Source organism: Polypterus senegalus, chromosome 12 (assembly GCF_016835505.1).
Source record: "Polypterus senegalus isolate Bchr_013 chromosome 12, ASM1683550v1, whole genome shotgun sequence".
Taxonomy (NCBI): domain Eukaryota; kingdom Metazoa; phylum Chordata; class Cladistia; order Polypteriformes; family Polypteridae; genus Polypterus; species Polypterus senegalus.
The window spans coordinates 161226771-161370949 of record NC_053165.1 but is presented as its reverse complement, the minus strand read 5'-3'; the positions used below and the strand labels follow the sequence as shown (position 1 = coordinate 161370949).

General features: G+C 43.8%; 5 protein-coding genes across 7 annotated transcripts; 1 reads left to right on the top strand and 4 right to left on the bottom strand.

Annotated features, from left to right (window-relative positions):
- Positions 1 to 7769: 7769 nt before the first annotated feature.
- On the bottom strand, positions 7770 to 8723 carry LOC120540547 (free fatty acid receptor 2). Its single transcript, XM_039771385.1, has one exon. The coding sequence runs from the start codon at positions 8721 to 8723 to the stop codon at positions 7770 to 7772; it is 954 nt and encodes a 317-aa protein (XP_039627319.1).
- An 18820-nt stretch (positions 8724 to 27543) lies between these two features.
- Positions 27544 to 73704, top strand: LOC120540086 (serine/threonine-protein phosphatase 2A 65 kDa regulatory subunit A alpha isoform). Its single transcript, XM_039770568.1, has 15 exons — positions 27544 to 27670; positions 50224 to 50314; positions 53065 to 53165; positions 55335 to 55567; positions 55890 to 56037; positions 59018 to 59173; positions 63021 to 63135; positions 65044 to 65114; positions 66075 to 66209; positions 66854 to 67027; positions 68038 to 68098; positions 68381 to 68535; positions 69594 to 69736; positions 70259 to 70350; positions 73207 to 73704. The coding sequence occupies exons 1-15, from the start codon at positions 27593 to 27595 to the stop codon at positions 73221 to 73223; spliced, it is 1770 nt and encodes a 589-aa protein (XP_039626502.1). The 5' UTR covers positions 27544 to 27592; the 3' UTR covers positions 73224 to 73704.
- A 7373-nt stretch (positions 73705 to 81077) lies between these two features.
- LOC120540087 (chemokine-like receptor 1) lies at positions 81078 to 98950 on the bottom strand. 2 transcript variants are annotated; one of them, XM_039770571.1, is made up of 3 exons: positions 98534 to 98950; positions 90358 to 90404; positions 81078 to 84554 (listed from the first exon to the last, which is right to left on the bottom strand). In XM_039770571.1, the coding sequence occupies exons 2-3, from the start codon at positions 90358 to 90360 to the stop codon at positions 83484 to 83486; spliced, it is 1074 nt and encodes a 357-aa protein (XP_039626505.1). In that variant the 5' UTR covers positions 90361 to 90404; positions 98534 to 98950; the 3' UTR covers positions 81078 to 83483. The 2 variants fall into 2 exon arrangements, with proteins under 2 accessions (XP_039626505.1, XP_039626503.1); XM_039770569.1 differs by lacking the exon at positions 90358 to 90404.
- A 14726-nt stretch (positions 98951 to 113676) lies between these two features.
- Positions 113677 to 143715, bottom strand: LOC120540084 (C3a anaphylatoxin chemotactic receptor-like). Of its 2 annotated transcripts, none has more exons than XM_039770566.1 (2): positions 143094 to 143655; positions 113677 to 115835 (listed from the first exon to the last, which is right to left on the bottom strand). In XM_039770566.1, exon 2 carries the CDS (start codon positions 115829 to 115831, stop codon positions 114755 to 114757), a length of 1077 nt encoding a protein of 358 aa, XP_039626500.1. In that variant the 5' UTR covers positions 115832 to 115835; positions 143094 to 143655; the 3' UTR covers positions 113677 to 114754. The 2 variants fall into 2 exon arrangements, with proteins under 2 accessions (XP_039626500.1, XP_039626499.1); XM_039770565.1 differs by lacking the exon at positions 113677 to 115835 and adding an exon at positions 131569 to 133589 and having other exon boundaries at positions 143094 to 143715.
- Positions 121090 to 122145, bottom strand: LOC120540174 (chemokine-like receptor 1). The gene has a single exon (XM_039770722.1). The coding sequence runs from the start codon at positions 122104 to 122106 to the stop codon at positions 121090 to 121092; it is 1017 nt and encodes a 338-aa protein (XP_039626656.1). The 5' UTR covers positions 122107 to 122145.
- Positions 143716 to 144179: the final 464 nt, after the last annotated feature.

Genomic DNA, 144179 nt, shown 5'->3' with positions numbered 1-144179 from the left:
GAATGGAGAGCCAGTGAATAAAGGAGAGAATGAGATGTATGTGTAAAGGTCCCCACCTGGTGGTGAACACATGCCACTGCATTGAGGTTAGTGCCACACAGTCCCAGTTACTTTGGTTTAAACCGTTCACATCCATTGGTTTCTGCAGGGCCACACACAAGCCTAGGCTTCCAAGGTCCAATTTGAAAGAGGCACTGGCACGCTAACAGGAGCTGTTAGCTGAGACGATCATAAATTCACAAAGACGCAGCTTATAAAATTTGAAGTCTGTAGAGGGCCTGGTGAAGCAAACGTTTCATGTCCAAAAATTTAAAGGAGGCAAGCTGTGCTTGATTTTTAAATCAGCACTGACATTTAGCAGCCAATTCAGGCCATTAGGACGAGTGCAGCTTGCCATCAGGAGTCCCGTAGTCGTCCACCCATTCGTTTGTTATTTTGAATCTTCTTATTCTAACGGAGGCTGGCAGGTGGGCAGAGTCTATCCAGACAGCATTAGATACAAGGTGGGTGCCAATCCCTGACAGAGATACAGTGAATGGCAGGGCAAACTGGGCCAATTTAGAGGGGTCAGATAACATAATCTGCACAAATTTGAGTTTTGGAAGAAGCGATGCATGAATCGACTGAGGACGGGCTGCCAGTTCATCAGTGAGCACACTGGCACACTCCGGAACTGTCAGTCAGTTTAATCTGCACATTTTAGGGGATGCCAGTGTGGGAGAGGGGAGAGTGAGGGGGTTTGGGAGAGGGGTAACCCCAGGCCAATTTAGAGTTGGCAGTTAAGGTAAACTGAACAGATTTGGGGTGTGTGAGAAGCAATTTATAAACCAACTGAAGATGAAATGCCAGTTCATCAGTGGGCACACTGACACACATCAGAATTGTCAGCTAATCTAACCTGCACATTTTTGGGGATATGAAGTTAGGAGAGATGCTATCCCAGCAGCATCAGGTTCAAGGCATAAGCTATCTTTGGACGGGGTACCACTTCTTCAGAGGGCACCCAGAAGTATACCCGGCCAATTAAGGTAACCTGCACAGATTTGGGCTGCGGGAGAAGTGAAGTATGAACCAACTGAGGGTGTGAGGCTCGGAGAGCGGCTGATCCAGCTGCTTTGTCCCCCTGCTTCGTGTGCAGACATTTTTCGGAGTCCTTCTTGAATGCACTTCCTCTTAGTGTCCACAAGGTGTCCTCAGACATTCAGTGGTGAATTGACTGAAAGAACTGAATGGGATCAGCTTTATGGGGTCCTGATGGTCGTGTTTGCAGAGAAGAGGGAAGTTCTTACTTGTACTTGGAGGGCTGGACTTCTCTGTCTGGTTCTGCCACAGCTGGACATGTCCATTTGTACATCTGGGTGTCTTTAACTATTAGAGTGGCCATGTCCTTTTTGCCAGTTTAGAACTGTCTGACCAGCTGGCCCGTATGTGGTGATCGACTCTCCACTTGCCTTCTCAGCATCTCCACCTAACTTCTGACAATAAAGCTCTTTGATTTATATTCGGCAGTTTTTACAACATACTTGAACATTTAATTCGCCATTTCATTGCTTTTCTTACCATCTGGGCGATGAGAATGTCTCGTTCAGTAGGTCAGCATTGCTGATCTTGGATTTATATGTAATCTTCCTTTTGCTGTACTTGTTACTCCGTTTTCCAAGCGTTCACCCGGGTTTGTGGATTCTCCGGGACTTTTCTCTGCATCCGCAGTATTTGCTGTCCATCCAGGGTCGGTGTCTCTTTTAAATGTTGACTGTTATATAACACTAGCTGTGTAAGCCCGTGCTGTAAAATGCCTGGGGTCCTAGAAACTATTGAAATCGTCAGAAAAAAAATTCAATTCGAAGGAACTCCTCCCTAGGAGGATTCCCAGTGTGCTCACATTGCTTGTGCATTAGCGGCGGGAGGAAAAATAAAAGTTATACCGTTTTGCCGATGTTAGCAACTTTGTCTTTCTTCTGAGGTTTCGTTTTGCTGACATGCTGGCCTCGCTTGTGTTATTAGCGGTTAAGCGAGTTTTCTGTTTCCTCGGAGGCGGTACCCTGACGCCACCTCTCACTTCTGGGCCAGACAGACAGACAGACACACTTCCACACGTAGACATTTAGATATAAGAAGATAGGAGGCAACAAGTTAATGTGTGAGCTGCACTGATGTCCCTCAGAGCCCAAGGTCAGACCCCCAGTGATCTTCACTCCGTTTCATCTCCTCTCTTCTCAACATCAGAAACCACTTGTCCTGCTGAGGGTCATGGTGGCAGCAGGCCATGCAGGTCCACCCAGGTTTCCCTGTCACCAGCTACACATCCCAGACCTTCCTGGGTCACTCCCAGGTGTTCCCAAGCAAGACAAGAAAGATTTAATCCCGCCAGCACATCCAGGATCTGCACTAGGGTCTCCATCCATTGGGATGACATGCCCAAACCACCTCGACTGCCCCCTTTCGATCTGGTGTAGTGGTGACTCTGCTCGGCACTCCTGACCCTAAGATGGAGTGTCGGCCCGGCGGCCCCCCAGAGAGACCTCATTTCTGTTGCTTATACTTGTGAACTTGTTCTTTTGGTCCTCACCCATGTGGTGGTGAAGCAGGAGCCGAGTCGAGAAGACAAAGTTGCCAGTTTACTAGTCGATCTACAGCCCTGTCTTCACCTGTGGTCAGTCTTATCATCTCGACGATTAATCGTCACGTAGCCCCAATGGCTTCTGTCGTCCACAATGAATTACATTGTTTGGAAAGTCAGTTCTATCAGAAGCATTTGTTTTCCCCACAACTATCAGGATTTGACTCTCAATTTAAAATTTCTAAACACTTCCTGGGGCTCAAAAACGGTACATACATACAAGTATATAAATTTTTTATTTTATTACACTTTATTAATCCCGAAGGAAATTGCTAGCTTTTTCGCATACCCCTTCAGAGTGCAGGGTCAGCCATTGTACAGCACCCCTGGAGTAAGGGCAGGTTAAGGGTCTTGCTCAAGGGCCCAGCAGAGTAGCATCTCTTTTGACACTGCCTGGGACTCGAACCGGCGACCTTCGGGATGCCAGCACAGATCCTTAGCCTCAGAGCCACCACTCTGCCTTAATATACGGTATATATAGATATACATCGCTTTGGGGGTTTTGGAGACCCAGGGATCCAAAGGTCACATTTCTTTTTGTGTTTCAATGCATATTTACTCATGAGGAGTTTTTTTTTTTTTGTGTGTTACCCCACAGCACCATCTTGTTTTTTCTATGGGCACCGCCATTTTGGGAGTTTAGTGTTGACAGTTGCTGTGAGGTTATTACGGGAGACACCAGAGGTCACGGACAGCGTGACATCATAGGTCAAGAAGTGCAATTCTGCATTCACGTGCTATCATATTTAAGGTGAATCCCACCTCAGAGTCAGAAATTCAACATGAAGTCTGAAAAAAGTTGGGGAATTTGGACAAAAACAAAACTATGAGAATTGTCCAAGTTGTGACGTAACATTGACCTTTCACCTCGGCCAATTGCATAAAATAAACCAAATAGCGTGGTCAGCCAGAAATGCCATTTGTTAGTTTGAATTGCATTCGGAGAGTAGCGACTCCATTTAATACGTTTATCAGTGCCGTTTATCTTGAATTGTTTTTTGGTTTGTTTTTTGCAGACCAAGTAACTTACTGTATCATCAGAGACTTTTTGTTGTTCCAAATAGTCCTTCGCAAAACCCAAGTGAACACTTTCAAGTGGGAAGGTGAAACTCCATAACTCCAAATAATCGGAGGACGCTTGAATGCAGCGTAACGGTCAGCCCCTCGGACTTCCTGGTTTGTCCAAGTTTGTGGATTCAGGCCAAAACTCCTCACCTTATTAGCATTTGTTTTAAAGACTCTCTGGTTTGCAAATTCTATTTTGCTTCTTGGATTCTTCGATTTTTGTCTTACGTCTCGTCTCTGGTTACATTTGGGTTTACTGACTCGGAATGAGACTGCAAAATTGTTAATGAATTGGATCAGGAGATCAGAATGTTGTCCGGAGTTTGTGCCACGGTCGTTAACAAAGAACGCAAACCGATCGATTGTCAAATTCAAAACACAAATCAGAATCAAAAGTCAAAAGCAACACAACAAATACAAACACCGGAGGACTTTTAACAAGAATTAGATTCGCGTACCAAACTGCTTTTATTACCTGCTTGGGAATGTGCGGTTTATGTGGCTGCTCTGGCGACGCCATGTGTTGTGTATTTGGGTTTGGTTCTGGAAAAGAACGTAATGACAAAGACTGACGTGATCACACCATAAGTGGCGGCGCCCATAACAAAACAAATGTGGCATTGCGACAAAGCAGTAATTATTGTCTGCTCTTTCAATTCGCTATAATAAGAAACACTAACGCTATAATTGGATTCTTTCATGTTGTAAATTTCAATTTGGACTCGTACATCCAGGAAGATATAAAGACCACCAATCATGCCATACAATCTCTCTACATGTCATGACCACAATTAGCATTTCTTCTCCTGAGTCTTGTTTAACTCCTGGCTACGTCGTTGGCTTGTTTTTTTTTTCCTCTTACAACTCGACTGCCATCCCATACAGTTCAATACAACAGCTTTGGTCGCCAGCGTGTCCAACAGATTTCCTCTCCAAATCTTACACTTACAGCCATTCAGAAAATCATTTTTATGAAAGTAATCTTTAGTGTGGCAGAGCGGCTTCATGGGTCTAGAGTCCTGGGTTCAGATCCTGTGCCCAGAAACTGCCCGTGTGGACGGTGCATACAGATGCAGTCATTCATTTGTAGCAGGGCTACTATCAGTAAGAACTGCATCTCCCAGGAGTCCATGCAGGGGCTGTTGGGGTCAAAGGTGGTCAAATGAAGTTAAAAGGAGGGCAGGTGTGTTGCATTTATCTGTCGGACTGCCTGCTGTTAATTCAGCCATATTTAGTCGTTGTGTCCTGGATTGTATTCGTCTGTTGGGGTCCGGATCGTCTGTCTGCCTGTGTACTGAGGACGGTGTTTGGATTCATTGGCTTTCCCGTAAGAACAGGGGGGCGCTCCTGAACCATCCGCCCGTCGTCACCCTTTCAACTACCGGTAGGACTGTGTCTTCCCTTCCCTTTCGGCATACAGATCACTGGACTTAATCTCCTCACCTCTCATTTCATCCGGTTTGTTATTTCCATGGACTTTGCAGTGTGGGGTTTATGTTAAATGTAATATCGCCGAAGGGGTCAGGGGTGGTATTATTGTTTTCATTTAGTTAATTTAATTTCATTGTATTCTTAATTGTTTAATGTTCCCAGTGTGCTTTATTAGGTCTCTGTTGTGAGTGTGTGGGGGTCGATCCAAGGCTGGGGGTGTCCCTCCTCCACTAAAATAAATAAATAAATCACCGTCACATTGATGGTGTGAATCTTGGCGGTCCCTGACCCCTACACATTCATCCATTCTCTGTACCTGCTTACTCCACCGCAGGTTTGTGAAGAAGCAGATGATGGGCTATCTGGTGTTAAGCAAGAACCAGCCTTGGACAGAATGCCAGCAAGGCACCAGGAGCAAACCTTCAGATGTAAGGCGGGACCCAACCTGGAGGAGATGGCAGTCTACCGTCAGGTACATAGCGGGCGCACTCTAGTAGCAAGTCGGTCATGCCAGGGCGATTTAGAGCCTCTAGCTGAGCCAAATGTTTATATATGGGGGAGAATGGAAATGCTAAAAAGTTACCCACACAGGGACACGGAGAGAACATGCAGGCTGCACATGAATTATGACTGGTTCTTGAATCGAGTCCCAGTCACCTGGAAGTGTTGTGCCACCCAGAAACCATGCTGCATATATAGCGCCTTCAGGGAGTATTCAGACCCTCCACTTTATCACATTTTGTTTTGTAGCAGCCAAAGTCCTTTCATTCACCCCCCCCAAACAACAAATCAAAAACAGAACATTAGACAAATTTTGAAAGTGTATTAAAAATTAAAAAGCTGAAATGTCACATTGACACAAGGGCTCAGACCCTATACTGTGGTCCCTGAGATTTGGCACCCCATTTTCTTGCTCATCACTGAGATATTCCTACACCTTGTTTTGGAGACCACCTGTGTCCATTCCGTTACTTGGACTCATTAGGAAAGGCCTGCAGTTGTCTGTAGAAAGTCCCACAGGTGAGCGCAGGCCAAGCCGTGAGACTGGAGGGATTTCCTGGAGGTACACATCAGGGAAGGCGGCTGCACCACGCTGAAGGGTTCCCAAGAGCACAGTGGGCAGAGTGGTGACCCTGAGGCTACAGATCAGTGCTGGCATCCAGAAGGTTGTCGGTTCAAGTCCAGTTACTGCCAAAAGGGATCCTACTGCTTGAGCGAGGCCCTTAACCTTCAGTTGCTCCAGGGGTGCTCTACAATCTCTGACCCCAAGGGGTATGCAAAAAATACCAAATCCCTAATGCAGGAAACTGTATAAGGTGAATAAATAACAAAAGAAATTAAGATTCTTAAATGGAAGATGCTTGGAACATCTATAGCTCTTCCTGGAGCTGGCCACCCAACCAAATTGATCAATTAAGGGAGAAGAGTCACAGTAAGAGAGGTGACCAAGAACCCAATGGTCATCCTGATTGAGCTCCAGAGAACCTGTGTGGAGTTTGGAGAAACTTCCAGAAGAACAAGCATCACTGCAACATTCCACTTACCTGGGCTTTACGACCGAGTGGCCAGACCAAAGCCTCTCCTCACTAACGGACACATGAAAACCCAATCAGAGTTTTGAAAGGCGGTTAAAGAACAACATTCTCTGGTCTGCTGAAATCAAGATTAGCATCATAACTGGAGGAGACCAGGCGCAACTCATCACCAGCACAATAACCATTTCAGCGGTGAAGCACGGTGGTGGCAGCATCAGGTACTGGGGGGGTTAGACACGGTTAAGGAAAAAGCTGAATGGAGCCAAGTACAGAGAGATACTCTGGACCTCAGACTGGGCCGAATGGTGACAAGCAAAGACAGCACTGGAGTAGCTTAGGGACAACTCTGTGAAAGGTCTTGAGTGGCCCAGCTGGATCCTAGACTTGAAACCAATCTGGAGAGACCTGACCACCGACTGTCTCCATCCAGCATGGCAGAGCTTGAGAAGAATGGCAGAAATCCAGGTGTGCAAAGCTCGTCACGTCAAACCCAAGAAGACTCCACACTGGCTTTAATGAAATACCGATTAAAGGGTCAATGTGATATTTCAGTGTTTTATTTTTAATACATTTGCAAAAATGAAGACTTCATTGGCCTACCAGGATAAGTAGCCACCAGTGGGAACAGCGGGCAGTTTGTCTTGAGATATCCAACAATGTCCTTGTTGACGGTTTGACATTTTAAAACACAGATAGCTGCTGATGAATGGAGAAGGACATTGAGAAAGTTCTAGCAAGGCTCCACAGGTCCATAGAAAGAAAGAAATCTGTGCCGCCCCGTCTGCCAGTCATCAGCTTTCTTATTCCCATTTTAATTTTTCCAAACTTTGGGGTCAAAGCCATCTCCCAGGATGGGGATGAGGGTCTCTATCTGTCAGAAGGAGCCATATAACATCACAAATTGTGGCAGTTCAGTCCCCCAGATATGAAGCAGGGTGTTGGTCAGTTGAGTCCACTAGGAGCTTGATGGACGTCACCTGTCGAAAGTGACTTTTCCTTCACTTGGATGGACAAAGGTGCCAATCAGATTCCCTTGATATTCCAGTCACCAAAAAATATACAATACTTGTAGATCTGGAATCAGCAGGGGGGTCTTCCAGATTTGCTTGACTGTCTGGTCACTCTGTGGCTCTGTGGCAGGACAAGGCCATCGTTTTATCCAGGCCTATGCTCTTCTCCCGAACCGTGAGCCAGCAATGGCAGATGCTCTGTTCCATGGAGGAGGACAGAAAGAAGAAAATGATGGGCTCCAGAAAGGCATTGCACGTGCTGGTCAGTAGCGCTTCCCGCCTCCACCAAACGCTCTGCTTCTTGATGAAGCCCACCACGTGAGAGATATTGTAGGGGGCGAAGCAGGCCACAAAAACCAGGAGGGTGGTCACTGCCACTAGGATCACCCGTTTTTTCCTCCTGGCACACATCTGGGTGTGGAGTACAAGCGTAATGCAGCTTAGGTAGCAGAAGGTGGTCACCAGCAGAGGGGCAAGGAAGAGGACAATGGACATCTCCAGGCGTAATGGGACAAGGAAGTCCAGCTGGGCTTGGGTGAAGTTTTCGAAGCAGGTGGAGGTGTTGTTGGAGGAAGAAAAAACGAAATACCTGCTGCCGTTGCCTTCTGTGATGGACACTAGAGCCACATGGATCAGCACCAGAGCCCAGAGGACCAGGCACACCATGCACGAGTTCTTGGCCTTCTTATAGATTTTGTACTGGATGGGGAAAGCGATGGACAGGTAGCGGCCGACGCTGATGGCGGTCAGGAACAAAGCGCTGGCGTAGAGGGTGCTGAAGTGGCAGAAGTTATACAAGGGGCACAAGACGGCAGGCAGGGTCCACCGTGAGTTAAGGGTCTCCATTATCTTGATGGGCAACCAGGTGATAAACACCAGGTTGGCAAGGCACAGGTTAGTCATGTAGACCACATTAGGGGTGAGGCTTTTATGTCTGGCCTGCCTGAAGAAGGCCCCCAGGGCCAGCAGGTTGAAAGGCAAGCCCAGGATGAAGGTGATGGCGTAGGTGGTCAGCGACAGATGGTCCAGGCAGTCCTTGTCACAGGAATCACGGTGAGCCATCTCCAGGCGCTGCTTCACGAGGCGTCACCCACTGCGTTTGTGCAAAGACGAGACGGCACTGGAAAAGGCAAAGAGAGGGTTGAGAGGTTTGTTTGTTTAGTGCTTTGAAGGAAAACGCGCGCCCAACGGCGGCTGCTTTTATGACCACGCTTACCGCCGTTTCTCATTCTGACCGCAATAAACACTCGGCTAGGCACTTGGCGTGGCGCGGCTCGACTTTACAACGCCGCCCGGGCAACGAGTCAGGTGTTCACTGCTCCATAAAGCAGAGTCCCGTAAAGTGGGAAAGGCGCTATACAAGATGAGGTCTGTCGTCAGAGTAGCGTGGAGTAGTTTGAAATCGGCTCAAGAGGGGCTGTGAAAGCCCACCAGCCCGATCTCAGTTGTGACAAGAAACTGTAAGGGGGGCGAGCACGAGAATAAAAGTAACAAAAGTGAAGGGGCTTAGTGGTTAAGGTGGTGACCTGTAAAGACGCCGTTTGTCTGGTCACTCCTCACCACTGAGACAGACATTCCCATGCTAGGAATAACGGAGCTCTAAAATAACTTGGGAGCTCTCGAAGAGAAGGAGCTATATAAAAGCACAAGGTCGTGCAAGCCAGACATTTTTGTGTCTGGTCCTTGGTAAGTCGCCTCACCTGCTGGTTCTGATGTGATCTTTGTATGGGGAACAGCGTCCTCTAGCAGGTGGAGATGGCGGTTCTACACTGTGGTCTGCAGGGGGCGCAACGCCAAACAGCTGCATGAAACGATCAGGAAAGCCATCTGTGTCACAGGACTGACGTGGGCTCGATGGAGACGTTGGAGTAAAAGAGGACAATGACAAAATAAAATGACATTCTGCCCATCCCCTTCATGATGTGCCCTGGAGCACCTTTTGAGACTAGACTGGCTGCTTCCACCGCAGTGTACTAGGAGGCGCTGCTGAGACTTTATAGTGCCCCTGTCTTTGTATCCTTGCCAGTTACAACTCACCCTGCTGTAGGGGCAATGCAATAAAATGTGTACTGGGCCTCGAACCCGTGCTTTGGTGTGCAGACCTGGTGTGTTCCTGCCTTGTGCTGCCTGCTACTGGAATGGGCAGCAGCTCCCTGCACATCTGAACGTGAGTAGGTGCTCTTGATCTGTCGATATGTCGTGTAGCGCCTTAATGTTGGCTTTGTACATTTAATTTATCTATTATATAGCATCTTTCACATTTCTTAGCCTAGTTGCTGTATTGTACCTTTCACACCCACCTGTCTATTATATACAGTAACATTCTTTGTCCTTCTGTTTTATTCAGCTATCTTTGTATTACATGGCACCTTGCACATCTACCTGTCTGCTTATTTCCTTGTTATAGAGGACCTTTCATGTAATATATTTCTGTCTATTTTTGCAGTTGTATATCTCATGTAGCACTTTTCACATCAGTCCACTTACTTCTTTCGTACAGCATTGTTCCTATCTTTCTCTTATACCTGCAGTCATAGCTCTTATATAGCGCCTTTTACACCTTTTATCACATTAGTAACTTAAAACAGGATCACAGCAGAGCTTTTTGTCTTGAGTCTCCATTCAAGGCTCCCTTCACAATTACCGCAGGACGTGGCCACTGGGTTTGCTTTATTTCTTTATTGGGTGTACGTCTATTATATAATGCCTTTCATATCTATATATCATACAGTACCTTTCACATTTATATACCTATTTATTATATAGTTCCATTCACCTCTGTCCATCACGTAGTGCTTTTCACATCTATCTATTATATAGTGCCTTTCCTACCTATTTATTTATTATGTAGTATATTTTATATCTACTTGTTTATTTTATAGTGCCTTTCACATCTATCTCTATGATAGTTAATTTCATACCTCTCTCTATTTGTTATATAGTGCCTTTCATATCTATCTATCTATCTATCTATCTATCTATCTATCTATCTATCTATCTATTATATAGTGCCTTTCACATTGATCTATCTAGCTATTTATTATATTACTTATTATAGAGTACCTTTCATATCTATGTGTTTATTTTACAGTGCTTTTCACATCTATCTGTATATTTTATAGTGCCTTTCATATTTATCTACTTATTTATTTATAATATAATACCTTTCACATCTATTTATGACATCTTTATATCTTTAGATCTATTTGAGAAAACACAACCTAAACTCTCAGAAAATCTGTGAGGTGACCGTCAGCAGGCAGTGGGGGGAGAAAAAAGCCAAAGCCAGCGGGTCTCCTTTCTTTTTTTTTTTGGATTGTTAATCCAAGTAGATTCTGAATTTGCAGGTGGCATGGTGGTGCAGTGATTAGCACTGCTGTCTCTCCCCACCAGCAGCATTTCTGTGTGGGGTCTGTGTGTTCTCCCGGTGGCTTTATGGGCTTCTTCTCCAGTATTCCAGCCCCCCAGATGTATGCCCGCATGTGTCTGGTTGCCTAGCATGTCCAGCATTTGTTTGCCACAGTAACTCAGGTGTGCTGTTTGTTTGCTTTCTTTATGCCTGATTTTTTTTTTGTACTAACATCCACTATATGAGCCCAAGTGAAGCGTGTGTGATGGCAGCACTGCTGCTGGCCTGCTTGGCATGAAGTTGCCAGTTCAGTACCTGGCACTGACCCACCGTGTGCCCCTGAGTGAGTCATTTAAACTACTGAAGAAAGAGCCTGGTGGTGCAGCAGTTAGCGCTAAGAGATTCCCACCCTGTAGCTCACACCTCCTGTGCGTGCGTCTCCTGCCCTCTCGTCTGTTGTGTGTTGACGATTGGCGTTAATGTGACTGGATGTCGGGGTGCCTTACATTTGCTTGGCGTCCTGCCTTTCCCCTAATCTTACTGAGGCTGGCTCCTTCCTTCTTGGACTAAGTGGCTCTGATAAATAAATTCATGAATACTTTCCATTCACAGTGTCTTTCCTGTAGTGGCCCACCCCAGACTACAATATAACGGAATAAAAACTCATTTACTTTAGTCTCCACATTCCCTTCTATTTAAAGAAGGTTTGTTCGGATGGCCTGTGGATTTCTGTGCTCAAGTGAAACCAAACGACGGCAGCATTGAGTGCAACATTTTGAAAGCCGTCCCATAATATGCTTGTGAAGATGGCGTTTTAAAGTTCATCATCAGTTTGGTATTAAATTACATTTTTGGAATGTGCTTTACTCACGAAGCTGAAATTAACGTGGACCCCTCGCCTCACTACGCCTGAATAACTCGGCGCCCATTAGCTGGGTACTCACTTGGCACGGCACTCCTCAGGGGGCATCAGGGTCCGCTGTCTTCATCTCCTTGGCCACTCAAAGCCCAGCAGCATTTTCTTCTTCTTCCTCATCAACATGCAGTTTGAGAGTTCGAGTAAATGAGCGGCTCCACTCGCCGATGTGGCAAAGGGAGAAGAAAGCCGTCCGGGACGGCTGGTCACAGAGCAGAGTGGGCACGGATGAGCCCGGGGCACTAAAATGGAAAATAGAGATTGTGGGGGCCATCAAGTGAAATGGCTTAGAAAAATCGCAGATTGCAGGAAGCAGTGACCAGTAAAATATGCTGCATTAACCTAATTCAACGACAACCAATAAAGCAATAAAGCAAATGAAGTGGCGGCTCTTGGCCATAATTGTGAAGCGGGCTTTTAACTGTGACTCAAGGTGGTGGGGGGTGAGCGCTGCTGGCACCCTGGTGAAGTGACGTAACCCATGTAAAAGGGTCTATATGACTGAAGGGATGGATAGATAGATAGACAGATAGATGTGAAAGGCACTATATAATAGATAGATAGTGTAGATGGCAGGATTAGATAGATAGATAGATAGATAAAGGCATTAAATAATAGATAGATGTGAAAGGCACTATATAATCGATAGGATAGGTGTGATATAATTGATAGATGCTTTATTTGTCCCCAAGAAGAAACTCAGATTTTACAGTGTCTTTCATTATAGCTATCTCTCTCTGATGTAGTGGCTGTCAAATTACCTATCATATAGCGCCTTTCATATCTATCTATTATTTAATGCCTTTATCTGTCTGTCTATCTATCTTTCTAACTATCATATAGTGCCTTTCACATCTATTAATCTATTATATAGTGCCTTTCATATCTGTCTATCTTGCACAATGTTTGCTTTTCTCTCTGTCAGAAACTGCCGTTCATATCTGTCGCTTATAATTGTTGTCATATCGCGCCTTACATTTCTATCTGATTGTCATAAGGTGCTTTTCATATCTGTTTGATTTATTTAGTGCCTTTCTTGTCAGTCTATCTATTCCATAGAGAGAGAAACACTATTTGATAGAGATAGATATGAAAGGCACTATAAAATACCTAAACCTATATTTGACTTTTCCTGTTCATTATACAGTGCCGGTTTATATCGGTTTTCTTCAGCCATCTTCTTATTCATCAGTTGTCTATCTGGTTATATTATGCAGCCACTTGAATATTTCTTTGTATGAAAGGCATTATATAATAGTTTGAATGACATTATATTATAGATACATACTGTACATAGATATGAAAACTGCTGTCTAATGTTAATAGATAGGTGAAGAGATGTGAAAGGTCCAATACAACAAATCAAGAGAGACAGAAAAGCACAATATAATCGGCACTGTAGATATCCAAGGCACTACATGACGCATCAGTTGTTAGAAAGAGATGTGAAAGGCACTATATAACAGATTGCTTAATTATTGTATTAGAGAGTAAAAGGTTGCTGCATGAATGATAAATACATATGACAGGCCCTATGTTAATGCTCTGACATATATGGAAAACACTCTATAATAAAACAATGGATAGATATGAAAGGCACTATATAAAAATCAGTAAAGAGACAAATAAATATAAAAAACATACAGGGTGAGTCAAAATTATGTTAACATTTGAATGGTAGAAACGATTTATTCACAACTAGCAAAATACCCGCACTTCGCAGCGGAGAAGAAGTTTGTTGAAAGAAGTTATGAAAAAGAAAAGGAAACATTTTAAAAATAACGTAACACTTGCTTTCTATTCGTTTGCATAAGCACAGTCCTTCACTTGTATCTCACAAATATCGTATTCGTCTTAGGCATGACAAACGCCAGCGGCAGCGTGTCTATGAACTTAATTTAAAGTTAAGCTTTAAGCACAGTCCTTCACCAGCAATTTTAACTCCATTACAAAGTGATCCAAAGTCTCGTTTATACCCAGCGTCTTCTCATTAAACTTGTATCTCGCGAATATCGTATTCGTCGTGGGCATGACAAACGCCAGCGGCAGCCTGTCTATGAACTTAATTTAAACTTTGTTTCTGCAGTAGCTGTACTCATGAATATGCTTGTATGCGTCGCTCGCTTCATATTCTTTTGCTGCCTTCTCAATTGTGTAATGCGTTTTTTGTTCAGCGCTCTTTGGAGCTCTTGCTTGTTCTCTACGTACTGCGTACACAGTCAGTTCACGTGAGCCGCTCTGTTGTGCGATCTTGCGATGTCCACGGCTTTACCTGACCATCTCATCTTCGTTTGCATAAGCACAGTCCTTCACCCGCGAATATTTAGCAGCAGCGTGTCTATTGGATTGCCACTGACGGACAGCCTTATATGGGCAGGCACTCAATTACGTGGGAGGCATGACGATGAGGGATGCAACTCCACCTCACACATCGACCGAGCTGCAGGCTATGGCCGTATATATCGACATAAGTAGGTTCCAGTTATGACCGTTATGCGTAGAATTTCGAAATGAAACCTGCTTAAGTTTTGTAAGTAAGCTGTAAGGAATGAGCCTGCCAAATGTCAGCTTTCTACCTACACGGGAAGTTGGAGAATTAGTGACGAGTGAGTCAGTCAGTCAGTCAGTCAGTCAGTCAGTGAGTGAGGGCTTTACCTTTTATTAGTATAGAAACATACTTCATATGTGCCAGATGATTTACAGGAATGCCTCAACCTGGTCACCATCAAGTATGTGGCACATAAATTCTCCATATATATATATATATATATATATATACAGTAGTTCCATTAGTGTTAATATAATTTTGACTCACCTTGTATATTAGATCAGTAAGCTGCTATGTTAGAGAAAGACAGATAATTAGATATGAAAGGTGCTATATAATGCATTGATGAACAGACGTACTGTGTGACAAGTGCAATATGAGAGACGGTTACACACTGTAGACATAAATAGATAGGGTTGCTAGATAAGACTGTCATCCACTTTAATAAAAGGAAAAGTGTCTGTCTGTCTGTGTGTGTGTCTTCATCATTCCAACAGATGGCACATCATTACTACAGATGTTTGTGATGCACCGTCTGTTGGAATGGTGCATTGCATTTGATTAGCATATCCATTTCAGGATACTTTCCAGTAGATGGTGCACTGCTGAGGTCTACGTGGATTACTTTGTTTTTAGCCCGCCTTGAACGGGTAGCACAGCTGGTTATATAATACATCAGCAGATACCACAGATATGAATGGCACCACATGACAGAGAGATAAATATGAAAGAAGCTATATAATGCACTGGTAGGCAGATGTGGAAAGCACTAGTCGACAGAGAGACATGCAAGGCACTATATATCAGATTTAATTTTGAAATAGCACTGTATGACAGGTAGATAATGTGCCATATTAGAGATGGATATGAAAGGCACTGTATGGTGAAATAACAGATACAAGTGGTCCTATATAATGCAACTCAACTGAAATTCATTTTGCTGATTCTTTACTAATCTTTTTCCAGTTAATTTTATAAAACAAACACTTCAGCTGTGGGTCCCATTCTCTAAATGACCTGCACGTGGTAAACACAACAAAGCCAAATAACAAACCTTTCTAGCTGTGGTGCCCGGCTGCCCGCTTCACGCTGAAGTCACTTATTGTAGTTGACGTCTCCCCAATTCTGTTGTCCCAACTTCCTCAGAAGGAAATCCAAGCTGGTGACGTTTCCCCTGACCCTGCGATGTCACCGTCAGTTTGAGTTTGGGTCACTTGTGACTTTCCTGTGTTTTGTCCTTTGACTGCTGGACGCTTTCCACCATGCGGCCCACTGAGTCGGGAAAACCGCAGGAGAGAAGCAGAAGCGAAAGCCTTGAATTGTCTTCTTGATTGCGGTGTTTATGAATCCTGGAGTGTTTGTAATGGGCTTTTCAGGCGGTGAGTCACGGTGACCAAACAGTCGTGTTTATCAGGTCCTCGCCTGCTGGGTGGTGTGATGGCACAAATCCTTGTTTTATAATCTCCTGAATTACACACGTCCAAGATGGTGCTAATTACAAGCTGATGAGACAAAACCTTCTGACCACCTGCCTGCTGTGTGTCTGAAGGTGTCCGGTGCTGTGAGGCACCAGGTGGTTAGAGAAAATCCTCTGAATTCTGTAAGTTGGTGGATAAGACTTGTTGTTCCAACGCATCCCACAGCCTGGACTGAGAGATCTGGGGACTCTGGAGGTCAGGGCAACACCTTCAGACCCTTCTTCATGTTCCTTGGACTTATCCTGCTGGAAAGATGCCACTTTCATTAGGGAATACCAGTGCCATGAAGGGGGATTCCCACTTTACAACTTTGTTTAGGTAGGTGGTGTGTCTCAAATTAACGTCCATCTCAATGCCCGGCTTCCCCGCAGAAGGCTGCTCAAAGCATCCCAGTCCCTTCTACCCACAGTCCATCCTGGTGGTCTCTTCCCCAGGTAAAGGACACACGCATCCCCAGCAGTACACTTGATACAACAGAAAACAGGATTCATCAGACCAGATGACCTAAACTTCCTTAGAAGGCTGGCGTCCTTCAACATCTGCAATAAGATCAGACGGTTGTGGCGAGCGCCCTCTTCTACGCGGTGGTGTGCTGGGGAGGCAGCATAAAGAAGGACGTCTCACGCCTGGACAAACTGGTGAAGAAGGCAGGCTCTATTGTAGGCACTGAGCTGGACAGTTTGACATCAGTGGCAGAGCGACGGGCGCTGAGCAGACTCCTGTCAATCATGGAGAATCCACTGAACAGGATCATCTCCAGACTGAGGAGCAGCTTCAGCGACAGACTGCTGCCACCATCCTGCTCCACTGACAGACTGAGGAGACCCCACACTATGTGACTCGGGGGGGGTAAACGTTAACATTACACAAAGTTATTGTCTGTTATACCTGCATTGTTATCACTCTGATATTTAATATTGTTCTTATCAGTATGCTGCTGCTGGAGTATGGAAGTTTCCCATTGGGATTAATAAAGTATCTATCTATCTGTTATATAGTGCCTTTCACTCTATCTATCTATCTATCTGTTATATAGTGCCTTTCACTCTATCTATCTATCTATCTATCTATCTATCTATCTATCTATCTATCTATCTATCTATCTATCTATCTATCTATCTGTTATATAGTGCCTTTCACTCTATCTATCTATCTATCTGTTATATAGTGCCTTTCACTCTATCTATCTATCTATCTACAGAAGCTCTTCAAATAAATAAACAAATAAATAAATCTAGATATATATACACCCAAGGGAATGACTAAAAAGAAAGAAAACGTCTGACTTGTTGGTCCCAGTCCCCGTAAGGCGCTATACAGGTGAACGACGGAGCCCCCATCTTGTTTCTTCGCACTCGTTTTTCTGAACGATTCGATGGGTGAAAGTCCTCTGTGTTGGTGGGCCTGGAGAGACTGCCTGAGGCTGAAATGGCCGAGTTGTCCTATCACTCCAGGGTTTGCCTCCAGACAGGTGACTCCCCTTCACGATTTATGAGATCAACCCTAATTACATTTAACATTATTATAACATGAACGTTCCTCACAAACGCTTTGGCAGTGAGGACAGAGATTAGGGGACTTTCCAATGACGTCACTGTAGTTTGTCGATGCTGTGCTTTAAAGGGGGTCTCCAAAGATTTGTCATTGCTTATGTAAACGGTTGCTCTTGGGGGGCCTCCTCCCATTTCGGGACCCCAGACGTACTGCTTGTCTTGTCTGCCCTGTCACTACATCTCTGTTTACACTCACTGGGCAATTTAAAGGATACTCGTGTTATTTGGATGATGTGTCATTAATATTTCATTAAGTTCTGCACACATTCAGAACTGTGCTGTACAGTACTTTGGCAATTAAGTGGCCTGCCATGGATCGCCACACAGTCTCTCTTGCTTTCTTTTTTGATCTATGGATAAAATGGCTTTTATTGTTGAGCTTCTGAAAAGGCCGCCACCTGTTATATGTTCTTAAGTTTTACAACAGTTAAACTTTAAACGTTTACTAGCTATCCCGTAATACACTGTACATCCCTGTAGGTTCCCACACCGGTGCTCTTTCTGTAATGATCGGGATGAGCTTACGTCACCTTTGCAAACCACGTGATATTGACATATCGCGTTCAGATTTCAGTTACCACGTGACTGCTGACGTCCAAAGCTACGGCGGTCACAGACAGAAGCAGCGGCAACGCTCTGACTGCTTTGACGTTTAGCGCCCTACCGCACTACGCAAGCTCTAAAGAGTAAACCGGGGGTGAGGCTTACAAGTTGTATTTTATAGAGAGAAAAGGCTGAATTAAATGGACACGAACGATGAAGAGTGTGGATACATGTTCATTTCATACCCGACTTTCGAGTGGAGCTTTTAACGTTCCATTGATACTGTAGACACAATCGCTAAGACCCCCTTATATCTGCCCTGTTGCAGAAGCACATTCCCCAAACTCCCTCCCATGGCGCTAGTGTTCCCGAAACACGGATGGGGATATTAATTTTAACACATTTAAAGATTATATTGTGCAACGACTAACGTACATTTATTGAATCATTTAAATGACAATATGATTACATAACATGAAAATGTGTGCGCCTGTCCGATTGAAGCAATGCAGTTAACAAGGGCCCTGAGCGCTATGATTATGCGTACCACTAGATGGCAGTATTTTCGAAGCTCTGAAACATTGGATCTTTGGGAAAGAAACCTCACAAGCTTCACAGATCTTGATCTCGGCTCGACTTTTCCACACAAAGGTTCTTCAGCAGTATATACGGTATGTGTATAATATGACCGGTCTAGCCTCACATTCTCTTCTGGATCTGCATGGCGCCGGGCTCTTGTCCTGCTTTCCTGCACATGTCTTCATGTTTTGTCACGACGTTGTGTGTTAAAGCACTGGATCCACTTACAAACACAAAAACACTCAAGGCTTATTATATGAAAGAAAATATGTATTTAGGAAAGTAAATTATGAAAGACGTACTAATCTGCAATAGAAATGAGTGAATTTCTTTTTCGTTACTGGAATGTAATATTGCTGCAATTTCTTTGTCTTGTTTATGTTTTAATTTTAAACCTTAATTTTTATTTAATTTTTATTTGCACTTCATGTTGTTACACTGTGGACCCTGAACTTCGCAATTTCGTCTCTCTGTATACTTGTATATGGTTGAGATGACAATAAAGTTTGCTTTGACTTTGATGTAGAAAACACTATCCCTCGTCATGCATGGGTATCTGAGGGTGACCTTATGGGCACAAACTCAAGTATGTGATACCACCCCGGGGTGGGAGGTGGCGCTGTCACTAATGATATTGTCTTTTCCCTCCTCGGCTCCAAGAAGATGCCCAATGAGGACAACTGACCCCACCTCACTGCCCAGAGGAGGAGGACCCCTCTGAATATAAAGTCGGACGTTCCCAGAAGGAGGGTCTAGTCAGTTTTGGACCCGAGCCCACCATACTCTTCACTGGTACTTCAGCTGGGAAAGCCATAAGACTACTTGCTTGTGGCAGTTTTTGATTGTGCCACTGGTGTCGGTTTCCTTCCAGAGTGCTTTAATATTTGGATTGCCTTGCATTAAACAGGGCGGCCTGGCTGGCACCCCAAATAATCATTTGCACGCGCTCAGCGTTCACGCTGTAAGGAACAACTGTCTGTTAACAATGTCTGAAAAATCCTTCAAATTGTTTGCTGTTGCACGGAGTTCACAGTTCTTTGGTGCGGCCTACAGTGGTCAGCAGTGAATCGAAGACACCGGCTTATTACGTCTTTCAAGCCAATCTCAAGTGCGAATACTGCAACCTGCCATTAAAAGGGAGAAACTTGATGAATCGCATCAGAAGGAGACACCCGAATAAGTTGGAGATGACATCGAAGGAGGGAACGCAGGGTATCTCAGCTGCCAGTGTGTGGATCACGACAAGCCATGTCCACTGCTGTGCATGTTGTACCCGTGTGTGCCATTGGACTGGAGGTAAGATGGAGATGTGCGTACTTCATATTGCTAAACAATTTATTACAATGTGTTTAAGACCTCTGTAAATAATGGTGACGGCGTCCTCTCTTGACAGCGAACAGGGAACGCGCTGACCTGCAGATTTCAAGGAGCTTCATCAGTGAATCACTTGACATGCGCAGCTCGGAGCTTCAGTTTGTTTCTCAGAAGACCGTGAAGGCGCCAGAGGACAGCCGTGAAGTAAGTGTTCCTGTCACCTCAGGCTGTATGCTCACGTGGTTTGCACGAGTCCTGCTGCTTCTTTACATTCTGTCTGTGGATTGAGTTTGTCGAGTCGGTCCACTCTGCAAAAGTGGACCCTCTAGTCAAAACTAGTGACCCCATATATAAAATGGGAATAGCTAAGGAGGAGGAGGAGGATGTGGCCCTGAGAGGCAAATGATTCCGACAGATCTGAAATGAAGGCCTTGTCCCCAAAGCTTGTTCAGATGTTACAAATAACACACCCGTAAAAGTGTCGGGCGCCATCCGGTAGGGGTGACTGAAGTGTGTTGGAGGGCGCAGGTTCATCAGATGATCCGTATCCAATTCACTTTTTGATTATTTTTACCATTTTTGTTTGCCCCTTTCCATCCTGGCATAAGAATAACTGAGGTAAACTGCTGCTGGTAGGCACCGGAAACGAGCACACAGCGGCCTGAACGCCATCATGTGCCACTTTGTCTCGTAGGCACCGTCTTGGCCTGCCGCTCACCCACTGAGCTCTCAAACTGAATGACTCAGACGGCCCATCTACGCTGCTTTCGGTAGATCAATATGGACGTTGGTTAGCCTGAAACCTACCAACTTGCTGATAAGAAACCTGAAAGATGAACGCGGCGGTGAGTCATTCGCCTTCCTGGCGCCCACTCTCCAGCAACCCTCCCCGTATGCTCTGTTGCTTGACGGCAGCATCCACATTTATTCTGACATTGCTAATTTTATTTCTTGTTGATTCAATTATTTTATTTGCCTATTTTAACTCCTAAACCACAAGTCCTTCCTGCATTTCTACAATACCAGCTCTGACAATTGAAGCAACTGACTTAGGGGGTACCACAGGAAGACAGTGCTCAAGATGGAGCTGCCAACCTTCTAATGATCATTTGAACCCAATGGCCAGTGAGAAGCCGTACTCCTGGTCATCTGCGTTTAACTAACAAGCCGATGCTTTTCCCCAACACGACCTACCAAAATAAAGGAAGCCCTCAGATAAATGAGGAATATGAATTTTGTCAAAAGCAGACGCTCGTTCAGATCATTCATGTCCCATGATGCTTCAGGACAGAATCTCCTGTTGTCGTCATGTTGTTCCCCCAGATGGTGACTTCGTGGAGATGCCTGATTTTTGGGACCTTTATTTTGAAGGAGCTTCAGTGATGAAGACTTACAAACTTCACTGTAAAAAAAAAAAATAATAATAAGGCAACAAATTACAAGCCATATTTTTGAGTAGATTTAATATACTGCACTATTGAGTATACTTACTTTATTAATTTACTCAAATTTACCTAAAATAAATGAGTCTGATTAAATATAACTAGTGGCAAAAATGGTTTTATTTTACTCTGATTTGATTTTGAATTACAGTACTAAAAAAAAATGAGTGATGATGCAACGCTGGGCAGTAATGACTGTATAACAAACACTTGCTAAAATTCCATATCTCCTTATTTATTTGAACATACACAGACAGTCACAACAACGGAGTTATATTTTAAAGGAAAATTAAATCAAATGTCTGAGGATACGTTTTACTGAATTACTGACATTCAAATGTCAATGCAAATTTTCTTTTCTTTTTTTAAACTTCCACAAAAAGTAAATCTCAATCAAATCAAATCAAATCAAATGATGTCCCAGGAATGAGTGGGAAACGGGAAATAAACGCAGAGAGTGAAAGAGTGAAGTCCTGAGGCAGGTGCCGCTCTTCAAACACGCCAACATATCCCGTTACATGAATGGCCGCCTTTTCCACCTGCACTTTTCAGTATGCGATAGCGAAAATCCTGAAATAAAATAAGACGTCGGAAATCAAACATCGCTAAATAAATCACAGCGTTAAAAATTAACCAGAAAATACGAACACGAATTAAATAAGAGGTCAAATAATACCGTGACGGTCAGGCAAACGTCTTTTTACGTTGTAGTTTAGGACAAACGCCATAGCGTTCTCAAACTTATCTCATTGTGTAAAATACAAGTTTTAAATGATAAAAGAAAAAATAAGAACATACGTAACTATCTGAGAAATGTGCTTGTTTTTTAAAGCAAACCAACGAGGTAAGTTGTTAGAAAGACGCTGCATTGCCCGCCATGCTTCACACATGAAGGGAAAGGTTTCGTGAAAACAAGAAATGCTTACGTCTGTAACTATATGAGATGAAACACTAGTTATTATTCATTACGGAATTAATCTGCTTTATACTTACACATTCGTACTAAAATAGCTCTTATTGTGGATAAACGTCACAGCTGATTGTGTTGTTGTAAAGACCAAGAAATCGCTGTAAGAGGAAGTGACGTGTCACTAAATTTAACTTAACTTAAATGTGTTCAATTCACAGTATAGTTTTTTACTTAGAATAAGTTTACATTTGAAGAAAAATAATAATCTTTTATTGAATTAGAATTAAATAGTCAAGAATAAGGGTAAAACCCATTTTTATTAATTAAAGTAATGATTACTTTGCGTATAGTTAGCTGTTTTTTGTTCTTATTTTTCACACACACAAGATTCATTTTTTAGCGTGTTGTTGATGTTTCATGAAGCATATGATGGCATGGACTGTAGACGGCCGCGATGACCGTGTGATGATTCGAGATACAAGCAGCAAGTCAGCATCGTTTGATGGCAAATGCCAATCTAAGGTGGGAGCAGCAAAGACTTATTAAAAACGGCACACCAAGGACCACTGAGATGCCCAAACCTCATCTTACAGCTAATAAGGCACATTTGAGGGCAAAGTGGAGCAAAGAGCTCATATATGAAGTCAACTGAGCGTCACTTCATGCGATGCTGTGATCTACATCAGGGGTCCTAACTCCGGTCCTGGAGGACCACCGTGGCTGCAGGTTTTCATTCTAAGCCTTTTTTTAATGAGTGTCCTGTTTTTGCTGCTAATGAACTCCTTGTGAATTCATTTTATTTGACTTGTTTTTTTAAGATTTGATCCCCTGAATCTCTTCATTTCTTTCCTTAATTGGCACCCAAACAGAAATGAAATGTGAAGCGAGTGAGCCAACAGGAGACCACCTAAGTCGGGGCCTCAAACTCCAACCAGTTGCTTAACGAGGCCCCAAGTCTTGTTGTTAATTAAATCCGTTCTTTAATTCCATGGCTTGTCGCTGATCTCATTGTGCAATAGCAGACATTTAGGAAATTGTTGATGTTCTCTTTCTAGGAGTTTTGTGAAAATGTTTGGGGACCTGAGCAGATAGACAGACATTCCTGAGACCTTCACCTTTCTTTATTTTCAGATATTGTATGGTGGTCACCAATTGTTTTGGCTCATGTTGTATCTCATTATTGTTTGGCTGCTAATTCAGAAAAAAGAGACATTTAAGGGGTCTGAGTCTTCAAGCGCAAGTCAAGTAAAATGAATTCAAATGAAGTTAATTAGCAGCAACAACAGGTCACTAATTAAGAAAAGGGTGAGAATGAAAACCTGCAGCCACGGTGGTCCTCCAGGACTGGAGTTGGTGACCCCTGATCTACATGATCCACAGGCCTACGGCCCCTTGCAGAAAGCTGGCGCTGTGGTCAGGACAGGCGCGGTGCCAGTACTGGGCGTTACTCATTGGATCTTCTCTGTCCTGTAGCTTGGCTTTTATGAATTATTTTTTCTTATGAATGAATGAAAATGATCCTCTATTGTTTTCTTGCATTCTAATGGATGACTTGACATGTGGATCATGTGACACAAGAAATGGGAGATTTTTTTTTTTTTTAGTGAACTTTTATATTGTTTGCTGCGGTCCAGTGTTGGTCAGCATTCTGTCCGAAAACATGACGTTAAAATGTTTTCTCCGCCATCACGACAAACTTCGTTGGGCAGGTAGCGTATTGTAACAAAGGCGCTATATAGGCACCGACCCGACACAGACTGACACCGGAGGCGTGTATAAAAACCAATAAACTTTTATGTTCTTCACCCGTGGGACACAAAATCCCCGTGTCCCACAGGCACAACACAGTCTCATAAGCACCCTTCTCTTCACTACCACTCCTTCTCCTCGTGGCAAGCGTTGTCATCTTCTTCTTCCTCATCGTCGTCGTCGTCCTCCCAAGCCAAGCTCTTGGAGTGGTGGCTGCTGGCTCCTTTTATAGCTCACCCAGAAGTGCTTCAGGTGCTTGACCATCTGCCTCCGATTGCACCTCCGGGTGTGGCTGAACTACGGCCCAGGAACCCTTGCAGCAGCACCCACTGGTGGTCACACCGGATCACAACATGGCTGTGGAGAAATCCATCTCCCATGGAGCCCTGCGGGTATCTGAGGCACCACAGTCACCCAGGGGGGCTGCCACCAAGTGGTTTGTGAAGCCCATGCCTGCTCCCCCAGAACATATAGAGGAGGGCCGTATTAAAAACAAAATCATCTTTGGGTGGAGTATCCCTTTAATTGGCCAGGATGAAAATGTTTTGATCAGCCCTCGTGTACATGTTTTTTATTTTTAATACTAGGGGGCTGCTTGCTTTGCTCGCCATACCCCCCCCCAAGGTGCTACACATTGTTGTGAAGAAGGGGGCCGAACGCACATACACACATACAGTATATGTAGGGATATATAAAATCCTAAGCCTAAAAGTGCAGCAATTTTATGTGACTTCTTATGCCACATTTTTTGTCACACTTTAAACCTTCATATATATGTTTGGTGTCATTCTGTTCAGAATTTATCAAACTTGTGATGTTGTTAGATTTTCAGATTCTTTTTTTATTATTCTTATTATTATGTTTATTACCACGTGTCATTTTAACTTCACCTGTTTGTTGTCTCGTACAAATCTTGTAATCAATATTTAACCCACTTCCTATTGTGCAAATGACTTGAAATTTGGCACACTTAATCACTTCTGATGACATTACATGAATCAATAATCCATCCATCCATCCATCCTCTTCCGCTTATCCGAGATCGGGTCGCAGGGACAGCAGCTTAAGCAGAGAGGCCCAGACTTCCCTCTCCTCGGCCACTTCTTCCAGCTCTTCCGGGAGAATCCCAAGGCGTTCCCAGGCCAGCCGGGAGACATAGTCCCTCCAGCGTGTCCTGGGTCTTCCCCGGGGCCTCCTCCCGGTTGGACGTGCCCGGAACACCTCACCAGGGAGGAGTCCAGGAGGCATCCAAAGAGAACAGTCACCTTATCGTGGTGGAGGGGTTTGCGTGTCCCAATGATCCTAGGAGCTATGTTGTCCGGGGCTTTATGCTCCTGGTAGGGCCACCCAAGGCAAACTGGTCCTAGGTGAGGGATGAGACAAAGAGCGGTTCAACAAACCTCTGATGAAGAATAAAAACCTTGGACGACGTTTCCCCTTGCCCGGACGCGGGTCACCGGGGCCCCCCTCTGGAGCCAGGCCTGGAGGTTGGGCTTGATGGCGAGCGCCTGGTGGCCGGGGCTGCACCCATGCTCCCCATGAGCTCACCACCTATGGGAGGGGCCAAGGAGGTCGGGTGCAGTGTGAGTTGGGTGGTGGCCGAAGGCGGGGACCTTGGCGGTCTTATCCTCGGCTACAGAAACTGGCTCTTGGGACGTGGAATGAATCAATAATCAGTTTCACTAACTGATCAATTAATCCATGTTAAATAAGAAATGACATTTTCATGTGAAGAACAGTTAAAGATTTCACCAATAGATGGTGTTAGTAATGGGTAGAACTAAAACAAACCCAAGACTAAGAGATGAAAAATTTTATATATATATATACAAAATATTTTTAAAAACCACGCTTATATTAAGTTAAAAAGTGTACTAAAAAGTAAAAAATAAGTCTCTCATACATCACTCGTAGCCACCTTTTATTTTACCAGTGATGTATGAGAGACTTATTTTTTACTTTTTAGTACACTTTTTAACTTAATATAAGCGTGGTTTTTAAAAAGTGTTTTTTTTATATACGGTATATATTTTTCAATTATAAACTAAAAAATATCAAGAATTCACATCCCGCGAGATGAGACTTTGTGCCAAAACATTTAACCACACCTGACCCGGTCCAGAAATAAAAGACAAAGAGTAGGACAGCAGCTGTACAGGCTTTTAAATGTTCAAAGTGCCACATGAGATGGCGATCACGCAGCACAGCAGCAAGAGAGCAGCTGATCGAGCAAAGAGGAGGTTAAAAAAATAACAAAACTGTATTTGTTTGCTTGCCATTGTATCACGGTTTAAGAGGGGGCTTCGGAGGAGCGGCCGTGTCACCTTGGGGTGCGTTCAGCCCCCCTCTTCACAACACGAGCGGCAGAGACGCGAAGTGGCTGGCGTGTAGTGCAGGCAAGTGGGGTTGGAGAGCAAAGCGAGAAGTGGGTAAGCCCCCTAGTATAATATAAATATGTACAGTACATCCATTTTTTACATATATAATTATTAGCCATCAATCAGTCATACAAATGAATGAGCGGTTTCCATTTTTTTTTAATGAAGTAGCACACCACCTTGGTCAGGGGTTCTTAACCTGAGGTCTGTGGACCCGTGAGGGTCAGATGAAAATTAACATTTATATTCAATATACAGTCTGTTGTTATTGATGTACAGTAGATGTAGTAGTAGTAATGGTAATAAAGAATGTAGTAGTAGTAGATCTGTTTTAATTTGCACAAGAGGATTGTATTTCATAATTATAATGAAGTTTTTTTAGATTATTTAATACTTTGTGTATGCCATATATGTATGAGACAATCATATCTCGATAAATAAAGTACATTATATTCATTGTAGTTGTGTTTATGCGAATATTTCTGGGGAGGAGGGGGGTCCATAGCTGTCATCAGATTCTTAAAGGGGTTTGTGACTCAAAAGAAGGTTAAGGATCACTGATCTTAGGTGGACGTCCATTGCTACATTTTAGGAAGCACAATGACAAGGCATTTATAATTGTAATCTGAATGATCTGTTTTGCTTCTTTGTGTGAACGAGTGTGTCTCACGTTATATTTTTAACTGTTAAGAAATTACAATGCACCTGTCAATCAAACGACCTTTGCGTTTCTCTGGCTGCCGATCAATCAAACTTGAAATTCACTGCCGAAGAATAAGAAGGTCCTCCTAAGAAGAAAGCGAAGTACGAAGGTCAGTAAAACTATCGGTATTAAAGATATTGTCAGCTACGTCGCAGTGATTCACAAAATGACCAATTTGAAATGCTAGTGGAGCCGGCAGGTGAATCCAAAAAAAGAAATAAAATGCTAAAGCACTCGCGTCGGTGTTTGTGACGTTTCGGGGTCTGATCCTGTCCTATTTTTATGTTGTCCCCCAAGCCTCGCCACTGCTCGGCGTTTCGTAGGCGTCTTTCGGTGACATTGCGCAACTCGCGCTCTCCCTGACTGGCTGGCGTCGCCTTGGTGACGAGCTATGCGCGAGCTTGGGATGCCCCTGCTGCCAGGCGCGGAAACCCCGTGCCTCCTCTAAAGCACGGAGCTACAGCTGAAGATGGCGGCGGCAGACGGAGACGATTCTCTATATCCCATCGCAGTGCTCATTGACGAGCTGCGTAACGAAGACGTGCAGGTTTGTTAATGGTTTCCGTCCCTCGCTGAAATACGCATTATGCGCCGCACTGGCATTCTTTCCTTTGAGTGAACGAACACGTTTAAGAGGAGCACAGCTAGTATCGTATGAATGAGAAAAAAGGGGAGTTGGCTTTAATGAGTAATCCTGTGGTACGTTTCCAGCCTGTACGTACAATAACACCGTTTCCGCGAGATGGAGAGCAGCTCCTGCAGTGATCATGGACATTGTTTCATGTAGTGATTTCTGTGTAGTAAATGAAACGCGTTGGAGGATTGCTGCCGATGTGTATGAATGAAGCGGCGCACACGCCGACAGCTCCGAGTGAGGCAGCGGGCTGTGTTTACCAGAGACGGCCTTCTCCTTACCCGCAGTCCCCGCTCACGGTGACCAGCCCGACAAAAGGGAGTCCGAGTTACAGTGCTGACCAATCGGCTTGGGTGACGGACTCTTGATCAAGGGGGGGATTCTTTCGTGTTTTGCTCGTTTTCTTTACCGTTGACCCGTTTATCGCACTATTGCCTTGTTGGATATTGAAGCTTGGTTCCCCGGCCTTTAATTTTTGTTTTAAGGCACCGCTTGGATCACTTAAGACCGTGCGGAAGTGTTATTAACGCCCGCTAATGGCCGATTCCTGGCAGGCCCCCTTGCTGTATTATTTTGCGTATCCGTTGCACTGTTTTGTAAACCCGTGTTGTGAGGCCCTGGAATTTGAAAGTGCATACATAACCTGTTGAGAGATTGTAAAAATCATAAGTTGTACTGTCGACGGATCAATAGAGGGAGTAACGCAATGTGCACAGTACTGCAAATGTTAACCGCTCAGGGTGGACGTGTGCTCTGTTTTGATCGATATCTCGAAAAAGGAACTTGCAATGCAGGAATAACCGATTACCTTCTCGGCAAAAGAAATGTGTTTTAGTCCGAGTGTTTTCATTTTGTAGGTAATATGTAAATTTATCTTTCACTTTTTTCCCTGTAAAATATTTTATATATTTAACCTTTTTTGGTTTGCTTTATTGACTTCCCTAAACTTTTTTTTTATTTATATATACTTTGTTTTTAAAATAATCGTATTTGCTGTAAATGGGTTTATTGGTGGTCGTTTGCATAGACTTTGTTGTGAAAGTTGATTATACTTTGGAGTAATGAAAAAGTCTGTCAGTCCGGCCATCCATCTTCCACACTTGGCTTTGTCCCGAGCAGGGGAGCTGGAGCCTAACCCAGCAAGCATTGGCTACAAGGCAGGAACAACGCCTGGCTAAGGAGTCAGTCCATCACAGGTTCTATACACACTAGGGCCGGTTTAACAACACCAATCCTCCTAACTTGCATGTCATTGGGCTCTGGGAGGAAACCCACAATATAATGAGAAAGTATCCTGCTTAATGTAATTAAGGGGCACATCTGCGCTGGAGCCTATCCTGACAGCACTGTGCCCAAGTCAAGACAGAGTCCTGGACACGGCAACAGCCCACTGCATGGCTCACACTCACAAGTCCAGTTTGGAGCTGCAGATGAACCGAGTCAGCGTATCCTTGGAGGAATGGGAAGAACGTGCAGGCTGCACATGTGGAATTTAAACCCAGAATGCCGAATCGGGCAGGCAACAAACGGCCCTTTATCAATGTGCTGCAGTGCCTCCTGGGAAATCAGCGGGCAGAAGAAGACTGGGGCTTGTGTCCCAGGTACACCTGTGTGGGGTTTGCATTTTCTCCCCAGTGCATGTGAGCTTCCTCCCACAGTCCAAAAACATGCAGCTTAGATGAATTGGCAATTTATTTTTTATCTCCTGCCCCGTTGGTCGAATCTTTAGGAAGTGTGATATTCCTTTAACTGTTATGCTGATGACACCCGCTCTGTCTGTCTGCTAAGGCCGATTCCACTCTTCCACCTTCTTCCCTGTCTGAGTGTCTGTCTGCAGGAAGTTGAATCCTGGCTGTCTGCTAATTTTCTAAAATAGTCTTTAATAGGAACTAAATGTGTTTTGGACAAATGTGATTGACTGCTCCTAATTCTCTAATCTCTTCTTCCTCCTGGGTTAAGTAAGAGCTTGGGTGTTAATTCTCGATGGTACCTTCAAATTTGAGGCACATATTAATAATGTCACTCGGTCGGCATATTTCCATCCTTTCAGCGACCAGCACTGCTATTCTTGTTCATGCTGTGCTCACATCCCATATTGATTATCGTCATTCTGTCTTCTTCACAAACTTTAATTGGTTCAGAGTGCCGCCGCTCGTGTTCTTACCAGAGCCGCTTCCACTGAACACGTCGCTCCTGTTCTTCAGCAGCTCCACTGGCTCCCAGTTAAATATCGCATTGCTATTCCTTACAAGACCCTTCATAATCGGGCCCCTCCTTAACTTTCTCATCTTCTTCACATCTCCTTTCCTTCCCATATCTGTAGATCTTCTTCCTCTGTCAGTCTAATTATACCTCCTGCTCGCTGGGTTTAGAGCTTTCAGTCGTGCGGCCCCTCGTCTCTCCCATAACATGTTTGTAATATCGACTCTTCCTACCTTTAAATGTTGCTTTAAATCACATCTGATAAATTTAAATTCAGTTTTATTTATTCTGGTTTTATTGTACTGTAATATTAATTTTATATTTTGACTGATGATACTAATGTGTTCTGTAAGGTGTGCCTTGAAAGGGGCCTATAAATAAAATAAATTCTTAGTAATTGTAAATTGGCCCTGATGTGTGTGCAGTGGCCTGGTGTCCTGCCTTGCACCCGATGCTGGCTGGGATTGGCCCCAGCTGCACCACAACCCTGCTCCGGTTTGGAAGAAGGATGGCTTGGTGGTTGTATGCAGTAAAAGATGATTTTTTTTTATAGTACTTTTCACAATTTTGCTGCAGTGGTGAAGGCTGCGGCCTCAAAGCTCCGACGACTCGAGTTTCAACTCCAAGCCCTCGTCAGTCACTGTGAGCTCCCCGTGTTGTTGTCTTCATGAGTGTCTTCCTATGGGCAGCGCAGCATGGCGTCCATACGTGCGGCACTGCCTTGGGCTCGGTGCTCTCAGGTCTGTCACCGGCCCCCTGAAGGTCAATGAATATTCTGTTACTTTTCCAAATTTGTTTGGTTCTGAGCATGGCAGCTTTATATTGGTATCGGAGGATAATGGAGTACAAACAAAAAAAAATCCAGTATTGGGTAATATGTCCAGATTAGTTCAGCTATGCTGTACCTTCAAGGTGGTACAATTAGCGAGAGGAGGAAAAGGCCACGCTGTACACCGAGAGTACAAGGCCACCGCGCGTCAGTTTTTCACCATGAGACCTCAGAGTAGCAATCTGAAACGTGTTGAGCTCATCAGTTAAAAGGCCGAAAAGCCATTTCATTACTCTAACCTATGTGATATCAAATGTATCAAAAGTAGCGCGTATCTTACTTTTGTTACATTTATTCTTGAAACTACAGTGGTGTGAAAAACTATTTGCCCCCTTCCTGATTTCTTCTTCTTTTGCATGTTTGTCACACAAAATGTTTCTGATCATCAAACACATTTAACCATTAGTCAAATATAAGACAAGTAAACACAAAATGCAGTTTTTAAATGATGGTTTTTATTATTTAGGGAGAAAAAAAAATCCAAACCTACATGGCCCTGTGTGAAAAAGTAATTGCCCCCTTGTTCAAAAATCACCTAACTGTGGTGTATCACACCTGAGTTCAATTTCCTGATTACTGCCACACCTTTTCAATCAGGAAATCACTTAAATAAGAGCTGCCTGACACAGAGAAGTAGACCAAAAGCACCTCAAAAGCTAGACATCATGCCAAGATCCAAAGAAATTCAGGAACAAATGAGAACAGAAGTAATTGAGATCTATCAGTCTGGTAAAGGTTATAAAGCCATTTCTAAAGCTTTGGGACTCCAGCGAACCACAGTGAGAGCCATTATCCACAAATGGCAAAAACATGGAACAGTGGTGAACCTTCCCAATAGTGGCCGGCCGACCAAAATACACCAAGAGCGCAGAGACGACTCATCCGAGAGGTCACAAAAGACCCCAGGACAACGTCTAAAGAACTGCAGGCCTCACTTGCCTCAATTAAGGTCAGTGTTCACGACTCCACCATAAGAAAGAGACTGGCCTGCAAAAACGGCCTGCATGGCAGATTTCCAAGACGCAAACCACTGTTAAGCAAAAAGAACATTAGGGCTCGTCTCAATTTTGCTAAGAAACATCTCAATGATTGCCAAGACTTTTGGGAAAATACCTTGTGGACTGATGAGACAAAAGTTGAACTTTTGGAAGGCAAATGTCCCGTTACATCTGGCGTAAAAGGAACACAGCATTTCAGAAAAAGAACATCATACCAACAGTAAAATATGGTGGTGGTAGTGTGATGGTCTGGGGTTGTTTTGCTGCTTCAGGACCTGGAAGGCTTGCTGTGATAGATGGAACCATGAATTCTACTGTCTACCAAAAATCCTGAAGGAGAATGTCCGCCATCTGTTCGTCAACTCAAGCTGAAGCGATCTTGGGTGCTGCAACAGGACAATGACCCAAAACACACCAGCAAATCCACCTCTGAATGGCTGAAGAAAACAAAATGAAGACTTTGGAGTGGCCTAGTCAAAGTCCTGACCTGAATCCAATTGAGATGCTATGGCCTGCATGACCTTAAAAAGGTGCTTCATGCTAGAAAACCCTCAAATAAAGCTGAATTACAACAATTCTGCAAAGATGAGTGGGCCAAAATTCCTCCAGAGCGCTGTAAAAGACTCATTACAAGTTATCGCAAACGCTTGATTGCAGTTATTGCTGCTAAGGGTGGCCCAACCAGTTATTAGGTTCAGGGGGCAATTACTTTTTCACACAGGGCCATGTAGGTTTGGATTTTTTTCTCCTAAATAATAAAAACCATCATTTAAAAACTGCATTTTGTGTTTACTTGTGTTATATTTGACTAATGGTTAAATGTGTTTGATGATCAGAAACATTTTGTGTGACAAACATGCAAATGAATAAGAAATCAGGAAGGGGGCAAATAGTTTTTCACACCACTGTAAGTTGTTTTGCAGCAGTCAGAAATGTTTAGAGTAAAGCCGTGTTGATGGGGTCTTTGCTAACTTAACTTCTCATTTGGTTCTGGTACTTGATTACAATTATGATCAACAAAATTCTGAAAAAAATAATATGAAGAAATAATTGATATCTAAATTGGTACCCAGGCGAGACTGACTGTTGGCATTAACCCAGAATTAGAGCTGACGAGTCTTCGAACGCTTCACCCCTCCAGTGTCTGACTCTGCACTGCGCCTTAAGCCGATGTCCCATTAGGTGACCTCTTCTTGTGGCTCATGTCAGATCTGCGAAACGCCGTCTCTGATCTCCTCATTGGACCGCGTCAGTTTAAAAGACTGAACATGACTGCCTGTGTCTACTTCACCGACAGCCAATAACGTGCTGCCTGACGGAGCCGGCGCTGTCCGAAGGGTCAACAGGTAAACCCGTATGGCGCGTTCAGTTGCGGCCTCGGCTCTTTTTTCATTTGTCCTTTCTGTTTTAGTATGTTAAACATGAGAGACTTCAGAAGGACGAGCCTGTCTTCTGTTTGTGAAGTTTAAAATATGCGACATTTCTACGTGTTGCTGTTCTGGTTTGGTTATCAGCCCTCGTGCACACAGAGCTGTCCCTACGACTAAAGACAAAATCCAACCTGTTTGAAGTGCGAGTCGTGGACCAGGTGGACTGAATCTCTGGGAATGTCACATTGGACGAGACTCGCCAAGATTATGTCAATGGAAGGTGATGACTGAAAATCGCTGTTTAGGTCGCCTGACGTGACACAGCCTCATTCTGACACCCCTTTTTAGGTGCTACATGTCTGATTTTTTTCACACCAAGCCAATTTTATGATTATGGACCATCATTACCTGTTGTACGCTTGACTCGGAGATTTAAAATAGATGACCTTTAGGACCCTTTTATGGGTGTGAATAAATAAAGAGGAGAGTAAAATGTGTGAAAGCGTGTGGTGTGTCACAGGTGACCCAAAGGTTATGGCAGTGCTCTGTATGTGTAACGGCTGTGCACAAATACGACATTTGGAGGGTTTCTTAGCCTTTTGTAAAGTTAAGTCGTTCAGATGTACGAAATGTTCGGTTTTCATCCTGAACTGATAAAATTTAGGATGCTTTTATACAGATTTCAAAGTCAAAATCGAATTGAATCAAATTTGACGCAAAGACAATGTTAGGGTTGAAAGCACAGATACAAATGTGAGCACATCCCAGAATATTAGGAAGAGTATAGAAGGCTGAAGCACCAGCATACATGAACTTCATTTGGGCCTGTAATAGTAATCCACCCAAAATAACCAACATAGCTTCACCGGCTACCCGGGCTGTTGTGGGCATTCAGACGGCACACAAAGTAGAAAGATGTGAGCAGCTTCGAATGGTGGCAATGCAGCCTTCAGAAACGAGAAAAAAAGAAAGATGGAATGTGCATCATATAAAAATAAATATTGAAAACAACTGTAGATAGATAGATAGATACTTTATTAATCCCAAGGGGAAATTCACATAATCCAGCAGCAGTATACTGATACAAAGAAACAATATTAAATTAAACAGTAATAAAAATGAAAAGAATTAAAATAAAATTAATGTTAGCATTTACTCCCCCAGGTGGAATTGAAGAGTCGCATAGTGTGGGGGAGGAACGATCTCCTCAGTCTGTCAGTGGAGCAGGACGGTGACAGAAGTCTGTCACTGAAGCTACTCCTCTGTCTGGAGATGACACTGTTCAGTGGATGCAGTGGATTCTTCATGATTGACAGGAGTTTGCTTAGTGCCCGTCGCTCTGCCACAGATGTTAAACTGTCCAACTTTAATCCTACATTAGAGCCTGCCTTCTTAACAAGTTTGTCCAGGTGTGAGGCGTCCTTCTTCTTTATGCTGCCACCCCAGCACACCTCCGCGTAGAAGAGGGCACTCGCCACAACCGTCTGGTAGAACATCTGCAGCATCTTACTGCAGATGTTGAAGGATGCCAACCTTCTCAGAAAGTATAGTCTGCTCTGAGCTTTCTTACATAGAGCATCAGTATTGGCAGTCCAGTCCAATTTATCATCCAGCTGCACTCCCAGGTATTTATAGGTCTGCACCCTCTGCACAGTCACTCTCTGATGATCACGGGGTCCATGAGGGGGCCTGGGCCTCCTAAAATCCACCACCAGCTCCTTGGTTTTGCTGGTGTTCAGTTGTAGGTGGTTTGAGTCGCACCATTTAACAAAGTCCTTGATTAGGTTCCTGTACTCCTCCTCCTGCCCACTCCTGATGCAGCCCATCCTAGCAGTGTCGTCAGTGAACTTTTGCACGTGGCAGGACTCCGAGTTGTACTGGAAGTCTGATGTATGTTGGCTGAACAGGACCAGAGAAAGTCCAGTCCCCTGCGGCGCTCCTGTGCTGCTGACCACAATGTCAGACCTGCAGTTCCAAAGACGCACATACTGAGGTCTGTCTGTAAGATAGTCCACAATCCATGCCACCAGGTGTGAATCTACTCCCATCTCAGTCAGCTTATCCCTAAGGAGCAGAGGTTGGATGGTGTTGAAGGCGCTAGAGAAGTCCAGAAACATAATTCTTACAGCACCACTGCCTCTGTCCAGGTGGGAGAGGGATCGGTGTAGCATGTAGATGATGGCATCCTCCGCTCCCACCTTCTCCTGGTATGCGAACTGCAGAGGGTCGAGGGCGTGGTGGACCTGTGGCCTCAGGTGGTGAAGCAGCAGCCGCTCCATGGTCTTCATCAGATGTGATGTCAGAGCGACAGGCTGGAAGTCATTCAGGTCACTAGGACGTGATACCTTTGGGTATGCGGCGATACAAGATATTTTTCCAAAGCCTCGGGACTCTCCCCTGTTCCAGGCTCAGGTTGAAGATGTGCTGTAGAGGACTCCACAGTTCCAACGCACAGGCCTTCAGCAGTCGTGGCGATACACCATCTGGACCCGCTGCTTTGCTGGCACGAAGTCTTTTCAGCTCTCTGCTCACATGGGCTGCTGTAATTGTGGGTAGGGATGTCTCACCTATGCTATCCATCCATCCATTTTCCAACCCGCTGAATCCGAACACAGGGTCATGGGGTGTCTTCTGGAGCCAATCCCAGCCAACAAAGGGCACAAGGCAGGAACTAATCCCGGGCTAGGCACCAGCCCACCACAGGACACACACACATGCCCACACACCAAGCACACACTAGGGACAATTTAGAATCGCCAGTCCACCTAACCTGCATGTCTTTGGACTGTGGGAGGAAACAAACGCAGACACGGGGAGAACAAGCAAACTCCACGCAGGGAGGACCCGGGACACGAACCCAGATGGGTCTCCTTACTGCGAGGCAGCAGCACTACCACTGTGCCACCGTGCCGCTCTGAATACAACTAAATATTTTGAAAATGTTCAAATCATGAATACACAGATAAATATGACGCTTGACAACAGTTGAGTTTGTGTGTAACACCCACACGACACGTAAGACTCTGCTGAGACGGTGCCAACACCTAATTCCTGTGTGTCTCCTTCTAAAAAGGCTTCACTTTTAGCAGACGCTCATCCACCCTCATCCCGAGACGCTCGTCGGTCTGATGTCTTGTGTTTTATTCTACCATCGCAGAATGTCAAAGTAGCCACGTGAACGCAGTGGTAAAATCTCGCTTTTTCCGGTTGAGGCGGCTGTCAAAAATCAAGCCTGTCTTGTCTAAGCGCAACCCAACCTTGAAACGGTGATCCATGCTCTTCTAACATCTCGTCTAGATTACTGCAATGAACTTCTTTTTGGAATTAGCCAGGCCTCCTCTGCTCGCCTACAGCTGGTGCAAAACGCTGCCGCTCGCTTTGTAACTGGCACAAGAAATCATGAGCACGTTACCCCGATTTTGGCTTCCCTTCACTGGCTTCCAATCTATTTTCGAATTCATTTTAAGATCCTTGTATTTGTTTTGAAATCCTTTAATGGTTGAGCCCCTCTTTATTTGTCAGAACTGCTGCACCCGTACGTACCGCCTGTCTCGCTCTCTCAGGTCAGCAGCCCAGATGCTTTTACGCGTTCCCAAGGCACGATGCAAACTCCGACGTGATCGAGCTTTTTCAGTTGCAGCCCCCAAACTCTGGAACGATTTGCCATTGCCCGTTAGGCCGGCTCCTTCGCTAGCTGCCTGTAAATCCGATTTAAAAACACACTTTTACTGGCTGGCTTTTAGCCCAGTATGAGATGTTGGCTAACTGTAGACTTTTTATTAAGAATCTCTTCAGTTCTTCTGTGTTTCTGTGTTTCTGTTTCATTTACCCTTCAGTTTTGTGTGTCTGATATGTTGGGTTTTTATTGTTCCAGCTCTTTGGTCCGCCTTGATGTTGTTTTTAAAGTGCTTTAGAAATAAATATCATCACGGCTAATAATGTGCTGCCTGACAGAGCTAGCAATGGCAGAAAGTTTAACAAGTAGAGCAAGTTCTGCCACAATCTTTGCTCCTTTAACTTTATTTTCTATTAGCCGTCACAATAAAGGGCCAGCACGAGTGTGACAGGTGACGTAAGTGTGACGTGGACTGTGAATTTTTTTTTTTTTTTCCCCCAATGAGATCAACAACCGTTCTCAGCAAATCTGACATACCACACGAGAGTATAAGTCGCTTAATGTGACATCGGTTAGATAGATTGATACAGTAGAACTTCATTTGCCTTTAAATATGCCTTTCCTAAAGTTCCTTTGGTATCTTCAAACAAGTTTAGAGGTGTAGGTGACATTGAACCTGAAATGTAGTTAATGTTGTTGTCCGTAATAATTCTAAACTACAGGGCGATTCACGTAAAGAGGCCCCAGATATTCTGGAATAACTCTCGCTAGGATGAAGCAATCTGAACGAAACAACGTGCATGCAGTGTGCTCCTCAGTATATGGAGCGTCGAACAAGCCAGGATGCGATGAGGTAGGCGCCGGACAGCCGTCACGACCTTTAACCTCAGTTTGCAACTTCTGAGTGCATTCCACCCGTACCCCTTCACTCAGTCACTCGACTTCTCATCAGGATGGTGGTGTACGGTATTGAGCTGCGTGTCCTCATGGTGGTCACCAATTCGTTTAAGCTATTTCAGAATCAACTGGATGATCGTGAGTTAATGGAAGGTGACTCCCAACAAGATCTTGCAATGTGTCGCACATCAGCCAGGAGCATGGCAGGAACCGAGGGTCATTTCAAAGGGGCTTTGGCCACCACGGTCGCCGGATCTGACACCACCAGACTTCTTCCTTTGGAGTCTGCTCAACGTAAAAGTCTATCGGAACAACACTGGAAGATGTGAAGGGAAACATCCAACGTGAAATTACTGCTATCAGGATCACGGAGCACCGCATCTGTCAGAAAACGGAAACCACTACCAGCATCGCGTGGAATGTAATCGATTACACAAACGTCAAGGTAGAGCGCGGATGTGTTTGGTTCAGATTGCTTCATCCCAACGGGAGTTGCAACAGAATATTCGGGGCCTCTTTCGAGTGAATCTCCCTGTAGTTTGAATGTCTTCCTTTATGTATTCACATTGACGTGTTTGTGCAAACAGGATGGTGATCTGGCACCGCAGTGTCTTTACGTTTAGCTGTTCAAAGAGACACGGGCACAGTAGACATCAGGTGTGAGTTCTTATTTTATTTATCAGTGTAATTTCCATTTTTAATTCCTGCTCATCGAAGTCAAATGCAGTCCTTTTAGTTTAGTAATTGTGCAAGTCTTATGTTTGCAAACTAAATAACATGTTTACATTGTGCATTAACATTTTAAACATATAAAACATATAAAAGCGGTCGGGATTGTCCTTCCGTCCCGTGAGTGCTACGCAGGCGCGGAGTTTCACACACGCCCTGTCCATTTTGCAATGCATGATGGGATTTGTAGTTTCGTTTTTCCAGGTAAAAAGATGATTTTCTACTCCAGACTGTGCGATATCGTCTTCTTCTTTCTTACTATCTAAAAGTGGTCGGGATTGTCCTTCCGTCCCGTGAGTGCAAAGCGTAGCGGTATTCCGCTTATCACAGACTTACACTTGCAGCTTGCGGTACGAAGCGACATGATATGAGCAGAGTTCTGGTGCTCCCATCGTTCCCTTGCTTTTAAATAGACAAAATGATGTCTCTGGAAATAATTCATGTTGATGGAGTACAAATACCTAACCGCGTAGAAAATATCAGGGGGTTCAAAAGGGCGACCTCAATATAGAAAAAAAGTTTAAATTTCATCACAAAAATAACAGAAACTACGAGTATTAAAGTAATCCCGCTGAAATGCAATATAACCAAATTAATGAGTTTGTATAAAATATCAAATTGATCAACATGTTGAATTGCCTTAAGAAGTGGTCAACTTAAAAGTCGGTCGCCTTAAAAGGCGGGTCAGCTTAGTGCAAACTAATCCATGCAGTAAATGTCAAAAACAGCAAATACAAACCAAATAATCACTCATTCCACGTGTTATCATCAAGTACCGTATCAGAAAAGTGTTAGACTGAGGACTTGGCGGAGGTGAGGAGAAGTCCGAGCACAGCTCAGAGCTGCAAGTCAATGGTGATGCCAAGGGGGGCCTGCGGTAAAACAACCAGGGGGTGAATCTTCAGTCTGGGGTTTGTCCAGCAGGACAGAGGTGAAGTCTAACAGGCAAACCCGGCAGGAGAGTCCCAGAGAGATGAGTGTTTGCAAGGAGTGGCGTAAATAAGGAGGGCTGCGTAGAGTACGTGGTGCGTGTAGACGGGTATTGTGCCGTTTTTATACTAAACAGGTCTGTAAATCAGTGCCAGAGTTTTGAAGACGATTGTGAACGAGACTGATACTCCGTTAAGGTGAGCCAGCCACGGTGTGCTGCTCGCGGGTTCATTCAGGACTGATGCTTCTGTCCAAGAGCTCCTCAATCCATTCATCCATCCATTCTCCAACCCGCTATATCCTAAACAAAGGGTCACAGGGGTCTGCTGGAGCCAATCCCAGCCAACACAGGCCGCAAGGCAGGGTGCCAGCCCATCGCAGGTCGGAGAGCTCCTTGTTTTTCTTATCTGCGTAGTTTTTTCCTCGCGTTACTGTGATGTCTTAACGTTGTAGGTGTTTTGTTTTTGGCTCAATATCACTAACTTCCTTATCTGTTTGATTTTCGATGAATACAAATACTAACGCATGTTGCCGGACTCTTGGCTTTCCAGTGGCAGGCCATTGTATGTTGAGTGTGTACCACGACAAGGCCAAAGTCACAGTCAGAAAGCCGCGAGTTTCACAAGGCGTTCGGCTGGCTGTATTGACGGCTTCTGTGGGAAGAAAGGTACAGAAATGAGCAGCTGGTATGACACGACATTAGCTTATCCAGTCCAAGTGGTCACCTGTTTCTCCTCCAGACATTTTGGTCGGTCAAATTGTGGATGTTCTGCTCTGTACCCCGTGTTGTGGTTTTCGCAGAGTTTGACATGCTTGCTGGAGTCGTCTTTTTTAGATTAGGGGCCAAGCACCTTTAGGTTGTCTTCGATAAATCCTATTATTAACTCGCTGCTTTCTGAACTGTTAGCGTAATGAATGCTGCATAAAGAGAGAAAATGGGCAAGGGCTTGAATTTCAGTGCTGAATTGTGGGAATCCCGCCAACTATTTAACAATCCCACACGGTTTAATTTAATAAAGCAGGAAAAACCCTCTGCACTTTGCAGCAGAAAAGTCTTTTTTTTTTTATTGCTATTTATATCTTGCTGTATAATTAATTCAGAAAAAAATACACGATTGTACATGCCATGAGAGTACAGAAATGTGGCCGATGTTGCAGTCATCGTAATTTACAGCATATTTGTATTCATGTGGCGACTGTAAAGGACAGGGCAGCAGTTGTGTGTCCAGCGGTCCATCGGTTCTTTTAATGGGCCTGTCCAGTTGAGGTTTGAGGTGCCTGCACTTTCATTGTGTGCTTATAGCGGGTGAGAGAAGTATTTGATGCCCTGCTGAAGTTGTACGTTTGCTCACAAAGAAATGAAGAGGCTCTCATTTTTATGGTAGTTTCATTTTAATGGAAGTTTGCCAGTGAACATCCAGGCCTGCATGTGTGCCTTCTTGAACAGGGGACCTTGTGGGTCCTGTAAGATTTCAATCCATGATGGCGTAGTGTGTTACCAACGGTGTTCTTGGTGACTCTGGTGGTCCCGACTCCCTTCAGATCATTCTGAAGCTCCTCGCGTGTAGTTCTGGGCTGATCCCTCGCCTTTCTCATGAGCATCCTCACCCCATGAGGCGAGATCTTACATGGAGCTTCAGACCGAGGGTGATGGATGGCCATTTTATATTTCTTCAATTTCTGAATAATCGCACCAACAGTTGTCACCTTCTCACCAAGCTTCTTGCTGGTGGTCTTGTCCCTGACGTCCTTTGTCGGCTGTTTGGTGTTGCCCATGGTGGTGGAGAGGTTGAAATGGAAGACATTGGACAAGGTGGGCTTTATACACATCAGGAGGATCTGTGATTGATTGTAATCTGTGTGCCCAGTCACTCTGCGTGAGCCGGAGTTCTTGGTTGTAGGGGATCACATCCTTGTTTCTCTCAATGACCTGCAAATCAATTTCTAACTTTTATGTAATGTGTTATTTCTGTATTTTTTGTGTTGATATTCTGTCTCTCTCCATTAAAATGAAACTACCATAAAAATGAGCAAACTAACAGATTCAGCAGGGGATCACGTACTTCTTTCCCTGGCTGAATGTACAGAGAAACTATGGGTGCCGATTCCCATCTCTGGCTGGCCGCCGGTCGCATGTAGCTGATTACTTCAGAACTTGAACTCCCTGACAGAGTCTCTCGTATTCCGATTCATCGATTGTGCCTCAAGTGACGTAGAGCAGATTCTCATTACACCTTTTATTAATTGCATGCTGGGATAGCACAGGGGTGGGCAGTGTCGGTCCTGGCGGGCCGCAGTGGCTGCTGGTCTTCATTCCAACCCAACTGCTTAATTAGAAACCAATCCTTGTCAGTCTCAGACCTTATTTAATTTTATGGCTTGTTAGTCTGCAATGTAAGGGTCTTATATTAGGGTTAGGGTTAGGTTAGGGCTAAGGTTAGGGGTAGGGTTAGATTATTTCCTTTCCAAGGATATCCTTCAAGTGCTTTGAAGCCTAAAATGTATCATTTTCAGTGTGTCACAATTTTCTGTTAAGTATTTTATTGAATCAAACAGTGCATGATGAACACACACAGATGTAAATGAAATCAAGCGAGGCGGAGAACTGCTTGGCTGCTTTGTTATTTACATGTTATTATTAATAAGGAGCCATTAAAACACTGAATGCAGCAGTTTAAGATTGAGGGTGGGGAACCTTAACAAGCGAGACCACTAAAATGAAGCATCAGAATGTCACTTTAGCACTAAGTGCTTCACCAGCAGTAATTGACTTCTCATTAAGAAACTGAGCCTGCAGCCACTGCGGCCCCTCCAGGACTGACAGTGCCCACCCTGGGATAGCAGGTGCTACTTGCAGGTCCTTAGCAGCTTCTCTAATCCATGATGAGTTGAAGGCGCTGCTTTGGATTCCCAGTCGGTGATGCGGACTGAATTGGGCACCTTGAGGTTTGGAATTCGGCACTCTGGGTATACAAATAATTCTAGTTGTGTCTAAATATATTTTACTAGGATGCTTATCTTACTAAAAACAACAAATTGTTAGGTTAAACTTTTGCTAAAGGTTGTATTTTTGTTTTACTGTGCTGTTTTGAATATTACCGATTTGTCAGGGAGTAACATTCACCTTCTGTACAATTTCTGGCATTTCTTTGACACCCCTTTTTGATTTTGTTTTTGAGGTCAGACAAAAATGGGGGGAAAAAAACTCGAGTTAGACGTGGAGAAGCCATGGGATCAGAATTTGACAGATTTATTAAGATCAAAGCATCAGATATTTCCAAATCCCATTAGTGTAAACTGCTGAACACCGCGTACCAGGACATGTCTGATTGCCTTCTCCTCTTCCACCGAGCCAGTTTGAAATGCCATTAAAAAGAACAGCAAGCCCATCTTTGCAGTGTTTCATTAGTTTGAGTCCTTTTGGTTTAAATTGAATGGCTCTGTCCAGGTGGTGGTCCCGCCGTGCCCCCTGCGATTGCTGCAGTAGACCACAGATACCCTTCGACCCTGCGATGGATGAGTAAGTTAGGAAGATGGATGGAGTGAATTTTATAGAATCGCATTCAGTTATGGGTGGCACACTGGCGGAGTAGTAGAGCTGCTGCCTTGCAGTAAGGAAACCAGGGTTTGTGCCCGGGGTTCACCCTGCGTGGGGTTTGCTTGTTCTCTCAGAGTCCTTGTGGGTTTCCTCCTGGGGGCTCCAGTTTCGTCACAACCCAAAGACATTGTGAGTTGACGACATTAAATCAGCCTTAGTGTGTGTGCTTGGTATGTGTGTGTTCACCCCGCGATAGACTGGCGCCCAGTCCAGGGTTTATATGACATTTAGTTATCTGGGGTGTTGGAAAGAGTAGGCTATTCCTTCAGTTCTGGCAAAGGAAGGTCGTATCGCCACGAAACTCCAATGTTTTCAAAGGTAACGCCATTTATTTGTATTTTTACTTTCAAAAAGCGCTAATGTGTGTGTGTGTAGGTAGCTAACATTATGTGGATTATTTCATTGATTTTCTAAACTATTCTGTTTATTGTTGGCAGATAAGTTACCCAGTGTCAGTTGTTGGCAGTGATGTCATCAGTGAGCTGCCTTGCATTTTTCACTGTGTCAGCGGGTATTCTTCTCCACCGTTAATTTAATTACCTTACTAAAGTCTCTGAAGTCGAAAGAATTTCATTAACGGTATCCACAATTGATTAGACGTCGTGTGTGCAACAGCAACGTCATTGGCTAAAATATAGGAAATGTAAACGTCTTAAAGATGTGAATGGAAAATGAAATCAATTAAATCATCTTGTATTACTTAAGGACCTGGCTACTCGTTACCTCCACCACTCTACCAACACGTTATCAGTGTCACGATGGCAAAACTCGAAAGCAGTTCAGCTTCCACCAGCACTTCACTGTGCCAACCGTAGCCCATCGGTTAATTAGTTTAATTAGTTAAATGTCATTAATTACTTAATCAGTGTAGGTTAGTGACTGGACTGTGGATTTATGGATTTGAGTTGCTGCTGCACACATTTATGAAGGCTTAGATTTATTGTTTCAGTATTGTGGCCCGCGCTTTTGTCTCTTATAGGCTGATGTTGTTAATTGACGAGTCGTGTACGTCGATATTTTAGGTGCTGCTTATACATAAAGCAGGGACTGCTGATTCTTTTCTATTTTGTTTTTTTGCTGGGTATTGCAGTCCTGAGGGGCTATGGAATGGCAGTTATTCCGTCTGTAGATTTACTGGCCCCTCCTTGTAATTGCTTGTTTCACGACTCCGCCGTTCTTAATCTGATGATATCTTTGCCTTTTTCTTCTGAACTCGGGATGTCCGTACATCTGAAATCAGAGTAATAATAAGCAGCGGTTCATCTTCACGGACAGAAACTACCCGCTTGTTGTAAATGTAGCACACATCAGACTTTGAAAGGACTGTGACCTCTTTATGGGGGTCTGCACAGGAGAGCGAAATGAAACCCAAGAGGCATCCCGGCCCAGAAATGCAAGCAGAGAAGAAGCCAAGTGGTGGGGTTGGATTGTTTGCTGCTTTGACGTCTCCCTGTGCTTGAAGACCTCTGCAATGAGGTGGGCCGCATTTAAATATCTGTGTGGTCATCTCCCACCGTGCCTCTCGCTCCTTTTTAACATGTGGTGTAAAGCAAAACTAGGATGTGCTCAAGTCATTTCAGTGAGCGAAAATCCAGTCCGACAGGTCAGATTTGGTCGATCTGAATTTAACTGGAATTCAAAAGCGGCCTGGCGTCCAATACCCACACAGGGTGTGCTTGGGGTCGGGTTGTGTGACCAGAATCCGGGCACATCAGAGTAGTAAGCAGTGAAATAAATCGGGAGGGTACTTTGGCCGTCACTACGAACTACAGGAGGTCATTTGTGTACAGTAAATGGTCATTTTTGGATGGCGTATTCCTGTAATCGCCTGCCAAACTGCATTCGTGTTTCTCCCACCCAATATTTATTAGATTTAATTTCTCTTTGTTCATAAAATAGTCATTGTTGTCTGTCTTAACCAACATAATCACGATAACAGGAATGTTCAGAGGACGACTTCAGCAAATACAGTGGCACTGGGTCACACGTTTGCTCAGTTTCAGAGTTTGTGCCGATACCCTGACTGTGTTCTGACACAAATGTAAAGTGCTTCTCTTCTACTACCTCATATCTGAGCTTTCCTTTATTTATATCTGATGAACTAATGTGTTTAAAATGGTGTGAATCAGAGATTAAAAATGGGGGGAAAAACTTCATGCAGTTTGCCGTGTAAAACTTGATGCCCGATTACGTTGTAAAGGAGCTGCGTAGACATTCTGACATTTTATTCATAACAAGCCGTCCCCCGTGGCTCCGCCCACATAGTCGTGAAACGGGACAGCGAGGAGGGCCCCGCCCAGCCCCCCACTCCTGACGTCACGCTTCCCCCTCCCCTCCGCCCGCGGCCTTTGTCTCGGATTCTTAGCGCGATGAGAGGAGTCGCAAAATCAACCGAAATGTTCCAGCAAATTGGGGAAAAAAATCCCATCAACCCAAAAAAAGTAGATCTCTCGTGAAAAGCAGACAGACGTTGGATTTTTTATATACTGTAGAAGGACTGTAGGAGTGAGGGTACAGCAGACTTTTTTTATTTTTTCTTTCTTAGTAGACCATTTTGTTTTAATGTGGGTAGTGAATTCCAGTACAAGTTCTGTAAGTCTGTGCTGGGCTGATAGCTGCACTTCAGGAGACAGCCACCAAATCAACAAGCTGATTGGGAAGGCAGACTCTGTCATGGGGGGGCGGCGCATTGTGGATCCGCTGGAGGGAATGAAGACAAACCCGAGTGCCATTATGAACAACGTTGCACATCTACTCTGTGACACAAAAACTGAGAGGACACTTCATCCAGTGAATCATTCAGCAGACGTTTGTCTGTCAGGAAACCCACTGGGGCTCCGTTATACCAACAGCACTGTGTCTGCATGGTGCCTCACGGGGCTGCTCTTTTAGTCTTTGGCCGTGTCAAGTTGTTCTTTTCCTAATATATGTTACTTATTTAAGTAATACAATAAATACAGTAGACGAAGATGACAGCAGTGCACTGTGCGCACAATTATTAGACAAGTTGTATTTTTGGGATTAATTTTAATATGAAATGCCATCAGTCAGTCCAAAATGTTAATAAACCTGAATGTTATTCAAAAGAAATGTGAGTGTGAATATCATCAGGGGAATATGCATGTGTGCAGAATTATTAGGCAACTATTAGTGTGCAGAATTATTAGGCAACCAAATCAAAAACTTACATTTTCCCAACCTCCTTTGTTTATTTTCATCCGTTAAACAAACAACACAATTTCCAAATAAACATTTCTGACATGAAAAAAGAATTGTGCACACAGTGAACGCTTCTGTAAGGTTAGCTCCCAGCTTGATGTGTGAAGCGATCGGTCAGACTCACGAGTCGGCTTTGGAAATGCATGGACACAAAATCCTCACCACCTGACCCTCCACATGGTGCAGCCAGCTGAGAGCTCTTCATGTGAACGCCAGAAAGAAGGTTTACGGCAGGGGGGTCCAGCTCCGGTCCTGGAGGGCCGCAGTGGGCGCAAGTTTTCATTCTAACCATCTTCTGAATCAGTGAGTCGTTTTTGCTTCTGATTAGCTTGATTTAGTTTTAATTGATGTGATTCACACTCCTTAGTTGTTTAGTTTTTCCTTCATGAGCAGCCAAATGAAAATGAGGCACAAAACAAGCTGCCACATCAAAATAAATAACCTGAAAATAAAGAAATATGAAGGTCTCGGTCATGTTGGTCTGCTCAGGTCACCAAAACATCTTGATGGCAGTCTTAGGGAAAAAAAATAAAATCAATTGTCTGCTGTGCCAGAATGAGAGCAGCAGAAACTCATGATATTCAATAATTGCTTTAATGAACAACAAGAATTGGCTTCTCATTAAGAGTCAGTCAGTCAGTCAGTCAGTCAGTCAGTCCGTCCTTACCCAACCCGCTGTATCCTAACACAGAGTCACAGGGAGTGAAATTGGCTGGAGTTTGATGTTCTAATTCAGCTGGTCATCTGTTGGCTCCTTTCACATCTCATTTCTGTTTAATGAACAAAACGAATCAATTCAGAGGACTGACTCCTTAAAAACAGGGCTATGAAAATGAAGGGAAAACAACAACAACAACATTTATTTCTATAGCACATTTTCATACAAACAGTAGCTCAAAGTGCTTTACATAATAAAGAATAGAAAAATAAAATCAATTAATCAATCAACATTTATTTCTATAGCACATATTCATACAAAAAATGTAGCTCAAAGTGCTTTACAAAATGAATAGAAAAATAGAAGACACAATAAAAAATAAACATAAGTCAACATTAATTAACACAGAATAAGAGTAAGGTCCGATGGCCAGGGTGGACAGAAAAAACAAAAAACTCCAAAGGCTGGAGAAAAAAATAAAATCTGTAGGGATTCCAGACCACGAGACCGCCCAGTCCCCTCTGGACAATCTACCTAACATAAATCAAACAGTCCTCTTTGGATTTAGGGTTTTCATGGAAGGACCTGATGATGATGGTCACGTAGACTTCTGGCTTTCAGTCCATCAATGTTGGTGCATCAGGAAGCTTTGAGTAGGTGGAGGTGGCGCAGGCCACCACCACAAAGAAACCGGAAAAAGAAACAGAAGAGAGAGTAGGGGTCAGTACGGATTTTAGAGCCACCATGAATAGTTATTATGAGGAAATTGAACATACAGAGTATCAGGATTTTAATTACAGTGAAGTTATGAGAAGGCCATGTTAAAGTAATGTGTTTTCAGCCGTGTTTTAAACTGCTCTACTGTATCAGCCTGGTGAATTCCTATTGGCAGGCTATTCCAGATTTTAGGTGCATAGCAGCAGAAGGCCACCCGCCTCACCACTTCTTTTAAGTTTAGCTTTTGGAATTCTAAGGAGACACTCATTTGAAGATCTAAGGTTACGATTTGGAATATAACGTGTCAGACATTCCGATATATAAGATGGGGCAGATTATTTAAGGCTTTATAAACCATAAGCAGTATTTTAAAGTCAATCCTGAATGACACAGGTAACCAGTGTAGTGACATCAAAACTGGAGAAATGTGTTCGGATTTTTCTTTATCTAGTTAGGATTCTAGCAGCTCCATTCTGCACTCGTTGCAAGTGATTTCTGTCTTTTTTGGGTAGTCCTGAGAGGAGTGCGTTACAGTAATCTAGTCGACTGAAAACAAACGCGTGAACTAATTTCTCAGCACCTTTCAATGATATAAGAGGTCTAACTTTACTTATGTTTCTTAAGTGAAAAAATGCTGTCCTAGTGATCTGATGAATATGCGATTTAAAATTCAGATTACAGTCAACAGTTACCCCTAAGTTTTTTACTTCCATCTTAACCTTTAATCCTAGTGCATCAAGTTTATTTCTGATAACCTCATTGAATCCATTATTGCCAATTACTAAAATTTCAGTTTTCTCTTTATTTAGTTTGAGAAAATTACTATTCATCCATTCAGAAATACCAGTAAGACATTGTGTTAGTGAATCGAGAGAGTCGGGGTCATCAGGTGCTCTTGATAAGTACAGCTGTGTGTCATCAGCATAGCTGTGGTAACTCACGTTGTGCCCTGAGATAATCTGACCTAACGGAAGCATGTAGATTGAGAAGAGCAGCGGACCAGGATAGAGCCTTGTGGACCACCATATCGGATATCATGTGTCTTTGAGTTGTAATTCCCACAACTAACAAAATATTTTCTCCCTGCCAGGTAGGATTCAAGCCAATTTAAGACCCTGCCAGAGAGGCCCACCCATTGACTAGGGCGATTTCTAAGAATATTGTGATCAATGGTGTCAAATGCAGCACTCAGATCTAAGAGGATGAGAACAGATAAATGGCCTCTGTCTGCATTCACCGGCAAGTCATTTACTACTTTAACAAGTGACACAATAAGAAAATAAAATAAATCAACATTAATTAACATCCAATAAGAGTAAGGTCCAATGGCCAGGGGGGGCAGAAAAAACAAAAAAAAAAACTCCACACTGCTGGAGAAAAAATAAAATCTGTAGGGATACCAGACCATGAGACCACCGGCCCAGTCCCCTCTGGGCAAAACAAAGCCTAATGAAAAGGAGTTTATTAGCCATGAAAACTGATTAGGAAAAGGGTGAGGATGAAAAGCTGCAGCCACTGCGGCCCACCAGGACTGGAGTTCGACACCCCTGGTTTAAAGCATCGATTTAAATGTCAATCTCGCCATCTTGTTTTGACTCCTCTTGGAGATTTATTTGGAAAATGAAGATGGAGACTGAACATTGGCAAAGTCATAAGCGAGCTTTACTCCTCCCGTGTTTCCTGCTGTATTTTTGCCATTAAGTTTTGACTGTAGTGTGTTAGTGATGCTCTTCATGGAATTTAATGGCTTAGTACTTTGTTTGTGAAAGTGGGGGGGTCTTAGCTTTAAGTACTGCACTGTATTAATATTGTTGAGTCAGTGATGTATAAAGCGTGGCATAAAACTCGCACAGCGTAACCGTTTCGCCACCTATCTTTGTTTCCATTCAAATGCATGTTACTTTAGCACACCTGTAAAATATGAATATTCAATATACTGTAAAAGTAATGCATTGTTGGGTGGATATAATTTTATTTATCTTTTATTTATATATGAAAAATCCTAAGACTAGAAGTGCAACGATGACGTTTTTAATTTGTCACGCTTTAAATCGGGCTTGTTTTAAAACCTGGTATCATTCTTTTCAGAACTTATCCAACTTTAATGTCATGTTGTTAGATTTTCAGATTCTTATTCAGTTTTTAAATTATAAACGAAAAAATATCAAGAACTCGTGTTCCACGAGACAGGATTTTGTGCCAAGAGATTTAAAAGGCGCCTGGGGCCGGAAATTAAACACAAGCAGTAGGACATCAGCTGTACAGGCTTTTAAATGTTCAAGGGACCGGGCGAGATGCAGACCATGTGACACGGCAGCAGCTGATCGAGCAAAGAGGAGGTATCCCATTGTATCCTCGTTTAAGAGGGCCAACCGTGTCTCTCTGGGGGGTGTTCAGCCCCCCTCTTCACAACACGAGTGGCAGAGACGCAAAGCAAGCGGGGGACGGGGACGGGGACCCCCTAGTTATTTTATAAAGAAACTTCAGTGAATGCATTAAACATAACAGTAGATGCTCTGATTGGATTCTTTCCTACCTTATTATTTCAGCCTTTGTTAGTTCATCACTGTCTTTTATAAAATAACCTGAATCTGCTGACCGGAGGTTTTTAACTTCTCTCTTTTTTTTCTAGCGTGGTAAATTTATTTTTTTATTTGTCATTCAAAAGTGATTCTGAAACTAATCTTGAGTTTTTTGTTTCAGCTACGTCTGAATAGCATCAAGAAACTGTCCACAATCGCTTTGGCACTGGGAGTGGAAAGAACACGGAGTGAATTGCTTCCATTTTTAACAGGTGATAACTTCTTATTATTATTCAAATGTTTTTACAATATTACAAATGATGATTGTATACCAAGCACGTGGTCATTTTGTATATTCAGACATGGCTGAAAATCTTAGTATCCTTGCACAGTTTTCTCTGAACTAAGCTGAGACTAACTAAAGTATCTGATATCTGCAGTTCTTTATCTCACATTTAATAGAACATAAACTCTGCTTTTCATTTCTGAACAAATATCATCTTTTTTTAAAATTTTAAACAAATGAAAATGGCAAGGAGAAAGATATCAATACCCATAACCTAATATTCATAGCAGAGCCTCTGAAGACAGTGACTCTCATCAAGCACCTTCTGTAGCTCTCCGCTGCTGGTCTCGTCTCCAGTTCTCTTTGTCTTGATGGCTGCTTTCTCTCAACTACGACGTTCAGCTCTTTCCACAGTAGTTCAGTGGAATTCAGATCAGGACTTCTAGCTGGCCACTTCAGAATAGCCCAGTGTTTTCTTCTCCTCCATTCTTCTGTGTTTTTTGAGGTGTGTTCTGGGTGAGAAAGACCAAAGAGAAGGGAATTGCAATAATGCAGACGAGGAGTGACAAGGCTATGAGTGAGGGTAGCAGTGGTGTGTGGCGTGAGGGACGGGGGGCGAATACGATTAACGTTACGCAAGTGGAAATATAAAGACAGGGAGATGTTATTGATGTGGGACTGAAAGGATAAAGTTCTGTCAAGGATAAGACCTGTGGGGAAGGGCAGACAGAGAAATTACCAATAACAAAGGAAAAATGATCCGTTTTGGATAATGTGGATTTTGTACCAATGAGGAGAACCTCAGTGTTGTCACTTGTTATTTAATTTAAGAAAGTTTGAAGAAAACCAGGATTTGATTTCTGTTATGCAATCAGTAAGTGAGGAGGGTGGAAAGGAAGCAGTAAGTCTGCTAGTGAGGTAGAGCTGGGGGGCATCAGCATAAGAGTGGGAGCCAATGTTATATTTATAAAAGGGAAAGGAGGTCAATAATGGAGAGGAGCGGCCCCAGGACAGAGCCCACCTGAGGTAACAGCGATGGGTTAGGATGTGAAGGTTTTAAGATGAACAAACTGAGTGCGGCCTGAGAGGTAAGATCTGAACCAGTCTAGTGGAGTGTGGGTAATGCCAACCGAAGATAATCTACTGAGAAGAGTCGTGTGACAAATAGTGACAAAGGCAGCACTGCGATCGAGGAGGATGAGAATAGGAATTAAACCAGAAACAGCGGCCATAGGGAGGTCATTGGTCATTTTTTTAGTATGTTTGTATTTAACATGCCTTTGTGTGCTTTAATTTTACTGTTTTTGTTTTTCTGCTTGTGGTGCGTCTCATGTGCTGATGATGCCGCTCCACAAAAAAGGATCTTCTCAAGTGGCATGATCAAAGAGAAATGTGGAACTGGGACACTTCACATGTCTAGAATACATTTATGAAACATGAAACCCATGCAAAGTTACCCCTGAGTACTTAAACACTTAAAATGCCCCCCTGCTGACTGTGTGCCTCTCTGCTGGTGCAGAACACATGAAGTCGGTGCCCTTCTGTATTTTATGTGAGTCTTGGCACGGGGAGTCTATTCTCATTACACAAAAAGAGTTACTGAAAGTACTAAATGTGTCACTGTAGTGATCTTTAAATATTCCCTTCTCATAGATTTTTTATTTTTGGCAAATACTTTCAATGACAGCAGCTTTAAAAATCTCCCAAGTAAAAAAAAAAAAAAAATTCACGGCAAGACAAGAAGCATAGATTATAACTTAAAACAAATTGCTTGTGGAAGGTAGATTAAGTGTGAGGCGCCGGTCATCAAAGAATAACACCACAGAATTCAACTAAACAGGATTCTTCTCCCAAGAAAAGTAACACATAACTTTGATTTTTGTATTGCCTTTGTTTTAGGAGTTGTGTGTCGAGCCTTCAAAAGACACAGGCTGGTTGAGGTAGCTAAGCATGATTTTCTGACACCAAAAATGCTGTTTAAAATGGTAACTTTAAAACTGTTCTAATAATTAAAGAAAACTCTGAATATGACAGTTATTTCTTTTTATGTTTAACGAGAATGGAAAGCAGTTATAGTTTGCTTACTGATTTACAACGGCAAGTCTAGAATCTCCGTTTCACAAGTGAAACATAAGAAGGTCCGGAGCAAAATGGTGCATCTAAGTTGCTAGAGAAGACTTGGAATGTGCGTCACTGCACCCGTTAAACAAAAAGAAGAAGATCTGCACAGTGAAAAAAATCTGTCCAAAGTGACAATTAAAAATTGGAAAGACGTGGATTGTGGAAGTGATGTGCAAACCACATGCAAAAAGCAAAAGTACTGCGGCATAGCATATCCAGAATAATACAAAGTCAAAATTAGAGCACGGAGAGAAAGAAAATGACATTTTTACAATGGTGATGCCTGATAGGACTTGTGGCAAACCAGAAAAATACACGTGTGTGAATATCAAAAGATCCTTCAATTTCAGTACTTTTCAGGACGAATTGTGCAATAAAATGCAAGGTTACCAATCTAGTCAGCCAGGTTTGTATTTCAGTTTTTATTTATCATGGTTAGTGAGTGGTTTTGGATAAAAGGTTTTTATAATGGTTGACCTTAAGAAAAGTACAGTTTTAATGTCATGTTTCTTGGCAATTATGAATATGTATTCTCTGTGTGTGTGTGTAATCTATCTATGTATAATAAATAGTGTATGTTTTGCTTATTCTCTTAAATGGTTTGGCTTTATGCAGACACCATATATGATGAAGATGAAGTATTGTTGGCACTTGCTGAACAGCTTGGCACTTTCACTCCACTTGTGGGTGGTCCTGAATATGTACACTGCCTGCTGGTAGGTATTTTTTTAATCTCTAGTTACACATGGTGTGTGTGTGTGTGTGTGTGTGTGTGTGTGCGCGCGCACTCTGTATGTATGTAGAGTGAGACCGAGAGAGTGTGCGCACACACACACACACACACACACACACACAACCTACCTGGGTGTAAGTGTGTGTGCAGCGTTTCTTTTTTTTTTTTGGTAGTCTTGTAACCAAGGTTACCTGACTAGCAGTATTACCTGTGGCTTGTTTCCGCACGTTCGCTTGTCATGGCAGTAAGAGGGGCGTTTTTCTCTGAGAACATGAAGAAACTTGTTTATGCATTTTTATCTCTGGTCTTAAAAAATGTTTAATATGCTGTGGTATGTTACACTAACACAGCATGAAGAATCAAAAAGTTATTAATCCTTCAGAGTTCTAAATCTTCATATGTGATGCCTTACAAAAGGTTTCAAACCCATGACCAATTCTTATATTTTATTCAATAACAAATCCTGCACTGAACGGGATATATTTATTTGAAACAACTTTAAATTATTTTTTAATATGACATCTTTTATGGTACAAAAAAAAAAAGAATATGCCGTCTTCATAAGTATTCAGTCCCTGTGTTGTGGATGCTATGAATTTCTACAGGGGAACAACAATTGCCTAAATTTAAGGTATTGTTGTACACACAAGATTAAGAGGTGACATGATTGAAGTGTTTAAAATGATGAAGGAAATCAGTACAGTGGATCGAGACTGTTATTTTAAAATGAGCTCATCAAGAACACGGGGACACAGTTGGAAACTTGTTAAGGGTAAATTTCGCACAAACATTAGGAAGTTTTTCTTTACACAAAGAACGGTAGACACTTGGAATAAGTGACCAAGTAGTGTGGTGGACAGTAAGACGTTAGGGACTTTCAAAACTCGACTTGATGTTTTCTTGGAGGAAATAAGTGGAGAGGACTGGCGAGCTTTGTTGGGCTGAATGGCCTGCTCTCGTCTAGAGTGTTCTAATGAGCACGTCTCTTGTTCTAATGAGCACATAATGCAAGTGAAGACTAAAAATCATTCTAATTAAGTTAGAGAGAACACAAATGCATACCTTAAAGTAAAAGAAAGCAAAATAATATTTGAATGGTTGGATGTCCCAGTGCACTTTGCTGGTTCAGTTATGGTTATCACACCACACACAAGCTCCCTTATAAATGCTGCCCCTCAAAACTTTGTGTGAACAAGAAGACTTCAGCGAGAAGCCGCAGAGAGGAAGGAACTGTAGAGGTGAGTAGCGGAGACTGGCACAGTGGCGCACCAGCTGACCTTTACTCATAAAGATCCATTAAGAACCAAGGTGTAAGTATGTCTGCAGTTTGTTGAAGAGAAATGTGCGGTGTGGTTGGAATCAAAAGAGACCCATACACCTCCGTGAAGTGTGGAGGAGGCAGCCGCTTTCCTGCAGGTCTGCTTGTTATTAGCAGTCAGCGGACACACACGTTAGACAGAAAACAAGAATAAATAATCAAACACGAGCAAGTGCTGCAAAGAAAACCTGGGTGAAAGCTCATCCTTTAGCATAATAACATAAGGATGAAATAAGAACAAAAAGGTAACATCTTGCAATGGCCCAGTCAAAGCCCTGATTTCTATCCCGACCCATCGAAAATTTGTGGTGCAAAATTGTTATCTAAATAAACCCGGACAAGCAGATGAAAATCTACGTGAAAGAATGTGCTACGTGTGCGGCGCTGCTGTGTATTTGCCCCAGAAGACTTCATTGCTCCTAAAGGTGGCTCTACGTATATATTTGGGGACTGAACAGTCATGCAGACAGCCAAGGTTCTTTTTTTTTTAGTAACTTAAAATTTTTTTAAAATAAGACATTGTTTTGAGTTTAAACCTTTGACAGAAGGAAACTTCAATGTAGGATTTGTAAAATGAGATTATTACTTTCTAAACACTGTGTGTTTTCCATTGTGTGTAGTTTGTGCTACGTAGTTGTCTTCCCGTGTTTACTGAATCCAATTGTCATTTGTATGGATCCTGGATAATTTAATTCCTTCTACAGAAGTGTTTTTTAAGCTTCAGACATTTCAGAAAAGGAGGAAAAAATGAGGTCATGCTAGTGGTTAATGCTTTAATATTCCAGTTATTTTAATATTTTTAAATCAAATTGTACATTTGATATCCCCTAACAGCCGCCACTGGAGAGCTTGGCCACAGTTGAAGAAACAGTTGTCCGAGACAAGGCAGTTGAGTCGCTACGCTCCATCTCTCAAGAACACTCCCCAGCAGATTTGGAGGCTCACTTTGTCCCACTGGTGAAAAGACTCGCAAGTGGCGACTGGTTCACGTCAAGAACCTCTGCCTGTGGACTCTTCAGTGTGTGCTACCCTCGTGTGTCCAGTACAGTCAAAGCAGAAATTAGACAGTAAGTCTGCAAAGCTGAGACTTGTAGGCATTTTGTAATTTTGAAAAGTTTTACATAAACTAGAATTAGGGCCTGCTGATTTATGACTTTGATGAGTTCTGTATTAATTAAACAAATGCTCAAAAGTATTGGTAGTAGTCATCAAGTTTGTATGACTTCTGAATAATAATGTTTTGTTTGACTACATAAAGTTATACTTCAGAATGTACTATTTTTAAAAATGTAACTTCTGAACAAGAAATTAAATATGCCTTTAAACACTTCTTAAAATGACTGTACACACAAATATTGTAAATTTCTGTATATTTTTTTCCCCTTAAAGACACTTTCGTAATTTATGCTCAGATGATACCCCAATGGTTAGACGTGCAGCAGCGTCTAAGTTAGGCGAGTTTGCTAAGGTGTTGGAATTGGAGTACATAAAGAGTGAGATAATCCCCATGTTTACTAACCTGGCCTCCGATGAGCAGGTGAGTGTATATTGTGTTTTTTTTCCTTTTAATTTTGTGATTTAATCTAAAAGATTGATTTCTTAGGTAGGCATAGGCACTTACTGCATAAGTAACTTCAGTCAGCATATCAGATTATTGTCTGTTCTTAGTATGACCACTGCTACTAGTCTGTAGAAGACATCACGTAACTATTACACAGGACAGTAAAGTTTAGCATTCAAATTTGATTCACTACAGAAGTACATATTATTATTCATTCTCTTAACAAAATTGAAATATTTGTTTTCAATAAGGGAATTGCTGACCATGGTTTCTGTAGAAAATGCAGTATAAAATGACCTATTAAGAAGTTAATGACAAAATATCAGAAAAAAAAAAAAAAATTCTGTGAAGAATAAAAACATAGAAAATGTGCTTTTGATAAATCTGCCTTGGAAGAAAAGCACTGCCCCATCCATAATTTTAGTTGATAATTTTAAAAAGGAGTGGCGTTGAAGATGGATATTGTTTAAGCTAAACTAACATGATGATAGTGCAATTGCTGCACCTGCCTTGACAGTTTACACTACACGCTCCGAGAAAGAAGAGCACCACACACTTCAGCTGCATTGCCATTAAGATCACATACTGTGTAATCGACAGACACGGCAAATAAGCCAAAACGGCCGACTCCTTTACCCAGACCTGCAACTACACTACCAAGACATTAGCCTAACCTGAGGCTTCTCGAGCTAATAACAAGCCGGACTCCTTACAGTCCTTGCTCTCCCAAATGATAAAATAACAGGCACTACAAGTCAGAAATGTAAAACCAAGCAGATATATCAACAGTGGATAAATCTGTACATACACACGAGGGCCGACAAATACTCAGTACTATATATGTGCACGCAATTCACCACTATCCCTAAGACACCAGTGCATTATGATTTTATATATAGATATAGATATAGATCTATCTGTCTATCTATCTATCTATCTATCTATCTATCTATCTATCTATCTATCTGTCTATCTATCTATCTATCTATCTATCTATCTATCTGTCTATCTATCTATCTATCTATCTGTCTATCTGTCTATCTAGAGAGAGATATATATAATAGAGAGAGAGATATGGATATAGAGAGAGAGATATAGATATATATATATATAGAGAGAGAGATATATAGATATAGAGAGAGAGAGATATATAGATATAGAGAGAGAGATATAGATAGATATAGAGAGAGAGATATAGATAGATATAGAGAGAGAGATATAGATAGATATAGAGAGAGAGATATAGATAGATAGATATGAACACAAATATACAATAATATTTACAAAAACCCTCCCTTGCCCCTAAACAATAAATGAATAAACACAGAACACAAATTAGTGATAAATGGCACTTGAAATGTATGTGATAAAGTTTGCCTCTCATCTTTTCCGCTCCTCTTGTTTAACCCCCATCTCGGGGTTGTGGTCTCCCTTCATCGTCTTTCCCCGTTTGACTTACGGGGACATTTACTTACACACACGTACATAATAGTAAACAGGACGATGAAAACAAAATACAATTTGGCACAGACACACAAAAAAAACCCAACTATTTTTATGTAGTCCCGCTACAAAGCTTTTCTTTGATGGAAGATAAACAAAAATGAACTTCCCAAGCTGTAGTTAAAAGTGTATTTGCACCACTAGTTCTTCCTCTGAACTGGGGTTTCTTAAACTTTTTTTTTTATTACTTGTAACCAATGTTCCCTCTAAGCTGAGCGCGTGAGCGATCGCTCACACGAATTCAGAGCGTCATTCATACTTCCCGATCGCTCATTCCGACGGCGTCGCTCGTACTTATCACAAAAATTGGTGCTCATAAATTTTTGGCTTAAACAAAATTTCGCTCATAAAGAATGTTTTTTTCTCACTATATGCTACTCCTTGGAGGGAACATTGCTTGTAACCCAATCTTGCTCTTCTTATCTTCGTTACTCAGTCCATGACAGCCATCAGATTAGTTTATTACTTTCTCGTATATGAAGTATAGGCAAAGTTTCAAAAATTTGATGTCATAATTTTGATGAGTCTAGACGTTTTAGACCTCCCTGAGTCCGAAAATACAATTTTTGGAATTGTGTGTGTGTGTGTAAACACGATAACTTGAGTACACTTTCACTTCGGACAACCAAAATCTGCATGCAACTATTCAGTACTAAACATAGATTTCTATCGACTTTTGGGCTGTTTCCATTAACCATAAGTTGTACTTTACCTTTTATTTATGTAGCAACAGAGCCTGATTTATTCAACTTTACTTTTATAATATGTGGTCAATATATAATTAATGTGATTTGATTTGTTCTTGATGGTTCTTTAAATGTACATAATATTATAATCATTGTCTCGCGGTTTACTCCTCAAATATCCATCCCCATATCTGAATATATGAGAAAGTTGACGGGAGACCACTCCCGATTTTTTTGATTGAACAATGGCTGGCACATGTTGTAGTGGGGGTCCCTGCTGCCGACAGTCATAGCGGAGCAGTGTCAATTGCTTATACTGCCTCTAGTGATCCATCGCCGGACACTTTCCCATTGAATACAATCACGACCCTGAGGAACCCCTAATGTGGCAACCTTTATAATTTAAGACGCTATCCTCTGAACTCATTCATGTTTAGTAAGGCTGGAAACATTGCCACTCCAGAAAGATCCTCATTAAAGCCAAATAAAGGGAAGGGGCGTCTTCCTGGAACGTAATCTCCATCTCTCACCTCTAGCGTTTAAAGTGTCTGATTGCATTTTTGTTATGATTTGTTATTCTTTTAGCAGTTGTGGTCTTCTTTTTATTTGTTTTGTGTAGTGAAATGTTTATTTAAATATAAAAGTGAATTGTTTAAAATTCAGGTTAGAAGATGAATGGGTGGAAATAATTAGAAGTCTTTATTCTTTAATTACTCTTTTATTCAGATTTTCTTGTTTCTTAATAATAATGTTCTGCTTTCTTTTAGGATTCTGTCAGATTATTAGCAGTAGAGGCTTGTGTTAGTATTGCCCAGCTATTACCTCAAGAAGATTTGGAGTCTTTAGTTATGCCAACGCTGCGCCAAGCCACAGAGGATAAATCTTGGCGTGTACGTTACATGGTGGCTGACAAGTTCACAGAGGTAATATGAAATTCAGGGGCTGCTGCGTCCCAGTGACGATTTTAGCTGTCTAGGAGAGCATTCATTATTTTTGCAGAAAATGCAGCTAACATGCTGTAGAATACAAATCGATTAGATACCGACGTTGGAAGTTCACTCTTACTGTTTTGTGCTTATCTAGCTGACCACTTGATCTTCTGCCTCCTTTTCTATTCCACTTGTTGTAGTTACTGTCTTTATCTGTTTGCTTATCTGTTTTAAACAAAAGACAATGGAATGTTCTACTTGTTCATAATCATGGCAGGAAGCTTTCATTACTGCAGGAAAACAAACCAGTACTGTGTCTTACACCAGATTTATTATGTCACTACTTTTATTATAACAAAAGAAATTAAGGAGTATTCTGTTTATTAGATTCTGTTTGGGTTCCTCAATGTGTGTCTCTCATCATTTCTTGAGTCTTATTGATGATGAAGATTTAGTTTTTTTGTTTTAATCGTGCACATGCCTTCCCATTTCACACGTCATTTCAGAAATTAATACTCACCATTGATGAGCATTTCCAGTTTTAACATAAAACTAAGTGCCTGACTGATGCAAGGATATCGATTTATGTGGGGGGAAAAAAACAAGCTTATAAACGATCGATTGAATCTTGTCATTGTGGTGACTGATGGTAGAGACCTTTTACCTGGATGGCCGCCTTTCTCTGCATTGTCTGTTCCATTTACTGTAAAACATCCCGCTTAGATTAAACATTCTGAAGATAGCAAAACAAACACCAGCACCATCTCCTCAGCCGTTAGATAACAAAATGTGTGAAAGAAGAATTTGACTGTAACAAAGGACAAGTGTATCTTTGATGTGTTCACTCCGGAGTGTCGGTCAGGACTCTGGTAAATGATGCAGAGAATTCCACACAGCAGCTCAGATTTATGTATTTGAAGATATACACCTGTATTTGAATACAGTACAGTCCCTCTTAACCGGCCACCTCGGGACTGGACCCATGGCCGGTTGCCGTTTTGGCTGGTTAATCCGACGCATACTTATTTACATGTAGAAAAATGTTTCTAAGGTATATACTGTACCTCTTTGATGTTCCTGAAGAAACTATATCCACAAGGCTTCATCCACGATTTTGCACACAGGTTTTTTTCTCGTATAATGACTGGACAGTGTGGTCTAGCAGGTCCACAGCTCAAGTCAAAAAGGCCACTATTTAAATAAATAATCGCCGCACTCGTGGCTTAATGAGGGGGCGTGGTATGTGTGGCCGATCGGTTCCCGGGGAATTCGTGATGTGGAGATCCTAGCTTAAGTGCACAGGGCAGGAGTCGTTTGCATCCGTAATTTGTTCCTGGGAACTGCTAATTGCCACATCTGATCCACGTCCCCACGATAAATAGAAGCGCGAGGCGGCTAGGGGGAGAACAAGAAAGAACGGGAGGTTAATGGAGAAGGAAGCAGGTAGAGGCAAGCCGGTGCAGGAGAGCGAGAGAGCAGATTCGATGGAGCAAAGGCAGGCAGCTAGGAGGTGAGCCCCTGCGGAGGAGTGTTTGGCCGACACTCGCTGGGGCTGAAGAAAGCAGTCACTCCAGCTGAGCGATCACAGAGCTGGAGTGACCGGTATTGGAGACGACTGGCCGTCGTGGAGGCTTTGGGCTGGTTTAGCCCCAGTGTGAGCGCCCTGGCTGCTGGGAAAAGAACCCAAGTCTTGGTCCGGATGGAGCCCAACGTAGCCAGGGATTAGAGGGTACTGGACCAGTGTGGAAGGCAGCTACACCAGCAGGTAGGGCGACTCCCCTGTTGTGAAGCCCGATGGGAGAAGCAGGGGAGCCGCCAGGTAGAAAGAAGAAGGCGCCATGCTTTGGATTTGAAGTGGCTGCTTCCAGCCATTGTTTTAACCTCGTTTGCGTTGTTTTTAAAGGACTTGTTTTTTTACTAATGGATTTTAACCTCCACTAATTCACTCGTTTTAATGGATTATTTATTTAAAGAAGACTTTTGATACACTGCATTTTATTTAATTTGAACACTGTTTTGTTGTTTGCTGGTTTTAAAACGCCTCTCACCTTCCAGGAAGGAAGGAAGTGCATACATACAAGGTGGTCCAGATCTAATTATGCAGATCCAGATCGTCTGGATGACTTTGTTTTATGCGGGGATGATTCCAGTTCGGCGCAAAGACGATTCTTCATGTTGTCAGTTTGCACACTTCTCGATGGTCCGGGATTTTTTGGGTTATTTTCTCAGTAATAAACTTAATAAGTTATAGCGTAATGAAAATTGCAGAATTAGATCTGGACCACCCTATATAATATAAAGAAGAACTCAGGATTAAAAAAAAAAAAATTTATTTTAACAGGCCGGTTAATCCGTTGGCCGGTTAATGCGAGGCCAGTTAAGGATTGTACTGCCGCTATGTTTGTGTTTCTGGTCTACAATTAGAAGAATACATAAAGCTTATTGGTAAATTACACAAAAGTCCACTAGATGTCAGTATTACTCAAATTTAGCACTAGCTTATCAGCAGTGTGAAATCCAAATCAATAAAGTTTATTAGTAAACGGTATCAACAAACTTATAGTAAAGTACATTGATGTAATCCCATGAACTATTATTAAATAATATTGCTGCATGTAAATAACAGTAACCAGTAAATAACATTCCCAACATATACACACTGAACAGTACACTTGAAACAACTTTGCATCTTAACGTATAACATACAATACGATACAAGTAAAATGCAAATGAAGCCACCTATTAATTCAGATCACTACTGACTCTTAGTTATTACAAATGTTTCTCTATGCGGAAATGACTACTGTAGTACACGTGCACCTCTTTCGCTTTTTGAACATCCCATAATATGTGCTCTCGTGCATGCTGGGGGGGTGCACCTTGAAATGTGAGCCATGTATGTTAATTATCGCAGTCTCTCTAACATTGACAGTCAGAAATCAAAGGGCATTTTCACAAATTGGTGCATTGCTGTTTGGGCACACAGACTGTACCCGTGTCGGTAGCAGCTCTTCAATGTGAACAGCACAGATAGGTCAAGGTCAGTAAATTAAACCGATAGTTCAGGACCCTTTACACTGGATGGCCATTCCAAATTGTTTCCTGTACTGTAGACAATCAGAACAGGTTGGAACAAAGTGGCTTGCTTTTGTCTTGAAATTTTCTGTTGACTTTTTACTCCTAGCTTGTGCTGGAAGTGCACTGAGTTGGTCAGTTTTAATTATCTAAAGATGTGCTGGCCTTTTGTTTTGTGTTTTTACGGATTTCATTCAGGTTCAGTTTTCAGGTGAAGTACAAGTATACTTTAAATGTCTACAGTATATTGTAAAATGCACTTTAAGGTTCGAATAACAAATTAAAACTGTAACTGGAATCTTCTCAAACCTTTTTTTGTACACTTAATACTTACAGATGGGTTTGGTTGAACTGGATTAAAGTCGGAGGCACTCCCCAAATTTACAGTGTGAGTGATTGTAAAGCAATTTGGTTATTTGTTACAAGTGTCATCTGAGTAATTCATAGGTAATTTAGTTTGTAGGTTTAAATACTTCGATTCAAGATATATACTATACTGTGCCAAAGACATTTTGTTTTAGAAGTGAGTTACCCAAAATATACAAAGCTATATAAAATGTTCAGATATTGAACTCTGCCATCCAAAATCATTCCTAAAAACTTTTCAGGCTTATATAAGGTGTGTGCACCGAGTAAAATAGAAAGACAAACGCGTCCATTTTTGACTGGTCCATGTCCACAGTTAGTCCTAAACTTTTAATGGTTGTGTTTTTGATGTTATTTGGAGTTACTGAGTGCCTTTTACATCTGAAATGTTTTTTAACAGCTTCAGAAGGCAGTAGGCCCAGAAATCACAAAGACTGACTTAGTTCCTGCATTTCAAAATCTGATGAAAGACTGTGAAGCGGAAGTGCGTGCTGCTGCCTCACACAAGGTTAAAGGTGAGAATGCTGCCAGTCTTTGTGCATGAATTAACTAAAAGCCTTTTTGTTTACTTTGAACATTTTAACTGAAGAAATGTGCGGCTTGCTTGTGATGTTATTTTTACTGTACGTGTCTTAACTGTTCAGTGCCTCATCATATCGAAAAATGTAAAAATATTTTTGGCCTGCATAACGTGGAACTACAGAAATGTCATATACACTCACCTAAAGGATTATTAGGAACACCTGTTCAATTTCTCATTAATGCGATTATCTAATCTACCAATCACATGGCAGTTGCTTCAATGCATTTAGGGGTGTGGTCCTGGTCAAGACAATCTCCTGAACTCCAAACTGAATGTCAGAATGGCAAAGAAAGGGATTTAAGCAATTTGGAGCGTGGCATGGTTGTTGGTGCCAGACGGGCCGGACTGAGTATTTCACAATCTGCTCAGTTACTGGGATTTTCACGCACAACCATTTCTAGGGTTTACAAAGAATGGTGTGAAAAGGGAAAAACATCCAGTATGCGGCAGTCCTGTGGGCTAAAATGCCTTGTTGATGCTAGAGGTCAGAGGAGAATGAATGGGCCGACTGATTCAAGCTGATAGAAGAGCAACTTTGACTGAAATAACCACTCGTTACAACCGAGGTATGCAGCAAAGCATTTGTGAAGCCACAACACGCACAACCTTGAGGCGGATGGGCTACAACAGCAGAAGACCCCACCGGGTACCACTCGTCTCCACTACAAATAGGAAAAAGAGACTACAATTTGCACGAGCTCACCAAAATTGGACAGTTGAAGACTGGAAAAATGTTGCCTGGTCTGATGAGTCTCGATTTCTGTTGAGACATTCAAATGGTGGAGTAAACAGAATGAGAACATGGATCCATCATGCCTTGTTACCACTGTGCAGGCTGGTGGTGGTGGTGTAATGGTGTGGGGGATGTTTTCTTGGCACACTTTAGGCCCCTTAGTGCCAATTGGGCATCGTTTAAATGCCACGGGCTACCTGAGCATTGTTTCTGACCATGTCCATCCCTTCTTGACCACCATGTACCCATCCTCTGATGGCTACTTCCAGCAGGATAATGCACCATGTCACAAAGCTCTAATCATTTCAAATTGGTTTCTTGAACATGACAATGAGTTCACTGTACTAAAATGGCCCCCACAGTCACCAGATCTCAAGCCAATAGAGCATCTTTGGGATGTGGTGGAACAGGAGCTTCGTGCCCTGGATGTGCATCCCACAAATCTCCATCAACTGCAAGATGCTATCCTATCAATATGGGCCAACATTTCTAAAGAATGCTTTCAGCACCTTGTTGAATCAATGGCACGTAGAATTAAGGCAGTTCTGAAGGTGACAGGGGGTCAAACACCGTATTAGTATGGTGGTCCTAATAATCCTTTAGGTGAGTGTATGTTAATGAGTGACATCAGGACTCCTTATTTAATTAGTCATGTTAGCTTTCTGACATAATTATTAATCGGTAAAAATATAACAGTGAAATGTACTTTACCATTCATAAGACTACTTCACCTGCTGATATAAAATCAATTGCTAATTACACAAGCAGGGAGTGTGGCCTGGGAGCCAAGGCCCTGCACTGTAAAGTAATGGTGGCAAGTTCAGTCCCCACTATGACACTCAGTGCCAGGGCTGCAGTTGTGGAAGTTGTATTGTATTATTTTTTGTGATTTTGTCAGTTGATTTGGATGAAAACATTTCAAAGACGTAAAGCTAATCATTGGGACTATTTGACATGTTTACAGTTGTAAACTTAGGAAGAAGGAGTGTTATGTTACTCCAGGATTCTCTAGTTGTATATAAGGTATGAGTATTCATTTACAGGCTAATTTCTTCATTGATGAATAATCACTCATAAGATCTTGTTTTTTTGTTTTGTTCCTGGCAGAATTTTGTGAAAACCTGTCCTCGGATTGTCGAGAGAATGTGATCATGACGCAAATTTTGCCTTGCGTTAAGGTACTGGATGAGAACACTCAACTGAGACTTGTCTGACAATACAGACACACAACTGTTTTATCCATAGTGTTGGTTTAAACGGTTTATCAACATCATCACTCTTTGATTTGCTTAAGTCCACGGTGTACTGCTTAAGATAATTTACTGTTTGATCCCGATACAATTCTGAAGAAGCCTTATTTATTTATTAATTTTTTGTCTATTCTAATTCAAATATTGTAGCATCCTTCTTGATATATCTACCACCCAGAGCCTAAACTCTTTTATATGTAATGTCATATTTACATGCAGCACTGGTTAGCAGTTGCCAGATTTCATAATTGTTGAGACTGACATAGTAAAGGAATGGCACTTATCCAAAGCCTAAAAAAGTAACATTTTGAAAATGTCTAATTTGTTAAAAACAGACAAATACACTTGACTAGCTGAATCTGCACCCCTGTGTTGTTGGTGAGGATGCCATTTTTACACTAGCAGCTGGCATCCACCTTTGGTCAGGTCCTATCTTAATCTCTTTCGGTCTCTCGTAGTGAATCCTTCTAGTATGCTGCTATCTGGATTTTCTGCAGCGCAGTAAAGTCCTCATCGTAATATGGAATCCCAGACTGCACGTGGTTTTCCAGAGGAGGCCCCACAGATTCACTGTACAAGTTAACCGAAGGCCCTCCTGACTCGAAGTCACCAGTACCACAGTAGCATTCATTATTAATCTCGCCTGTACTCTCTCGACATGCGCTGTCATGCGCCCACTAGGAATCTGCGGTGTGTCTCCTAAGATTAGAATTGTGCAGTGATTGTGGGTTTCCGAATATGTAAACAGATAGTGTTGATAAATTAGAGTTTTAATGAAGTAGACAGGAGGAAATAATAACTTTCAGAATTAAACAAAAGTGGTTTATTAAACGGGTCAATTAAAAAACATTGTAGGATCTTGCTGACATTTTTTCTTTTTCTTAACAGGAATTGGTTTCTGATGCAAATCAACACGTGAAATCTGCCTTGGCCTCTGTCATTATGGGTCTTTCTCCAATTTTGGGTAAAGACAACACAATTGAGCACCTCCTGCCATTGTTTCTTGCACAACTCAAGGATGAGGTGAGCACTTCTGTGACCACACCATGGTACAAGTGGGACAGTAGTCTGCTGGTTTTCCACAGTTTAATTAAAATAGCCATCAAATATTGTTAGCAGCATTTTGATACAAATATTTTGCTTTTGGTCTTTGGTTAGTAGCCTGTTGCGTCTGAAAACTTCTCCAGATAAATGGTAGCCTGTCATTTTTATTTTATGTTTAAACACTGTACAAAAAGTTTTCTTCTGAGTTTGGATTCTATGCTTCCAAGTTTCAAGCTTAATTTTCTCCAAGGGCCTGTGCTGCTGTTATACACTCTTAACAGGCTATAAACTGTAACCTACTGCCAAGGTCCTGATTATGGGATGGATGCCCATAGCAGGTAGTCTCATTTTACAGCAGTTTTAAACTTTCAGCAGTTAGCGGGGAGTTTGGACAGGTCAATAAGCTCAAGACCAGCAGCACGCAGAGAATTTTCTAAGAATGTCTTTGTGAAATTCTAAATTAAAAATCACTGTAATCTTATTTAACTGCAGCAAATGTGCCATAATCTAAACTACACAGGTACACTACTGCTAAATTCAGTATTGAAAAAGTGATTAGCAGCGCAGTAAAAACTGCTCCAGTACACTTTTCCTTACTTTTTTGACCTTTGTCTTGTCAACAGTGCCCAGAGGTGCGCCTGAACATCATCTCAAATCTGGACTGTGTGAACGAGGTCATAGGAATCAGACAGCTGTCCCAGTCACTGCTGCCAGCCATTGTCGAGCTGGCCGAGGACACAAAGTGGCGAGTCCGACTGGCGATTATTGAGTACATGCCATTACTAGCAGGCCAGCTGGTGAGAAGAAACCTTTATTGATTATGATTGACTTGAATAATGTATTGTTTCAGTTAAGGTACCTGATCAGTTTGGTTTTGTGCTTGTGTGAGTATTATGGGTTTTTTTAAGGTTACTTTATATTTGAAGTGGTTTTTCCCAGTTTGTGCAAATCATGCACTTGACTTTAATTAGGGTGGAAAGACAGCCAAACAGACAGACAGACACCAGAATGTCCAAAACACACTCCTTTTATTAATCCACAGCACCACAGTGCCTTATTCTCCAACAGTCTCTTTCTCTTTTCTCTATGATCTCCACTCCCCTCCTCATAAGCTCCATCTCCTTCCTCCCAACTCCGGCTCGTCTACTGGAGGGAGGCGGCCCCTTTTATAATGACCCGGATGGGCTCCAGGTGCTCCGTCTGACGACACTTCCTGGTATGGCGGAAGTGCTGCCATCCAGGGTTCCATAACCGTCCGGGCGCCCCCAAGCGGTGGCCACGTCCTCCCATAGGGATGAGCTTCCCAGCTCCATTCCAGTGGCCCCCAAGCAGACCCGGGCGGCTGCTCTCTTGTAGACCGTCCAGGTGTCTGGCACACTAGCTATGAACTTTGTCTTCCAAGTTCTTCATTCATTCTCCAAAACTACTTACTCCAGTATAAGGATGTGGTGGGCCAGTAGAATGGGTGTCTACCAGCCCTTGGCCAGGGCATCATTTCACGTTGGTGTGCTCCTTCCTGCATGTTCACAGTCACTAATAACGGTGCCTGTCCAGGCACTGATTACGACTGCTAGTGCTTTAGTTGAATTAGTGAGAGGCTATGGAATCACGTCGTTTATTGGGATGGATGGATGGGTTTGGGTGTGTGGGTGGGAATAATTCCAGTTTGTTATTACAAGTGACGCTTCCACTAGTAGCATGTTCTGCACTATTAAAATGTATAGTGCATACTCAGATTTGGAAGGGTTATGAGTTACTGTGGAAATATTGTTATAGATAACCTTTTGAATTTTCTTTTTTCTGACAGGGAGTCGAGTTCTTTGATGAGAAGCTGAATTCCCTCTGCATGGCCTGGTTGGTGGACCACGGTCAGTATCTGTCTGTCTGTCTGTCTGAATTCATGTTGCCTCTAATTTGATGTGAGAAGGAGTGTATTCAAAATTAGAGAGGTTTTATTTTCATTTTGTTGCATAGTATCTTGTTTTTAATAATTTACAAGAGGAGATCTGGGTACTACTATTACAGTATTTCATAATAATGACATATACCAAAAAAATATTAAATCATCAGTCAAAATGAAATTGTTTTATATTGTTTGTGTGGATTCTTCTGATTTTAACATTGCAAATCTGGACCTCCTTTTCGTGTAGTTTATGCTATCAGAGAAGCAGCCACAAGCAACTTAAAGAAGCTGGTGGAGAAGTTTGGAAAGGACTGGGCCCAGGCTACCATCATTCCCAAGGTCCTGGCGATGTCAAATGATCCAAATTACTTACACAGAATGACCACTCTGTTCTGCATCAATGTGAGTAAATGTGGATTTACAAATAAAGCAATGACATTGTTCCTTTTTATGTCAGTTCATAATTCTTAATAGCTTTGTAAATGAATGGAATTAAAGCTTAAGGTAATTTTTCAGAAGGTGAAAATTGATGTCATCTGCACATTTTCTTGTGCACTTGGTTTTCTAAAATATCAGCACCAGGATGGACAGCACTTGGCAGTAACCTGTAGACAACATTTGGCTTTGACATTAGTTTTCAGTCCGACTTTAAGGTTGTCTCACAATATTAATGCTCTTCATCTTTGCTACTTTAAGATATGAAATTTGGAAATAACCTACTAATTAATTTTCCACTTACTGCATGAAAGATGCTTATTCATTTTCTCCTTTACCGTGTAAAAAGCCTTTGGCATTCAAATCTCTAACTGATTGTAATACAAACTTTGAAAACTGCTATTACAACATACGGTGTCTTATCATGTATTTCCAGATCTTAAATGACGGAGAGTAGATTGGCAAACGTTCTACTTTGAGCCTCGTATTTTAATTCACACTCATTTCTGCTCTATCTGATCTCTCTGATGGCATCTTGCAGCACATTCTTAGAAGCCTGAACGAGGTTTTTACTCCGGAATGTTTAGCTGTAGATATGGCATCACTGGCACCTTTTGTATTTTCTGTCATTCACTGCTTTCATTATTTTACATTGGCACTGGTAGGCCAAACCTTTTGTGTTGTCGCACATTTAACTAACTGTCTTCATTTCTCTGACTGTATGCCAGTGAAGCTAATGAGAGTTGTATTCATTTTCTTTTTAAAGACAGGTTTTAATTACTCTTTTGCCCGAGTACTTTCTTTGTAGTTCTTTGTTGATAATGCGTTGTCAGAACAATTTATGATTGTCCAAACATTTAAGTTCTTTTTTTAATCTTTTACTTTTGTGTTGTCAATGTAGCACGCAAATTAATGTTATCATTTGTTTCTGCGTCAAATGTAAATATTGTATGTTTGAGCACTTCTGATCAGAAGGTTACCTTACCCTTTAATAAACTTTGAGTTTCTTTTTTTTTTTCTTCAAGGTTTTGTCAGATGTGTGTGGACAAGAAATCACTACGAAGCACATGTTACCCACAGTGGTGCGCATGGCAGGAGATGCAGTGCCTAATGTCCGCTTTAATGTTGCCAAGTCTCTACAGAAAATAGGACCAATTCTGGATAACAGGTAATAAATATTCTAACATTTCACTCCAGATTTTGAAGTCTTCTCCAGATGATGAGAGAATTTTATATATTAATTTAATTTTGCTATAAAATGTATTCTTAAAAGCAATTACATTTGAGATTATTGAAAGTCTTTGCTCTACCTGTTAGAATCCCCTGAGCATTATATAAATACATTTGGTAGATTTTAAAGTTTAATATTGGCACTTGGTTGTCCCTTTTTTAATCAAGCGTGCAGGAGCAAAATAATCGGTAGGTTTTGTGTGGACGCCTTGTTGGGAGCGTAACGTTGTGGCAGGATGGGGTCAGTTCACTGACAGAAACAAATGTGTGCAGGCTGTCAGATTGGAGGTAAAATACATACACATTAAAAAAGGAATACTTTATGTATGTATTTGTATTTTTAAAAGTTTACCAAACATTTTTCAAAATGTCAATTGTTAACTATTGGATGTAATCTAATTGACTTGTATATAAGTAACGTGATCCTTACAGCATGTTTGTGTTTCTTTGTCTAATTTAGCACTTTGCAAAATGAAGTCAAACCAGTGTTAGAAACATTAAATCAAGACCAGGATGTGGATGTGAAATATTTTGCCCAGGAGGCATTAACTAGTAAGTAAACCAGCAGGCATTTTAAATTCTGGAGCGTAATGCTATTTAACATTGGCTGTATTTTTTTTTTGGTTTCCTAATATTAAATTATCCAATACAAAGTCCTAAGCAAGCCTTTTATTGGTAAAGGCTGTGTAACTTTCTACTATTTATTTTTGTGGTTGAAAATATTTGCAAGAATATCTTTTAAGTTGATTATTTTGATAAATTCCAACTTTTTGCTCCCAGTCCTGGAAGGTCTCACTTGGGACTGGACACCCTGAAAAGTGGGCTTTATAGTCACCATAAGACCCTGGGCTCATTTAGGGAGGAATTGAGCACTCGGTGAGCAGGAGTGAGTGAGGAGGAGGTGAAAGGGGGTCTTTATTCATTCATTTATTTTATTTTATTTGTATTGATTTTAATAACAAATAACATTCCATACTAATAAGTCAAGTTTTGCAAGACCTCGTTCAAACCAAGTCTTGAAAGGGGGTCTTTAGTGGGCAAGAGGACGAGCTTCCTCATTTGTTAGCCTCTTCACGTGAGCCCAGAGACGCAGCAGAATTCTCGTTTCTTTCAGTTTATTTCGTATGTTGCTTTTCCCTGCCTGTTTCTCTTACCTAATACTCAAGAGTAGTTTTGTATATTTTGGCCTCATTGGCATCACAATGGACAAGAGGGTGACTGTCGGAGATATTTAATAACTTGGTGATCAAGCTTTTTGAAAATTAAATCCAGTATCCATAATGAAGTTATGAAGACTTAAGCGTATTGTATTGTGTCTTTCATATACACTGTGTGCACAATTATTAGGCAAGTTGTATTTTTGGGACTCATTTTAATATGAAATGCCATCAGTCAATCCAAAATGTTAATAAACCTGAAACCTGAATGTTATGCAAAGGAAATGTGAGAGTGAACATCATCAGGGGAATACACGTGTGTGCACAATTATTAGGCAACTAAATCAAAAACGTACATTTTCCCGATCTCCCTTGTTTATTTTCATCTGTTAAAGTGAGAATAATAAACAAATGACATAAACATTTCTGACCTCAGTGACCAACACAGCCCCCCTTTCTTTTCAATATCCGCAATAAGCCTTCCATTCACGGAGTCTGCCAGTTTCTTGATCTTTTGCCGATCAACTTTTTGTGCAGCACAACCACAACCTCCCAGATGCTCTTCAGAGAGGTGCACTGTTTTCCTTCCCTGCAAATCTTCTGTTTAAGAAGGGCCCACAATAGGGTTTAGGTCAGGTGAGGAAGGGGGCCATGTCTTTATTCTGTCATCTTTAAGGCCTTTACTGGCTAGCCATGCAGTGGAGTACTTTGGTGCATGTAATGGAGCATTGTCCTTCATAAAAATAATAGTGCTCTTGAAAGAAGTTGAAAATGTCTTCTAAAAAAATGGCAGTAGGTTTGGGAGTTGAATATGAGTCCATCTTCAACCTAAAAAGGTCCAACTAGCTCATCTTTAATAATACCAGCCCATACCAGTACCCCACCTCCACCTTGCTGATGTCTGAGTCAAAGTGGAGCTCTGTGCCCGTTACTGATCCAGCCACGGGCCCATCCATCAGGTCCATCAAGTGTCACTCTCATCTCATCAGTCCATAAAACCCGTCTTCAGATACTCCTTGGCCCGGTCTTGACGTTTCAGTTTATATGTCTTGTTCAGTGGTGGTTGGGTTTCAGCCCTCCTTACCTTGGCCATGTCTCTGAGCACTGAACACCTTGTACTCCTGGGCACTCCAGGTAGGTTGCAGTTCTGGAATATGACAGCACTGGAGGATAACGGCTTCCTGGTTGCTTCATGTTTGATTCTTCTCAAATCTGTGGCAGTTGATTTGTCTTTTTTTCTCAACACGTTTCTTGTGACCCTGTTGATTATTTGCAACAAAACGCGTGATGGTTCTATGATCACGCCCCAATATCTTCACATTCCTCTGAAAGACTTTTTACAATTTTTCACTTTTCAGAGTCATTTAAATATTTTTTATTTTTTTTTGGCCCATTTTGCCCTGAGGAAAAGAAGCTGCCTAATAATTCTGTACACCTTGATAGAGGGCGTCGGTCTCCTTAGGCCACACCCTCCCTCATTACACAAACACGTATCACCTGATGTGCTTAAATCAAATAAGCAGTCAAGTTTATACAGCTTGGAGATGATGATATGGTCAAAATGCTCACTTGCCTAATAGATAGATAGATACTTTATTAATCCCAAGGGGAAATTCACATAATCCAGCAGCAGTATACTGATACAAAGAAACAATATTAAATTAAATAGTAATAAAAATGAAAAAAAAAAAAATTAAAACAAAATTAATGTTCGCATTTACTCCCCCGGGTGGAATTGAAGAGTCGCATAGTGTGGGGGAGGAACGATCTGATAACTGTGCACACAGCGTAAATTTGCTGCTCATGGGGCGGTTGGTCAGATAGCTGCACATAAACAAAACAGGCAGACAGACAGACAGACAGACATTTACTGTTGGCTCCACATTAAACACATCAAAGAAAATTGGATCAGTGAAGGAAGATGATTTGGAGGAGCTGAGTAAACCTGGAATACGACTGTTCAAACAGTGTAGATGATGAAGATTCAGGAATTTTGGTAACAAGCATCTCTAAATTACACTTTGCACTTTCTCTTTTAAATCGAGCTGCAGCTGACAGAGGCCATGTTGCCTTCTTAAAGGCCATAACAAAGAATTTCTAGTTAGAAAAAATGCATCCCACCAGAATGTAGGATGTTGCAGCTTACCTTTATTTTTTAAATGTGTATATCTTATTTTAATTATTACTAAATAACTGTATCCACAGATAAGAAGTAACATCATTTTTCTGTTTTCTTTCTTTCCCTCCCCAGTTCTGGCTTTAGCCTGAGGACCTGCGTCATCCTGATGTTGATGGCACCGTGTTGATTTTTGTAAAATGTTTTGCTGCCCAACTCTTACCTTCTCCTTCTTTCAGCAGCACCCTCCGATCCCCCCCCCCCTTAAGGCCCACTTTCATCACCGTTCTTGCATGTCCCTTGAGAGTTCCCCATAATCCTTCTTTACAAAAATCAGTGGACTATCTCTCCATATGTTTCTCCGTAATCTCCTATATGTGCAGTCAGAAGCCCCCACTTTACCGCCGTCCCTCCGACTCTACCACTATCTGAAGTGCTGCTGCAGACTCTGTATAATGTAATTAAAGCACTGAATATTGTGTTCTTTAAGGTGTGTCTCCCATATATATATATATTTTTTTTTGTTATTTTTGGTGTTTTTGTTTTCTCCCCTACAAAAATACAAAAACATGATGGTGATTTTAAAACCGCTTGTCCATTGAGTGGCCACCATGCCAGCATCTAAATTAACAACCCACAGGTGTCACTGTACTTGAACGTTCCTCGAGTTGTTTCTCAACAGCATGTTAATATTTTTTTTTTAATAATCGGGTACAGTAATAAACAGAATTTTAAAACATACTGCTTTTTGTCAATTAAAGAATGTTTTTTGAGAATATACTACAGTAAAGATTAATTTAATAATTGTATAGACATGTACAGATGGAATTTAGTTTTCTGCATTTCTAAGGTGTAAGTCGTGCCATGTTGACGCTGGTATTGAAGCCAATTTATTAAAGGAATACCCATCCATCCAGTATCCAACCCACTATACCCTAACTACAGACAGGGTCACGGGGGGTCTGCTGGAGCCAATCCCAGACAACACAGGGCGCAAGGCAGGAAACAGACCCCGGGCAGGGTGCCAGCCCACCGCAGTATTAAAGGAATACTCCACCCAAAAATGATATTTTTAAGTGTTATTTGTCCTGTATAGTGTGTAGTGAAGGCTGAGAAAAAAATGTGATTTTTTTTATATTTTCATGCAGAACGGAGATTAAAGAAACGTTTCCGTACGAAAAGACATTTGTGGTGACGAATGCTGGTCAACAGCAAAATATATGAAGACACCCATGGAAAAAAAATGTCATGTTACTCGTGTTGTACACTCGAAACGTCAAGTCACCGAGTCGCATGTCCTAATGTCACAGACACACGTGTGTTTATTAAGTTTTTTAAGTTCTGTGACACACGAAGATTAACTGCTGTTTTAGTAGTTCCGGTGTAATGCATACTGTTGCTTCATTCCCCGTCATTTCTTTACGTTATTAAAGTCGGCTGTTGCTGTTTATTGTCCTTTTTATCATAAATGCACCTCTTGGAGGCAAACATTTCGCAACATGTGGCGCTCTGTGGATGAGTGTGTGTGACAAATTAAGTTTGATTTGACTTTTAAAATATTGTTAAATAATCCGCTTTTGGAAAAAGTCTCATGAGTAAGCCTTTTCGTAGCGGTGAGCCACAACTGGAGTACTTAGCGGACGGATATCTTGGCGGTGATGCGTCGAACTGCAGGTGGATATTCTGTTCCTGCTTTCAGTCTTAAGCTGATTGCACTGCTGAAGTCACGTGATGTGCAGTGTCAGCCAATGAGCGCGCTGCTGGCAGGCTGGACTCGTGACCGGGGAGTGAGGGGCAGGCGGTCATTGAGCTCATTGCTGTCTGTTGGTTGTGTTTCGGTGTGTTGCATTTTAGTTCACAAGAAAGTTTTCCAGTAGTAGTTTAAAAGTATTTTAACAATAATACATGTGTTTGGGGCATTGTCAAGTCATACAGTCACGTGGATTATTTTTTCATGGATCTTTTTGACGTTTGCTGTTGTCCAGCGATGATGCCTATTCTGTCTGAAACTTTGTTAGCTCCGTTCTGCATGAAAACACGACAGTTTTCTTTTCAGGTCATCACTATAAACTAACCAGTAAAGTAACATAAAAAATTAATAATTTTTTGTGTGAATTTTACATAACTGTTCTCAAAATATAATTTCTGTTCTGTTATGTGACCTTAGTGAGGGGGCAGACCCATTTTAGTTCTTGCAGAATTCGGCGCATTGCTGCTTTAAAGAGGACTTGACGTCAGAGTGAGTTTGTCAGACTTGAGGCAAGCTGCGGAGTTGGGAGCTTACGGTGGGCATCACCTCGCCAGTGTGCTCCATATCTTAACTTGTAGCTGCAGTCATAGCTAATCAGAAATAGAAGAGGAAACAACTGCACCCATTGTACTGACGGAATTTTAATTATTGGAAAACAAAGCAATTCGGAGATGAAAACTGCTTACCCCACAAAGAGCACATGCGGTATGGGGGGGCTGCGGGTTTGCTTGGTGACTGGCATGAATGTTGGCAACTGCCCAACTCACTTGAAACGCGGATACTTTCAGTTTTGGGGGTATCACTTCGCCCATAAGTCCTCAAAGCTGCAAATTACCAGGTTTCCAAACCGCAGCGAGCATATATACAGTGTGTGTGTGTGTATATATATAATATATCTGTAACTCCCTTGTTTTCAGGCATTTCCTCTACTGCCTCAATGTCAGCCCCTTACGTCTTGAATGTAACTCCCTGCTGTGCTCTCGATGTTTCAGAACTCTAGGACTTGATTTTCAGACTTTAGCGTTCACGGATGTTTGGAGCAGGTTGATATTCCACTCCGTTTGAAATGAGATCTTACGTAGATCTGAACATACCGGGTATGTGTATGCAGTCAGAGACTGAGCTGGTGTGTAGCGCCTTTGCTCCCATATTTATGTCCCTGTTGTGAGATCCCAGTGGCCTCCTCGCGTCTACTTAGCGTTTGCTTTTTCTTCTCGTCATTGACGCAGGTGTGATGGCCACGCTAAAGACCTGATCGCCATTGTTTGTGATTGATGATCCATTTCAAACGATGTGTACTATGCTTTCTGCTGAGATGTGCCTTTTATTTGTCCGGTTACGCGTATTTTTGGCCCACATCACCATGTGCAGGTTGGTGTAACTGGCATATTTAAATTAGGCCTATGTGTGTGAGGGAGTGTTTTGTGGTGGCAACTTGACTAAAGCTGATGCCACTGAGAAAGACGTCAGCCCCAAATTAGATTGTGAGATTAGGGAATGTTATGCCATTTGGTAATCTTAGGGTATCCAAAAATAACCGGAATCTGTACCTGGCGCCCAGTCTAACTTAGTTGCGAATGTCGCCGCTCGGTGTGGCACACTTACTGTATTCTGTGCCAGTCTGCCCAGTGGCGTTGCTCGTTCGCCATTCCGTGTCGGTTTTTCTTGGTACTTACTAAACGTGATCTGCGATTTGTGTGATGGGCGATCATAAAGAACGGCGAGTCTGCGTTCAACTTTGTTCTCTCTTAGGGTCAAACGGCTGCTGAAACTGCAGTGAGGCTTCAAGCTGTTGTTAAAGAGGAAGCTTTAAGGGCTCATTTATACTTCACGCTCAGAACGCGTACGCGTCCGCATCATGGCTGCCACGCGTTCCCAGCGTTCATTTCACGCGTCCTCTGAGCAGGTCCTCAGAAATTAACGCGACGCGTGCGCGAGTTGCAGTACCAGCAAAAAGTCGGGGGGCGCAGTGTGCTAAAAGTCGGAACGTGACGTCAGAGTCTCTGTTTACTATCTACATGTGACAGCAAACCTCTATGGAGATCCTTCGGGGATCGATGTGCGCGCTTTGCTGTTTGATGAATGGTTCAAAGTGTCGAAGCAAAATGCCGACATACAGATGCATTCGTGGTGCTTTTATATCCAAGCGTCGCATATTCCCGATCGTAATGACACGATACATTTTAAAAGTCTCACATACCATCTTTTGTGCCATCTATTTTTTATTTTTGTACTTTACCTGCTGTCAGGTACAAGAAGCTCGTAGCGATGAAAACTGGGATGAGGTTTACGACGGTCTGCTTTATAAATAATATAAACTACGAGGTTAAAGTGGACATTTCGAGATTAAAGCCGAAATTTCCACTTTAATCACAAAATACACGTTTTCACCGTGTCTTTTATTTTTTTCTCAGTGGCTCAAATACAGCGCTATACATTATGTTGCCGATGTGAAGTTGCAAAAAAAAAATAGACGGCACTGACACTTTTAAAATGTATCGTGTCATTACGATCGGGAATATGCGACGCTTGAATATAAAAGCACCACGAATGCATTTGTATGTCGGCATTTTGCTTCACAACATCGAAGCATCCATCCCGTGGGATCGGCATAGAGGCTTTCTGTCACATGTAGATAGTTCCCGAATGTAATGACACAACACATTTTAAAAGTCTCACATACCATCTTTTGTGTCGTCTTTTTTAATTTTTTTATTTTTGCAACTTAACAACAGCAACATAATGTATAGCGTTATATTTGACGCGGTGAAAACGTGTATTTTGTGATTAAAGTGGAAATTTCGGCTTTAATCCCGAATTGTCCACTTTAACCTCGTAGTTTACTTTATCATTAAAGCAGACCGTCGTAAACGTCATCCCAGTTTTTAATCGCTACGAGCTTCTTGGACCTGACAGCTGCGGCAAGCAGCAAAAGATCAGCACACAGAACAAATTAAATGTCTGATATTCCAACTCTCTGCACATTTAGAATCTTTAGATTCATACTTGATATCACTTTCATGATGAAATGCATTAAAGTGTGTATGTTACATTTTACGTATAATTTCATTTAAATAATGAATACTGTTAATAATTACACACATGGGGGTGACACGGTGGCAGAGCAATAGCACTGCTGTCTCGCAGAGAGTTACGTTGCTGGTATTTCCTGCTTGTATTCCACACTGTGCTTCGGTTTCCTTCCAAAGATAAGCAGATTTGGGGATTTGGTGCCGCTAAAATGACGCTAGTGTATGTGAGTGCTTGTATTCACCTTGCGATGAGCAGAGACCTCGTCCAGGGACTGTTTCTCAGTCGTGCCCAATGCTTGTTGGAATGGACACATCCCTGGATTGATGGATTTAATCAATAAACATCCTTTTCACAGATATTGCGGTAAGGTGTTATCGGAATTTAATAGGTGTTTTAGGCAATTCACAACACAGAGAAGCCAAACATGTTCTCACCGTGACAATATCTCACACTGCCACCTGGTGGACTCCTCCAGCTTTACGTTAAGTACGCGCGCAAGTATAAACACTTCAACGCTTGCGTAGCAGGAGCGTCCGCTGCAGCATGCGTCGCGTCGCGTGAAGTATAAATGAGCCCTAAGTGAAACGCAGGTCTGCGAGTGGGTTTCATGTTTCAAACGAGGGGAAATGTCAGCTGAAGACCAACTGAGATCTGGCCGACCTTCCACAATTAAGAAAGACGAAAATCTTGAAAACATTCACAATTCAGTTCATGGAGATCGTCGTCGGACTGTTGAAGAGACTTTGGAGTTGACTTGTGTGTCTCGGAGTTTCTTTGCCACCCTCCCTACTCGCCTGATTTTTGCCCCGTGCGACATTTTCTTGTTCCCGCGTATTAAAAAAGAACTCAAAGGGAAGCGTTTTGTACCGCGGGGGAAGTCAAAGAAAAATCGCCGCAGGCCTTGGACGACATGCCTCTTCAGCGATTCCAAAACTGTTTCCGCCGTTGGGACGAGCGCACTTGGAAGGAGACTCAAGTTTCAGGAAGTAAAAATTATTAAAATGATTTTTTTTTTCTTGGGTACCCCTTCGTATGTGTTATCATGCAAGTTCTGTTTCGGGGAGTTGATGGGAAATGTTGACTTCTTTAAACTCTTTCTGGGGCTGAGAACAGATAAAGAGGTAAGCCGCGTCTTCACCCGTGTATTTGAAATCCACAACTGCCCAACTGTTGATTCCTCATAATTTTTTTTTTCTTTTCCTTTTTATGCAGTGCTCTCTTACACAACTAGGACATAACCGCCCCGTTCCTCAGCAGGTCTAACTGCATGCCGCTCCTGTCCTGCACAGCTTTTTCATCAGCCATCTTTCCCTGTTTGCATTCTGTTTCCACTAACGCCAGGTGAATGAGTTTAATTCCTCTTTTGTTTCTTCTACTTTTCTTCTCATTGTCCGTGGAGCCATCATACCCTGCATAGAGCAGGAGCAGCCTGACTGTCCTCGCCAGTCCCTGCAGAGCAGAGTCGCGTGCTGTCACTTGGCTGCTGTCAGTTTGGACTGAAGTCACTAGAGAGCAGAGCCACAGACGAGCACAGACCGCCATTTGGCCCACTCGCCAGCGCTCATTGGAGCCAGAAGTGACTTTCTGGTGATTTCTATCGCCGACATTCTAACCTGTGGCCAAAGATTGTCTTGGTTGTGTGTGACCCATTGACCCAGTCTGAGGTGGTGTGCATTTTGGAGCAGATTTAATTCAGGGACCCCCCCTTCTGAGGAGAACTTGACGTCTACACTCTTAACACGGTGGTGCCCCCCTGAACCCTGACATCATGTGTAGGCAGCTAACCTTGAAGTGAATTTCTCCTTGACAGCCACTTTTAACAAATCTGCCACTCGTATGACTTTTCATGTTGTGAGATTACAGTTAGTCATAAACTATACAAATTTTGGGATCCAACTGTTCAGAGTCCTGGTGATGGGTGTGCTGAAACGTGACGCGTGTTTGTGTCTGAAGCTCTACTTTCATTGTTCACTTGTATGAAAGTACAGCAGGAACCACTAGAGGGCAGCATTGGCAAGTTAAAACGCGTTGGTGCAAAGTCTGTCTGTCTGTCTGTCTGCCTGCCCCATCAAACCGCCTTAAACTGGATTGGGGTAGAAAATAAATAACAATCGGGTCAAGTTTGCAGATGATACCAAACTGGAAGGTAGTGGAGATGATGCAGAATCGGCCGATTGATCTCAGAAGGACTTTGGGGTGAAGTTTAATGCAAGTAAATATAAAGTATTACATACGCAAATGTTAGACTCGTAGTGACCAAAAGAACGAGATGGCGAATACAAGCGGCTGAAATGAGTTTCCTCCGCAGGGTGACTGCGCTTTTTGTTAAAGAGAGGGTGAGAAGCTCAGTCATCCGGGAGGGGCTCAGAGTAGAGAAGAGGAGTCAGATGAGGTGGCTTGGGCATCTGATCAGGATGCCTCATGGACGCCTCCCTGGTGAGGTGTTCTGGGCACGTCGGACCGGGAGTAGGCCCTGGGGAAGACCCAGGACACGCTGGAGGGATTATGTCTCCTGGCTGGTCTGGGAACGCCTTCTCCCGGAAGAGCTGGAAGAAGTGGCCAAGGAGAGGGAAGTCTGGGCATCTCTGCTCAAGCTGCTGCCCCCGCGACCCAACCTCGGATAAGCGGAAGAGGATGGATGGATGGATGGATGGATGGATGTTAGACTTAAATGCACAATGGGAGGTTTGAAATTTGAAAGTAAACCTCAGGGGATTGAAGTTGGAGTCGTCAACATCAAGACATTCTGAAGGCTGATGGGATGTTAGGTTATATAGCGCCCTGGCGTGTGGAGTGCAGGTCAAGGGCGGTGATGCACAAGCTGTGTAAAGCCCTAGTGAGGCCTCACCCCGTGTGCCGAGTGTAGTTGTGGTCAGAAAAGACAAAGTCCAGAGGAGGCCAACTGGTCTGCTTCAGGCGTGAAAGGTCTGAGCTCCAAGTATACGAGATGGAAGGAGTTGGACCCTTTCAGTTTCAGCCAACGAGAGATTTAAGCCCCTGTCACGTGACACTGTTTGTCCAGCAATTGGCAGTCACAGACTTCATTTACATGTTGGCGTGTTGGTCAGACCAGTCTGTGATGCGCCCCGTTTGTCTTCAGTCGTAATGGTGGTCTCTGTGTGTATGGGAGAGGTGACAACCAGTGAGTCTCACCAGACGGACGAGGGACAGAATAAAGCTGCGAGGAATGAGGAACACGGATGGCACAGAGGTGTGTGTGTGTGTGTGTGTGTGTGTCTGATGTCTCGTGTTTTGAGAACCACAACGGTGTGGAGAAAACAATACAAAAAAAGGGACCGCGATTTGAGCTGAGCTCACCGTACCTGGAGAGCATTCGGGGTGCACGCTACATTCTTACTCCCCTTAGTGACAACGTGTTTTCAGAAGGGTCTGTAAATTTATTAAAAGTTAAAACGTCAAACCCCCCCTCATTCAGGACTTTGCCAGCAAATCCCCCTTCAAGCCTTGGTAAGTCACTACGAGCTCTGCACTCCTGGATTTGGGCCGATTATCACATCCTTCGCTCTCAAGCTCCGTTCGAGTGGATGAGACGCGTCTATGAGCCGCCATCTTCACGTCTCGCCACACGGGTTCAGAGGACTTTAGCTGGACACTTGAGGACAATCAGGGTCTTGTGCCAAAGCCATTCAGGTGTTGTCCTTGCTGCATGCTTCGGGTCATTGTCATGCTGAAAGGTGACCCGTCACCCCAGCCTGAGGTGGCCTGTCTCTGGAGCAGGTTTGCTAGCATCCATTCTGACCAGTCTCCCTGTCCCTACACCACCATGCTTCACCATAGGGATACTGTTAGGCAGATGAAGAGCAGGCAATGGTCTTCACCAGCCATCGGGTGTGGAGTTCTGCCCACAGAGTTCAGTTTTCGTGTCATTGGACTCCAAGTTGGCCGTCACGTTGCCTTTTACTCGCCTGTGGCCTCCGTCCAGCCCCCCTACCATTGAAACCCGACTGATGGAGAGCTGTGCTGATGTTCGGCCTTCTGCCAGGCTCCTCCATCTCAGCAGAGGACTTCTAGGCCAGTGACCACTGGGTTCTCTGGCACCTCCCTTACCAAGGCCCCCCTTATTTTTGGCTGTGGATGATAACAGATATGTGAAACACCAACAGGTTCCTGATTTCCAAAGGACTCGGCATCAGAACTCTGGCCAAGTTTGGGGTTTCCTGTGTATCCTGCTGGACGCTTCTGATGTAATTTAAAAGATTTCTGCTTTGTCCACAAATTCCGAGCCTTTTCAAAGAGCAAAGAGCCCATCACAGAATCGAGTGGTCCTTTGTTAAGAAACATCTCCATGAGAAGTTGCACGACCCACCAAAGTGCCATCAGAGGAGTCCTGCTGGTGCCAAACGTCCTGCATTTCACCATCCGTGAGACCACTCGAAGCTGCAGGAATGGTTTGACCCCCTTTGCCCTGATTTGCACCTCACCGACATTTGACCATGGAGGTCCACAGAGAGCTACTTGGACTTCACGGTTTGGTTTTTGTCCTGCCGTGTCATGTGAATTGTCCGTCCTTCCAAACTCGGGTCCAAGTTGGGCTTTCTGATAAGTTCAGTGGGCCACAGGTGGGCTTCAGTCAAGTTCTAGAAACATCTCAAGGAGATTTCAAGCAAACAGGAGACACCTGAGCCACAGCAAAGGGTCTTGAGGACTTCTAGGAAGGAGGGATTTCACTTTTTGACATTTTATGAACTTGCAGACCTTTCTGAAAACCTGTTCACACATTTTGGGGTATCAAGTGCTGATTGAGGGGCAGAAATGTCCATTAAAATGAAATCTACGACCATAAAGTGTGCAGAGTGAAGGGGTCTCCGTATTTTTAGGAACCTTTCTAATTTATTTCTTCTTCTCGTTTCCACAGTTGTGCCGATGCTGAGAGTCCGCCTCATCGGTCGCATTTGCAGCTGTCTGGTCCGCGGCTCGTTCTCCGCTCAGATGTGCCCGCAGCGGGTTTAGCGATGGCGTCTTTCATGTCTTACGGCCCAACTCCTGTTACTTCAGATCCCTCCATCATTTTTTTTCTAAGCCTACAGGGGAAGCCCAGGAGAACTGAGCCCTGGGTGACATGCCAGGCTGGCACAGGGCACACAAACACACATGTATTCATTTGTTTATGGGGTGAGGTGGGCCAAAGCCTGTCACTTGTGCTTAGGTGAAAGGCAGGGACCCAATACTCCCCCCGGGGCAGGATGCCAGTCTATCGCAGGGCACACTTTTTCCATCCATGGTGACCCATGAAGGGTAGCATTGGGCACACAAAGCAGCCTCGAACAAGTCCTAGTTAGTGGCACACCGGAGCTCCCTTTGGTCCTAACTGGCAAATCTTCTGAATGTGGGCATCGGCCGGTGGGTGAGTTCATGCAGAATTCCACACAGGCATACATTGGGGGGGACACAGCTGCAGCATTGGCCACAGTGCAAGCTCACCCGCCTATTTAAAGTTCAATGACGAGATGCTACAAGCATCACAAATCACAGGTTTGGTCACTTTGAAGGAAGGACGTTGCACTGCACTTCACGATGAACCTCCTCCAGCCGTCCTGTGCCCACTGCCCTTACTGGTGAAGAGTCGGACGTGACCGGAGTGACGGAGTCTGTCTGTCTGAACACTTTGTTAATTGGCGGCCAAGCCGGACGGGTGCCTGTTGTTGTTGTTGGCCACCGTGATGGTCATTTTGCGCAGTGGGAGTTGGATGCTCTCACTGGAGGTGATGCTCAGCTTGGCCTGGTTGGGATCATCCATGAAAACGTTCTTCATGGATGCCAGGAGGGACCCTTCTCCCACCTTCCTGAAGCTGTAGCCCACGAAAAAGTAGAAGATGGGGTTCAGGCAGCTGTTCAGGTAGGCCAACCCCGAGGAAATTCGGTAGCCCACTTTGACGAAGGCCTTTGGCAGGCTGCTGGTCTTCAAAAAGTTGAAGATGTGATAGGGCATCCAGCAGACGAAGAACGCCGCGATGGTCACCATGATGATGATAAAGGGGCGGTTGGACCGAGACCACTTCTTGTCTTTGATCCTCAGGTAGATGATCACATAGCAAGTGGTGATGATGCCAAAGGGCACCAGAAAGCCGCAAGTGAAGCGGGTGATGTAGGTTGCCAGTCGGACTCGTCTCTTCTCCTCTGCGTCCCCCGTGAAGCTCAGGGTGCACTTCGTCTTGTTGTGGAGGTCAATCATGGTGTCCCTCAGAAAGAGGTAAGGCATGCTGAAGAAGAAGGCGATGACCCACGTGAACAGGGCCACCAGTGACGCCATCCGAATGGAGCGGTGGTTGCGTGACCAGACAGGGTGGACCACCAGCATGCAGCGGTCAATGCTGATGGTGGTGAGGATGAAGACGCTGGCATACATGTTGAGATACTTTACAAAGTCGTTCATCTTGCACATGGTGGACCCAAAGGGCCAATCTGAGCTCAAGGCCTCCCTGACCACGGCGAAGGGCCGCAATGCTGCGAAGATGAAGTCCGCGATGGCCAAGTTGAGGAACCAAATGGTGTTCACCGTCCGAATCATCCTGAAGCCCGTCAGCCAGATGATCAGCCCGTTGCCAATGGTGCCCAGCAGGAAAACGAGGGAGTAGACCACCGCTGCCACCACGTGCATCACCTCCTCCGCTTCGGTGTATGGCGCACTTCTCGAGGAGTTGAGGGGGCTCGGGACGAGGGGTGGCCGATGTTCACTTTCCTGCAACGAGAAGTGAGTCGTTGTTTTAATTCTGTCATCTAAGAACATTAAGAGAAGTCGGCGCTCGCCATGCGTGAAGGCGCTATATTTACCCACCGTGCAGAGCGACATGGCCTGGGGCCATCGCTGTATGAAGCCCACCGTGTCATGAAGTGGGGGGTCAAAGCATTGCATGCACAGTGCTGTGAAAAAATCTCTGCACCACCCCCCCCTTTCTGAGCCCCTCTGTGTTCTCCTATTTTACACAATTAATGGCCTCAGACCTTCAGGCGCAATGCAATGTTAGGGAGCTGTGGACTGAAAGAGCGGCCGGTGTAGGCTTTAAATCGTCTTTTATTCAAGTAATCCAACACTCCATGTGAAGATGTCATTGTCCCCATATTGTCAGTACCTGTCACGGCACTCAAGGCCTCCATTACTTTGACTGTGAAGGTAGCTTACTCCATTGTTCTGCGCTTTCATGCGGACACACTGGCCAGCTGCTCATGTCGGCTCCTGTCCTACTGGTTCAGGTCAGGCCACTCAGTTGTCACCTTGCTTTTGGCTTTTTGTCCTTCTGATTAACCCAATGACATTTCATGTGACAGACAGATGAACTGACCTCCTCCTTAAGAATATTCTGGTAATATTGCTGACTCCTTCAATAACGGCAAGTCTACTGAAGCATCCCCACCCCAAAGCCCCCACATCGCCAGTTCTTATTGACATACTGGACCCTGTGTTGTCCTCGCAATTCTACTTTTGACGTGTCTGTCATTATTCTAAACGGCTTGGGGATCATCCTGGCTTTTCTATGCGCTGATGAAACTTGGGTTTCATCCTTGATCACCTACCATTTTTTTCCTCCACCTTTTTCTGAGTCTGTGTGTCTGTCTTGTTGCTGTTTCTCTATCATTCCAACAGGTGGCGCATCACAAACATTTAATGCTGCTCTTTCTGAATTCCATACTAAATGGCATATAACAGAGACCTGTGCATTGCATTTGTCATTTCAACAGATGGCTCATCTTAAACATCTGCAGCAATGCATTTTATTATTTCAAATTTTGATGCACCATGTGTTAAAGTTGCAAATGTAATGTATTAATTACTACAAATGTTTGTGATGCGCCATCTGTAGGAATGACAGAGACATAGCAACCAGACACGCACACATTTTTATAATTAAGATTAATATATACAGTATATTCATCTTAATAAAAGGATGAGTCTGTGTGTTTGTATCTGTGTGTCTGTCCGGCTGCTGTCTCTGTCACTCCAACAGATGGTGCATCGCAAACATTAACTCTGCTTTAGCAAATACCAAATAACATTTAACAGGGACATATGCATTGGATTTGGCATTCCAACAGATGGTGTATCACAAACATTTGCAGTAATAAAATGCATCACTACAACTGTTTGTGATACGCCATCTGTTGGAACGACAAATCCAATGCATTTTCTTAGTACATCCATTCTAGCAGATGCACACATTAACAGGGAGGTCTGCTTTTGATTATTTTGACTTTGACTCGTCTTAGAGGGGTAGCACAGCTAAGTGTTTAGAAGTTTTTATTATACACACACGTACGTTTGGGTATTAGAATGCACCCCACGGGTTTTCCAGTCCTGGACTCTGCGTGTATTCCTTACAAACACAAGCCCGGTCGGATTACAGGGATTCAAACTGTCCCATCCGTCCATCCCTTTAACTCCTACAGTGCCAGAAGCCTGCTGCAGCAGCACCGGGTGGGAGCCCAAAACAGCAAAGAGAGAAATGACAGACAAATCCCGCTGCCCCCTGGGCCTCCATGGAAGGGGCTGTTGCTCTGTCTGCCTTCTCGGCCCCCCCGTAACCACAGCCGGCAGACTCCCACCACAGACTTCTACGTCTCCTGTTCCCGCCCGTGCCCTCCCTCCGTCTGGAAGGTCCCTAGCGGTGCATTCAGAAAGTCAGCAGGCTCCGTCACTTTGTCACCGTTTGTTGTGCTAAAATTGTCCAAGTGACGCTCGACACCCCAGAATGACAAAAACAATTCTAGTTGCCACTTTATTTAAAATAAAACCACTGAGTCCTCACATCCTATGGATTGTCACTGAGATGTTTGGAGCCCACCGGCGGTCTGGGCCTGAACTGAACTGATTAGGAAAGGCACACCAACATCCAGAGAAAGTCCCCAGCCTTTGGTTTAAAGGAGTCGCCCCGCAGGGCTTTGAGACAGGAGTGGGTCGAGGAGACCATCTGAGGAAGGCAGCAGCCCTGAAGGATCACAAGAGCTCAGGGGCCTCCATCATTTTTAAACAGAACAACAACCCGGCCAAACCGAGCAATCATGGAATGAGAGTCATGGTGAGTGAGGTAAGCAGGAGCCCGACGGTCACTCTGACTGACCTCCAGAGAACCAAGGTGGAGATGGGAGAAACTTCCAGAAGGACAACCACCCATCTGAGCTTTATGACAGAGTGACCTGACAGAAGCCCCTCCACATGTCTCCACTGTTTTTCACAAACCAACAGACAGACGGACCTACCTAAGAAGTGACAGCTTCCACCCCAAGCATATCGGGCTCTCCATTATTTTCAGCCATGCAAGACGGTACAATCGTATCTGCTCAGACCCGACAGAGCGGGATCAACAACTGCAGGAGCTCAGACAAGATTTCATCGGACGAGGTTATACCCCCAAAACGACAGACACTCAAAGAAGACCCCAGAGACCACCTTCTGGAATATAAAAACAAAGACAACAAGAACCGCATCCCGCTCACGCCAGATTACAGTATGTGGTCTGACAACATGGACTGCTTACGGTGGACTGCTGGTCGCTGCTTTCTTCACGAGGACTCATGGAAACTTCACCCTGGGGACTCCTTTACTCCCAGTTGTGGTGGCCTCCATACTCTCTATGTGTAAAGGACCTTGGGAATGGGACTTGCAATGGAAAGGCGCTATATTGAATAAATGACATTAACAGTAGGGCACAGTGCAGCTAGGGAATTTCTACTGTGAAATACAAATAAATATTCAGCAAAATTGTGCTGTAAAAGGTGCTATATTAAATAAGTACTCAAGTGTAGTGCACAATGACAGGTTACTATGAAAGGCGCTATATTAAATAAACTAATAAATGCAGTGCACGGTTTATTTTGGGAACTGTCACCATAAAATGCGCTATATTAAATAAATCGTATTGAGTGCATGCACGGTGTATTTAGAGAAATGTTACCGTGAAAGGCTCTATTTTAAATAATATTAAATGTTTAAACATTAATTTAGGGAAATTTTGCTCTGAAAGGCACCATATTAAATAATATTAAACGCAGGCACTGTGCATTTAATGAAAGGCGCTACAATAAATAATGTTAAGTGTGCGTCATAGATTTTGAGAAATTTTACTGTGAAAGGTGCTATGGTGAATAAATGATATTAAGGGAATCTTGTGAAAGGCACAATATATATGAATTGTATATAAATGATTAATTGTAATGCACAGTACATTTAGTGAGATGTTACTGTAAAAGGCGCTATATGAAATAAATATTTAAAGGTAGTGCACAGTAACAGGTTCCTCTGAAAGAAGTCATATTAAATAAACTAATAAATTCAGGACACAATGAATTTGGGGAAATGTCACCATGAAAGGCGCTATAATAAACAATGTTAAATGTGCGTCGTCCATTTTGGGGAATTTTACTGTGAAAGGTGCCATGGTAAATAAATGATATTAAGAGAGTTTCATTGTGAAAGGCACTATATGAAGTAATTGTAATGCGCTGTGCATTCAGTGACGTGTTACCATGAAAGGCGCTATATTTAATTAAATTTAGGGATGGGCTATATTACACCGACAGTCGGTTCCAGCTCGCCGTGAAAGGCGCTATACGGCACACCTCACCCCGGCCCCTCTCGTCCCTCCAGGCCCATCGAAAGTGAGATAAATCAGTAAAACGGGAAGTCCGCCGTTGCTTAGCATCTTCTTATCAGACGCCTTCAACCAACCCCAACTTCCTGAAACGAGTGGCGGGCCGGAACAGATTTGGCTGAAATGAATAAGAAGAAAGCGTGAAGAAGCGCGCGAGCTCCGGCGCCGATGCTGTGAGCTGACGGCCTGGACGGCGAGAGGCGGCCGAGTCCTCATCCGGGCGCAGGTCAGCCATTAGAGGGCCGCCGGTGGTCGCGCGCGGAAAACCGGAAGCTGTCGATGTTCTTCTTTCTGGACGTCTGCGCTGATAAGGCGTTCATTAATCACTAATGCCGAGTTGTTATTTTACACGTCAGTTTTATTAGCGCGTTATTGGACTTGTAATCGGAACGGCTTGGTGTCTCAGTGCTTAACTCTGCTCCCTCACAACTCCAGAGCCTGGTCACCGTCTATGTGGAGTGTGAATGTGATGGGTCACCAACCCAATTCCTGGACAAGAGGTTGGAAGGAAAACCAGAGAAGTGCAAGCAACGTCAGGCAGTAGGAGACCAGACTAGTGTTTGAACCCAAGTCCCTGGAGCAATGATCGCCCCTTGGCGACTGTGCAGCCAGCCAGTCAGAAGTTATGGGAAACACTGGTCAGGAGGGGGTGTTGTGGGAACAAATCCTGGACGGGATGCCCATACGCTAAAGTGCCACCTGGCCGGTCATACAGCAACCCAACACTCCCACTGTGGGGAACTGGCACACCAGGTAAAAACAGCAAACTCCACACAGAAATGGACCACCATTTGAACCCAAGTGTCACTAGCGCTGTGAAACTGCAGTGCTAACAACTTGAAGATAAAAGATATAAAAACAGCAAAGGCCAGGAAAGAACCAACCCTGAATGGGGCACCAGCTCAGCTCAGGACACGACAGGGCAGGGCAGGGCACTCAGTCACCAGTCAACCCATCCTGCCTGGGACATAAGGAGACCATGCAGACTCCACAGGCTGGAATTTGAACCCGAGTCTCAAAAGCTGCAAACACTGTGCCAAAGTCCAGACTGAAATGTGAGGGAGCAGGAGTGACCACTGGGCCAGTGACAAGACGGGAATTTGAACCCGGGTTTCAAACGATAGGACTACTATGTGAGGGAACAGGCTCCAATTTGAATCGGGGGTCTCAGAAACTGAAATCTTAAGGGTCTCTGCGGGGCCCGCTGTCGTCACTCCACCTGCTCCTGTGTCAGGGTGGGCTTCACCTTGAGATGTGTGTGTGTGTGTGTGTGTGTGTGTGTGAGACACCAAACTGGCTGAACATGACTTTAGGTGCAGACCTGGCATGGACTGGCACTGTGTTCAGGGTGGTGTGTGTGACACCCCATCCCATCGGCTCTGCTACCCTACAGCGCTGGACTGGACTGAGGGGGTGTCATACTGGATGTGGAAATGGCTACATTTGTCAGACTGGTGTGCCCACTGCCTGTGTGGAGTCTGCATGTTCTCCCTTCGCTCCTGTTGCTGTCCTCCCACATCCTGAAGACCTGCCGGTTTGGCTGACTGCCCACCCTAACCCTAAGAGTGTGTTTGGCCATGAAATACCCACAATGTGCCAGCCTCCCATCCTGGCTCTGCTTCATGAAGCTCCTGTGCCTCGCGTTTGATGGCAGACAGATTTGTAATCCTTGCCTGGCCGCTTTGCCCCCCTTTTGCTCACATTGCTGTCATCCCACCTCTCGTGGCTCATTAAATGGATGAATGGCCTTGTGCGTAAAAGTGCGCTTTATAAGAATGAATTGCGTCTCCCCAGATGTGTGGGTGTCATTGTGAAAGTTCATCCCCCCCCCACCCATACCCTGGTGCCAGACCACCTTGAATTGGGCAGCCTAACTGGTCATTTGAAAGCAGCACTCACCATTTCCGATGATCTCTGGACTTCAGTCACAGCAGCGTCTTCTTGGGCTGACAGAAAAGAAGAAGAAGGCGATGACAAGTGACTTCAGCGTATCAGTGCAGGAGCCCGAGGACCCTGGGTGAGTGGCATTTTACTTGTGACCCTTTCCGTTCATCGAAACAGGAAGCCGAGCTCTGTGATTGCAGGGTGGCATTTAAAGTCCAGGTTTAGAACGGCCCGGGACCACAAGGCTTGAAGACGCATTAGTGGGTGGGCCGCGGGTGACCCACCCATCTCCGTCTGGGACGCGGGCCTCTCTCTGCCAAACCAGTGGAATGTCCTGCCTGCGCCTTAACCGACTCAGTAAACAACGGCTATTTTTATTTCTGCTTTTTTTGCATTCTCGTATGGCGATAATGAAGCTGCGAGTGCCTGAATGGGATGATGGCATCTGATAAGCGTTCAGATTGATTTACAGCTCGTAGGGTCATTAATGGTGCCCGTTTATTACTGCTGGTGCAGTGGGTAGGGCAATCTGCCTAACCGCTCAAACATCCTGGGTTCAGATCCTGACCTGAGGGCAGAGAAGGGTGCCCGTTGATAGGCTGGCACCCTGTTTGGACTTTGCATGTCCTCCCTGTGTGTCACTTCCCGTATCCCAAGCTGGGCCTTTGATGAACTGGTCCTCCTCGTCACTGAAACCAAGTGAGTCTGATAATGACTTCCATCCATCCGTTATCCAACCTGCTATATCCTAACTGCTGGAGCCAATCCCAGCCAACACGGGGCGCAAGGCAGGAAACAAACCCCGGGCAGGGTGCCAGCCCACCGCAGGGCACACACACACACCAACCAGACACACTCTAGGGATAATTTCAAAATCGCGATGCACCTCACCTGCATGTCTTTGGACTGTGGGAGGAAACCCACGCAGACACGGGGAGAACATGCAAACTCCACGCAGGGAGGACCCAGAAAGTGAACTCTGGTCTCCTAACTGCGAGGCAGCAGTGCTACCCACTGTGCCACCATGCCTCCCCGATAATGACTTGATGTTTATTACCGATCAAATGGTTCTTTATAGCACCCAGCTCCAGTCACGTAACTGTGAATGAAGGTAAAGAGTGTGGAAATGTCTCCTTGTTTGTTTCGTGAAGCACCTTCTGCTGGCTTATTCTGTGAAAGGCGCTATATAAAAGTAGGGCTGACTGTCTAAACACTGGGTGGCATTTGAACCTTCCACTGGTGGAGTCTGCCTTTCAACCTGAAGCTCATAGGAGTTACGCTGCCATTCTTTCTTTCTTTCATTCATCCATCCATTATCTACCGCTTATCCAAGGTCGGGTCGCGGGGGCAGCAGCTCTAAATGGGGGTGCCAGTCTTTAAAATGGCACACTCAATCGAATTGGTGCCCAGTAACTTAGGGGAAGTGGGAGGACTGGACCAGTCGTTCGGAAGGTTTAAGTAAACTGGGGGCGAGTTTAGCGCTCGTTAACATAAAGAGCAACTCGACCAAAGGATCGTCTAATAACACGGAATCCCCAATGAAAACACCCGCTAACGGTGGGGCTCGACCTTACACACCGAAACAAACGTCTTTGTAGCGGTCACGTGTGGGCACCAAGACTTGCGAGACACCCGGCACGGCGACGACGAAGAAGACACCGCACGTTATTTAGCGGCTCAGCTCTGAAGTGCGGCGTTTAAATCCTGCGCCGCCGAGTCCGGTCGAATCAATCCGCAGCAGCATACCGCGCCGCGCGTGCGCCGTCAACACGTGGCACACCTGAGGAGGCGTGGTCAAACCTTACGCTCGTCTCCATCGCCCCGCCCCGCCGAGCAGACGCCCCTCAGTCTGTCCTTCCATTCCCACCAACCCCGCGTTAGTGTTGAAGCGCCGGACCACCTTAATAATCTCAGCGCTCCTGTTTAAAACAGGCGTTTGTGACCCCAAGACGAGTTTTCAAGAAGCCCAGGAAAAGACGGGGCTCTTCTATAAAGTTCAGGGTCCATCATCGGTGGCGGGGCCGGCCCGGTTTGTAAGTCTGTAAGTGCCTTGTTGTGCCGCCGCCACGCGCCTCTGATCAAACAAAACGGCGGCAGCGCAGACGCGTCGGTAGGTTAAAAAAATTTTTAAAAGCGCTTATTGGGGGTAAACAGGTGTTTTATATGATTGGGGGCTCTTGAATTTTATAAAACTAAATATCCCGGCGCGTTTGCCACTTGACATTTCACGAATGTCTCTCCAGTACAGACAGTGTATGAAATGAAAGAGTGTGTGTGGGGGTCTCATATGGGACCCGGTGGGCTTAATCAGAGTGGACAGGCACAATGATCATTAGCTTAATAGTAACTGAGGAGCTAAGGCCTCTGATGGCCCAGACCCCCAGTGATGCCACTCATACTCAGGGCAAAGGGCCTCCCCTGTCTCTTATTTCAGGGTTTGAAATGAAAATCTACAGGAAAGAAGAAAAAAAAAGTGATACCTAACGTGTTTTTTGGACTATTATATATAAATGGTTTTAAACATAAATTTATAGTACAATAAATGTATATAGGGCCCCAAAAGGAGGAGCCACCTGCCAATCACTGCCAGGGCCTGCCCTCTGCCCTGTAAACCTGGAGGGTCTCCCACCGCCCCTGGTGGTTCATTATGAATGCCCTCGGGAGTTGGTGAGTGTTACTTGTGTTTATTGTGAATTATTGGATTGATTTTTTAATTTTTATTTAACATTCTGCTCTGTTTTTCTGACCTGCATTGAGTTTTCTTTGATTTGGATTGTCTTTGTGTTTCAGGCAATTCCATTTTGTCTTTGTCCTTCACTCTTTTTTTTTGTGAAGGAGAAATCTTTTTATTTTGAAAGATTCAGTACTTGCCTTTATTACTAGCCAGGGTTTGAAGGTGATATCCCCCTCTAGTGCACAATATTGGAAGTGCTTGGAAACTGTTAAGTGCCTAGGACTCCTAGATCATGACAGATGAATTGTGTGAGACTGCCATCCAAGTCTGTGTACCACACACACACCCCCACACACACACACCCCGCCATCCCAATATGCTAGGTGGCAGTGCTTCTGGACTAGGTCACCCATGCATACACTCACAGGGCATGTTTGTAGTCCCATTGGGCAGCCCTGTTTAGTGCCATGGGGGAGGGCTTCTACCATGCAATACCATGGCACCAGAAGTGCCCCCGGGTATGGCACATAAAGGGCTGCCTCACCTTGGGTGTCAGTTTTTGGAGATGGGAAGAAGAAGACAACACTTTTCTGGAGGTAAAGGAGTGGAAAAGGAAGTCGCACACTTGCTCAGTTCTCTTCTGGATGTATGGTGCTGTGTGGGACGGAGTGAGAAGAAGTCTGTTAAAGGAGGAAGAGAAGGAGGAGGAGGTTGGGAGTAAGTGTGATAGCATGTCGCTGCACCCACCACACAATGAACCACCTGGATTGGGACCCGAGTGCAGCGGGTGACACCACAGCACCACACTGGAACAGTGTGAGATTTTTTATGGTGGCTGAAGTGCCAGTCCTGCCATCAACCCCAGAGTTTTCTGTTAAAGGTCCTTTTGTAAATAAAATCACTTTATTTGAACCTGTGACTGAGGTTTTAGTACTCTGCTATGCCCCCTTCTGGCCACACTGTGCATGTTCCCCAGAATGACTCTGTGAAGCAGCGATTTCAACTCAAGAAACTCCAAATCCATCCTTAGGGAGTTGCCTGCTGTAAATGTGGCACTTGATGGAACTGAAGCAGTGCCAGCCGAAGCCCACTTGGTGCCCTGGTGTGGATGGATGTCGTCCCTCATTGTCCATAATAAATAGTTGTCATTATTAGACTTCAGCGAGTATGAGGGCATCCCCCTAGGTGTCTGGAGTGTATAGAGTTTAAAAAGTGTGCGGACCTTTACCTTCATATACGGTGCCCAGCGGGTAAGTGTGCCCACTCAGTTTCATCAGAGTTCGACGACTTGTCCCCCTCAGTGTACGGAGCAAACACCCCTTAACTTGTCAGTGATGCCCCTCAGATGACAGTGCGGCTGAACAAAAGTTTACATCCCCTCTGCTGACGATTCACCAATCAAAACGCAGCACTCGCTAGAGCCCGCCCTCACACCTCTGACGTGTGGAAGTGACAGTTTTCATTTCAGTGTATGGTTGACGTCACTGAGATAAATAAAGAAATAAATACATTGTTAAAAGAGCAAAACATATTCTTGACACTTTTTTTTAGTTATACTCGCATTTCGTGTTATTATTATTTATTTATTTTTATTTGCGTATTTAATTCGTACAACATGCTAACGGCCCCCCTCCAGTAGAAGCCTGAGCAGAGCTGACCGGTGATGGTGAGGGTCTGATTAGGAATCGCAAATCCTCGGGGGGGTGGGGGTCAAATGAAAGGCACAAGGCAGCGTGCTGGGGGCCGTCGTCATAATTGAGAAATGAGCCCAAGATGGCTCTATGAGACTCTGGTGGGCTGTCGTCATACTCGGCACTTTGAGACCCCGCTGTTGACTTTTCACCGCCCTGACAAACACAATATAAAGGCACACAATAAGAGCAGTAGGGCGCCCCCTGCCTGAGCAAACACGCTGCCCGCTCCTGTTGACGCTGACTTTGTCTCCGGCCGCGACTCGCTCTCCTCCTTCAGGTATTTTCGGGGATTTTATTTTATTAGGCTTCTTTAAATAGCCATTTGTTCCAAAGGTAAACCTGGCCATCTGCTGCTGTCATTGAAAAGAAACAAAAGCAGCGGGGCTCGCGGGTTCACGTCGGCCATTTCACGGCTTCAGGGCGCGGGGTTAAAGAGGTGGGGGTCACGTTGGTCCCTCCATCCACTCTTCAGCCTACTTAATCTGATCGGAGACCTCAAATGTCCAGTCGTCAAGCGGCCAGCCCCTCAGCCCAAGGTTTTCTTTTGGGCAGTTTCTTCATTGACGACCCCTTCCTGCTGCTCTTTTAAGTTTGACAGCCCCTCACTGCTCATTTTTAGCAGCTAAACAGTAACAAGATGCCAGCGAGCCAACAGAAGACTCTGGGGGTCTCTGACTCGTTTCTTCTTCAGTGGTCAGTTCTTGCTCTTTTAAGTCTGTAGCTTCTTATGGCTCCCAAGCATGTGTGATGGGCAGAAACATTTAGGGGTCCCCACATTGCATTTTATTATCAGTTAGTGGCTGGTGATTAAAAAAAGAAACAACGAAGTCTCGTGAATCATAAAAAGCTCAAAATGTCATTGATGGCTGCGATTGGTGAATAATTAAGAAAGCGGTCCTGCTGAAGAAGTGAAAGGCGCTATATGAGATGGAGTGAGACGGCAGTAAAACAGAATGACGGGCTGATACTGAAGGCGCGTCGTGAATTAGAGGTTTATAATCGGCGCCCTGATTGTTAGATTATCATTACATGTGTGGTCCTTTTAACCGACGCCTCAGCCCTCGGCCATCTACACTACACGACACAGGCAGGTTAAGGGGGCCGAAAACGCAGCAAGTCAGAGAAGGGGATCAAAGGTCAATGCCAAAGGCACCACACCGCATGGCCTGACGGACCGAGATGTGAAAGGCGCTATATAGATGATGGGTACAAGGACAGGAAAGACGCAGTAGAAGACAGAGTGGGATTCTATAATAGATAAATATGAAACAAACTCTAGGAATTATGGATATGGAAGATGAGAAAGACGCTATAAATGGTGAATAGACAGGAAAGTAACAAAATAAGACACAGACATATGAATGGAACTGTGACATATGAAAGACGCTATATAAATGGTGAATGGTTATGATAAGTACAACACAGCAGAGAGATGTGAAAGACGCTATATACACGATGGAGAAGTGACAGAAAGAACAAAAGACAGCAATGGACGTGAAAGATAACTTCATAAATAAAAGAGGGAAGGAACAAAGGAAGGAAGACAGATGTGAATGTAACTGTAGAGCAGATAAATGGAAAAGATGGATGGATACGAGAGGTGAAACACAGCCAAGAGATGTGAAAGACGCTATAAAGATGATGGATAGATGGGTAAGGAACGATGAAATAACAGATCGACACACCCCACATACTAGACCTCAATCTGAAAGGCGCTATATGAGAAGCTGACACATTGGGATACTGTGGGTGTCGTGTTACACAGATATGAAAGGCGCTCTATCAATGATAAAGCGCGTATAGGAAAGGTACAGACGTATTTGAAAATATATAAATGTACACATACAGTATACAATCTATAGGGGAGAGAAAGGAAAGACACACGGCCATAAACAGTAGAGAGACGGTGAAGATTCCACTTCAGATAAAAGAAATGAGAGCGGCTCTAATAATTACTATTTATTATTTATAGTATATTAGAAGTGTAAAGTTATATGTAAAGAAATAAATAAATAAACATTTGATTGTAAATAGATACTGTGTGTGTGCGTATATATATATATATATACAGTATATACACGTAAAGATAGATATGAAATACATTATGCAAGTGAGAGGTGGGTGTGAAGGGCGCTATATATGAAATATTAAATATATCATTTTAAATAGACAGAGATTACAAGTGCTTTATTCATTCTATAACTATAAATACAAAAAATAAAATATTCATCCATCCATTATCCAAGCCACTATATCCTAACTACAGGGTCACAAGGGTCTGCTGGAGCCAATCCCAGCCAACACAGGGCACAAGGCAGGAAACAGACCACCGCAGGGCAGGGCGCCAGCCCATCACAGGGCACACACACACACAAGGGACATCTTAGGGTTGCCAAGTCACCTAACCTGCATGTCTTTGGACTGTGGGAGGAAACCCACGCCAACCCACCGCAGAAAAATAAAATATAAATATGCTATATGTATGGAAGATAGACGTTTACAGCACAACGGACAGTGCGTGTAAAAGGCGCTATATGAGATAAAAGCAGCTACGCAGGACCGAGTGAGAGGTGGCCTGTGACGTCACAGATATGCTGCGTCAAGAGAGCCATGCAGGGATGTGAAAGGCGCCCTACTTGAAGAAGTGTGGCAGTTATTTAAATGTTCAGGGCGCTATATTCATCAGGCAGGCATGAGGGGCAGCCTACTGGACGATGCCCGTATCGAAGGACATTAGATGATGGAATGATATGAGAGACACGACCTTATCGTGCAGTCGGACGACATGGCGGATGTTGTTTTAACTCCGGGCACAGAAGTAGACGGTGCCGAGTTAAGCAGAGCCGCAGCGCTTTACTGAATCATAGAACAGCCAGTAAGAGGCTCATTAAACCTGAACATACTGTAGACATGTTGAAAAGGCGCTATATTAAATCCCCCTACTAAACAGGGTCAGGGTTAGCCCCCCTTGGATGTGTGACTCCTTTTTCCGTCTCTTCTGAGTTCCAGAAACTACCAAACTGGAAGAAGACCCTCGACCCTGACTGGGCTCCACCCACCAAAGCACCCTATAAAAATATTCCCAGGATTCCTTGGGGCTCAGTTGGCGTCTCTGTTTCCATCTCTACCTCGTTGTGATGGGCGGCGTCGCCAGTGAGCTTGTGTGCCCCCTACCTGCCAAACAAGGGAGTTTTGCCCACTCTGTCTGTTCTCAGTTTGCTTTATAACAGCCAGATCTCCATGACAGGCGCTATATAAGAGCTATGAAAGCATCTCTACTGTATATAAAGAATATGGCTGGCTAGAGAGACATGAAGGGCTCTCTGTTATAGATAGACAAGTCGTGAAAGGCGCTATAAAGTGGACTGTAGACCACTGAAACTCACAGGTGTCCACTAAACACCAGGTCTCCATTTCAGCCCAAGCCCACCTGCCTGACGCTCCAATGTCTGTCTGGTTTTATTCCCCCCCGTCGGTCTGGGCTCACCGGGGTCCTTCTGCTTCTTTTCTCTCCTTTGGGTCTGTGCAGCTCTTCCCTTAAGTGGACGTCGGGCTGCCTCCTGGTTTTCTATTTCTGGCTCCATGTCGTCGCCTGCCCCTCAGCTTCTTGTGTTCCTGTTTGCTTTCATGGGGAAAGGCGCTATATGTGATGGCTTTAGTTCACTGTATACAAATGACACCTGGCCCCATGTCGAGTGACCCGAGGCGGACCCTTTAGATGTCAGACAGGACCTTCTACCAGGACTGTGTGGTTTTTAGGTCACCCGCAGACCACCATACTGTTGAATGTGACAAAACGTTAAAGGACAGGACGGCCACTCACCTGTCCCATGATGTGAATGTGCTCCTCTGGCCTCTCCCACCTCTCTAATGGAGACCTCCGCTTCACACAACGACGTTCGACATTCACCACGGCCTGCAGTCGCCAGTTCTACCCACTCAGCTGACCCCGCGTCCTCACACGTCTTTTATCGGTCGAGTTTCTTCTCACCTGCCTTAGTCGGAGCCGTCGGAGGTGTGCAGGTACGCCCGGCGTCCGAGGGCCCACGTGATGTGTACACAAGCCCAGCGTCAGGGCAGCACAGCGTGGCGCGGCGGGAGGGAGGGACGGACGGGCGGGCGGGCGTTCGGCTCGTGCAGGGCTGCTTAGTTGCTAAGAGGACCAGCGTCTCTCTTCTCAAGGGGCCTCCTCAAGCTCAGCAAAGGGCTGATTTCAATCAGAAGGAAGGAAAAGCACAGCAGGGCGCCTGGCCGAGAGAGATTAGTGAAGGCGGGGGAGGAAGAGGAGGAGGAGGAGGACGCTGGGCTGTTGGTGCGTCTGAGCACCCTGTGAGGCTTACTCAACATTTGTAAGGCCAGTGCAAGGGAAGGCTTGAACCTGTGACCTCGTCCACTGCCCTGACCGATGACCTGCCAAGTGCTCATGGTGAGTAAGAATCTCAACGTCACGGGGAGATAACATGAGCGGGCGAGCGGGCACCACTCATGCTGTGCACTGAATTAGTTCACACAGCGCCTTTCAGCATTCACACTACTGCAGCCATCTTTAAAAAAGTGACATGCTCTTCACCTTTGACCCCTGCCTGTTTTAGATGCTGTCCTGCTCACCGCTTACTGTAGACTCAGTGTCGCCCCCAAGTGGCAAAGGCAGTTTAGTTTAGTTTAGTGCTCACCTCAAGTAAATAGTAGTGGTAGTGGTGTGGCAGCAACATGTCACGTGTACAGGGGACAGATGACAAACGTGACATATTACAATAAAGAGAATGTATTATATAGTGCCTTTCACATCTATCTATCTATCTATTACTGTATATAGTGCCTTTCATATCTACCTATCTATTATATAGTGCCTTTCATATCTATCTATCTGTTGTGTAGGACAGCCGGGATTCTTACCCGCCTGGGTCGCCTCTATAACAGAAGGACCGGGAGAAGGAGCGTACACGGGGCAATACCTCCGCCAGGATGGCAGTGGGCCAATGCCACAGGTTTGGAGCACGGACACTTAATCCTGCTGGGGCCCGCGGCCACCACTAGGGGGCACATGGAGAACAGCTGAGCCCCTGAGCACTTCTGGGCGCTCAATAATGGGGGCCAACTGCCACAACTCGAGGAGCCAGAGTCGGGAGGAGGAGTGGAGACAAAGAGAAGGAAAGGAAAGAAGAAAGGAACAGCGTGCTGGTGACATATATGGTACTGTGCTGTGTAGTGCGGAGCAAAGGAAAATGAAAATAAACGGGTGCTGTGTGGCGAGACTGGGTTTGGGGAGCTGTACGCCCCCTGGTGGCTCACACTATCTATCTACCTGTCTATCTGTTACAGTATATAGTGCCTTTCCTCCTATCTATCTATCTATCTATCTATCTATCTATCTAATAGTGCTTTTCACATCTATGTATCTATTATATAGTGCCTTTCATTATCTATTTTTCTGTCTGTCTAATTTACAGAATATATCGTGTCATATACTGTCTTTTACACTTATGCATGCAGTACATTATACAGAGTTCTTTATATCTATTTATCCTATTTTTGGTATAATGACTAACTATCCAATTTCTATTGTACCTTTCACACATTCCAGTTCATTAAATATGGTGCCTTTTACACAAAAATCAATTTCCTGTTTAATTCTAATTGTGAATTCATAAATATATTAAGTGAAGTGTTTCTTAATTAAAAATTGCTAATAGACAGCTTTAGCAATTATTTTATATAGCGCCTTTCACATCTGTCTCTCGGTTGGTGAGCTTTGCAGAACTGATTGCCTCTGCTCGTCTCAGTTATTCTAAATTTCTAATATTAATTCCTAGGACTTTCAGTGATTCACTTCACCAGGGTTAGCGCTAGGGTTCAGCTGTACTGTAAAGGCGCTATATTGTCCGGTGTTCTAATTTCAGTCCCAGCACTGACTCCCAGTACAGCTCATGGTTGACACAGCCTGCCAATGCGTCTCCTCCACCTTTAAAGTGCCTTGACGGGCTGGAGGGCCGCACGGCACAGCAAATGGCAGGCTGGTCACCATGGAGGGCGCTGTCATTAATTAAAGATTGACTATAACAGTAATTATATGAAATGGGGCCCCCTAGTGGCCAAGTCATTAGCTCTTCAATCGCAGGCGGTCCGGTGAGTGCTGACCTGTAGAACCGTTGAGCTTTGCCTATAAATGTCTTCAATGTCTCAATAGAGAAAGGCGCCATAAAAGTTCACAATGCTGTCTGCTCAGTCGCAGGCACGGCCTTGATGTTTGACCTCAAGTAGACCACTTCATCCAGCGGCGCTCCCTCTGTTTTAAGGCGCTATATACAAGCTGATATTATATACAGATCCTATATTAGTGCACTAGGAGGTCACAAGTTCAGTTCCCTGAACAACTCACTTGCCCTACCAGGGGTCCATTTAACAAAACCCGGAAACAATTGTCTTCTAGCTGTATAGCGTCTTGCAGCGGCATTCATTATAAAGAAACACAAATTCACTTTAACAAATCCTACGTTCGTCTTTATGTAAGGTGCTTTATGCAAATGACAGATTCAATGGGATGTATTCAGTGCCACGAGTGACCCCCTATATGACCCGAGCAGCTCATTTTTCAAAGCAGTGCTGAGCCTGCCGTATTCCTAACAATTGTAGGACATTTTTATGATGTCGGGGATTTGACGCTCGCTGCTGAAAAGAAATCAAACGCCATGAACTTCGTTTGTTTGCACAGTTAAGACTTGGAGTTAAAGTGTGCCGCCTAGTGGCTAATGCCTTACATGACTTAAAAGCAGAGTTGCTAATTCATTGTTTTCTGTTCCATTCCTGTCTTGTCTTTCATGTCTTTAGCTGTTGTTGACTATGAAGAGACACTAGATTAAAATAAATCACTTCATTCTCCAGGGATCCTGGTTATAAAATGTGGAAACAATTGCCTTTTGCCTCGATATGATCTTCTTGTGGAGAGAGAGAGGCGCCACATCTTTGAAATTTGGTTTGTCACTGAAGGGCGTTAGGCTTCATAAATTCACAATAATTCAGGAAATGTCGCCCTCTAGTGGCTACAACATTGGCGTTTAAAACACAAGGTTATCTCATTCAACGGCACCTGAGCCTCCTGTGTGAGCCAAGCGAGTGACTTTACTGGTCAGTGGTCACCTTCCAGTATCTCTGAAACATTGTGAAAAGGTGTTGTGGGGCTGAGGCGCACAATAGAAAATGAAGAAAACAAAGGTATAAAGCTTTAATATCTTAACTGTTAATTAAATGAGTTGTATTTAAGTTATGTCATGTAATAGATAGTCTTCCCCCTTGTGGCTAAAGTGTTACAGGACGTAAAGCCAAAGTTGTCAGTCAGTTCATTATCCTGCACCAGTTCTATCTTCATACGTGTAACCGACGCTAATCCCAGAAAGGCACTAATATCTATCTATCTATCTATCTATTATATAGTGCCTTTCACTCTATCTATCTCTCTCTCTCTCTCTCTCTCTCTCTCTCATATCTATATATATATATATATATATATACTGCTCCAAAGAATTAAAGGAACACTTTTTATCAGAGTATAGCATAAAGTCAATGAAACTTATGGGATATTAATCTGGTCAGTTAAGTAGCAGAGGGGTTGTTAATCAGTTTCAGCTGCTGTGGTGTTAATGAAATTAACAACAGATGCACTAGAGGGGCAACAATGAGATGACCCCCAAAACAGGAATGGTTTAACAGGTGGAGGCCACTGACATTTTTCCCTCCTCATCTTTTCTGACTGTTTCTTCACTAGTTTTGCATTTGGCTACAGTCAGTGTCACTACTGGTAGCATGAGGCGATACCTGACCCTACAGAGGTTGCACAGGTAGTCCAACTTCTCCAGGATGGCACATCAATACGTGTCATTGCCAGAAGGTTTGCTGTGTCTCCTGCACAGTCTCAAGGGCATGGAGGAGATTCTAGGAGACAAGCAGTTACTCTAGGAGAGCTGGAGAGGGCCATAGAAGGTCCATAACCCATCAGCAGGACCAGTATCTGCTCCTTTGGGCAAGGAGGAACAGGATGAGCACTGCCAGAGCCCTACAAAATGACCTCCAGCAGGCCACTGGTGTGAATGTCTCTGACCAAACAACCAGAAAGACTTCATGAGGGTGACCCAAGGGCCCCATGTCCTCTAATGGGCCCTGAGCTCACTGCCCAGCAGCATGCAGCTCGATTGGCATTCGCCATAGAATACCAGAATTGGCAGATGCACCACTGGTGCCCTGTGCTTTTACAGATGAGAGCAGGTTCACCCTGAGCACGTGACAGAAGTGAAAGGGTCTGGAGAAGCCATGGAGAACATTATGCTGCCTGTAACATCATTCAGCATGAGCAGTTTGGTGGTGGGTTAATGATTGTCTGGGGAGGCATATCCATGGAGGGTCACACAGACCGCTACAGGCTTGACAAAGGCACCTTGGCTGCCATTAGGTATCAGGATGAAATCCTTGGACCCATTGTCAGACCCTATGCTGGTACAGTGGCTCCTGGTGCACGACAATTCCTGGCCTCATGTGGTGAGAGTATGCAGGCAGTTCCTGGAGGATGAAGGAATTGATACCATTGACTGGCCACCACACTTTCCTGACCTAAATCCAATAGAACACCTCTGGGACATTATGTTTTGGTCCATCCAATGCCACCAGGTTGCACCTCAGACTGTCCAGGAGCTCAGTGATGCCCTGGTCCAGATCTGGGAGGAGATCCCCCACAACACCATCTGTCATCTCATTAGAAGCATGCACCAATGTTGTCAGGCATGTATACAAGAACACAGGGGCCATACAAAGTGCTGCCTACAATTTGAGTTGCTGCAATTAAATTTGGGCAAAATGGACTAGCCTGCCACATCATTTTTTCACTCTGATTTTTGGGGCGTCTTTGAATTCAGGGCTCTGTAGGTTGATCATTTTCATTTCCATCAAACGATGTGGCATCCTTTCGTTCCTAACACATTACCCAGTCTATATCCGTATAGATATCCAGGAGGATTGAGATCTGATGTGTTTTCAAAGTGTTCCTTTAATTTTTTGAGCAGTTTATATATAAATATAATAAAACAAACCATCATTTAATCCTCCAGGGGTTTCCTGTTAGTAAAATGATGAAATGACTGCACTGTACCAGTAAGGCACCTTTGAGATGATCATCTTATAGAGAAGAAGCGTATACTCTGAAAGGTGGTTGTCAGTGAAAGGCGCTATACTTGGACATTCACTATAATGTGTGAACTGTGGCCCCCTTGTGGCCGATTACTGTAAGGCGCTATACTTGGAGATCTACCTTCATGTGTGAATGACATTCTGATTTTGTCTAACTGACTCTGCCCTCCTTGTTGTGGTACAGCCAGGGTTGTTTTTTTTGGTTTGTGATGCCATTTTTTTGTTTCAGGAAGGGCATCCAGATTTCCACAACAGATCAGTCAAGGTTGGCGGAAATTGGGCTACTGTTGGCCTAAGGAGAAGAAGAGGGAGAGACATGTCTGGAGGCAGGAGGAGAGGAGGAAGGTAAAGAGAGTGGAACTGAGGGGAGGAACTTTGAATGTTGGCAGTCTGACTGGTAAGGGGAGAGAGTTAGCAGACATGATGGAGAGAAGGAAGGCTGATATATTGTGTGTGAAGAGACTAAATGGAAGGGGAGTAACGCCAGGGGGATCAGAGGGGGATTCAAATTGTTCTATCACGGTGTGGATGAGAGGAGAAATGGAGTAGGAGTTATTCTGAAGGAACAGCACGTCAAGAGTGTCCTGGAGGTGAAAAGAGTGCCAGGCAGAGTGATGATTGGAGGTGTGATGATGAACGTTGCTGGTGCATATGCACCGTAAGTTGGGTGTGCGATGGGTGAGAGAGAAGATTTCTGGAGTGAGTTGGATGAAGTGATGAACAGAAAGTGGTGATTGGAGCGGATTTCAATGGACATGTTGGTGAAGAGGAGGTGAGAAGGTGATGGGTAGGTATGGTGTCAAGGAGAGGAATGAAGACAGTCAGAGGATAGTGGATTTTGCCCAAAGGATGGACATGGCTGTGGTGAATATGTATTTTAAGAAGAGGGAGGAACATAGGGTGACGTACCAGAGTGGAGGGAGATGCACACAGGTAGATGACATCCTATGCAGAAAAGTTGATCGGAAGGAGACTGAAGACTGCTAAGTGGTGGCAGGGGAAAGTGTAGTTAATTAGCATAGGATGGTGGTCTGTAGGATGATGTTGGAGATCAAGAAGAGGAAGAGAGTGAGGGCAGAGCCAAGGATCAAATGGCGGAAGTTGAAAAAGGAAGACTGCAAGGTTGAGTTTAGGGAGGAGTTGAGACAGGCACTGGATGGCAGTGAAGAGTTAGCAGACAGCTGGGCAACTACAGCAGATGTAGTAAGGGTGACAGCAAGAAGGGTGCTTGGAGTGACATCCGGACAGAGGAAGGAAGAAAAGGAAACCTGGTGGTGGAATGGGGAAATACAGGAGAGTATACAGAGGAAGAGGATAGCAAAGAAGAAGTGGGAGAGTCAGAGAGATGCAGAAAGTAGACAAGAGTACAAGGAGATAAGGTGCAATGTGAAGAGCGAGATGGCGAAGGCTAAAGAAAAGGCGTATGAGAGGCTGGACACTAAGGAGGGAGAAAAGGACCGGTGGGCTACAGAGAGGGGCCGAGCTGGCAAAGATGAGCAGCAGGTTAGGGTGATAAAGGATAAAGATAGAAATGTACTCACAAGTGAGGAGAGTGTGTGGAGAAGATGGAAAGATTACTTTGAGAGGCTGATAAATGAAGAGAACGAGAGAGAGAAGAGGTTGGATGATGTGGAGATAGTGAATCAGGAAGTGCAACAGATTAGCAAGGAGGAAGTAAGGACAGCGATGAAGAGGATGAAAAATGTGAAGGCCGTTGGTCCAGATGACATACCTGGTGAAGCATGGAGGTGTTTAGGAGAGATGGCAGTGGAGATTTTAACAGGATTGTTTAATGTTTTTAGTTTTTGTATATTTTGGATTTTATTCTTTTGGATTTTTCATGAGTTTAGTGATTTATATTTGCTTTTTTTGTTTTTTTTAAATAAACACTAAACTTTTGTGCTTGTGGCCAGGGTTTGTCTCGATGGTTTCCCTCTCCCATCTGTGCCTGTTGTTGTGGCCGCTCCTCACCGTAATGAAGCCACTGCATGCGTCTCTGGAGCTGACAAAGGAAATTAAAACCACAGTCGGTGCTGGTGCTCCATGTCACCGATGTCACCGCTGCAGACCCCCCGGCCTTCATGACAAAGCCAAGGTGGGCATCACACCAGCCTTCATCTGGCGTAGTTGAACAAACAACTTGAGTCTGTCAGGAAAAAACTGAATTAGAAGTCAGCAGAAAACAGGCCAGTGGCTTACAGTGCATTGTGATGGCCTCCATTTTATCTGACTGTGACGGCGAAGGAGACGACTGTAGAGATCAAAAGACGAGGAAGAAAAACGAGATGACTCGAGGACGGCCATTGAAATTCTCCTGCTGTCGTTGGGCTTTGCTGTGTATCTGTAAGGTCAAGAGGAGCGAAAAGCTGCCACTCGGCCGTGTGAGGAGTAACGGGCATCTTTGGGGGGCTCTGAGCCATTGTGGACCCCCAAAGCCTGACCACCCATCACGAGGAGGGGAGAGGAGACCACTGAATATGAAGTGAGGCCTCTGCGGAAAGTCCATAAAGTTTTAATATTTGATTGAGTAGGAGAAGGATTATGAAATATGAAATGGTGATTGGGGGTAAAGGCGAGGAACGATTAACGTTTTATTGTAATGTGGAGGAATTGTGGGAAATGACATTTATTATAAATTAAGGCAATACAATGAAATAGGAAAACTTTGTGAACTTTTATAAATTCATTATTTTATGTAGGTGCACATATTTAAACATTTTTTTGTATTGTGTAAGAAAAAATGTGGAAAGAATTACCCAAAATAAATAAATAAATAAATAATAATAATAATAGGTTGGCACGGTGGCACAGTGGTAGCGCTGCTAGGTTTGCTTCCCGGGTTCTCCCTGTGTGGAGTTTGCATGTCCTCCTCCAACAGTCAAAGACATGCAGGTTTGGTGACTTGGCGATCCTGAACTGTCCCTGGTGTGCTTGGTGTGTGCCCTGCGGTGCGCTGGTGCCCTGCCCGGGGTTTGTTTCCTGCCTTGTGCCCTGTCTTGGCTGGATTTGGCTCCAGCAGACCCCCGTGACCCTATGTTAGGATATAATGGGTTGGACAATGACTATAATAATAATAATAATAATAATTTATAATTTAATAATTAATCATTTATCATTTTTCAACAATTATAATCATTTAATAATTTATCATTTTTCAATAATAATAATTTATCATTTAATAATTAATAATTTATCATTTCATTTTTTATTTTTCAATAATAATTTATTGTTTAATAATTAATCATTTATCATTTAAAAATTAATTTATTATTTTTCCAATAATAATTTTTTCCACATTTTCTTTTATGGAATACAAAAAAAAAATTAAAAATGTGTAAACTTCACACAAAATATTTAAGTTATAAAAGTTGATAAAGTTTTACATTTTATTGTATTGCACAAGGGCGGTACGATGGCGCAGTGGGTGGCGCTGCTGCCTCACAGTTAGGAGACCCATCTGGGTTTGTTTTCCGGGTCCTCCCTGCGTGGAGTTTGCATGTTCTCCCCGTGTCTGCGTGGGTTTCCTCCCACAGTCCAAAGACATGCCAGTCAGGTGGATTGGCGATTCTAAATTGGCCCTAGTGTGTGCTCGGTGTGTTTGTGTGTGTCCTGCGGTGGGTTGGCACCCTGCCCAGGATTGCTTCCTGCCTTGTGCCCTGTGTTGGCTGGGATTGGCTCCAGCAGACCCCCGTGACCCTGTGTTCGGATTCAGCGGGTTGGAAAATGGATGGATGGATGTATTGCATAAGAGGAAACATGGAAAAGTCTGTATGTATTAATGACATCGTTATTTAGGGTGCAGTACGTACATTTTCAATATTTTTTGTATCATGTAAGAGAAAATGTAGAAAAAAAAATTTATTCTAAATGAATTGTTCTGGGTTATTGTTTTAACATTTTATTGCATCACTTCAGAGACAGTGTGGAAAAGGAATATTTAATATAAAATCATGAATTATTTTGACTAAAGAGTACAAGTTTGTAACATTTCATTGTATTGTGCCAAAACACAGAGAAAGGGTATCTCTTAAAAATTCATGAATTATTTGGAGTTTACAAGTTTCTAATATTATTTGATATTTTGTAAGAAAAAATGTGGAGAAATATTTATTAAAAAATTAATTATTTTGGGTATAAACTAATAAAGGTATTGCACAGGAGAAATTGTGGTAAAACATCCATTCATCCATCATCCATTATCCAACTCTTAGCTCTTAGCGTAGGTGAGTTGAGTGGACTGCGAAAGTACAGAGACCCCTTCAGTGACTGCCCACCTTATTGTCCTTAAGTGGACACATTTGGCATTTTTGCCCCCCAATAACCCAGAAAGACAAAGTGAAATGTCCTTTCTTTGCTGTGGTCCTCTGCCTGGTCATCCAGCTATCCCCTGTTTGCTTTCAGATGTTTCCAGAACTTGCTGAACTGCCCAGACATCATTCAGAAAGGCCCACCTGTCCCCGAGTATAGAAGGTCCCACAATTCACACTTCATGTCAGGAACTGTCTGAGGAACTCTCTGGAAGCCTCCGTGACCAGACTGTCAGGGTGAGGAGACCAAATGTTTTCTAAAGCTTTGGGTCTTCCCAGGAGTGCAGTGACCTCAATAACCTGGCAATGGAAGAAGTTTGGAACTTTGTGTTTGTCAGGGAGGTGACGAGGAACCCAACAGTCACTCTAAGAGAACTTCAGAGGTCCTCTGCTGGTATGAGGAGTCCTGTCAGAAGGACGGCCATCTCAGCAGCACTCCATCAATCTGGGATTTATGGGAAGGTGGCCAGACGGAAGCCACTGTCTAGTAAAAGGCATTCAGAGGACCCTCAAGAGCAGGAGGAACAAGATTACGTGGTCTGATTACAGGGAGACTGGCCAGATGGGAGGCTAAACACAAAGAGGACCTTGAAGAAAACCTCAGACTGGGCCGATGGTTCACCTTTCAGCAGGACACACTGCCAAGACAACGCTGGAGGGTCTTCAGTCTCCGAGTGTCCTTAAGTCCACATAGAAGATGTGTGAGGAGACCTGAAGATGGCTGATTGCAGACCCTTTCCATCCAATCCAACAGACACTCACAAAAGAAGACTCAAAGCTGTAAACGCTGACGATGGGGACGGCTATGGATTACTGAGTGAGGGGTCTTAATACTTAGAGGAGCGAGAGATTTCTGGTGCCTTTCCACAGATGTTATGGATCACTGAGTGCAGACTGATGGACAAGTATGGCAAACGCATGGCTGGCGATTGTGAGGTCTGGAGCCTTTCTGGGTCCACTGTGAGTAAACTTCTTGCTGTGACATTCAAAGGGATGGCTACCCACCCGGGATTCCTGGCTATTTAAATTCATTTTAAAATCCTGAAACCAAAGATGCCTTGGATGGGAGAGTCGAGCAGACGTCTGAGACGTGCGTCAGCCCAGAGATATTTGAGCGACTTTTAAGGACATCTCAGCTCCTGTTGAAATGACAGCCGGGCAACGTGCGTCTGAAAATGAAAGGACATCTGAGTGACAGCAGGGGACACCCGAGGTCCCCCAAAGGTGCTCATAGATGTCTCAAGCTGCTCTTCAGAGGGCATTTAAAGGGTCTCGAGATGAACTGCAGCATCCAGTAGGCATCAGTCACAGTAAGGCATCTGTAACGGACTTCTCCGGGTGGTCATTTGGCTTGTTCAGACAGTTCAGTGGGCTTCACGTTGTGTTTTGGTGCCAACGTGACGAGTGGTGGACAGCAAAGAAGGCGGCTAACTGAGTGGTCCTCGCATCGGATGTCCTGGTGGCCACTGGGCATTTTAAAACGGTGACTGGGTGGGACAAAGTGGCATCTGGAAACGTCAGGCCAGGCGGCATCACGAGACGCGCCGCTCGATCACTCGGGATATTCAGCTCGGCGGCGGGACTGAGGCCGTCCAGGGTCTCACCTTGTGTTTCAAATGGGGGGGCTGACAGACTGTGGTGGGCCCGTCCAGCGGGGTCTTCCTAAGTGGGAACTGAGGCACACAGAAGTGCCCCTCTTTGACACCCGCTTTCTTGCAGTAGACTCAGCAATGGGGAGATTTGGGGTGGGGGGCGCAGTTTCTGCTATTAAAGAAAATGTCCGCTTTACACGTGAAGAAAGGAAGCGGTCATGTGAATCAAAAAAGGTGTGAAATCCTGCAGCGCGGCGGCGGCTCCTGCAGCAGATGTTACTTTCCGTTTGAAAATGCAGAAACCTTGTGGTTTACCAGAAAAACTATTTATTAAAAAATAATTTAAAAAAATCTGCTTGTAGTAACACAAAACAATTACAAAAATAACAAGAATTTGCTTTCTCGCTTATTTGAATAGATTTGCAAAAAAATGTGAGTAGTGCGCACCTGGCACTTTACTCTTATCTTTAAAATAATGAAAAACGAACTTACTTTATATATTTATGGGCCACTTTATATACGTGATGTGTGTGTACAGAGCGACAACTCATCAAAAACTACAAATGGGGGGCAACGATAAAGGCGCCAAATAAGAGAACGCTGGGAAATAACAAATATGATCGAAGACGCCAGAAACGAGGGAGCGTGGAAGAGAGACGGAGACGAAAGGCGCAGGCACTAAATAACGGAAAGGAGAAAAGCTCTTTGTGATGGACGGACCGACGGACTTGAAAGGCAACATAAGAGAGATAAACAGAGAGACAGACACTAGCAGGGGGTGACAGATACGCTCAGTGGTCTCCCCCTGAACAAATGGAGAATCGGAGAAAAGTTTAATGGAGCGAATTTACAAACACACTGAGCTTCACATATGAGAGATCAGAGACCCAAATAGGAGAAGCGAGAAGGACAAAGAGACGGACGGACGGACGGACACAGCCAGCTATACAATCGGTTATAAAATACAACAGACAGACAGAAGGATAAGGCGCTGCGTAAGAGAGAGAGAGCACAAGAGAGAGAGAGATTAGAAAGGCACGACGTGAAAAGACTCGTACGAGAGAAATAAAGAAAGAGAGAGAAATAAAAATGAAATGCACTACATGTAGAGAAGACACACTAAATCCTAGAGAGATAGAAGTGACAGGCACTGATAGAGAGAGAGAGAGAGACAACTTTATTTGTCCCCAGGAGGAAATCTGTTTTTTCTTATCCATTATTATTCTTACTCAATTTATTTTTTTCTTTTCTTGTAACTATTTACTTTGACATCTTGTAAGGCACTTTGAGGATATGCTGTGCATGAAACTGTGCTATAGAAATAAATCTTCTTGTTGTTATTAGAAAAAAAAAAAAATCACTGGATAAGTTGAAATATCTGGGATCAGATGGGGAATTGGATGCAGAGATAACCCATACATGATTGATATGAAAGGAAGTATATAATAGATAGATATATAAATAAATAGATAGTTATGAAAGGAACCATATAATAAATAGATAGACTAGCCGTTCCCCGCGGCTCTGCCCACTTAGTAGTGAAACAGAACAATCTTTAAAAATCAATAAACCAAAAGCTATCGCTAGCTAAGCCGAGTTAAGGTCCGCGCCAAAACACAGAGGTAGACCGCCTCTCCCCTCCTGACGTCACGCTTCCCGCTCCCCTCAGCCCGTATCCTCTGTCTCGGATTAGCGCGAATATATCGCTCCTGCAAGCGAACTCTGATTCTTAGTGCGATAAGAAAAGTCGCAAAATCAACCGGAATGTTCAAGGAAGTTATAGAAAGGAAAAAAAAAAAAAAGCCGATCTAAATCCGTTAAGTGGTCCTCTCGTTCGCTGTCTAAGATACAACCAGAGGCTGGTGTGTGAGTGAGTGAGGAGGGCTCCACTCCGCCCCGCTGCATGTCTCTCTCGGATTCACGGAAATAAAATCAAAAATGATTCTTAGTGCGATAAGACAAGTCGCAAAATGAACCGGAATGTTCAAGGAAGTTATAGAAAAAAACCCAATCTAAATCAGTTAAGTGGTTCTGGCTTTTTCCGGAAAGCGGCTAGATAGACAGACAGACAGACGTTGGATTTTATACTGTATATATATATATATATATATATAAATAGATGTGAAAGGCACTATATGATAGATAGATAGATAGATACTCTTTCCTATCTATCTAATTACGTGCATACAGCTATACGTACAGATTGGGTGACTGGCACTATATGGACGATCCATCCATTTTCTAAGCCTGCCATATGCTGCGCTGGGTCAAGGGGCCGCTGGTGTCTATCCCAGCAAGCACAGGGTGATATAATGACATTTGTACTCAATATGTATGCTGCTATACAGCACAGATAGAACAGTCATGAAAGGCACTATATGATAGGCAGACAGGGCTGGTCGCCCTCTCAATCACAGGACTGTATGAGGGCCGTGTTAATGAAAGTATAAAAGGTGCTATAAAAAAGTGTAGCTAGGTATGAAAGACACTATATAATATATAAGAGATATTTTAAATTGTGCTCTTTAATAGACAATAAATAGGACTATACTGCAGATAGAGAGCTGTGAAAGGCACTATATAACAGGTGGATCGATGTGTGAGGGGCACTATATAGTAGACAGATGGACGTTTCTATTTCTTCACATTACTCATCAGGTTGGTTTTTCTCAGTCACACTCATTTCCAGTCATTACTTTTTTTGTTAAGTTTCGCTGCTGGTAGTCGACGTGTTTTTCTTTCCACAGAACACGACACATCGTTCATTTCTGATCAGTCTTCTTTTAAATAATAGATTCCACTTACGGTTCACGCTGACAATGTGTCGATGGTCAGGGTGTTTCCCGTCATATTGTTATTAAAGCTGTCAGGCTGACACTTTTCTTTTACTTTTGTTTTCTTATTTAACCAACAATTCAAAATGGTTTCAGAGTCTTCTTATCAGGGGGCTGACAACAATAACTTCTCTTTTCCTTTCATTAAGAAGGAAGGAGACCATTCCACGATAGGAATCTCCTCCATGACTTTTTTTATTATAAGAAGTCTGAACATTGCGGCCTCAGCTCTAAGGACTGTAATGTCTTCAGTACAAAGTCAGCACTTTATAGATGACATCGAACAAAAAGGGCAATGAAAGTCCAAAATGGTGTAAAAGACGAGGAGCACGGCATTCATGGCCCTCTTATAATTCAAAAAAGGAGCTGCCAGCCCTCCTTTAATATTAAGAGCATTAAACAAATTCAGAGCACACAGGACCCCGAGGCAGCAGCAGTACCACTTGTGCCCAACAGGGGGCACTGCCAGCCAAAGCCAAGGGGCTGACAGAACATCAGAAGACCCTCCTGAAGCGGTCAGATGTCACCGTGGACCCTCTGTGCTGCACTGCACTGCGCTGTACGGCTCGGCTCCTTCTTGATGGTCCCTCTGGGGATCATCGTGGTTTATTAATGGAGGTGCAGACGTTTCCGTGTAATCCTAAAACACACCAAGGTCAACTCTGCCTAAAATCTCAGAACTGATTTTTCAGAAACGCGCAGTCGCCCAAAGCAGAGTTAGTCGGGACCCCCAGGGTTTGTCTGGTGCACTGGGGTCAAGACTCCAGACCCACAGCAAACCTGCAGCCATGTCAATAAAAGTGTGTCGTTCAGCCAAATGTCAAACTCAAGCTGAGCAGATGGCACACACCCTTCATTTGCGTGGGATTCCAAGACATCAGCTGCTTTCATTCTCATGGGGGGCCCCCCTGCCACCGGACCCCCAGGGCCAGGGACTGCGCCTCTCTGAAGATCCATTCACCCCCCCACCACCCCCCGTGTGTAGCTGTCCAAACCACAGGCTCCTTCTTCTATTTGGTCCATCAGCACAGCACCAGGAGGTGAAGTCCTGGAAAGAAGCGACTTGTGACACAAGTTATCTGCAGCGTCTTTACATCATTTTTAACGTTTATTTATGTAATCTTTTGTAAATGCAGCATTAAAAGTATAAGGGCAAAAAAATGTAAAATAAAATGCAAAAATAAACACACCGTAGGGCTTAAAGAAACGAGTTAAGTGTGTGGCTCATGGCAACATGGCGGAGCTGAACAGCACAGGGAGTTCCCCGGGTCGGGGGGTCAAATCCTTAGCAAGGCGCTATATAAAATAAAATAGGACTGGAAAGGACGAAGTTGCAGGTTCAGTTCACGTGTCACTTCACCTGCCCTTACAGACTTTGGCTTTTGTCAAAGACCACTGAAGCAGCTTGGGCTGATGTTCAATATGGAAAGGCGCTATATAAAGCAGCAAGTCTGTAAAGTTTGTAAAGACCAGTAAAGTCACTTGGCATGCCATTCAGTTTGAAAAAGCGCCATAAAATATAAAGGAAAAGGACCTCGGGTTCAACTCCAGTTACTGCCGGGACCCACGATGTCAAATTATGGAGGCCACTATGGAAAGGCACTATATAACAAAAACTAGGACTGTAAGGCAGAAAGCTTCAGAATCAATTGTCACCCTCAGTGGATGAAGGATTGAAATCTTTCTACCAAACTGTAAAGGGTGGTCCTTATGGAAAGGCACTATATAGTATTAAAGAGAATTGTAAAGCACAAAAGTTTCAGGGTCAACAGCCGTCGTGGAGTGGGGTGCCAGCCCCTCAATGAGTGAAGGATATGGATGGTTTGGAAATCATTCTGCCGGACTGTAAGGCAATTTCAAGTGGTGGTGGCCCTAAGGAAAGGCGCTATATACAAATCACAAGGATACTATTTGCATATCGTGTGACCCTGAGTGTGCAATGCAGCACATCAGTACTAAGTACCCACACTACAGGGACATTCCCACAAGGATATGGCGCTCCCTGCTGAAAGTCAAGCCCGTTGTTATCCTGCAGCAGACCCTCGCTGTCTCTACAGGAGCCCATCTGCCTTTTCATGTGATCGTATTGGTAATGTTCAATGATGGCGGCCCCCTTTGAGTGTTGTACCCTCCTGTCTCAGACGGTGCTGACGAGGAAGAGGTCGGTCACGGCCGTGCTGTTCTTCCGCTGCTCCAGCCCCGCACATTCACTCTGTGTGGTGGACCGCCGGCTGCTCATCCAGGACTGGGACAGCTCGTCCCTGAACGCACTCTCCAGGATCTTAAGGATGGATTCCCTGGCCTTCTTCTGGAAGTCCTTACACATGCAGACATAGAGGATGGGGTTCAAACAGCTGTTGAAGAAGGCGATGTTGGTGGAAATTGAAATTCCCCGTTGTATCCATTTAATTTCAGCAAAGTCATATTCATTGGAGTGCTGATGGAGTTTTAACTCTAGCATTTGGAAAATATGGAAAGGAGTCCAGCAAACGATAAACACGAGGATGACAGCGACAATGACCCGGAATGGTCTATAGGAGCTCTTGTGCTTAAAGGTGCAGAATCGAAAGGCAATGATGCTGTAGCAGGAGATGATGAAGATTATGGGAATGAGAAAGCCTAACATGAATCTGCTAACCGTCAGAGCACGGTGCTGATGGGAAGTTATGTTGTAAGAACAAATTGTCATATTCTCGGATTGTTCTGTACCTCGGAAATAAAAGTAAGGAATACTCAGCACCACAGACAAGACCCATATGATGAGGCAAGTGATGGTAGCCTTCCAAACAGTCCAGTGGTTACGGGCCCAGACGGCGGCGATGACGTTAAGACAACGATCAAAGCTGATGGCCGCAAGCATATAGATGCTGCCATACATCGTGCTGACCGAGATTCCCGAAGTCATCTTGCACATCACGTTTCCAAAAGGCCAGGAGTACCCCAAGGCCGTGTAGACGATGCTGAAGGGCAGGGTACAGCAGAAGGCAAAGTCGGCGATGGCCAGATTTAGAAACCAAACTGTGTTGGCCGTCTTCCTCATCCTGAAGCCGATGACCCAGATGACTAAGCCGTTGCCAACTGTGCCTAGGAAGAAGGTGACAGAGTAGAGCGCCAAAGAGGCGGCTGGAGTTTCCGAAGTGTCTTCATAATCGTAGTACTCCATTTCAGGGGTCGTGCCGTAGGTGGGGTGATCATCCATCGCTGTGGTGAACATTCTTCTGTTAAGAGAAGAGAAAAGCACAAATTCAACACACGGATTTTCAATAAGGCAGTCAAAGTGTCAGAAGGTGGGCACGACCGTACCCGCCGATGGACTGGCAGCTCATCCAGGCTTCACATCTAAACAGATTAAAGACTGAATGGATTATTATCGCCATTTAGGCAACTCTGCGTGGGCTACATACAATAATACACATAGCAATAATAATTATTATAATAATCATGCAGCGGCATTACGGGGTTAACAAACTCCCAGCAGTCCCTGCAGTGGCTCTGATTGGTCGTCTGCTGAGGGTGCAGGGGCTGCTGGGGACAAGGAGCCCGGCGCGAGATTTCAAAAGAAGGCTGGTTCTACAAAGGGAGAAGTAGTCTGTTGTTGTTTTGTGTCTTGAGTCGCCTGTCCGTTTACTCCCTGAGGACTCTCGTTTGGTCCCGGATTGTCTCCTGTGCGTGTGTGTGGACTGTCTGGTGTCTGCCTGCTGCGTGAGGACTGATTTGGATTCCGATTTGGATTCTGTGTCGATCTACGAAGAAAGGCGCGCTCCTGAGCTCATTCACACGTCATCGTCAGGAGACACCGGTAGGACTGTCTTTACATTCACATACAGCGTGTTGGTCTCTGGACTGTCCATCATTTCATTCCATCGGTTGCCGTTTTTCATGGACTTCATCATGTGTGGTTTTTGTTACTGATTTGTTATTGTTGAATTTGTGTTTATTGTATATCGAGGTATGGGAACTGGGGTGGGATCGTTGTAGTTTGTACTACCCTCGCCCGTCTCTGCCACTCCGGATTCGAGGATCTGAACCCAACTCCCTTTCGATGGGCCCAGGGGATGACGGAGGCCATCGCCTCACAATTCAGAAAGGCGCTCGCCCATCCCTTAGGACCGACTGACCCATGTTCAACTGCTGTTCACATAGAACCCTGCTCCACTTCGGCCTTCAAAGTGCTCGTTTGAATATTTACTACTACCACCAACATCTGCGCCCACGGCGGCTCCACCCGGGCCCTCGTCCTAGGCTTCGACTCGCAATGCGGCAGTCCTTCTACTCGTCGTGGCTTAGCCCTCATGGCCACCAGTGCCAGTGGCGGCTGGGTATGGGCCCGACGCTCCAGCGCCATCCATTTTCAGGGCTGGTTGATTCGGCAGGTGACTTGTTACACATTCCTTAGTGGGTTCCGATGCTATGGGGGAAGAAAAGATACTCTTGGTGTCAGCGCCCCTCTCATTCCAGGTCGATCGGTCAGTCCGTCTGTCAGTCTGTCTGTCTGTGCAGTTGTTTTTATTATTATTATTATTTCACAGGGTCTTGTATGTTTTCTGACTATTGGAGGGACCTTCACGGTTGCTTTGATTGGTTCTGCTCCACGTGGCTAATTCTCATGTATTCAGCCCGCACCACCTCCCTTACTCCAGTGTTTCTCAACCTTTATGGTCCCACACCCCAGTTTTGCCTTTTTAAATGCATTGATGTCCCACGAGCAGTAATTGCAAAACGGCCCCCTTTGTGAAACAAGCAAAATCAGGGTGCCCCCCTTGGTAAAATGAGCTAACTTAGAAATGGGGAAACACATTGCTGCTCTGGAAACCCACCATGACCCACTCACAAACCAAAGACAGCAACCCACAACCCACCAGTGACACGATGACAAACACTGCCCTACTTGGACCTCCAAGACACGAAGATCAGATTGTGCTTCTTTGGTACCAGCAGTTAAAGTGTCCGTCCCAATGACCCACACTAGACCCACCGAGCCTCAACTGCAATGACCTGTGCACTTTGTGACCGACGAATGGCTGAATGACCAGTCCCAAGTGGAGCCATAAGTCAGCACAGGATGTTGATGGAGAAGTTTAGAGAAGGCCAGAAGGAGTTGCATTGTGTCTTTGTGGACCTGAGAAAGCAAATGACAGGGTGACCGAGAGGAGCTGTGGTATTGGATGAGGAAGTCAGGAGTGGCAGAGAACTACGTAAGAGTTGTACGAGGGAAGTGTGACCGCGGTGAGGTCTGTGGTAGGAGTGACGGAGGTGGGATGACATCAGGGGTCGGCTCTGAGCCCTTTCTTATTTGCGATGGTGATGGACAGGCTGACAGATGAGATTAGACAGGAGTCCCTGTGGACTGTGATGTTTGCTGATGACACTGTGATCTGTAGTGATAGTAGGGAGCAGGTGTAAGTGCCCACCATTTCCATTGCGGTTACTGCCTTCCTTCCACCTGTGCTCAGTTGTAATGAGTATGGATTAGTGAAGCTGTTCCTGGCCCATTCATTCCCTTCCTTGGTAGAGCGACTGACAGAAAACAAATGACTATGGGTGGCAAGCCACTTTCAAAAGATCTCAGGGATGGAGTTGTGGACAGACATAAGGCAGGAGTTGGAGACAAAAAAATATCAAAGTGTTCATCAGTCCTACAGAGCCCAGTAAAGTCCATCATAAAGAAGTGTTTGGTACTACCAGGACCCTCCCGGGACCCTCCAAACTGGATGGAAGAGCAAGGAGGAAACTGGTAAGAGAGGCCACAGAGAGGCCAATGGCCACTCTGAAGGAGTTACGGGATTTTATGGCAAAGAGTGGTCATTAATGGTGTGCCTGTGACAACAATTTGACAAGCGCTCCACAATTGTGGCTTGTTCGGGAGGGTCGCACTTCTCAAGACAGGCCACATTAAGGCTCGTTTGAGCTTTCCCAGAATGCACCTAGATGATTCTGCTGTCAAGTGGAGAAAAGTCTTATGGTCAGATGAGACCAAAATCAAACTCTTTAGCCTCAACACCAAACAGTACATCAATGCAGCTCACCATCCACAACACACCATACCTACAGTAACACATGGAGGGGACAGCATCCTGTTGCGGGATTGTGTTTCTCTGCCCCAGGGACTTTTTTATTTTTTTTATAATTCTTCTAAACTGTAGCTGTGATGTCTTTCACTTGGATGTCACAGATTGCATTGAGTAAGTAAAACTGGAAAAAAGATTGGTTTGTGTGTTTTCATTTAAGGCTGTAAAGCAAAGAAAATAGGAATATGTCGAAGGGGGGTATTGTTTTCTATACCCACTGCAGATATGGAGACCTGTGGGTTCGCTTCCCAGGTCCTCCCTGCGTGGAGTTTGCAGGTTAGATGGAGTTGTGTTTCTAAATTGGCCCTGGTGTGTGTGACAAAATGTCCAACGTTTTTGTATCCATGGTTACCTTTAAATAAATATGTGTGGTATTTTATATTTTTTTACATTGCATTATTTCCTTTACCAAATTAACTTCACTTCTCATTTTTCTTCAATTTTCACCTGAGAAATGTGATCAGTTTCTCCTTCCAAATATGTTGAGCTCACTGCTTATTTCCTTATTTTATACACCAATGCCAATGAAGGCCACAGTGTGCTCAGTAGACAGTCTGAAGGACAGGGAGGTCCAACGCGAGCCACTTTGTCACCTTCTGCACTGGCCTGTAAGAAAGCAAGCAGCTTTGAAGCACCTCAGGGTCGCGTTCTTCATCCATTGGGAGGCCCTGGTAACTGCATTTTTTAACATGTTTGTCTTTTGTTTTACTTGCTGGTGATCTCCCATTGCTTCTTGAGACCCCAGATGACTGCCATATCATAACATCACAGGTGTGGCATGGTGGGCATAATCATGTGATGGTCATGTGACTGACGTCACTGGGGTGTACTCACTTAGCTTTTCGTACCATTCTGGTCCAGCGGGGGAGAGTGTCTGCTCTTTCTGGGTGAAGCCAGTCTCTTGTCATTTGTTCTTCACTTTTCTCATCACAGTTTACATGTCTGCCTGTTTTTTTATTTTTAATTTTTTTCTGTGCCTTGTTCAGATAGATAGATAGATACTTTATTAATCCCAAGGGGAAATTCACATGTTTAGGAGGAAGATGAGGAGGAGGTTGGGAACATACACTGGCAGCGTTTTGCCGCACCTGCCACACAGTGAACCACATGGATTAGGACCCGAGTGCAGCGGGCAACACCTCACCACCAAACTGGAACAGTGTGAGGTGTTTTTTTATGGTGGCCTTGTTTAGTGCTCCAGTTTTTGTTTGTAGTTTATGGCTTTCATTTTTTTCTTTATACACTTTGGTGTTCTAAAGCTCATTTAGGAGCTAGTTAAGTAGGCAGGCACTTGTGCAAGATTTGAGAGTTGTTGTACTACATAGATAGATAGATAGATAGATAGAGAGATGGATGTGAAAGGCACTATATAATAAATAGATGGATGTGAAAGGCACTATATAATAGGCAGATAGATGTGCAAGGTACTATATAATAGATGGATGTGAAAGGCACTATATAATAGACAGATAGATGTGAAAGGCACTATATAATAAATAGATGGATGTGAAAGGCACTATATAATAGACAGATAGATGTGAAAGCCACTAAATAAAGATAGAAGAGAAAGGCACTATATAATAGATAGGTGAGAAATAAACTATATATTAGATAGATGTGAAAGCCATTAAATAACATAGATAGAGAAAGGTACTATATAATAGACAGATAGATGGAAGTGAAAGGAACTATATAATAGATAGATAGATAGATAGATGAGAAATAAACTATAGATATAACTTTATTTGTCCCCAGGGAGAAATTTGGCTTCTCTTATCCATTATTATTCTTTGCTAATTTGAATTTTTCTTTTCTTGTCACTTTTTCCTTGACATCTTATAAAGCATGTTGAGGACGTTATCAGTTGTTTTGTGTGATCAAAGAATTAAGGTGGAGGTGATAGGTGAGGTTTTAAAGACGGGTAAGACCAGCCATGATGGAGCTGAGACACTGGCAGTAAAGGGAAGAGCAGAAGAAGCAGCTGGATGTGGCAAAGATGAGAATGTTGAGATGGATGTGTGGAGTTATAAAGGACACAATAAGAAAAGAGATAAGTCAGAGGTACAATAAAAGTGGTAGAGACTACTAAGAAAAGTCAGGACAGTAGGCTGAAGTGATATGGACGTGTGAGGAGATGAGACAATACGTGAGTGATGGACATGGAAGCACAGAGGAAGAATAAGTAGAGGTATTGGATGGATAAAGTAGAAGAAGATCTGAAGGGTCTGACTGAAGAGGAGGTGCAGGACAGAGCTGAATGAATCGGGCACCCCACCCAGCACGGGAGTCTTCTTTCTGTTCATCTCGTCTCACTTCTATTTTCTTAAACCACAAGCTACTGTCACCACTAGTAATGACAGTGACACACAATAAATGGACACAGAAACAACTCTATGTGGCATTGCTACATCTTCTCATTTATTAAAGACTCCATCTGTAGCGTAGATCTCTGACTAAGGAGTGTCTTACTGAAGAAAACACCAAACAGGGAGCTCCTAAACTTTTCCTGGAAGTTCTGGCCCATGCAGACATAGAGGATGGGATTCATGCAGCTGTTCACTGCAGCCACGCTGGCCGAAAGGGGAATTCCGTACTTCAGCAGGCTGCTGAGCGATGCATTTTCATTCTCAAGGAGTTGTAACTCCAAAAGCTGGAAGACGTGGAAGGGAGCCCAACAAGTGAAGAACGTCACAATGACAGCAGCAATCGTACACAGGGGTCTGATGGACTTTCGATGTTGAACGGTGTTGCATTTATAGGCAATGATGGAGTAACAGATAAGAATTATGAGTAAAGGCAGCACGAAGCCAAAGGCAAACCTAACGGCAGTCAGAGTCAAGAGCTCCATCATGGTCACGTGAAGGAAACACTTTGTAAAATTGTCCTCTTTTTTCGTATCCCGGAAGTAAAAATATGGCAAACTCAAGAAGCTGGTAGTTACCCAGATCAGTAAACAAGTCCACCACGTGTTTTTAGGCGTGCGATGGCTCTGTGCCCAAACTATAGCTGTGATGGTGAGGCATCGGTCACAGCTAATGGCCACTACATGGAAGATGCTGCTGTACATCGAGCACACCGTAATGGCGCAGCTCAGCTTGCACCACACCCTACCGAATGGCCAGTGGAAGCCCATGGCAGCGTATACGATGCTGAAAGGCAGGGACGAGGTGAAGACAAAGTCCGCTATGGCCAGGTTGAGGAACAAGATGGTGCTGCCTGTCCTTTGCATTCTGAAGCCAGTAATCCAGACGACTACGCCATTCGCGACTGAGCCCAGGAAGAAGGTGAAGATGTAAACCGCGAGGGAGACGAAACGCAGTGAAGTCCACGAGGTGCCACCTTCATCCTCCCTGTCGGTTACACGGAAGCTTAGCTTGCTATAGTCCACCACGGTCAAATTAGAAAAACCTGTTCCAGACATGACGCTGTCGTTCAGAAAAATTAAAGGAAAAAAAATCCAACGTGAGAATCAGTAGGTTTAGCGCCCCTAGGAACCAAATTACCCAAACTATCCATCCATCCATCCATCCTTCCATTATCCAACCCGCTATATCCCAACTACTGGGTCACGGGGGGTCTGCTGGAGCCAATCCCAGCCAACACAGGGGGCAAGGCAGGAAACAAACCCTGGGCAGGGCGCCAGTCCACCGCAGAAACAGATTGTTACATGTGCATAGCAGACCTAACTATTTTACATTACAGTGAGTAATAAACCGCAGTGAAAAATAGTAAAACGTAATAATTTGAAAGTAAATTCAGTTTCATATTGCGTTAGAGGTATTTGTTGCGTAATTCGATTTTGTTCTGTTTGGCTTAGAAATTAACATGGAAATATTTTTTAAACAATTTTCTGAATTAAATTTTCACCAATATTGCATTGAATTTTGATTCTGTGTTTGGACTTTCATCGTGAATATGCAACGTATAACTGCCCGTGAGTGAATATCGTTTCTTTCTCTCTATTATGTAAGTAAAACAATTTTTTCGATTGTTTGTCTCTGTGATTTGTTAATTGTCTTTACAAAAGCTATTCTAACGGGAAACTGTAAACGTTTTAATACGAATGGCATATCAAGATCTCCTTTGTCGTCTAATGTTATCCCTGAAGATGGACTACATTACCTTTCTTGGACACATCCTTCTTTCGACAGTACTTTGTGCGGTGGAAGACCAGACGGTGTTAACGGTTGTCGATATTCTTTGTGATCTTATAAGTTGATGTTTTCATTGTCTGCACCATCACCACCAACTGTTTCAGCAGAGTCTACTGATACGCATTTAACCAATTTGGCGTGTAACCGATCGACAATTTTCACGTTAATTTGTTTGACTTCATCGTTTCTCGGTGCTAGGATTTCCCGTGTACTCGTTTTTCTGTTGATAACCCTTTGTGATGAAATTCTTTGATAAGATTTGGACATAATACGTCTTCTTTAATTGGGAAATTAAAGGGAGGAAAATGTAAAAATTTATAAGAGCTGAGCGTGCAGGAACTGTGTCTGTCCAAAGCATTCACACCAGTGAGAGCTGAGAGGACACTGGCCGTGGTTTGAGAGGAGGGTGGGACTTGAAAAAATCTCATGTCAAAAGTCTCGTCTCGTCACAGGATTTTTTTTATATAACAGAGATACATAAAAAAGTTTTAAGAAGAAGCAATCCAGAAATGAGAACGAACAACCAAAATGAAATATTCACGATCAAACCGTGACAAACGGGACGCACTGGTAAGGAACTGACCGAACGGAGGGGGTCCTGCACTTCAGGAACCTCATCTGTGCAAAAGCCGTCACAACAGCATTGAAACGGGGCCGCCTTCGGGACCACAACACTTCCACGTCGTTTTAACACAGAACACCAAACTTTTGACAAAGGTGACGGTCATAACAAGGAGCTTCATTCACTCGTGGAAGGCCTTTCCGCTGCTTAACGCTGACATGCATCAGGGTGGACTACGATGTTGTCTACAGCTTGATGTTAAAAAGGCACCCATTACAGTAGAGACACCCAAGACAACAGAATAACAATATTTAGAATTATTAAATACATGTCACACATTTTTTAAAAATTATAAAACATTTTTGGAAGAAAGTGTCCTGGGCAGACCCCCCCACACTCCCCTCCAAAACACTTGAGGTCCCAAGCAATTATAGAATGGCTGATGGATGTGGATGTCGATGTGTGTGACTGGCCTTAATAAATATTTCTTATCTTGTGCCCCGTGACATCAGGGTAGGCCACAACCCCACCACATCCCTGAACCGGATAAAGCAGGTTGAAGAAAGACTGATGGACCGAACTATTCTGAAGCTGACAGGCCAATGGGTTTACACGAATGAAAATTTGAAGAAGTGGAAATAAAACGAGATTTACAAAACAGGGTGGTGACAAGGGTGAAGACGAGCCACACAGCTGCTTGCTTTTCATTTCAATTTCATCTCATGTTTGAAGCCACGTTTAGTGTCTGACCCCTCATTCTCCTATCTAAGTCACATAAGTGATGTTAGTCATCAAAAAAAGTTTTCACATTTGTCTCCTGGAGAGGAAAACTGCACACAGGACTCCAGATGAGGCCTCACTAGTGCATCATAAAGCTTGAGCAGAACCTCCTGTGACTTGTACTCCATACATCAAGGCGCTATATAACCTGACATTCTGTTAGCCTTCCTAATGGCTTCTCAACACTGGTAGCTGATAGTGTCGAGTCCACTACGACTCCTAAGTCCTTCTCATAAGGCGTACGCTCGATTTTCAGCCCTCCCATTGTGTATTCAAACCTCACATTCTGACTTCCTACGTGTCATACTTTACATTTACTGACATTAAATTTCATCCCCTGTAGCCCTGAATCAGCCTTGTTGCTCTTCTCTGGACCTTTTCTTGTGCTGTTATGTCCTTTTTGTACCCTGGACACCAAACCTGCACACAGAACTCCAGATGAGGCCTCACCAGTGTGTTATAAAGCGTGAGCAGAACCACCAGTGACTTGTACTCCACACGTCAAGGCGCTATATAACCTGACATTCTGTTAGCCTTCTTAATGGCTGCTGAACACTGTCTGGACATTGATAGTGACGAGTCCACTGTGACTCCTAAGTCCTACTCATAAGGCGTATGCTTGATTTTCAAACCACCCATTGTGTATTCAAACCTTACATTTTGACTTCCTATGTGTCATACTTTACATTTACTGACATTATAGGAAAGGCTGTGATTAAGACAATAATAATAATAATATTAATAACAGATTTTGTTTATATAGCGCCTTTCCCATGCTCAAGATGGCTTCCTCTCAGCTTCAAGTCTTTCACTGTTCACCATCTGTTTGGAGTCTGGAAGTTGCTCAAGTGAGATTTTAAGGGTGGTCCCTCACCTCAGGGCTCTTAAGGTTAAGCCAACTGGGGACTTTAAGTGGGCCCGAGGTGAGTACAGGTGGGCACTTTGATGGACGGGGGTCCTATCCAAGATTGGTTGTTGCATTGTCCCAGTGCTGCCAGTGTAGACGCCATCTCCTCTATGACCCTGACCGAGTTTGAATGGGTTCAGAAATGGATGGAGGATGAATGTAGAGTGTGATTGGGCTTAATAAATGTTTCTTATCTTGTGCCCCGTGACACCAGGATAAGGAGTAACGCCACCACATCCCTGAACTGTTCTGAAGGACCAGCCCAGAGCAACAACGTGTTTAAAATTAGCATAAAGCCACGGCCAATGAGATTCCAGCTAAGATAACATGTTGTCATCAGAGATGGGTGGTGAGCCAATGTACCCATCTATTATATAGTGCCTTTCACTTTTCTATCTTTTATATAGCACCTTTCACATCTCTCTCTCTCTATTCAGGTCTGTCTCTGTTACATTGTGTTTTCATATCTATCTCTCCATGTTAGATTGAGGAGTACCATGAAAGGCACTATATACAGTAGATGTAGTACAGGTGCACACTTCACCTATTGTACCTTTCATATCTGTCTGTCTAAGGGTGGGATCAGTTAGTCACAGAGCTGCCAGTGAGTGAGACGTCTGCAACTCAAAGGGTCTAAGACAGGACTAGAGTGACCCCTGGGTCGACATACGGGAGTCAAGGGAAGAAACTGGTTCAGCCATCCACCTTGCACCTTGGTCAGGCCGGAGTCCCTGGAGTCTGTTTTTGGTTGTGGCAGGTTCAGGAAGGACGACAACAGTAAATAATCTGGGGGTCCAGAGCCGCGGACCTCACACAGCCACATCACTAGAGGATACTTAAAAATGGGAAGAAGAAAAGAAGAAACCCAATGATAAAAGTTCACACATGGTCAGCTTGATTTATTCACTTCTGTATCTCAGAACCGGGTATGTATTATATAGTGCCTTTCACGTCTATATATCTATCTTGTTAAGTAACAGAACAGGCACTATATACACACAACACAAGTGACATATCTGAAAGCCTCTCTATTTTATAGTTCCTTTCATATCCATTCGTCCATTTAGATTTGTGAGGAGCTGAGACGTCTGCAAGTGAAGGGGGTGACAGGACTGGAGTGACCCCAGTGATGGCAAGCGGGAGCCATGGAAAGAAATGCATCGATTATCCAATTCCAGTATTTACTTACTAAACATAGTGTGTCATGATGGGGTCACAGGAGTTGCTACAAGAGAGGGGACAACAGTACATGGTGTGGCGGTCCACAATACTCCACGTGACACAGCAGCGTCACTGGAGGACAATTAGCAATGACAAGCAGAAAAGAAGAAGCCAAGCATTGTAAAGATTGCAGGGCTTGGCCAACTTTCTATAATTTTTTCAAGACTGACTATTATATAGTGCCTTTCATGTCTCTCTCTGTTTCCCTGTTATTTGGCGAGTGGCTGAATGTTACATGTCGGTCAGATGTTCAAGTTTGAATTTCGCTGGACTCTCTACACATGACAACACTCCTGCTGGATTCATCCATTATGTGGCCTTGGCCAACATGGTGGTCTTGTGACAATGGCACTCATGGTGTGTCTCCTCATTTGCTCTTTTACAACTTTTTTCCTCTCCACCATTTTTTAAATGGAAGATCTGCCCTTAACATTTCCTTTTCAGAACAGTAATGGCAGCGACACATTCAGATTAGAAACCTGTTAGACAGATTAAGCACGCAATGCTGTGTATTTCTGATTCGGTTTTAAAGGACTTCAATTCAAGAACAGGCGTGTGGTTATTAATTGTTTCACACAAGCTGTAGTTTAATGAACGCGTCGTTAATGAGTTGCCATTTTGCAGTAATCTAAGAATTAGTTCATGAGCTCTAGTGAAAGAATTCTAGTAACCTTCAAACACAAACCCTCAGTCAGCTCCTGCCGTCTCCCCCTCACACACCTCTCACACCGTTAGTGCGCAGCACCCAGGACAGGCGGCCATTACACATCATGGAGAGCCAGCCAGAGCCATCCAGCATCAGAGGGACACACGAGAAGTGAAAGAAGCTCAGGCTGTGACAGCTCATTTATACTTGTTTGGTACGTAACCATAGAAACGCCTGGAGGTCAAAGCCAAGGTCAAGAGCTGATGGGAAGGAAGTGGCAGCCATGGGTGTGAAGACGTGCTGAAACAGAAAAGTGTGAAAAGAAAGAAGAGAGCAGGCAGGCAAACAATTTGACTCTTCGGTGCTACGTCTCGATGACATAACCTGCCCTGACAAGCATGAAGATATCCATCTAAACATCCATTATCAGACGAATGTCATACAGCTTGTTCATCTCATCTTCTATTTCAGGTGCCAGACACTATCCCAGTGCATCGGGTAAAGGCAGGAGCCCAACATGGACGACACCAACCAATCAACACGGCGGGGTTACCTGGGATCAAGCCCCTAAGCACAACCAAATTTGTAAAATTATCTATGCATTTTATAGTGCCTTTTATATCCATCCATCTGCTAATCATATAGTGTCTTTCATATCTATCTTATGGTGCCATGGTATCACCCACCCATCTACTAATTATATAGTGCCTTTTGTATCTATCTTATAGTGAAATGCCACCACCCATCCATCTACTAATTATATAGTGCCTTTCATATCTATCTTATGGAGCCATGCCATCATGTATCCATCTACTAATTATATAGTGCCTTTCATATCTATCTATCTTATGGAGCCATGCCATCACCCGATCATCTAATTATATAGTGCCTTTCATATCTATCCTATGGAGCTATGCCACCGCCAATCTACCTACTAATTATATAGTGTCTTTTATATCTATCTTATGGTGACATGCCATCATGTATCCATCTACTACTTATATAGTGCCTTTCATATCTATCTATTATGTTTTGTTAATTTTACTGTAATATCAACAACCATAAGCAGAGTGGAGCAGGCTGTTTGGCTGATTGAGTGCCACCTTTGTCCCAGGGTCTTTTTCTCAAGTTCTCAGTCTCATTGGCAGCTGACTTAACGAAGCTTCTCCTGCAGCACACAGGTTTACTGCTTCATTTCAAGGTCCCGGGTTTGTGTGGGGTAGAGAATTTCTGAGCAGATGCATCAAAAGTAAAACTTCTGGAAGTGAAGTGTCTTTCACAACTTCTGATCGTCTTCTACCCCTTAAATCTGCACCTACGCCCTGTCACTTAGTGAACGGCTGCATACTTGAACGGCGGGATTATCGACATTCACTTGTGACTAACAACGTCAAGCCAAAGTGGGTCACGTAAGCTCAGGTTTAAAACCGACAACAGCAGGCACATGGCTGAAACAAATGGCAATGCTTCCAAGCATTTTCTCCTGCAAATCTGGAAGCAAGAGTGCTAGTACTGAAAATGTGAACCTAACAGCCTGTGAGACCACCAAATTAGCCAGGCTGGCTAAACGAGCCCCGTGAGTGTCCAGCGAGTCCACATCGACTCGGCACTCTGGCCAAGCGTACAGGAGCTGTGTCCTCCTCGAGTCTCAGCTGGGTATCTGAATACCCGGAGACCTGAAGGGGGTGGAGCTTTCTCTTAGCGGTGGGGCGGAGTCAGTCTTTCTGCTTGGACACCTTTTCTTAGCTGCAGAGGAGGAAGGAAGCAATAATGTCAGCGTCAGTGCCCCCTCTCATTCTGGGATGGAACTGCTTACCTCACCAGACCCAGGTGGGCGGTCCACAGACGCACATGCGTGACACGGCACAGGAGACAAGTTCACTCTGCTGTGTGTACTTGATGGCTAATTGACATGGCGTGGCTGTGCAATGTCGGGATTTTAATAGTCCAGGTCACCGCTACGGCGCGTCTGCTGTGTTGGCTCACTGGCACCCTATTTAAGAAGTTCAGCTTCTTTTTAAAAGACCTCGTAGAAGAAATACGTATTTGCTTTTAATAAAACCAGATTTACAGAACATTCAAAAATATTTGCATTTTAACATCAAGACACAGAAGACAAACTGAGGCCTAAACTGGATAAGGTTTATTTAGTTAACATCACACACATCAGTGGCACAGACAGGAAACGTTATTATCAGAATCATTTGCATCAGTTTATGGGGAACTGTGAATTATCACAAAAATGAACTTTTGTAATATGATAAAATAAAACATGACATCACTCAACTCGATCCAACTCATGGCTACAGGGCATTCAATAAATGAAATGTGAGCGGCTTTTATTTCTGCTGACGGCTGTAAATCCTTCATGTCTCGTAAGTATTAAGATTTTAGAGCAGATTCACAAGTACCTATTTGAAAGGCAGCGTGGCCCCCTAGTGGAGTGAATGGATACTGCGTCAGAGTGTGGCACACCTATAGACCGTGGGAGAGACTCAATAAATAACAAATACTTCCAATGATGCTGCACCCAAATTTCTACAATTAGTTATACAATTAAAATACAGTACTAATATTTAATAACGGGCTCCCCTCAATCGTTTTTCATAGGCAGTGTCGCCCCCTAATGGGATGGATGGATATTGCGGCAGAGGGTGGCGGAGTTATTTAATGGCACCCCTGTCATGTATGAGGTGGTTTGGATAGACGTATTCACGTGTCCGATGCCTTATATGCCTCTCTAAAACAAAAGATTACCTGCGACTATTTTTATTGACTAGGGGACTTTGCCCCCTCCTTGCTTTGCTTGCCAAACCCGGGCCTCTTCGCGGTTCTGTCGCTCACGTATGGGGACGCGGTTGCACAATTTAAAAGATTGTTATTTTCATGGGAATTGTTACATATGCATAATACAATTAACTGTTTTACATTACAGCGAGTAATTAACCAGAGTAAAAAATAGTAAAATGTAATAAGTTGAATGTAAATTATGTTTCATGTTGCGTTGAGTTATTTGTTGCGTAATACAATTTTGTTCTGTTTGGATTTGAAGTTAATACTTTTTAAACTTACACTTTTACTGTTAAACTTCAGTAAAAACAATTTTTTGAATGAACTTTTCGTCAATATCATATCGAATTTTGATTCCGTGTTTGGACTTTCATTGTGACAACGTGAGTGAATTTCGTTTCTTTCTCTCTAATAAATAAACAAACGTTTTCGATTGTTTGACCCTGTGATTTGTTAATTGTCTTTACAAAAGCTATCCTAACGGGAAACTGTAAACGTTTTAATATAAATCGCATATCAAGAACTCCTTTGTTGTCCAATGTTATCCCTGAAGATGGACTACATTACTTTTCTTGGATACGTCCTTCTTTCTACACTAATTCATGTGGTGGAAGACCTGACGGTGTTAACGGTTGTCGATATTCTTCGTGATATTGTAAGTTGATGTTTTCATCTTCCGCACCATCACCACCGACTGCTTCAGCAGAGTCTATTGATACGCATTTAACCAATCTGCCGTGTAACCGATGGACAAATTTCACGACTTCATTGTTTCTCAATGCTAGGATTGCCTGTGTACTCATTTTTTCTGTCGATAACCCTTCGTGATGAAATTCGTCGATAAGATCTAGACATAATACGTCTTCTTTAATTGGGAACTTAAAGTGAGGAAAACGTTAAAATTTATCAGAGCTGAGAGCGCAGGCACTGAGTGAGTCTGACAAAAGCATTCACACCAATGAGCGGTGCGAGGGCACTGGGCGTGGTTTGAGAGGAGGGCGGGACTTGAAATCTCATGGCCAAAGTCTTGTCTCACGGGACTTGAAATTATCTCTTCGAAAAAGTCTCGTCTCAGGATTTCCTTTTATAATAGAGAGATATGTATTTCATTTTTTTTATGTCATCACCATGATGGCTCACAGTTTATCCATTTATATTCTGATCCTTCTGTTATCATTACAATGATGTAGCAGGACAGGGTCCACTGGCCAAATTGGATACAAGGCAGAAAGCAACCTTGGGGTGGCGCTAGATCACCATCAGGTCTGCTTACACTCCTGCGGAGTCCCACTAACCTCAGCTGTTCCGACTGGATTCTCCATTTAAATGTTTACATCTAATAAAAGGTAAAGCGTCACTTCCGGTTACCAGAAATAGATCAAAGTTGATAGAAATCTACGTTTTGTACCAAATACTGTACTTGTATGGAAAATTTGGTTGACCCAAGTGATGGCGTACTCAAGTTATCATATTCACACACAGATATCATTCCATCCAACCCATTATTTCCTAATTATATGGTCACAGGGGTCTGCTGGAGCCAATCCCAGCCAACACAGTGCACAAGGCAGGAGATAAACCCCGGGCAGGCCGCCAGCCCACCGCAGGGCACACACACCCACATACCAAGCACACACTTGGGCCAATTTAGGATCACCAATCCACCTAACCTGCATGTCTTTGGACTGTGGGAGGAAACCCACACAGACGCAGGGAGGACCCGGGAAGTGAACCTGGGTCTCCTAACTGTGAGGCAGCTGCGCTACCCACTGCACCACCCCAAACACAGATATAATTCCAAAAATTGTATTTTCGGACTCAGCAAGGTCTAAAACGGTGAGATGCATTAAAATCTTGAGGTCGACTTTTTGGACAGATACAATACTTTCCCTGTACAAGAAAGTAAAAAAGGGGGTTAACTAGGATGACCAGTTTGTCAAAGTCTCAAACTGGGACCCAACATTTTAATGAAGCAATCAACTGGTCTTATGGGTGGCTTGGGAGCCCACAACAAACTCAGATTTTTCGGCCTGTTAAAGATGGGAAGTGTTGCTATCTTTCAGTTATTAAACTGGATGTATTGCCCCCCGTATTTTCTGTCTGGTCAGCATAATGTTAATGAGTGACTGATTGATTGTTTGGTTGGCTGACAGGAGTATTGATTGTCTGGTTAGTTCATTTATTGGCTGGCTGGTTAATTGGACGTTTCATTGGTTTTGTGGTTAATTGATTGATTAATTGGATGGCTGATCTACTGAGTGATTAATTAAATGAACATTCGATTGCTTTGTCGTTTGACTGGTGGGTTAATTAATGGGTGGGTTGACGGTCTGGATGGTTAGTTGATTGGTTGGCTGGATGATTCATTGGTTATCTGGTTAATTGATTGGCTGATTAACTGATCAGCTGCCGTATTGAATGAATAATTAACTTATCGATTGCTTTGATGCTCAGGCTGGATGACTGGTGGATGGGGGGCTGGGTTGATTGATTAATTGATCGATTGACTGATTGTTAGATTCGCGTCGGCCTTATTCTTCAACGGTCTTCACGGGTACATTAAAAGTTGACTGGAGGTGGATGGCAGTCGCTGAAATGCGTAAAAATTCAAAACAAAGGAAGCCAATCATAATAACTTTTTTTTTTTTGCTTCAGAAGGTCACATTTTGCACTCATTAATTCAAAATCCAGAGTCTACCGCTCTCAAGTTTAACGCTTCTCTATTTTCACGTAGAAATTGCTCATCATTGGTGAATATCTGGAGCGTTGGCTGCGAGGTCGGCGGCTGACGTCTTTATTTCCAGGTTCATCGCACTCGTTTGCTCTTTTCCCATATTACAGGCTGTGGCTAATGGTGTCAGCGGTGCGATAATGGGATCCTCCCAAAATGTCTTCTCAAACATCAGCAGGCTGGTACTCCTCAGAATCGGCCGGAATTCCCGGCACATGCAGACATACAGCAGGGGGTTCATGCAGCTGTTCAGGAAAGTGAGGCTGGTGGAGATGGGAATTCCCAGGGAGAGCAAGTGATGAAGGTCGGGGCTGTGGTCACCATGGACTTTTAATTCTAAGAGCTGGAAGATATGGAAGGGAGTCCAACATAAGAAAAATGTTATGATGACGGCCACCGTCACCCTAAATAGTTTATTATATCGGATTTTGCTGTATTTCCAGAGGATGATGCTGTAACAAGTAATGATGACCATAAAGGGGATGAGGAAGCCAAAGATGAAGCGCGTGATGGTCAGAGCCTGGTGCTGCCCGCTCGTTACTTTGTTAAAGCACTTTGTTGAATTTCCCTCAGTTTCTATTTCCCGGAAATAAAAATAAGGAGCACTCATAATCCCAGCCACAAGCCACAGAAGCAGGCAGGCCTTCCAGATTTTCGTGACATTGCGGTGATTGTGCGCCCAAACGGCAGCCAGAACAGACAGGCAGCGGTCAAAGCTGATGGCAGTTAGCAGGAAGACGCTGCTGTACAAATTCAGGACCATGATGGTGCTGTTGAGTTTGCACCAGAATCTGCCAAAGGGCCAGTGAAAAACCAGTGCCGTGTAGACGATGCTGAAAGGGAGGAACAAAGTGAAGACGAAGTCGGCGATGGCCAGGTTGAGGAACCACACCGTGTTGCTCGTCTTCTTCATCCTGAAGCCGGTGACCCAGATGATGAGGCCATTGCCAAGTGAGCCCAACACGAAAGTGAGGCTGTAAAGAACAATGGAGATGATATTTAAGGAGTCTAAGTTGATGTCCTCTTCTATGTCACCATCGGGCACCTCTGTGGTCAAACCACCGGGCTCTGCAACAGTCGAATTGTAAGAGTCCACCATGACAATCGGGCTGTCTTTAAAAAAAACAAAAAAAGGAATCAATCGGGGTGGGCAGGCGGTCAGACGTCAGCAGCAAATAACAAAAAGTACGGAGTTGGAGAAACGGTTCACGTGTACCTTCAGCTCAGAGGCCTCCTGGTGTCCTTGGGGTTTCTCTTCGGGGAGTGTAGGTTAAGAAATTAGGCCTGTGGATGTGAGGGGGTCCGGCACCCAAATATGAGATTAGGAAGGGTCAACTTAGTGGATAGATCACTGGAACAAACACTCAGGCCTGGGCACAGGGCGCAGCGGGCAGGGTTGGCATCCATTGACGCCCTTCATTAACGACTATTAGGCTTAGGTTTACCCGACAGGCCAATGAAAATTTGAAGAAGCGGGCCGGAAACCCGACCCACCGCCATGTTCTGTCCGTCTTGTAACAGGATTGCACAGAGAAGACTTTCTCATGTTTTAGTTTGCATTTTGTTTTTCTTTCAGTAATCTTTTCGGGGTCACTTTGGTGCCACAAACCTTCTCGCTCTCTCATTGAACAGCAGCACTTTAGTTTTTGTGGCACTTTGCACCAAATCCTCGTCGTCGTCGTCTCCTCACCGGCCCTACTCCATCTTGGCTCGTGAATTACGAGATGCCTCAAAAAGTGGCTGATGCCCATTAGCTGTGGGCACGGGGGCATTACATACACTCTACTCTTACAGCATCAGTTATTTAGGATTTTCTATTTGTCGTTAATTTTGACCACTTGGAAGACGTCTGCTTACACTTTGACCTTAAAGGGTCTTGTTCTGTTGATCAAAAAATCCAAAGTCAATTCATTGGGAGGAACTGCCAAGGTGGTGAAGACTCAAAGGCCCTGCGTTAATCCGTCACCACTTTTCCCTGCACATTTTAAAGGATATATTTGTTTTATTCAGTTTAAGTATAAAAATGAAAGTTTTTGCTTGAAATGTAAACTGTTACTACCCCCAACACCAACGGCCACTTCTGGTGCCCACCCTGAGCGAGGAGTTTACATTTTAAATTCCCGGTTTTACAGGACACCTCAAACCAGTTCAGTCTGGCTCAGGGGGCTGACCTCAGTCTATGGGGTGCCAGTTCATTGTAATGCCTGCTCTCTCTCTCACACACACACACACACACACACACAACTGTTATTTTGATTGAATTAAAGTTTCCACATTGAAAGTAGGCTGCAATATAAAAAATAATTTTCGTTTCCTTAATTTAATTACAGAAAACATCTTTAGTTCTGCGGTGGGCTGGCACCCTGCCCGGAGTTTGTTTCCTGCCTTGTGCCATGTGTTGGCTGGGATTGGCTCCAGCAGACCCTCGTGGCCCTGTACCCTGTAGTTAGGATATAGCAGGTTGGATAATGATGGATGGAAACATCTTTACTTAGCAAACCAAAAAAATGACTGGCAGACCCCGCAGGGCACCGAGGAGCCGCCATACTGCAATTTTCTCAGTTGAGGTCATGAAGAATCAAACCCATCAAGATTAGCAAGCATCACTCACTCCAAGCCCCACTTAGATATGTGGATGAAAACTTTGGAACTGTCAAAATTTCCCTAATTTGCAGCTGGACTGTGCCATTCTGATGATGGCGTGGTGCCCCCAAGAGGAATTTGTAGTAAAGGTTGAAATGTTGAGCTGCCATTACTGGGATCGCTTGACTTGGTTTCGGTTTAGCAGTTCACCTTTGTGTTTGTGTTCTTATTTGTTTAAGTTACGGCTGAGGCTTTAATTTATTTTCTGTCTGACTGCAGGTTCCATCCAATCATTTAGTGTTTGGGGTCCATTCTCTATATTTAATTATGTACTGAGGGTTCTTTACAGGATCACAAGGGGGGCTCAGCCATGAGCAGTGGATTGTGACCATTAGAGCTCGACTGTGGATGCAAGCTTCGTAAATAAGCAGGGTGCCTGGGCTCAGCTTTAGAGATGGGGTGAGGGGCTCAAAATAGACATGTGGACCCCCGACCCTCCCACCAGTTGAAGTGGTTCAGGCATCTGATTGGGACGCCTCCATGAGGCAGAGTGTCAGGCATGTCTGACTCAGGGGAGACCCAGGACATGATGAAGAGATGATATCTCTCTGCTGGCATGGGGCACCTTCTGGTATCGACCAGAAGAGTTGGAGGAGGCGACAGGGAAAAGGGACATCTGAGCTCAGACCGCTGCCTCCACAACCCAGTTAAGCATCAGAAAATGGACAAGATGGATGAATAGAGAAGAGAACAGCAATTTCCAAGATGCTAAGGGTCAAAAGAGCTCATCTTAGCAGCAAAGGCAGGAGACAGTAAAGTCCATCACAATGCCCACTCTGACACCCCCCCTGGCATGGAGCTAACCTGGTGTCACCAATCAGCCTAATCTGTAAGTTTGGACACAATGTAGGGAATACACCATCCCATTACTGGGCCTGCTCACTCAACGGGGACAGCTTAGTGTCAGCAGTCAACCTCAGGTGACCATCTCTGGGCATGTGGACACATCATTCTGCTGGGTGTGAGGCACAAAACAGGCCTGCAGAGGGTGCCAGTCCATTGAAATGCCCACTCATGCACACATTGAAGAAAAAAAAGTCACCATGCAAAGGGAGAGCATGCAAACTTCACCCCTGCAAATCAAACATAAGATAAAGAGAAGGAAAACTTCAGAAAGAAATAAAAAGGCATGAGCCGAAACCACAGAGGCAGCCTCACTAGGCAAGACAGAAATGAGTCATCACTCCATCCAGCAGCTGACAGACACACTTAGGGGGCTAATCTAACATCACCACTCAGCATCAGCAGTCCATCTTTGGGGATGAATGTTTTCTGAATCCACTGTGTCAATTTATTTATACAGCATACACAAGCTGTCCTACCCATTTAAGACAGCTGAAATGTAAAATTCAACGCTCTGCTTTTTCCATTCCAACAGATGGTGCATCACAATTTTTTTTTTTAGAAAAAATGCATTGCATTTGTCATTTCGATCATTGTATTTGTCATTACAACAAATGGCATATTACACACGTTTGGAGAAATAAAAAGCATTACATTTGTCATTCCAACAGATGGTGCATCACAAATGTTTGTAGACATAAAATGCACCACATTTTCCATTTCAATTGATGATGCATCACAAACGTTTGTAGTAATAATGTGCACAGCATTTATCATTCCAACAGGTGGCAAATCACAAACGTTTTTAAAAATAAAATGCATTGCACTTTGTCATTCCAACAGGTGGCACATCACAAACACTTTCAGAAATAAAATGCATTACATTTGTCATTCCTCAAAGGCAATACATATGTCTGTTATATGGCATTTGGTATGGGATTCGTAAATGCTGTGTTAATGTCTGTCGTGTGCCATCTGTTGGAATGACGAATGTAATGCATTTTATTACCAAAAATGCTTTTGATGCGCCAGCTGTTGGAATGACACAGCAACCTGACCGATACACAGACATTTATCCCTTTATTAAGGTGGATAGTGTCATGCATGAGTGTCAGTGGGTCGACTTGTGGGCTTCTGCTGAGGTATGCAGTACCACCCTGAAGTGAGAGGGGGCACTGTTTCTATATACACAACTCCAGAAAGATGCCCAGTGAGGGCAACTGACTCTGCCCCCTTCTGGGGCAGGTTCTATAAAGCTGGGCATCCCCAGAAGGTGGCGTCTCACTTTGAGGTGACCCAGCCTCACAGATGGAACTCCACAAGACCCACTGAATGGAGTAACAACATTACTGGACGGGGGCTCCTGCCTACATTTTCAGTTTTGTTGCACCATCACGCATTTGTTTTGTTTTTTTGTTGAAAGAATGAAATGGGACAAAGCTGGTTGTGACCCAGCATCTCATCTTTGAACTCAGGTTTTACTCCCATTTGACTGCAACATATATAGATATATACAGCATATACCTGCAAGCATGTCTTGTATGTGACTGTATATGCCTCTTGTACAGGATGTTGTATACTTCTGGCGTCTTCCTTAATTTTGTGTTAACGTGGCTGTTCTGAGGAGACCAGCGAGTATGACTGTCATCGTACTGCGTGACCTGATCCTTATTTGTGCTGGATGGCTGGTGTCATGGTTGTTGTCTTGTTGAATTAGATCATCTGCTATCACAGGAAAGAATATTTTTACAACTAACACAGGAAGCGTCTCTTCTACAGAAAAAGCAAGAGTTGTCACCGACGCAGGCAGCAGAAGCAGAATGAGAGATTTTCAGAGACGAGAGTGCCGGGTGCATCAGGGTGGTGCTGCAGAAAGAAGACATGTTGAGGAGCAGAGGTGTCTGCAAGAAGCTCAGTAGGGGGGTTTTGTGGCCCTCACATGTTCAAATGCCAACATATCCCCCACCCCGGGTTATGGATGGCTGCCAACTGCTGGGCCTCAAGGCCTTTGGTGGCCTTCTCATTTCATTAGACGGATCAATGACTGGAGATAATGCACATGGATTCATCCATCGATTTGTTCTGAGGACCTGCTTAAGAAAGTAGTCTGGGAGCCTCAGCAGGCACGACGACCCCGGAGGGCACACTCAGTCCCACCTGGCCAGCTTCGAGTCACCCATCAGTCTTAAACTGTCTGCGGTTGTTTGCTGATCCCACAAAACCAACTTTACCATTTCAGAGCATCAGAGCTGACCCCAATAGTGCCAAGTGTGAGGTAGGCACAAACTCTGGATGGAATGGTAGACCCTCCATGTACACAAGGGGCAATCCAGGGTCACCCATTCATCCTAACCCGCATGTCTTGGAAATATAAGAGAAAACACACACGGCCACAGGCAGAGCCCAGCAAATGAGTCCAAGTCCATGAAGCTGTGAGGCAGCAGCAATAACCATTGTGCCAGCGTGCCACCCGATATTTACTGATCTCCTCCTTAATAGGGCACGGTTTGTTGTGTTAGCAAGTGTCAACCACCACTTAGCCTGCTGTCAAATATGTGGCATCAAAGAACATGTCTGGCCGGCTGTATTTAGCAGTCAAATACAAAATGTGGTTTTTTCAAAGCTCAGTGCCCATGTGGGGTCGAAAACTACAGAAAAATAAAGCCATGTGTGTAAGCAACTGAAGTAAATTAGTAAGAAGGAGGCAAACAAATGAAAGTGACAATTCTCTTTTAATGCTGCGTGTTGCTTTGTGATGGCTCTCCATTGTCCTCTCTCTCATTATTATGTAACGCCATGGCATCAACCAGCTCACCTAGGGGGCTCGATAGGGGCCCCCATACAGTCCTGAGATAGTCCTGGAGTCTGCCATACAATGCCTTTCATGAGTGGTCTGTCGGCATACAATTCAGTTATAAGTGTCTACCATAGATATAGCGCCTTTCATTCAATCTGCGGTGTAAGGTGCAGTTGTATGTATCTGATTATATATATTAATCTATCTGTTGATCATATACCCTTGTAAAGGAGTCTTTATATAGTGCCTTTCACATCTATCTATAATACAGAGCCTTTCATATTTGCCTCTCTGTCCTGTAGAGTGCCTTGTCTGTTTGTATATGTAATCCCAAAGGCATAAAGCTGAATGGACTTGGTATGCAAATCCTCTCCAAATTTTGCACAGATTTCCTTTTGTACAGGAGAACAACATAAGCTACATTGTTATCTTTAAATATTCAGTTGTTGTCCTCACTCACAATACAATTCATATCTGTCTCTGTGTCTATCTAGTATATAGTGCCTTTCATATCTTTTTATCTAGTATATGATGTCTTTCCTATCTACTTATAAATCTATCTTATAAATCTGCATCCAATACAACATCATTTTCCTGCACTCTGTATACATGACCACAAGCCACCTTCATAAAAGGTTGAGTGTCTAGGTGTCTGTGTAGCTGTGTGTCCATCTGGTTGCTAATGTCTCTGTCATTCCAACAGATGGTGCATCACAGACATTGCCATCCATTTATCCATCCATTTTCTAACCCGCTGAATCCGAACACAGGATCACGGGGGTCTGCTGGAGCCAATCCCAGCCAACACAGGGCACAAGGCAGGAACCAGTCCTGGGCAGGGTGCCAACCCACCGCAGGACACACACAAGCACACCCACACACGCCAATCCACCTAACCTGCATGTCTTTGGACTGTGGAAGGAAACCGGAGCGCCCAGAGAGAATAAGCAAACTCCTCGCAGGGAAGACCTGGGAAGCAAACCCGGGTCTCCTAACTGCGAGGCAGCAGCGCTACCACTGCGCCACCGTGCCGCCCTCACAGACATCTGTTGTAATAAAATGCATTACATTAGTCATTTCAACAGATGGTGCATCACAGACATGTGTATTAATAAAAATAATTTTAATCATCTCAAAAGATAGATAGCATGAACTTTAGTACTGCATTTACAAATCCAATAACAAATAGCATATGACAGAAACATGCACTGCATTGGTCTTTCCAACAGATGGTGTATTGGACTGGTATCACTTTAAGCGAGGCCCATTAAATCAACAAGCTGATTTGGAAGGCAGGCACAGAAAGGGGACAACCTTCTTTGGACCGACTGGAGGTAGCAGAGGCTCAACTCAAAACCGAGGGCCATTTTGACCGATGCTGCATTTCCCGTCTCTGACACACCAACATCGAGGACCTTCTGGCAGCAGATGTGTGTCAAGAAACTTCTGGGACTCCTTTATACCTGTGACAATACGCCAGTATAGCACCTCACTGGGCCTTCGCTCTTATCGTTAGCCATCATTCTTGTGGTTATTTGTGGTTGGGGCAGGGAGTGCTCTTGTGTTTTGTTTTAGTAGGAGACAAATAAAGATCTTCCTATCAATCTGTCTATTATATAGCGCCTTTCACATCATCTCTCTCTCTGTCTGTATATTATATAGCGCCTTTCACATCATCTCTCTCTCTGTCTATATATTATATAGCGCCTTTCACATCATCTCTCTCTCTGTCTATATATTATATAGCGCCTTTCACATCATCTCTCTCTCTCTGTCTATATATTATATAGCGCCTTTCACATCATCTCTCTCTGTCTATATATTATATAGCGCCTTTCACATCATCTCTCTCTCTGTCTAAATATTATATAGCGCCTTTCACATCATCTCTGTCTCTCTCTTTAGCTGCATGCTATCTATTATATGGCACCTCTCTACCTGCTTATCCATGTTAGGCAGATGGGTAACAAATGGGCACTTTGTGTATGTGCTGTCATTTTGAGTATTTCTGCAATCGGGTGTCGTAGCTCACTATGCCATTTATTTGGATTTAATTGCATTGTGTGCTGCCTAAACATCAGTACGTTTTGTCTTTGATTATGATGATTTGCTTGCATGTTATCCTTCGTTTACACGGCACAATCTGCCGAGCTCTTTTTCCCCATTTATAATGACTTCCTGTTCAACAGACGCCCAGTTTGCTGTGGTGATAAGCGCTCAGGTTTACCTAAAGCTGTATAAATAATAGCACACAATAACCTAGTAACAGGATATCAGATCCCAACGTTATCTTAATGCTCGTGGTTTCATGATATCCGGATTTTGTTTTCTCTGTCTTTTCCAATTTTAGCCAACAGAAATCACAGAAGAGAACCACAGTACAGCCAAAAGAGGAAAACTCCATCTGTTTCTGTTTCAGACATTTTGTGAATTAGCAGAGCTGACCCAGCCAGTGGGTGTCTTCAGCTTGTCTCAGGGACCCCTGCAGCTGTGGTTTTTCTTCCAGTTTCTCAATCAGTCAGTCGTTTTCCTTCTCGCATTGCTTGATTTAGCAAGCCTTTTTTTTTTTCTTTTTTTTTTATTTCTTTACTCTTCACAAGCTCACTCCTTTTCCTGACAGCTAATAAAGTGCTGCCTGACAGAGCCGGTGCTGTACAAATGATTTTCTGGTATGGACAGTTTGATTGTAATCTCTGGCCTCCCCTTTTATTTTTCTTTTTTTTTCATTCTGTCTTAGTACATAAAACACGAAACATCAGACAGACAAGCTTCTCTTGTGTTTGTGAGGCCCAAACACTCGCACTCCTTACTCCTCATCGCTGCATTCTTTGCATTGTAATGCTAGCCGAGTTCTCATTGGTTGTCAGCGCTCAGGCACATAGAGAGTCCGCCCCTTTTGTTCAAGTGAGTGACAGCCTGGCTGGGGATGTCAGACTACACAACTGCTCATGAAAGGCGGCGCACCGGGACTAAAAAAATGGGATCAGCGGCTCAAATCCAGGTGTGCAAAACTCGTAGAGACTCCCCGAGAAGACGCAAAGCTGGAACTGCTGCCCAAACACGCTGAACAAAAAGTCCGAGTACTTCTGTGAATGAGAGACTTCACTTTTTGATGTTTAATAAATTTGCTAACCCTTCTGAAAACTTGTTTGCACTTTGGCATTATGAGTTAAGTGTATTTAAATGGGCAAACATGACAAATTTATCCATAGAACATGAAATCTACAATTACAATTAAACTACAGTAAATGGTGCAGGGCTGAACTGCAGGGCTCTGAATACTTTATGAATTCATGGCAGAGACAGATAGTACAGGTAATTAGCTAATAGGAAAAGCACGGTAAGAGACTACATGCAAAAGGCACTTTAACATTTTAGATGTATATGAAAGGCAGTATATGCAAAAGAAACAAAAGATGTAAAGGCTTTATACACATAGATAGATAGATAGATAGAGATAGGAAAGGCACTATATAATTAATAGAGAGATGGATAGAAAAGGGCAGCACGGTGGCACAGTGGGTAGCGCTGCTGCCTCGCAGACCTGGGTTCACTTCCCAGGTCCTTCCTGCGTGGACTTTGCATGTTCTCCCCGTGTCTGCGTGGGTTTCCTCCCACAGTCCAAAGACATGCAGGTGAGGTGGATTGGCGATCCTAAATTGTCCCTGGTATGTGCTTAGTGTGTGTGTGTGCCCTGCGGTGGGCTGGTGCCCTACCCGGGGTTTCTTTCCTGCCTTACGCCCTGTGTTGGCTGGGATTGGCTCCAGCAGACCCCTGTGACCCTGTGTTAGGATATAGCGGGTTGGATAATGGATGGATGGATAGAAAAGGCACTTTAACATTTTAGATGTATATGAAAGGCATTATGTTCAAAAGAAACAGATGTAAAGGCTCTATACACAAAAACAGATAGATAGGAAAGGCACTATATAATTAATTTTACTTTAACAGTACAGAAAGCTTTACATTTCAAGTCTCCTTCGCCTACACCATTAACTTAATATATAATGCATTATTTATAGACATATTTATTAAAAATCATCCCCAAACAGCCATACTATTGCCCATTATTTTATATAGTGCCTTTAAAGTCATTGATATGTTGTTTTCTACAGCTGCATCTCAGGCAAATAAGTGGCTTCCTTATGATAAAATGGGCAGCCTTAGAATTAAAAGTCCAGACTCTTAACCCCTAAGCCCCCCAAACCCCCAGCCCACTTAGTTTATTAAGACTGTTGTTTCTGTTTGTTGAATTTGAAATGCGTCTCAACTGATTTTTTTCCACAGCTGTGTGACTGTCACCATCAGCGTTATTATAAGAATGGCTGCCTTACCTTATGTCTTCAGAGGAGTTCTTCTTGATGGCGGGTCTTTTAATTTCATACCCAGCAAGCTGAGATTTCTTTTTTTTCTTTTCTCCAAACCCTTGTATTTCAAACTTCAGTTGACGATTTAGGCAAAGCCAAACGAAAGTTAAAATTCTGAAGGAGAGGAGGAAGCTCACAGTTTAAAAGGCAGACTGTGCTGTAACAGCTTTAAATGACAAGATCGGCATGTGAGACGTGTGCCGGTGCCCACTGAACTGACAAGCTGGCAGCGACTGCTGCCCCCAAAGAAGGTGCCTCGCTGTGGATGATGAGGCGCCTCCGCTGTGCAGGCTGTCGAAGTCAAACTTCCTCAAAGCTGCGCTTTTCTAGAACTCGTCAGTGCGTCTGGAGCGCAGACGTGGTGCTGCCCGACTTGACTGCGGTGATTTTTATTTATGACAGAGCGGCCAAAGGCTTTTGCGGCTGTGCCATGGCAGACTTTCATGAGTAGGACATCTTTGCTCATTGAAAGCGTCACTTCAGCCTGTAGAATTGCTGGGAGTCTGTAAATGAACTGCTGCTCAGTTGTTCTGGTGGAGTGGCGCTCCGTGGGCTGATGTGGGCACACTTCCTTGCCTCAGGGAGATCCCAGCAGGTCTGCAGGCATTTAAACCTCCATTGATTCATTGATGGCTGAAAGATAACAAGGCAGCAGGGTCCAGCTCTCGGCCGAGTGCCAGTTCATCACAGGACACACGCCAACACACTGAACAGGATCATCTCCAGACAGACTGAGGAGACCCCACACTATGCGACTGTTCAATTCCACCCTAGGGGTAAACGTTAATATTATACAAAATTATTGTCTGTTATACTTTCATAGTTATCACTCTTTAATTTAATATTGTTCTTTATCAGTATGCTGCTGCTGGAGTATGTGAATTTCCCCTTGGGATTAATAAAGTATCTATCTAATTTAAAGTTAACCATCATACTATTTTAGAGGTGGGACAAAAATCAGATTGGCATCCCTTAGACATGATACAGCCTTGCCCTCTCACCCACAGCACTCTGTCCTTCAGGCCACTTTCAAATCAGCTTAATGGAGTTCAG

Bases quoted from the DNA above. Each gene is read 5' to 3' on its own strand.
- LOC120540547 (XM_039771385.1), bottom strand. From the start codon at position 8,723: ATGGCTCACCGTGATTCCTGTGACAAGGACTGCCTGGACCATCTGTCG.
- LOC120540086 (XM_039770568.1), top strand. From the start codon at position 27,593: ATGGCGGCGGCAGACGGAGACGATTCTCTATATCCCATCGCAGTGCTC. The intron at 55,568-55,889 runs GTAAGTCTGCAA...TTCCCCTTAAAG, and splicing joins GTCAAAGCAGAAATTAGACA to ACACTTTCGTAATTTATGCT. The intron at 59,174-63,020 runs GTAATATGAAAT...GTTTTTTAACAG, and splicing joins TGGCTGACAAGTTCACAGAG to CTTCAGAAGGCAGTAGGCCC.
- LOC120540174 (XM_039770722.1), bottom strand. From the start codon at position 122,106: ATGTCTGGAACAGGTTTTTCTAATTTGACCGTGGTGGACTATAGCAAG.
- LOC120540084 (XM_039770565.1), bottom strand. From the start codon at position 133,575: ATGGTGGACTCTTACAATTCGACTGTTGCAGAGCCCGGTGGTTTGACC.